General features: G+C 50.5%; 9 protein-coding genes and 1 long non-coding RNA gene across 15 annotated transcripts; 4 read left to right on the forward strand and 6 right to left on the reverse strand.

Moving 5' to 3' along the window:
* The first annotated feature begins 9,719 nt into the window (after positions 1-9,719).
* On the forward strand, positions 9,720-32,530 carry UBXN11 (UBX domain protein 11). Its single transcript, XM_059070389.2, has 15 exons — positions 9,720-9,777; positions 14,586-14,688; positions 15,434-15,462; positions 16,015-16,113; positions 18,499-18,599; positions 19,047-19,101; positions 19,567-19,643; positions 21,557-21,665; positions 28,866-29,080; positions 29,385-29,462; positions 30,412-30,529; positions 30,654-30,757; positions 31,989-32,062; positions 32,137-32,277; positions 32,358-32,530. Exons 2-15 carry the CDS (start codon positions 14,618-14,620, stop codon positions 32,512-32,514), a joined length of 1,428 nt encoding a protein of 475 aa, XP_058926372.1. The 5' UTR covers positions 9,720-9,777; positions 14,586-14,617; the 3' UTR covers positions 32,515-32,530.
* Positions 32,531-33,194: 664 nt separating this feature from the next.
* Positions 33,195-34,704, reverse strand: SH3BGRL3 (SH3 domain binding glutamate rich protein like 3). The gene is made up of 3 exons (XM_059070714.2): positions 34,517-34,704; positions 33,752-33,919; positions 33,195-33,638 (listed from the first exon to the last, which is right to left on the reverse strand). Exons 1-3 carry the CDS (start codon positions 34,682-34,684, stop codon positions 33,573-33,575), a joined length of 402 nt encoding a protein of 133 aa, XP_058926697.1. The 5' UTR covers positions 34,685-34,704; the 3' UTR covers positions 33,195-33,572.
* A 1,187-nt stretch (positions 34,705-35,891) lies between these two features.
* CEP85 (centrosomal protein 85) lies at positions 35,892-70,415 on the reverse strand. Of its 3 annotated transcripts, none has more exons than XM_067014259.1 (14): positions 70,241-70,415; positions 63,376-63,451; positions 59,504-59,656; positions 52,264-52,955; positions 51,299-51,432; positions 50,769-50,886; positions 49,510-49,695; positions 44,941-45,093; positions 44,567-44,721; positions 43,316-43,430; positions 42,332-42,382; positions 39,388-39,495; positions 38,011-38,236; positions 35,892-37,619 (listed from the first exon to the last, which is right to left on the reverse strand). In XM_067014259.1, exons 2-14 carry the CDS (start codon positions 63,428-63,430, stop codon positions 37,459-37,461), a joined length of 2,307 nt encoding a protein of 768 aa, XP_066870360.1. In that variant the 5' UTR covers positions 63,431-63,451; positions 70,241-70,415; the 3' UTR covers positions 35,892-37,458. The 3 variants fall into 3 exon arrangements, with proteins under 3 accessions (XP_066870360.1, XP_058926251.1, XP_066870361.1); XM_059070268.2 differs by having other exon boundaries at positions 63,376-63,526; positions 70,241-70,384; XM_067014260.1 differs by lacking the exons at positions 59,504-59,656; positions 63,376-63,451; positions 70,241-70,415 and adding an exon at positions 53,268-53,522.
* An 18,523-nt stretch (positions 70,416-88,938) lies between these two features.
* Positions 88,939-102,853, reverse strand: CATSPER4 (cation channel sperm associated 4). Its single transcript, XM_059070550.2, has 11 exons — positions 102,782-102,853; positions 102,581-102,655; positions 101,973-102,116; positions 98,936-99,037; positions 93,160-93,257; positions 92,871-92,991; positions 92,544-92,677; positions 91,078-91,252; positions 90,106-90,317; positions 89,610-89,775; positions 88,939-88,992 (listed from the first exon to the last, which is right to left on the reverse strand). The coding sequence occupies exons 1-11, from the start codon at positions 102,851-102,853 to the stop codon at positions 88,939-88,941; spliced, it is 1,353 nt and encodes a 450-aa protein (XP_058926533.1).
* Positions 89,637-111,693, forward strand: LOC136792620 (uncharacterized). Its single transcript, XR_010836680.1, has 3 exons — positions 89,637-89,789; positions 108,914-108,995; positions 110,497-111,693. It is a non-coding gene; the product is annotated as an uncharacterized lncRNA (long non-coding RNA).
* Positions 103,597-113,937, reverse strand: CNKSR1 (connector enhancer of kinase suppressor of Ras 1). Its single transcript, XM_059071836.2, has 21 exons — positions 113,831-113,937; positions 110,854-111,011; positions 110,569-110,750; positions 109,905-109,989; positions 109,440-109,481; positions 109,256-109,360; positions 108,494-108,553; positions 108,312-108,380; positions 107,917-108,018; positions 107,760-107,830; positions 107,592-107,668; positions 107,342-107,448; positions 107,233-107,263; positions 106,659-106,831; positions 105,725-105,798; positions 105,490-105,561; positions 105,163-105,236; positions 104,954-105,015; positions 104,773-104,872; positions 104,499-104,680; positions 103,597-104,248 (listed from the first exon to the last, which is right to left on the reverse strand). The coding sequence occupies exons 1-21, from the start codon at positions 113,880-113,882 to the stop codon at positions 103,994-103,996; spliced, it is 2,133 nt and encodes a 710-aa protein (XP_058927819.1). The 5' UTR covers positions 113,883-113,937; the 3' UTR covers positions 103,597-103,993.
* Positions 113,938-117,995: 4,058 nt separating this feature from the next.
* Positions 117,996-118,463, forward strand: ZNF593OS (ZNF593 opposite strand). The gene is made up of 2 exons (XM_059070771.2): positions 117,996-118,040; positions 118,317-118,463. The coding sequence occupies exons 1-2, from the start codon at positions 117,996-117,998 to the stop codon at positions 118,461-118,463; spliced, it is 192 nt and encodes a 63-aa protein (XP_058926754.1).
* A 366-nt stretch (positions 118,464-118,829) lies between these two features.
* ZNF593 (zinc finger protein 593) lies at positions 118,830-119,812 on the reverse strand. The gene is made up of 3 exons (XM_059060310.2): positions 119,512-119,812; positions 119,211-119,273; positions 118,830-119,119 (listed from the first exon to the last, which is right to left on the reverse strand). The coding sequence occupies exons 1-3, from the start codon at positions 119,709-119,711 to the stop codon at positions 118,978-118,980; spliced, it is 405 nt and encodes a 134-aa protein (XP_058916293.1). The 5' UTR covers positions 119,712-119,812; the 3' UTR covers positions 118,830-118,977.
* A 1,291-nt stretch (positions 119,813-121,103) lies between these two features.
* Positions 121,104-122,902, forward strand: C1H1orf232 (chromosome 1 C1orf232 homolog). Its single transcript, XM_059070221.2, is given in 4 exon segments — positions 121,104-121,187; positions 122,517-122,600; positions 122,712-122,831; positions 122,834-122,902. Coding segments are annotated over 4 exon segments (357 nt in total).
* Positions 122,903-125,444: 2,542 nt separating this feature from the next.
* On the reverse strand, positions 125,445-134,237 carry FAM110D (family with sequence similarity 110 member D). 4 transcript variants are annotated; one of them, XM_067014315.1, is made up of 2 exons: positions 134,135-134,237; positions 125,445-126,884 (listed from the first exon to the last, which is right to left on the reverse strand). In XM_067014315.1, the coding sequence occupies exon 2, from the start codon at positions 126,788-126,790 to the stop codon at positions 125,978-125,980; it is 813 nt and encodes a 270-aa protein (XP_066870416.1). In that variant the 5' UTR covers positions 126,791-126,884; positions 134,135-134,237; the 3' UTR covers positions 125,445-125,977. The 4 variants fall into 4 exon arrangements, with proteins under 4 accessions (XP_066870416.1, XP_058938765.2, XP_066870413.1 ...); XM_059082782.2 differs by lacking the exon at positions 134,135-134,237 and adding an exon at positions 128,845-129,526; XM_067014312.1 differs by lacking the exon at positions 134,135-134,237 and adding an exon at positions 127,504-129,386.
* Positions 134,238-134,637: the final 400 nt, after the last annotated feature.

Below are 134,637 nucleotides of genomic sequence, written 5' to 3' on the forward strand. Positions count from 1 at the left end.
TCATTACAGGCAGGGTCAGGGGCGGTTCCTGGTCCACGTCCCACAGAACCTTCCTTTCATGTCCACCAGACCACCAGCTCCTCCAGCATGTAGGAGATAGGGGAGCCTGTGGCCCCAGCCCTTGACCGTCCAGGGCCTGAGCCTCCCTGAACCTCAGTTCCTTCATCTTGTGAATGGGGAGAAGAGCCCGTCACAGTCATGGGGGTCACATGAGACAGGGCTGGTGAGAAGGCACCTGGCAAAGTGTAGGTGGATGGGGAGGGTGTGACTTCTCCCCTGATGAGGTGGCCAGATGGTGATCAAACTGTTCTCAATGCTTGATCAGGCTGCAACTAAAACTGCCCTTTGTGGAGATTAAGCTGTTTTTGATGGTGATCAAGCTGTTCTTGATGCTTGATCAAGCTGTTCTTGATCGAAAACTTGATGGTTCCCATCTCCTGTACCGACTAACATGTGAGATGCTGCCAAAGCTGCTTCTTGGAATAGCAATTGATCTCGAGACTCTACCTGTTTCCAGAGTGGGAGATTTCTATCTTAGCATTGCCGAACACGCAGGCTCCTCTCCCGGGGGGTTTCCTGCCACCTCCAGAACCGGATCAGCCTCCATCTGAACATTTCCCGGTCCCCTCCCATAGGACCATTTCCCCAGGTTCCCTGTGGGTTGATGCCATCCTCACTCAGGGCTGTCTTCCCAAGCCTCTTAATCCCCTGTTATTCCACAGCACCCCTTGGGTGCCTCCGTGTGCCTGGCACCCTGTAGGTGCTCCCCAGCCTCGGGTACAGGAGACAGTCCTGCTCAGGGGCAGCCTTCAAACAGTCTGATTCCCAACCAGAAGGACTGGAAGGCTGGGTGCCCAGGAGCCTGCATGCCCTCTCTCCCATGCCGGGCAGATCTGGGTAGTCCTGGATGGTGGTGCCGGGGGCTCTGGGGTGCTGCTCTTACCTGAATCATAATCAGGAGGCTGATGGTGCATAGGAGGAAGAGGAAGCCTTTCATCTTGGGAGTCTCTCAGTGGCCCCTTTGTAGCAGCTTTTGGAGATGAACGCAGGGCTGTCTGCAGGCCTCTTTTGGCTTGGCTGCTTTTGAACGAGAAGGAGGCGGGGAGGCGGGGTAGAGGGAAAGGAAGGAGGGCCTACAGGGTGGGGCGAGGTGCTACTGCTCTTCTACAGACCTTGGAGTGGAGCGTGCCAGGCCCTAGGTTCTACAGCCCTGGCAGATGATGGGTTCTGGAGAGGGACTGAGGCACATCCCAGGGGATGGGAGGTAGGGATCCACGAGGCACCTGTGGGGCAGCAAATAGAACCCTGGGCTTGGAGTCATGCATAGCGGGGATTGAATCTCGGTTTAATCACCCATCAACTCCGAGACCCTGGGCCAGAAACTGTACCTTTCTGAGCCTTTAACAAAAGAGCTGCCAGAGAATTAAATACAGTATAATTAAAAGGAGATTGTGGGGCAGGGGATAGGCGCTGAAGGAGAAAAGGCTGGGATGAATATAGGTTTCAGGATAAGGTTGTAGACTGTTCCACAGGTTCAGAAGGAAGGCTTGGGGAGCGTGAAAATTTGGGGTGGGGAGGAGGAGGTTTCTGTGAAAACGAAGGAGCATTATGTTAGGAACCCAGAAACCTAGCTTCTAGGTAAGCCCATTCCCCTTGGGCCTCAGGCTTCTCATTGCAATTAAGAAGACTGAAGTGGATTATTTCTGAAGTTTATTGAGACCTAGCATCTTGTGATTTGGATGAAGAAAATAACAGATTGTGTCGTGTATATCAATCTCAGATGGATAGCAGGAGGGCTAGTGGAGGGACCAGAAGTTAATGAACTGCTGGGGAAGGGGTTTGGGGTGGGGTGGCTGTGAAGTTCTAGCTACGGGTGGGGGATGAGGTGAATCACAAAGGTGCCTGGACAGTGCTCCATTCTTGATACATCCTCTCATTGTATTCTCTCAGTGGGGTTCTGCAGTAGGTTTCATAATTATCCCCATTTTCCTGATGAAGAAACTGAGGCTTGGATATTAAGTGACTTGTCCAAGGTAATAAAAGGTGGAGCCAGTTTCACGTGAAATTGAATCCAGGTACGTCTGAGGCTGCAGCCACGTACGTAACCTCTGGGGCTTTCCTAGAAGTCACCAGTTAGGTCTTGCTTCCCTGCCCCGCTCCCTCCTGGAGGACCCAGGGATTGGCTCCACAGTCCAGCTCCAGCCTCCCTTACTTTCCCTTCCTCAGTCTATTCTGTGTCTCATTTGCATGCCCGTGAAGAAAATAAACCCTCTCACTTCCCTTCTATGTTTTTGTGTCTCATGTATCAAGCCTCAGAAGAACCTGAGTGGGCCTTTAGGGCCTCCAGCCCTGGCTAAAAGGAAACAGAAAAGAACTGAAAGTCAAGGCTGGGGAGAGAAGACCAGGAAGTCGCGAGAGAGGGGTAGGAATCTCGCCCGGGGGAGGTGGGTAGGGAAGGAAGTGGGTGGAGCCCTCAACTACATGTCACTGCCCACCCCCATCAGCTCCTTCACCGAGGCCTTTCCTGACCCTCTGTGCAAGTCTCAGCTGCCTTTGGTGCACCTGTTGGTGTGGGTGATTCTGGGGGTTCATGAGAGTCTGTGAGGCAGAGATACCAAAAGGGCACTGGCCCCAGGAGACAAGAGGCCCATGTTGAAGTCCAAGATTGCTCTGCTGAAAATTGGCGCCATCATACTGGGCAGTCTTCTCCCTTCTTATAAGGAGGCAGCTAAGATGGGCTAAACCCTGGGGCCAGCCAGGATGCCCTTTCTCCGTGCTGTGGATTCTTGTGAGGATACTTAAATGCCAAGCTCATATTTGCAAAAATATTCTTAGAAACCTGAGAAATTTCTCTTCCACATCCTGGGTCTCTGCTGTCATTTGAGCTTGAGCTGCTAGTGGTGGGGGGATCTGGGTGCTGGAAGGGTTTTTAGGGTCATCAGGACTTGGGGCATGAAGGGATATCTGGAGTCTGTCAGTACCTGAGAGAAGTGGGGCTTCAAACCTTTTCCTCTCCTGCCCTCAGAGCAGTTTCATTCTGTCTTGACACCATCTGGTTAGACAGAACCCTGGTTGCAAAGCTTAAAGAGCTTAGAGAGACCCCCATTTTACGAACGGGAAAGTTGAGGGCCCAAGAAGGGCAGGTTAGTGGCAGAGCTGGAGATAGAACCTAGTCTATTTCTTGACTTCCCTGTCCTACTGTACACCTTCTCCATACCTGACTTGATGGGAAATCTCAATCCACACCCCCTACAACTCCTTCAAAGAGAGGGAGTTCCTCAGTGTTCCAAGAGCTCCTTCTGTTGGTCACTGTGCTAAAGGTTGTGTCTGCTAAGAATATGGTCTAGTAGCGTGACCCAACACCAGGTCCCTCTAGGTCTTATCACCTCTTTAACTCAGCAGAAAACAGAATATGGGGCTTCCCTGGTGGCACCGTGGTTAAGAATCCGCCTGCCAATGCAGGGGACACGGGTTCGAGCCCTGGTCTGGGAAGATCCCACATGCCGCCGAGCGACTAAGCCCGTGCGCCACAACTACTGAGCCCGCGTGGCACAGCTACTGAAGCCCATGCGCCTAGAGTCCTTGCTGGGCAAGAAAGAGAAGCCACCGCAATGAGAAGCCCATGCACCTCAACGAAGAGTAGCCCCCACTCACTGCAACTGAAGAAAGTCCAACGCAGCCAAAAATAGGTAAATAAATGAATAAAACAAAACAAAACAAAAAAACAGAATATGGCAGTTAGACTAGCTGAATGAATGGGTGAATATAATGTGATCACTCCCACCTCCAAGCCTTGCATACCTGTATTCATGCAGTCAATAAATGCTTATTATGGGGCAATAGCAGACTAAATACTAGGGAGTTACCAGTGAAGAAAAGAATTAAGGGGAACAAAGAGGTGAGCCCTTTATTTGGGGCTGCTTTTCCCCTAAAAGTATTTGCCACTTCCAGAAGAGACAGCTGAGAAACTTAGCAGAGCTTTCTACAGATTTATGGGGCTGGGGGAGAAAAACTTTAGTTCAAGACCTACTAAGAAGTGGGGGCCCTGGTAAACTCCCCCACCCTCCACTAGGCTTTGGGTTGGGACCATGAAAGGTTACACCTGAGGAGTAAGAGTAAACAGGAAACAACAGCCCAGCCCGTCATAGAAACTGAAGACAACATGATCAAAAAACAAAACAAAAAAACCCCCGAAAAAAAACAAAAAAAGAGAACAACAGATAATAGAAACAATTACACAGAAGATCCAGATAATGGAATTATCAATGAAACTTTTAAATAACAATGCTTAGTATATTCAAAGACATATAAGACAAGACCACAAGTTAGAAATTATAGAAAAGAACTAAATGGAGGGGCTTCCCTGGTGGCGCAGTGGTTGAGAATCCACCTGCCAACGCAGGGGACATGGGTTCAATCCCTGGTCTGGGAAGATCCCACATGCCATGGAGCAACTAAGCCCGTGTGCCACAACTATTGAACAACTACTGAGCCCGCGTGTCACAACTACTGAAGCCCACACACCTAGACCCCGTGCTCCACACACAACAAGAGAAGCCACCGCAATGAGAAGCCTGTGCACTGCAACGAAGAATAGCCCCCACTCGCCGCAACTAGAGAAAGCCTGCATGCAGCAACGAAGACCCAACACAGCCAAAAATAAATAAAATGAATTTATTTTTTTTAAAAAGAACCAAATGGAAATTCTAGAACTTAAAAATACAATAATAGAGGGCTTCCCTGATGGCGCAGTGGTTGAGAATCTGCCTGCTAGTGCAGGGGACATGGTTTCGAGCCCTGGTCTGGGAGGATCTCACATGCCGTGGAGCGGCTGGGCCCATGAGCCACAACTATTGAGCCTGCACATCTGGAGCCTGTGCTCCGCAACAAGAGAGGCCATGATAGTGAGAGGCCTGTGCACCGCGATGAAGAGTGGCCCCCGCTTGCCACAACTAGAGAAAGCCCTCGCACAGAAATGAAGACCCAACACAGCCAAAAATAAATAAATTAATTAATAAATTTTAAAAAATACAATAATAGAAATTAAGAACTCAGTGGATAGTTTTAACATCAGATTAGACACAAATGAAGAGAGAATTAGTGAAGTAGAAAATGATACTAAAATATTACAGCATAATATAGTTGTTAAGTATCTGCTGTGTGCCAGGTACTGCACACACTGGGGCTACAGAAGTGAAAAAAAGGACATAGTCCCTGTTATTATGGAACTGACATTTGAATGGGGGAAAACATTAAAAATTACGGTAATTTAAGATTTCAGTAAATGCTGTGAGGAAGTCAAAAGGGTGGTGTGAGAAAAGAGAAATGGGAAGAGGATATATTGTAGGTTAGTGTTCAGGGAAGACCACTCAAAGGGAATGTTTGTGCAGAACGAGAGGGACCTGGGTGAGCAAAACACCTCAGACCACTCCCCGTCCCAGTTTCACAGCATTCTTTAATGACTGTTCCCAGGGCCTTGCACAATCTCACATTGGGCAAGTGCTCAATATGTACTTGAGCTCAGTGACAGAATGGAACACAGCAAGGATGGGGAGAAAGGAAGGAGCTTGCAGCACATATTACAGTATGATCTGCCCTGCAGCTTTCATGCCCACTGAGAGAGGGCTGTGATCCAACAGCACCACAGAACATTCGAAGGGAAATCTTCATCCATTCATTTCAGACAATTTATTGACACCTACAGTGTATCAGGTAAGGTAAGATGAATGAGTAAAGATCCCTTCCCTTGAGGAGTTCATAGTCCAGGAAGGAGACACATACAGAAAAAAATCACAAAAAGGAATAAAGAATGCTATAATGGCAGCAGGCCTACTAGAATGTAGAGTGTAATTCTACTTGGGGGGAGTGGGGGTATTCATGGAGGAGGGGACATTTGAACTAGTTCTTGAAGGATGGAGGGGGATTTTCCCAGGAGGAAAAGGCAAAGGAGGATGTTCCCATTGCAAGGAGAGGCCTCAACATAAGAGAGAGCATGATAGTTTCTGGAACATTGAGAAGGGTGAAGGGAAGGACACATAATATGAAGGTCCTAAATGTCAACAGGATATAGGGAGGGCTTGACCCAAGGCGCCTGTGATGTGGGTGGAGAAGAGGGGGAAGGTGGGAGAGATAGCCAGGTTTTTATTCTGAAGGAATGCTTGGACTGAGAGGACCTCTCTCTCCATTATTATTTACCTCTCCCTCCTGAGCTGCTAGGAGTTGATAAACTCTTTAGCCCCAAAGGGGTCATAACTGATAAGGGTTTTTCAGGAAATGACCCAGAAGCAAAGTGGACTCTATTCTCAAGAACAGAGGCCTCCAGAACCCTCTAACCCTGTAACCCTCTACTTCCTCATCCCACAGGTGGGGAGTAGACCCACAAAGAGCCTCCCTCCTCCCATTCCAGGGCCTTTGCACCATTGTCAGGCAATGAGCATCCACCCCAGGATGGAATCAAGAAGAAGCCAAGTGGCCCCCACCCCAGAAGTCCAGAGGGAGTCCTGGGTGAGCTTGGAAGCTGGACACATTTTCCTCCAATGTCCTTCTAACACTTAAATCTTTTTTTTTTTTTTTTTTTTTTTGGCTGCGCTGGGCAGCACGCGGGATCTTAGTTCCCTGACCAGGGATCAAACCCGTGCCCCCTGTAGTAGAAGCGTGAAGTCTCAACCACTGGACGGCCAGGAAAGTCCCTAACACTCAAATCTTATGTAAGCCTGGAGACCTTGGAAAGATTTCCAGAACCATCTAAGATAGGAGATAGAAATATATGTCAGAAAAATAACTATTAGGCGAGCTTAGACTCTTGTTTCATTTTCATAACTTTGTTTCTGGAAAACATCTTTTTAAAAACAGTATGACGTGGGCTTCCCTGGTGCCGCAGTGGTTGGGGGTCCGCCTGCCGATGCAGGGGAGGCGGGTTCGTGCCCTGGTCCCGGAGGATACCACGTGCCGTGGAGCTGCTGGGCCCGTGAGCCATGGCTGCTGAGCCTGCGCGTCTGGAGCCTGTGCTCCGCAGTGGGAGAGGCCACAGCGGTGAGAGGCCCGCGTACCACAAAAAAAAAAACCCACAAACACAACAATATGACGTTATGAGAAATTTAATTTGCATGATAACCCTACAAGGTGGGTTCTGTTAGAATCTCTATTTTCCAGATATGGAAACCGAGGCTCAGTGGAGTAGCTGGAGCAGAAACAGCCAGCTAGTAAGTGACAGAGCCCAGCCCCGTAGACTTGTTAAGTATTGATGGCCCATAATATTTCCTCAATAAATGATGGCCGGGCTTCCCTGGTGGCGCAGTGGTTGAGAGCCCGCCTGCCAATGCAGGGGACAAGGGTTCGTGCCCAGGTCCGGGAAGATCCCACATGCCGCGGAGTGGCTGGGCCCGTGAGCCATGGCCGCTGAGCCTGCGCGTCCGGAGCCTGTGCTCCGCAACGGGAGAGGCCACAACAGTGAGAGGCCCGCATACCACAAAATAAATAAATAAATGATGGCCATCACTATTTTCCAAGTTTCTATGATGAAAATGTATACTTTTATAATAAGGCCCTGAATTCCCCCAATAAATGTTTTTTTAAAAATAATGAACTGGGGACTTCCCTGGTAGTGCAGTGGTTAAGAATCTGCCTGCCAATGCAGGGGACACAGGTTTGATCCCTGGTCTGGGAAGATCCCACATGCCGTGGAGCAACTAAGCCCGTGCGCCACAACTATTGAGCCCATGCGCCGCAACTAACGAAGTCCGCATGCTCTGGGATCCATGTGCCGCAACTACTGAGTCTGCGTGCTGCAACTGCCGAAGCCCGGGTGCCTAGATCCCGTGCTCCACAGCAAGAGAAGCCACTGCAATGAGAAGCCCACGCACTGCAACGAAGACTAGCCCCTGTTTGCCGCAACTAGAGAAAGCCCGTGCTCAGCAATGAAGACCCAATGCAGCCAAAAATATATATATATATAATAATAATAATAAAAAACTGCCCGCCAGGTTAGCGGGCTCCCACCTCCCTCACAGGAACGAGATATTTACTGAATGTCTGCCTACTGCAGAATCTCAGGCCATGCTTCTGGCCCTGGGTAGGAGGGAGGTATGTTGTAAACTCTGATGCTTGGGTAAATGCCAGTTCACTCCCCAGTCTTGCTGAGGTGGGAGGCAGCGGGCACACCAGGACCCATGAGGCCAGAGCCCCCTGCCTCCCATTGCTGTTGGTCCTTGCTTACCTTTAAGAGCAGAAGGAACATGAGCAAGGTGACAGTAAAGGGTTGCTAGTCCCCTGACCATGGCTCCAACCCCCCAAAACACTTGGCCCCAGCATGACCTCGAACATTCTCATCTATCTCAAGCCTCTGAGATCTGGGAGCAGCTTAGTGGCAAGAGAGCTCTCCCACCTCCAACTTCCAGTCACACTTTCCACCTGAACCCTTCCCTTGGCCATGGACCTGCACCTTGGCTTACCTTTGCCTGCCTGTTTTACTAAAGTGGGAGCTTCTGGAAAGAGCACAGATTCTGGAGGCAGACAGTTCTGGGTTTGAATCCACTTTTCTGCTTTCTACCTGCATAGTCTTGAGCAAGTCACTTTACTTCTGTGAGCTTCAGTTTTCTCATCTGTAAAGCTCATAATTTTGGCATCTGGCACTTGCAAGACATTCATTAATTGGTAGCTTCTTTCAGTCTTCAATTGGTGTGTAAAGAATGCCTCAAGGAGCCTGCCCTCCCTTAAATGCAGTAGATGAGAAAGTCAAATGGAAAATATTAGTAAGTGCAGTTTGAGATACGCAGAGAAAGGGCTTTGGTGGTTAAGCCAAGGCATAAGGAAGTGGGTGCCAGAAATCATAGACACCCAGATCATCACAGCTGGAAGACTGAGATAATGCTAATGCTAGTTAAAAGCAGGAAATGTTTTGAAAACTTATTCTGTATGGGTATCGTGACAGGTACTCTGTATGCATTATCTCATTTAATTCTCATGGCAACTCTGTGGGGGTGGGTATTATCTCCATTTTACAGAAGAAATTAAGGTGAATAACTTGCCCAAGGACACACAAGTCAGGATCCACGACTCCAGAGGCCTAAGTCCATGCTCTTAACTAAACTATCTCTAGTTGCTTTAATCCAACACCTTATTTTTTCATGTGAGGCTCAGGAGGGGAAGTGTTTCACCCAAAATCACACAAAGTGTCTTATCCAAAGGCAGGGGGAGTCTCACCCAAATTTTTACACAAAGGAAATAGAATATGAGCGTCCCTTCAGGGCGCCGTTTGGTCAAGAAGTTAGCAGAGAAATTCAGATTTAAGAAACATTTATTAAGTACTTGCATCATTTCCATTCATGCTTAAAAGAACTGCCCCCTTAGTACTGTACTGATCAGATGAAAAAACAGGCTCAGAGGGATAAATGTAATTTCTCCCAAAATCAATCTAGCAAAACAGTGGCTTTGTCGGGATTACACATTCAGGTCCAGAGGCTTCCAGCAGCTTCATGAATCTAATCCCAGGTTCTCCGCTTTCTGTGCCTCGGGGTGACATGAATGTGCCCTCCATTTCTCCAGACCCTGAGTCCGCTCAGAGCGGTGGATTCTGGGATTTGCAGTATGCAGCGATGAATTTAGACTCAGTGGGCCAATAGAATTCTAGCACAGACGGCTGTACCCGCCTCCGCTGCCTGCTGGTTGCTCAGGGACACCCCTCGAATTAGCCAATGAGAAGCGCACGGATCCTGGTCGCCTGGGAAACCGTGTAACAACAAGATGGCGGCGCAGCGGGCGACTCTGTATCCCTGCGTGGTGAGTCACGGCCCCAGACCTTTCTGCCCATGGAGCTCCCCCCACACGGGCTGGGGCCCTCACCCCGAGAGCCTCGCGGACACGCAAGACCCGCGGCCCGGCTCCCCCAGCAGACACGCCCGCGCCCTGGGAGCAGATTCGTGTCCCCGCCTACCATGGCTACGCGTGGAGGCAGGGGGGCGGTGACGCGGCTCCTAGGGCGGGACTGGTGGTAGAAGTCAACGTGGTGAGCGCTTCCAGCTGGGGATTTAGGGGTTGAAGGCGTACAGCCTGCTGGTCCGTGTCGGCGCTGGAGAGCACTGGGACCTGTGGGGGGATAAATTTGACTCCCAAAGATGTAGAGGCATAAGACAGAGCTTTCCTCTCAAAGCTTGAGTCTGAAGGGGCAGACAGCCTAACCTTTAGCCGCCTCCGGCTTGAGGGGGAAGACACAGTCCTCCCAGAAAGACCCCAAAGTGAAGGGAGTAGACGTGGCTTTGTCCTCAGGGTCCCCGGTCTGAGGGAGGAGACACAGCCCCGCGCTCAGGAGTCCCCAGGCTAATAGGAAGATACAATCGTCGTCCTCACGGGTCTCCTATAATCCATGGGAAAATGGATCTGGAGACAGTGTGTTGGATTGGCCTGGAGTGAGACCGGAATGGGGAAGTCAGTTTGGGGCCGTTGTGACAGCCCCAAAGAAGGACAGTGAGAGTCTCACTAGGATGGCCAACAGTGGTCATGGAGAGGAGGAGCTATGTGTGAGAGACTTGCAGAGTTTAACCTGCAGGATTTGGTAACTGATGGGATTAAGAGGGAAAGAAGGAGGGAAAATTTTTGTGTTTGGATGATGGGGTCCCATTAAGAAAGGGGAAGTGGGAGGAGCTTATTTTGAGGGAAGATGTTGGTTTTGGTTTGGGGACCAGGTATACTATATACTTCACCCCTTTAAAATGTAAATTTCAGGGCTTCCCTGGTGGCGCAGTGGTTGAGAGTCCGCCTGCCGATGCAGGGGACACGGATTCGTGCCCCGGTCCGGGAGGATCCCACATGCCGCGGAGCGGCTGGGCCCGTGAGCCATGGCCGCTGAGCCTGCGCGTCTGGAGCCTGTGCCCCTCAACGGGAGAGGCCACAACAGTGAGAGGCCCATGTACCGCAAAAAAAAAAAAAAGAAAAAAGAAAGAAAAAAATGTAAATTTCAATTTTTTTAGTATGTTCATAGAGTTGTGCAGCCCTCACCACAATCAGTTTTAGAACATTTTCATCAGCCCCAAAGGAAACCCTGGGGCTTCCCTGGTGGCGCAGTGGTTGAGAGTCCACCTGCTGATGCAGGGGACACAGGTTCGTGCCCCAGTCCGGGAAGATCCCACATGCTGCGGACCGGCTGGGCCCATGAGCCATGGCCGCTGAGCCTGCGTGTCCGGAGCCTGTGCTCTGCAACAGGAGGTGCCACAGTTAGGGGCCTGCATACGGGAAAAAAAAAAAAAAGGAAACCCTGTACCCTTTAGCAGTCCACCCCCACCCTCCCCGTCTCCCTTTAGCACCTCCTACCCTAGGCAACCACTAACCTACTTTGTCTCTATGGATTTGCCCATTCTGGACATTTCATATAAATGGAATTATAACAATTGGTGGTCTTTTGTGACTGACTTCTTTCCCTTGGCATAATGTTTTCAAGGTCCACTCACATTGTAGTATGTATTTCATTCCTTTTTTGTTGCCAAATAATATTCCATTGTAAGGGTATACCACATTTGTTTATCCATTCACTGGTTGATGAACATTTGGGTTGTTTCCATTTTTTGGCTGTTATGAGTAATGCTGCTTATGAACAGATATACAAATTTTTGTGTGGATGTAAGTTTTCATTCCTCTTGGGTATATACCTAGGCATGGAGGCCATAAGATAACTCTGTTTAACCTTTAGAGGAACTGCTAGACTGTTTTCTACAGCAGCTGCACCATTTTACATTCCAGCAAAGGTTCCGGTTTCCCCTCATCCTTGCCAATGCTTATTAATTTCTGTCTTTTTGACCAGTTTCTTTTGAGGGGTCATTATGGTGATGAGAATTTGGAGAAAGGAGGGATAATCAGGTCTGGTGGGAGTTCACGCAGGGTAGTTTTCACTACGAAAGAAGGCACAGTGCCTGGGGCTTTTTAGTGTGATGAAAGTGTTCCAAAACTGATTGTGATGGTGTTTTCATAACTCTGAATTTATGAATATACTAAGAACCAGTGAATTGTATACTTTTTTTTTTTTTTTTTTTTCGGTACGCGGGCCTCTCACTGTTGTGGCCTCTCCCGTTGCGGAGCACAGGCTCCGGATGCGCAGGCTCAGCGGCCATGGTTCACGGGCCTAGCCGCTCCGCATCATGTGGGATCCTCCCGGACCGGGGCAGGAACCCATGTCCCCTGCATCGGCAGGAAGACTCTCAACCACTGCGCCACCAGGGAAGCCCGAATTGTATACTTTAAAAGAGTTAAGTGTGTGAATTATACTTCAATAAAGCTGTTTTTTTTTAAAAAAAGGTCATATTCTATTTGATTCCATTTAGATAACATTCTTGAAGTAAGAAAATTAGAGATGGGAAACAGAGTAGTGGTTGCCAGGGGTTAGGGATAGTGGTGAGGAGGAGGATGAGTGTGATGCTAAAGGAGTAGCACAGGGGAGATCTTTGTGGTGATGGAATAGTTCTGTACATACCGTTTTTTAATATAAATTTATTTTTTTTTGGCTGCGTTGGGTCTTCGTTGCTGTGTGCGGGCTTTCTCTAGTTGCGGCGAGTGGGGGCTACTCTTTGTTGCGGCGCGTGGGCTTCTCATTGCAGTGGCTTCTCTTTGTTGTGGAGCACGGGCTCTAGGTGCGCAGGCTTCAGTAGTTGTGGCATGTGGGCTCAGTAGTTGTGGCTCACGGGCTCTAGAGCACAGGCGCAGTAGTTGTGGCACATGGGCTTAGTTGCTCCATGGCATGTGGAATCTTCCTGGACCAGGGCTTGAACCTGTGTACCCTGCATTAGCAGGCAGATTCTTAACCACTGCACCACCAGGGAAGTCCTCTGTACATATATTGATTGCAGTGGTGGTTACACAGAATCTGTACAGGGGATGAAATGGCATAGAATGACACACACAGATTATACAATGTCAATTTCCTGATTTTGATACTGTGTACAATAGTCATGTAAAATGTGACTATTGGTGAAAACTGTGAAGGATACACCAGACCTCTCTACTATTGTCCTAATTTCCTGTGAATCTATAATAATTTTAAAGTAAAAAGTTAAAATATAACTAAAGAACAAATAAAAGCAAAAAAAAAAAAAAAAGAAAAGGACTTAGCCGCCAGGGGAAGGGTGTGGGTAGGAGTAGGGAGACCATTTCGGGGGATCGGGTTCCAGGCCTGAGGAGCCATGTGTGCAAAGAAAGCCCTGGTGCATTTCAGGGCCGACAGTTCAGAGTGGCTCAAGTGGAGAGTGGGATGCGGGGGGACCGTTGGTGATGATGAGTGAGGTCCAGAGACACAGGCAGCGACCAGATCATCCATGTTAAGGAATTTTTAATTTTTTTTCTGTGGGTGAGAAGGAGCCACTGGGAGTATTGAGCAGGGAAGTGACATGTCAGCTTTGGGTTTAAGAAGATTCCTCTGGCAGTGTGTGGAGACTGGTGAGGGGAGCCACAGGGGCCATCACACTTGGCCACACGTACCCTGAGGATGCTCGGACAAGACGGCAGGAAGCAGGCAGGCTGGGGGCGGGTTTGGGAGGCTGGATGCTGGATGATGGGGATCAGGAAACTCTGGGCCTTGTCCTTGGAGGGCACCTCTGAGAAAGGGGCGGGGCATGAGTCCCAAACTCCAGAACTAAGACCAAGGGAGCTGCCTCCTGGTGATGCAGGTCCCCTTGCTGGGCCGATTCAGGGGCTGGTAGAGGCCAGTGCCACACATTTCCAAAGTGGAACGAAAGACTTGATTCAGGCCCTGATGGAGGTCGTTTGATTCTTCGATTTCTAGATATTAACCACGTGATATTTAATTCACTGAATAGAGTAGTGACCGTTAATTGCATCCCTGATATTCATTCATCTTTCCAGAAGGAAGGGGAAAGGAAGGGAAATCAACATTCATGAGGACCTTCTATGTGCCAATAACAGCAGCAGCCACAATTCACATTTTTAAGTAATTCTTTTGAGCGTTTCGCTGGGCTAGGTGCTTTATGTGTGTTACCCCTACCTGGCTGGTACTGTTACCATCCCCACTTTATGCTAAAGGAAACTGAGGCACAGGCTATACTGGGATGGCAGAACCTATCGAGAGTCTGGGCTCTTGACCTCCCTGCCATGCAGGTGGTGTCTTGGTAGAATCCTGCCTTGGGGTTGCCCCTCTCTGGCTCTGAGAAGTTGGAGGTGGCACCTGGTTCTGGTAGGAGGGGAGTGGACACCTGGGCGTGATGACCAGCTCGTTGGTAGATAGACAAAAGCTCCAGGCCTGCTGGGTAGTCTTGTGCCAGGGCTTGAAGTCTGGGGAAGTCCCAGTCTTCCGGCCCACCTCTGCACCCCATCCTACCCTCATGGCCCTTTCCCAAGCACTGCTAGGCCAGAGACCTCCAAGAGCAGACCAGAGAGCTGGATATCCAGTGGAGCAGGTGGACATCAAGCATAGGGATCCTGAGGCTAGGCTGCCTCCAGAAACTTCTGCAGAGGCAGTGGGAAGAAGTGAGGGGTGCTGCTCCCTGGACAGTGCACCCTCCTGGGAAAAGTAGCCAGGGCAGAGGAAGTTTCAGGCCGCTCCCTGGTCCTGAGTGACTGTCCCCAAGCGCTGACTTCTTTCTTCTCAGGGAGTTCCTGACAGCTAGAGACTAGAAGAATTATGAGCTCACCTTTGGCCTCCCTTGGCAAGACCCGGCGAGTGCCTCTGCATTCGGAGCCTGTGAATCTGGGGTAAGGAGCCGGCCTCGTGGGATCTTTGTGTCCATGCCCCTGCCTCCTCCCGGCCCCTCCCATGGACTAGGAGATTGACTCCTAGTGGCCTGAGGAAAACGATAAGAAGTTATGTATCTCTCTCCGATCACCTTATCTTTCTCGAACCTTCTCTGGGAGGCTCTCCATGTGTCTCAGCACACACTGGGCTGTGCCATTGAGTGACGTGGCTCGGCATCCATCTGTTTATTCATTGGTCATGAATTAGTTCTTCAAACACTGATGGCCCTCCTGTTCCAGGCCCGGCCACATGCTGGGCTCTCAGTGAAGAGAATCCTGTTTGTCCATCTATCAGTTTCATCTTTTCAAAGCATTTTTTACCTCTCTCCTTGCTCTTCTGAACCCCACTTTGAGTCATTTGCATCATGGGCAAGGAAGTCCAGAGAGGTTAAGTGACAGGCCTGTGGTCCTACAGCCATTTCAGAGCAGAGCTGGGGCTGGGCTCCTGGGCTTGGGGACTCTTGTAATCTTCTCTCCAAGGCTCTGCCCTTCAGCTCTTCCCCATCCTTCTTTGTTGGGAGGAGTCGGACACCCTGAAGCCTGCCCCTTGGCTCACCCCTGGGCCGGGATGGGATTTGGGGGTGAATGTCCTCAGGAGACACCTTCTTTAGGATTGATGGGGGACCTGGTGCCAGAGCCTCCCCCGAAGGCAATCCAGGGGGTCCTAACTTGTCTGTCTTCCTTCTCCTTCCTGCCCCATTCCCAGGAGGCGAGGGATAAAAATTTATGGAAATGGTAAGTGTGGGCTCTGCCCTCATGTCCTCCTCATGTCCTTCGGTTGGGTGGATGGAGAGAAAGAACACGATGAACTCCCATCAGCCAGACTGGCCAACTGCAGTGCTGTCTGCAGCTCTCGGATTTGGACACCGCACACCCTTAGTGGAGATGTCATCACTAACATTTGAACCCCTCCACTCACTGTGGGGTTGGCCATGAGGGGGCAGACCCCAGCCCTCCTTCTCTGACAGCCACCTGCAGCCCGTTACAGCCTTTTCTCCCTGAAGCCCAGTCCTCATGTTGCTGCCCTGCCTCCTGCAGGCTCAGACCTTTGCAGCCCCCACCGTGGTGCTGGCATTGGCCACCCAGGTCCCCCCAGGGAACCAGGTTGGGAGAACTCCAAGAAGGGGCCTGTTCTGGTTGGATCCTTGCTCTCCAGCATCCCAAGTTTTCTATCCTCATATGCTGAGGGGACAGAGAACAGGCTGCTTCATCTTGACCAGGGCCCAGGGCCCCCGTTTCGCCTGGGCTTAAGCCCCAGAGCAGTGACCTGGGCATCCCTGTCTGCAGAAGATGAGGTGGACGTGCTGAATGAGGCGCACGGCTCAGAAGAAAGTGTCTCCGTTCCTTCCTGCTATGGTGGCATAGGTGCCCCTGTGAGTAGGCAAGGTGAGTGCAGAGGCCCGAAGGGGTCTGTGTCCCTGGCAGCAGGAGAGGCCCCGGGGAAAGGGAGGCCCTGAGAGGCATGACACCTTCTCCCACCTGCTGGGTCAGAGGCAGCTGCTTCTACTCCTGGCTGACTGTGGCCCTGGGCCTGCCCTCCAGACCTGTTCAGAGCCTGGCTTGGTGTAAAGCCACACACAGGTCCGGCCGTGAGCTCAGGAGGTCTGGCAAAGCCCCAGGGCGGGCTGTGGCTGGCACCTCTGGGGTACACCTGGCTGTAATCCCCATCAAGAATGATGTCAGTGGCTCTAGGATTCAGAGTCCAAGAGGAATGCAGGGCCTGAGGGTGAAGCTCAGCCTCTGGGCATCTGCTTCCTGCTTCCGCAGGGCTCTGGACAAGGCCCAAGTCCCCTAGACAGTCCCCCTAGCCTGACCCACACCATCCGCAAAGGGCTGTGGCAACACTGCAATCGTGGAGGTGCCCAAAGTAGGATGGGGCTCATTGGGGCGGCTTCCCAGGGGAGGTAGGACTGAGCAGTTCTGGGCACAGGGGACCCGTGGGCTGGCAGGGTGAGCTGTGTGGAGCACTGGGCAGGGGCAGGGTCTGAGCTGGGAGTCTGGGGGAGCTGGGGATGAGGTTAGAGTTTTCCACTAGCTGTGATATCCTGGGGAAGCAGCTTCCTGTCTCTCTCTGTCTCGTTTCTGTCTCACTGTCTCTGATCCTCCACCGAATGCCCCCTCCCCTCTACAGGTAGGGAGGGGTTGAGGTGGAAAAGGAGACCGGAAGAGCCCGGCCCCACAGCCATTCGGTCACAAAGCCAGGACCTCCATCACCCCAGGGGGGACACTTTCAACAGCAACCACTGGCAACTGACTGTTCCCCAGGTCTCTCTGCCTCTCCCCCGCCACCACCCCTCAGCCCACTCTCAGCCAGGGGCTGCCCCTGCCAAGCTCACAGTCAAGGGCTTGCCTGTCCGGTCTCACTTCTCTGCGGGGAAACATTGCACACAGTTCCCCGCTCCCTCTTCCAGAGCACCCCGGGCTCTTGGCCTCCATAGCTCGGCCTCCCTGCCGTCCTCCTGCCTCCTAGGCGCTTCCCTCGGCGCCCTGCCAGCTCCAGCTGTTCCGTGCAATGTTCCTCTGCCACTCTGCCTCACACACGTGCTGTCATCCGTGTGCTGACAGTTCCCCAGTGTCTATGTATCAGTTAAGAAGCTTTCGACTCAAGTCAACGAAAACCCTGATCCAGCCAAGGAACATCAGGGAGCTTTATTATCCCACATACCAAGAAGTCCTAGGGAGACGGCTCAGACATTGTCAGAAGTTCCGCTTTCTCCGCCTTTCCACCGAACCATCCTTGGGCCTATCAGCTCCACGTGGTCCGTGGTTACAGCTGCATTTCCGGCTTCACACAGAGAGAGACAACATCCAGGGGAAGAAGGGGGCCTGTTTCTTCCCGTGTGTCTCTCCTGTTTTCTTTCACAAATGTTTTAATTTGAAAATTTGTCAGCAAACAGAAAAGTTGAAATAATAGTACAGCAAACACCCATACGTCCTCAGCCTAGGTTCAGCAGTTGGTGACATCTTGCCATATTTGCTTTCTCTCCATACACACATATGTTATGAACACAAGTGTATTTTTTGGATGAGCCATTTAGAAATCAGTTGCAGATACCATGACATTTCAGCTCTAAATACTTCCCTTTGCATCTTCTAGGAGTAAGGAAGTACGTAACCACGATGCTGTGATCACACCTAAGAATATGAACAATCCAGTAACTCTCTCTAACATCCCAGTGTTCCAAAGTATCTCTCATAGCTTTCCCCCGCCCCCCGATTTAGGTTCTAATTGAGGGTCATGCACTGCATTTGATTGTTATACTTCTTTAGAGCAGAATCCCTGCCTTTGTTAAAAAATGACACTTTTTGAAGAGTCCAGGCTACTTTTCCCGCAGGATGTCCCCTGTAGTGATTTGTCCGGTGCTGTTTAACTTGCTCCTTTATCTACCGTATTTCCTGTGAATTAAGGGTGAAATTAGAGGTGTGATTCAACTGAGAGTGAACATTTATTTTTTTTAATATTTATTGGAGTACAGTTGCTTTAAGGGTGAACTTTTTGACAGTGTTTCAAGGTGATGTAACCCGTATGTTGTACCACTCCCTCGGTGCATTACAGAATCTCTGTGCCTCCGTTTCCCAAAACAGTTCATTTCCTCAGAAAAGCTGACTTATGAAAAGTGTGTAGAACTGTCCCCATCATCTCGGTGGCAGCTGTTGTTACCGCCCTTATTTCCGCTTCTGGGGAGCGCGCTCCCTCTCCCCCTCCCCTGGACCCCCATAACCTCAGCCTCAGCTCAAGGCCCGGGCTCTAGGACTTTGTCTGGTTGGCAGTGTCTGTGTACCACGGCTCGGAGTTGATGGCCACCATGGCGAGGAGAGTGCGGGATCTGGAGCGGCAGGTGAAGGCCCAGGCGGATGAGATGCTCTCCAAGGTGGGGCCCCAGTGGGGAGAGGGCCAGGGTGTGGTCTGAGGGGTGGAGGGGCCTGGGCTGGGGAGGCCAGTGAGGCTACTATTGCAATAGGCCATGGTGGATGGGTTCTAGAACCATCTCCCTGACCAAACCACCCAACTCGAGGGCCAGGTCTGGCCTGGGACTGACCTGGGTCCCTGTGACCTGAGCAGAGAGGCTAGGGGTCTTCTCCACATCTGAGCAAGGCCTGTAGACCTCAGATTGGGTGGCAGCAGTGGCTGCTGAGTGCTGGGCACTTGGGGGTGCCCACCCCCTTCCCCCACCTCAGTGGGACCACAAGGGCCGTCTGAGCACCAGAGCAGTGCCAGAGTGGGGCAGGGACTTTAAGCCGGGTCTTCCCATCTGGAAGGGGCTCCCCTGGGCTCTGGGAACCACCAGGTCTGCTCCCCTCCTGTCTCGTTGCTGCAGGATCGGAAGATACGGGCCTTGGAGGAGCTGGTGGAGACCCTCCAGGAGCACCAGGGTAAGAGGCCCTCTCTGTGGGCTGGTCAGCCCCCCTTTGTACCCCCTGGGCCGGCGACCTCTGGGTATCAGGGCTCCAAGAGCATCAAGCTGAGTCCTGTGGTGGAGTCTGGGCAGTGGAGCCCAGAGAGGAGCTGTGACACCCAGGGCGGTGCCCTTCTGTGTGGGACTGAGTTCCCCGAGCGCAGCCCTAGCCCAGCCCTGAGCACAGGGCCTGCCATCCAAAGCCTGGAGGAAAGGCAGCCCCCTCAGGAGCCTCGCTCGGTGGGCTGGCCTCCCAAGAGTCAGGTTGTCCCCTCTCAAGGTCAGGGCGAGAGGCCAAGAGGTGCTTTTCCGGGGATCCCTCGAGTTCTCGTGGAGCAGCTTCTCCAGATGACCCTCAGGCCAAAGCTCTTGTCATGGCCAGAAGTGGCCTGGCAGCCTCCATGCAGGGGGCACTGGAGCCCCTCCCCATCTTTTTCTGAAGGCACGGTGACCCTTCAGCGGCAGGAGGAGCTGGAGACCATGTGCGCACAACTGCAGCGGCAGGTCGGGGAGATGGAGGTGAGGGAGGTGCCGGCCCAGGGCTGTCTGCCCCCAGGGACTGGGTCAGAGCCCACCTCTCTGGAGTCCCCTCACCGCACATCCCACACAGGGGCCTGGGGCACCCCCCACCCCATTTCAGGCTTGGGCTAGCCCATCCCCCTTCCTCAGTGTCGTCTTGAACTACTCTCCCCTCCAGCCACAGGGACCTGCCTCTGTTTCTTTGACCACATCAAGCTCTTTCCCACCTCAGGACCTTGGTCCGTGTCGTTCCTTCCACCTGAAACTTCTTGTTCTACCTCTTCCCCTGGCGAGTTTTCACTGATCCTCAGTCTCAAGTCAAGGTGGGAGCCCTTTCCCAGGGGACCCCCTTCACCTGTGACCAGGGCAGGTGCTCCATCCTGGGCTTTCTTAGTAACACATCTCTCTTCCTCTGGGGACTGTGGACTCCACGAGGGCAGGAGGGAGGGACCACTTTACTCCTGTTCGTTGCTGTGCACCCAGGACCTGGCAGGGGCCTGGCCATGTGTGTTTACTGCGTTGGTCATGGCCGTTCCCTGCCTCCGGACGTGGCATCTCACTCACCCAGTGTCACCTTTCTTGCCCTCGTTCACACAGCAAGGCTTGAACTGGAGGGACCCCAGGCTCAAGGGAGGGTCCTTGGCATGCATACATCCTCAGGGCCCCCCACTGCCTCACCAGCCCCACCAGAAGCTCCTCCTGGGGTCTAGCCTCTCCCTCTCCACACTGAGTTGGTTTCCAAAGCCCCAACCTAATTTAAGACCACAGACGCAAGCGCCCAAGCAGCAGCTGCAGCTGAGGGCCCTTCCCACCCAGGCCTGTTCATACCCGGGGCTGTGGGTAAACAGCTGCTCCCTGAGCGGGCTTCTAGGACTGCCGGCAGCCCGTGGGGCTTCTCTGAGCAGCTGCCACAGGAGTGAGAGCTGCCCCCTTAGGGCAGAGGGCATCGGGGCTCCCACGTTCACGTTGTTCACACATTTATTGCTTCATTAATTTAGCAAAAACTCAAAGTATCTCCTGTGCGCCCGGCACCCTGCCAGGCACCGGGACGCAGACAGGGTCCCTGCCCTCGTGGCGCTGACAGTCTAGAGGGGACCCACATAAACAAGTACACAGGAAGAGACACAAGTACGGAGTACGGTGAAATATTTAAAAGGGTAACACATTAGAGCCTAGCTGGGACCTGGACCACTCCCTGCCTTGGGAGGTGGGGGCAGGGAGGCATGACTGTTTGGGCCAAGTTCATTTTGAGATGCCTGTTGGACATCTAAGTGTAGATGGCTAGAAATTTGAAACGGAAAAGGAAGAACATATGTTACAAGAGATGAAGGCAGAAGTGTGCCCGCCGGGTTAGGCAGTGGGCAGGTTGCTGATGGCTGCTTGTTCGCAGTTGCAGTGAGTTGTGGAGATGGAAGCCGGGCTGGAGTGGAGATGAGGAAGTAGCAACAGGAAGCGTAGACAACTCAGAAGTTTTCCTGTGGCAAAGGCTCTGGACGGCCGGCCCTAGAGAGGCCACATGTGGGACATGTGGGTGGACACGTCCTCTCAGACCTGCAGAGCAGGTGTCCCTTCCTCTCCTCCCACTCGGGCCAGACCCACATGGCTCCCCGCCGCCATCATGGCTGACTTAAGCAAGTTCCTACTTGTGCCAAGCCCTGTGCTAAGGAGATGACGTGAATTACCTTAGTGAGTCCTCACAAGCTTCATTTTACAAGGAGAAGCCTGAGGCCCTGGGAGGTGAGGTGGCTTCCCAAGGCCACAGCCAGGAAGTGGCCACGACCCCCGGGCCCATCGCCCCATCCAGTCGGCTGGGAGCTGAGGCCTGAGGCTGAGCGCTGGGCTGATGCCGCCTTTTCCCCTGGAAAGGGGCTGACCGAGAGTGCCCCCGACATCTCCCTCTTCTCTCCCCACAGCGGTTCCTCGGTGACTACGGCCTGCAGTGGGTGGGCGAGCCCATGCATGAGGAGGACTCGGAGGATGGCGAGAGGGACTGGATGACAGCCAAGAAGTTCTGGAAGCCAGGTAGAGTCGGGGTCCACCCCGGCCCCTCCTGCAGAGGGGATTCTCCTACAGCTCCCGATGGCCCACAGCTGTCCAGAGGCCAGCTCATTCATGCCCCTCCTCCCAGCACAAGGTGCCCCAAGGCCTCCCACACCTTACCACTGACACAGGGCCAGGAGGGAAAGGCCTCAGCCTCCATCCCTGACCACCTAACCCTACACTCTGCTTGTTCATCTTTCTAAGGCTCCAGGGACCAGGGATACAAAATGTCACAAGACCTCATTTGGCTCAGGCACCATAGTTTACAAAATGTCACCCATTAAAAGCTGTGGCCTTTAGAAGCAATCCCCCTGCTTTGGAAGCTGTCCCTCAGTCCAAGGGCTTGGCCCCCTCTGTGGATTCTTTCCAGGTTCATTTGTAGCAAACTATTGAAATCTACCTGCATCTCTGGGCATCCACCACGTTTTCTTTTTAACTCAACTGCTAATATCCCCAGGGATGCACTCCATCCCTGTAGCCATAGAACTGGCTACTTCCTTTATATATATATATGTATATATATATTTGGCTGCACTGGGTCTTCGTTGCTGTGTGCGGGCTTTCTCTAGTTGTGTTGCGGCGAGCGGGGGCTACTCTTCAATGTGGTGCGTGGGCTTCTGATTGTGGTGGCTTCTCTTGTTGCGGAGCACGGGCTCTGTGGCGGGAGGGCTTCAGTAGTTGTGGCTCGCAGATTCTAGAGCGCAGGCTCAGTAGTCGTGGCGCACGGGCTTAGTTGCTCCGCGGCACGTGGGATCTTCCCAGACCAGGGATCGAACCCGTGTCCTCTGCATCGGCAGGCAGATTCTTAACCATTGCGCCACTAGGGAAGTCCCAGAACTGGCCACTTCTGAAAGCTAGGTCCATTCTCTTCAAAGAATGGAGGTCGTTGCCTGGAAGGTAGTTCTCCAGGCTCGGTTGGTCACACCTGGGTCCTCATTGCCACCGCCTAGCCCAGGTGTGACTTGGGTACTCGAGTTCCGTTCTCTGAGCCTCCAGTTCCTCATCAGTAGATGGGTATATATTCTTTCCCATGGAGTTACTAGGAGTCAGTGGGTTGGACGCAGCACCTAGCACTGACCTCGCATGTCATCAGCCCCACAAGTGGGCGCTTTCATTGTTTTCCACGGTCAGAAGGCAGTGGCAGTCTCATGGGAACATGAGCTTGGCTCCCGGGGGACTGTTTGGAAGACAACTGTACTTTCTTAATTTCATAAGTTTCCTGCTGGGTAAAAGCCCAGACTGAAAACATGAGAGTCCCACCTGCTGCACGTTGGCTAGATCCCCCTAAATCTCAGGGGAAACCCCCCTCACCCTTGTTTCAAAAACATCACTTCCCATTTGCACCATATTTGCCTCTTTTAAAGCATTTTCACAAACAGCCTTGGCATGGGCCAGGGGTTATTCCATTTTACAGATGGGGAAACTGAGGCACTTAAGCAGTCTGAAGACTGTTGAGTGAAGGGGGCAAGACTTAAGGCTGGGAGCCCACTGGGAGACGGTTACGGTCCTCCAGGCCGAAGATGAGATGATGCCCAGCATAAGGGTGATACTGGTGGGGCTGGTGAGAAGGGGCAGAGCAGAGAGATTTAGGAGGGGAATCCATGGCCTTGGCGATTGCTCGAACATTAGGGAGGGGGTGGGAGGAAACTGGGATGACCCTGGGGAGCGTGGCTGTCGGGGAAGATGCTCAGTCCATTTGGGACACGGCAAAGCTGGGGAGCTCCCACACACATACACACACACCACACACACACACACACCACACACACACCCCACCCCTGTGTGGGGAAGATGCTGAGTCCATTTGGGACACGGCAAAGCTGGGGAGCTGTATGGCACCTGAGTGAGGGCTGGACGGATGGACACACACACACACACACACACACACACACCCCACCCCTGTGTGGGGAAGATGCTCAGTCCATTTGGGACACGGGAAAGCTGGGGAGCTCACACACACACACACACACACAGACACACACACACACACAACACACACACACACACACAGACACTCACACACAGACACAGACACACACAGACACACACACACACACACACACCCCACCCCTGTGTGGTGAGCTGGGCTCAGGCCTCATGTGGCCTTGCTGACTAGTTGGAGGGCAGACTTCCTTCTGGCCAGTGGGGGCCTCCCTGCTCCTTTGCGGAAGGGGTGAGACCAGACAGCTGGTTTCTGGACCTGGTTCCGTGGATTCTACCCTCTCCTCCCCAAAAGAGAGCAGCCCCCAACTGCTCTGTGTTGTTTGTTTTTGCTCAGAGCACGCCTGTTCTAAAGCCACTTGTTCTAAAGCCTGGCCACAAGCTCCTGATTTGTGTCATTTTTCTTCTTTTGCCTTTTGATTCTTCAACATGGAGGGGCCTCAGTTTAGCTCTTCTGACAGATGAACAACATGTTTTTCATTTCTAGCAGCTTTTTCTCCTGGGACTGCCCCACCCCCTTTCCTGGCTTTTTCCCTTCCTCTCCCTATGGCCTTGTCCCCAGGTGCCAACCTGCTCCTGCCCCAAGGGCCCTTGGGTCCATGAAGCCAGCCTCTGGCTGACCGTGATGCTCTGGCTTGTTTCTCTGGGTCTCCCTCTGTTGGGTACCATTCCCCACAGGCCCTGGGGCAGCAGGCCAGTGGATTGGTGAGCTGGGGCATCTGTATTAGGCAGACTGGGGCTGATTCAAACATTCTAGAGCCTGGGACTCTTGCCTTAGGGAGGAGGGTCAGTTGGGCCCATGAAAGGGCTCAGGGGAGAGGAAGCCTTGCAAGGGCTTGGCCTCAGGCCAGATCATTCACCCCTTCCCACCAGTATGTTGAGTAGCAAACAGGATGCCTGCCAGGTGCTTCAGGGTATGAGGAGACATGAAAGGGACAGTTCCGACTCTGGTCCTACCACCTTCAGGGCAGGTGTTTGAGCCTCAGGGCTGAGAGCTCCAGCCAGCTCTGAACTCCTCACCCCCGCCACTCCTCATCAAGTCCCTGCCCTCTCTCTACATCTCCCCCTCCCCCTCCCAGCACCCACCTCCCCAACCCTTTTCCCCAAGCCCAGGCTCCGGCATCTGTGTGGGAGTCTCTTCCCTCCCCTGCTCAGGAAGCCAGCCTGACTCCTCCATGGGCTGTCCCTGGGCTGCCCTTGAGCCCCTGGAACTGGCCTGGCCTAGACCCCAGGCAGACTGGACTCCTCCCACCCTCCCTCCCACTAGCTCAGGCCTGTGTTGTGTCCCCCAAGTGCCCTGCCCCCTTTTCTCCCCTCCTGTGAAGCTCAGCTCAAACCCTACCTGCTCTAGCACATGTGCGTGGAGTGCCTGCTCGGCGCCAGGCACTGTGCCACCCTGCAGCTGCCCTGGGCGCGTGGTTAGGGGCTCTGCGTTGCAGTGAAAGCCTTAAAGGCTCTGGCTGAAGAGGGGGGCCTGGGTCAGATCGTACCCTGTGTGGGGAACCTGCCTCACCTCTGAGTCCACATCCTCATCTGTGAAGTGAGGAGATGGTACGATTGACCCCTAGGCCCTGAATTGAGAGCACTGAATACCGCAGCGTGGAGCATGTGGAGTGTTCTCTCAGGCTGCCATGCGGTCGGTGAACGATGACCGTGTCCACCTACTGCTCCGCCCCTGCTGTGCTCCAGAGTGCCGGCACAGGGCTCGACCCCAACGCCAGGGCACGTACCCATGCAGGTGATTGGCAGGCATTGCCTGGGTGCCCTTGGCCTGGATGGTCAGAGCCCGCTGGGACGATCCTCTATACAGGATGAGGTGGGGACAAGCAGCGTGACGATCAAAGCAGGGGCCAGAGAAGTCAGCTCCTGCCGAGTCACAGGCTGGCTGTGGCCCTGGCGGTGACCAGACGCTCGGAGCCCGTTTTCTCCCCACCGGCTCCTCCGAAGAGCAGAGTGAATGTAGGTGAAGTCCCCAGAGCAGGGCCTGGCGTGCAGGTGTGTGGAAATAGTGGGTCTGTTTCCTTTCAACAGCCTTCGCCTGCGGTGCTGGGGCGGGCCTGCTGGGATTTCACGGCGGCAGATTGTCCGCCAGTGAGGGTGCGAGGGGCCAGACCAGGGCAGGCTCGCCACTCACCTGCGCTAGGGGCAGGGTCTGGCCCTCCTCTGGGCCCTGCAGCCCCACGGTGGCACTTAACACATGCCTCTGTCACTGTTTGTCACCCTGTCTCCTTCATTCAAGGATGAGCCTGAGGAAGGCAGGACTCTGGGCGTGGGCGTGGCCATGCTGCTCAGGGCCTGGCCGAGCATGGGCGCTGCGGACATACTTGCTGGATGGCGGGGTGGTGGGGTGGAGGGACGGATCCAGTGCTTCTTGAGCACCCACTCTGGGCCAGGCCCAGGGCCGGATGCTCTTGCCTGTGTTCAAGGAGTGACCGGTGTAGCTGGAAAGACCAATAAGCAAACAAAATGACACCAGCCTGTGATGAGGGTCATGAGTGGGCCCAAGGGGTCCAGAAACCCAGGAGGAACAGAGGCCCAGGCTCAGGGGCAGGGGCTCCGGGCAAGGCTTCTCCAAGGAGGGGGTGAGAGAGCCCCTGAGCCCTGTGATGATCAAGAGGGTGGGGTGTTAGTGACAACAACAGCTCTGTCTGCCAGGCACTTCCTGTGAGCCTCACAGCAACCCTGTAAAGTGGGGCTGTTATTGTCTTCATGTTATAGAAGAGGAAGCTGAGGCCCCGGAGATGTTGGCCCATGTGCCCGGGGTCACACAGCTTGGAAGTGGTAGCCCGGGCTGTATGGCTTCAGAGTGTGAGCAGGGGAGCTTGTTGAGGGCAGGCTGGGGAGCCAGGGCTTTGAGGGTCTTGGGAGTTGGGCCAAGGAGCTTGGACTTGATCTCCATGCCTCTTCACTCCCCTTTTAAATAAAATCATGGGCTCTCAAAAGCTGGATGAGGCCTCAGAGATGATCTCCCTGCCCTGTACCCCTCCTTGGAAAGGAACCCCAGTGAGCAGTATCTGAAGAACCAACACTGAGAGGCAGCCTGTGTGGTCACTGAGGACAGAGGCTTAGAGTCACCTGGGCCCTGCAAGCTGCGTGACCCGGGGCATGTCACCTTACAAGGCCCAATTTCCTCATTTGTAAAATGGGAGAAGGAAGACCTGCCTCTTGGTGCTTGGCACATAGTAAATGCTGAGTCATCACCACAGTCAGTTCACCCCTGGATCTCGCGGGCAGGGTGAAGATTTCTATTATCTTACCCATTCCCTGGAAAAGAAAGCTGCGGCTCAGAGAGGAAATGCCTCACTTGACCTCTGACCTGCCTCATCCCATGTGACGTGGCTGCACGGGGCCAGGTTTCTGTTGAGCACTCCAGGCTGTGAGGTGGCGATGCCAGGCTCTTCCTGCCTTATTCTCTTAGCCCTGGCTTGTCCAGAGCTGCGGTTCCTTCTCCCGGGCCTCTTGTCTCACCTCCATTCTGCTGCATCTGATACCTGCCAGGCCCACCCTGCTTTCACTTCTCCACCCCCGAGCCCTGGCTGAGAGCCTTCGCGGCTGATTTTCTCGGCCAACTTTTCTTTTCCCTTTCATTGCTTCTTGGCATCCTCCCCTGGGTTTCCACCTGCCCCTTCCCCTGTCGACGCGCATCTGAGTCGTCCTATTGGCTGTGCTGTGTGGCCTGCCTTGGCCAAGTCGTGTGACTTTCTAGGCCTCACTTTCCCATCTGTAAGAATATAGAGGTGGGGGCAGGTGTTGAAAGTGATGAGCTTTTCTGTTGTTATTTTTAGGTTTACCTAGGTGTTCTGAAAGTAGTTAGTTGTTAAAGGAAAATAGTGTCTTGATATTGTTCTGGCTCATACCAGCGATATCCAGGATATTCTGAGTTTTTCTTGGGACTCTCAGGGACTCCAGGGGACACCAGGAAGAGGGGGGCGCAGGTGCAGCCCCTGCAGCAGTAGGAGATGTAGGGGAGAAGGGAAGGCCAGCTGGGGCCTACCGTTTCAGCAGCCACAAAGGCAACAGGAAACAGGGCCACCCACATCTGTACTTCCCCGGTACAGCCACTGCACCACTGTGGGGAAAGGAATTGGGTCCCCAGAGTCCTGACCCACATCCTGCTTCAGCCTGGCTGTCCTGGTGAAAAACAGCTTCCAAGAAGGCCCAGAAAGTCACCAGTGTTTTATAGGGTTACACCCTAGTAGATGACTTAGTTCGGGCCCAGATCCCTTCAGGACTGAGAACAAGCTCCTGGCCTGTCCCCCACCAGCATCCCACCTGCCCTGTATCCTTTCTGCTCTGGCATCTGTCTTGGCTGTCTCATCACCCCACCTGCACCTCATGAACCTTATGAACAGCTCTATGGACAACACATTTTTCAGAAGAGGAGGCCAAACACATGTGCAACCCAAGGTCTCCCATGTCTGTTCTGTCCAGCAGGTGTCCCGACCCTCACCTCTCTCTCCTGATGGTGCAGATGGGTGGGAAAAACAGACTCCAGGGTCAATCCCCTCTTCTAACTTGCCAAGTGGCCTGAGGCAAATCACTTTTCATCTCTGTGGGCCTGTTTCCTCATGTGTAAAATGGAGATAAGTAACCCCTGCTGCGTGGCCTCTGGGTTGGCCTGAGGTCCATTTGTGCACGGTAGAGCTGGTAACAATAAGTAACACAGACAGATGCTTGTTGGAATTCTTACGTGGTCATCTTGGACCCTCACAGCCATCCTGGTCCTATCATCATCCCCTTCTAGAAGAGAATGCTGTGGTGCATAGCGTTAAATAACTTGACCAAGGTCACACAGGTAGAAGTGGAGGAGCTGGAATTTGAGCCCAGACAGCTGGGAACTCTGCACTGTGCCTTTCAGCTGCTAACCCAGTGCCTGGCACATCTGATCTGGGATCTGATCCTGCTCCTGCCACTTACTGTGTGTGTCCCTAGGCCAGCCATTAACCTCTAACCCTTAGTTTCCTAATATGGAAAATGGGGATGTTTATAGTCCCTACAGCATAGGGTTGGTATGAAGAAAGAATGGGATAATAGATGTTAAACCCCTAGCACAAAGTAAATGCTCACTAAAAGACAGCTATTATTATTATCTAGTGTTAGCTGTCCTTCCTCCTCCCCAGGTGGTCACTTAAAGAGATGCTAAGGCCCCTGCCCAGCATGGGAGGGGGCTGTGGAAGCCAGGGATCTGGAGCACACAGCAGCCATGAAGAGAGGCTCATGGATGTCAATCCTCTTTGCCAGGGGACTCACTGGTACCCCCCGAGGTGGACTTTGACAGGCTGCTGGCCAGCCTGAAGGATCTCAGTGAGCTGGCGGTAGACAGTGACACCCAGCTGACACCAGTGCCCAGCAGAGTGCCACACTGTGTCCTTGAGCCCATCCCACTGAAGCTCTACCGGAATGGCATCGTGATGTTCGATGGGCCCTTCCGGCCCTTCCATGATCCTTGCACACGGGTAGGAGTGACGAGGAGGGGAGACAGGCCTGTGCACCCTCAAGCCACTGTGGTGGCCCACCCCCTGCTCACCATTAGTTGGAGATGATGGGCCCAGCTCACCCCCAGCACCCAGGCTCATGCAGAACCTCCAGAACCCCCCCCCACCCCCCGCAACCATGTCCTGGGACTCTGTTTCCAGAGTCTGATCCAGAGAGTAATTGGCCCCATGATCCCGGAGCCCAGAGCCTGCCATCTAGACAGGAAGCAGGGTGTAGGGCACCGTACAGGTCCAGGCAGGCCTCACCCTACCTCTCCCCCTGCAGCGCTGCCTCCGAGACATATTGGATGGCTTCTTCCCGTCAGAGCTCCAGCGGCTGTACCCTGACGGGGTCCCCTTTAAGGTGATGGGCCCTCCTCAAACCACTCACTCCCAGTGTGGGGATTTTGGAGGGGGTAGGAATGCTTCATCAGGCATCACCTAGGGGCACTGCTCAACCTCAGAGACCCCAGTCTGATGACCTCCAGAAGGAGGGTGAGCCTGAAACGGGGCTGGGAGGCTGCCGTGGCCATACTTGCTGCATCAGCAGTGGGGAAGGCATGTAGCTGAACAGCAGGCAGCGCCCCCTTCTGGTATCCTGAAAGCAGAGCCCTCAGCTGCGTGGGACCACTGCCCCTCCTCCCCAGCATTCAGGACACCTGGACAGCCTGGGGAACGTGAGGAGTCCATGCAAAAGTGGCCTGGCTCCGCCCAGAGGCTCCTGGAGCCTCCTGGTTGGGATGGAAGGTAGTGCCGTTGCGGGGCAAACGTTGGGACTAAAGGACCTGAGATGGAGCCGGCCCCCTGTTGTGGGGCAGTCGGCAGTGAGATGAGGGTGCTGTGATGGGAGCACATGAAGCTGTGTCCCAGAGGGTGGTGCGTTAGTTCCACAGGGAGGGCGTGTGAGGGAGTGTGTGCCACCATGGCTTGGAAAATAGCGTGAGTCACGACCAGGGGTGTTTGAGGTAGTTCATGCCAAGCAGGGTTTTGCCCTCTCCTAACATCCTCATCCCGCCCCTCCTGGTCTGCTCCCGAGAGGGACTCTGTGAGGAGGATGTCAGTACTGTGGCTCCAGCTGGCGTGATGAGGGGAGCTTGCAGGAAGAGCAGGGCTCAGGTACCGCGTGGGAGCAGCATGAACTGCAGCTCTCCTGCTCTTTCCCAGGGCCTCGGTTTCCTCATCTGTAAAATGGGGATTGCATCAGACCATTCCTTGGGCCTATTCCTGGAGCCTCTGTTTGGGCAAGTAGGGGTGGGCATGGAGCCCAGGACTGAAGAGCTGTGCCAGCCGCTGTTTCCCTTCCTTCTTGCCAGGTGAGTGACCTGCGCAATCAGGTCTACCCAGAGAATGGGCTGGACCTGTTCCCAGGCGAGGGCCGAGTGGTAGGCTGGCAGAGGGTTCGAAAGCCCTTGGACAGGATGGAGCACCCAGGTGAGCTCGGCCCTGAGGCTGGGCCAGGTGGTGGGGGCACTGTGCAGGACAAACTCCAGGTAGCCTCCTCCACCATCACACACAGTCTCTGCCCCGGCCAAGGCTCCCAGTGCCCTCTCTGCAGGCTCCAGGATGACCGCCGAGAAGTTTCTGAACAGGCTGCCCAAATTTGTGATCCGACAAGGCGAGGTGATTGACATCCGAGGCCCCATCCGGGACACCCTGAAGGTGAGGCCAGCCCTGGCTCCCCCAACCTTATTGGCGGGGGGTGGGGGGGTGGGGCTTTACCATCAACCCTGGCCCGGCCTACCGAAGCAGCGGCTTATCTGGAGGCTCAGGCTTGAGGGCCCCTGAGGGTGGCCTGGATGGAGAGATGAGTTCCTCAGAGCTGTTCCCCTGTCTCCTGGACACGATGGAGCTCGTGCGCTCTCAAGACTGTCTCCTGGTCTCTCTGAGCTAGGACCAGAGAGCAGCTGGCCAACGCAGGAGTGTGGCTGTAAGAGTGGGAAAGTCAGGGGAGTCTAGGTTGGGGGTGAGCCCAAGTTCAGGCCACCCTCTTGAGGTTCCGACCGAAATACACCTTCCTGGCCTTCACAGGACTCATCATCCTCTCTCCTCACTCTCTATCCTGCTACTCCTCCCACGTCTCTACCTGTGAAAGATACCAAACCTGTTTCCCAGGACTCTGCCTTCACCACACATGGCCGAGTCCTGTCAGATCGGTCTGTCCCCAGAACTGCTCCCGAATCCATCTCTCTCTCCATCCCCGCCGCCCACTATCCTAGCCTAGGCTCCAGAGTGTCTCCCAGACAACTGCAGTGGACCCTCACTGGCCTCCCGCCTCCTCTCCCGCCCTGCCAGCCATCCTCCCCCAGCAGCCTCTGTGCTCTTTTAAAAATGCAAATTGGATCTTGGCTCCTCCCTGTTGAAACCCTCCAGTGGTTCTTAGGTAAGGCCTGTCATTCCTTTCTGGTCCTCTTCCCACCTCTAACCTTTTCTTTCTTTCAGTCCAACCTGATTCCCAGCTTCAGCCACATGAATGCTGACACTTTCTCAAATATATCACCTCTTCTCAGAAGTCTTCCCTGACCTATGCTCTCTGGAATATCCTTGCCCCCCATTCCATTTCTAAGGACTCCTCTTCATCCTTCAGTCACAGCTCAGGTGTCATTTCCCCAGGGAAGCCTTCCCTGACCCATGCTAGGTTAGGCACCCAGCCTGGTCACTGCGTGGGGTTCTGTCTCCCCCACTAGAATGAGGGAAGGGAATGATAGGGCCACCTCCCAAAGCTTCCCTTCTATTTTCTCTCCTTGGGCCCCCGTTTACACAGGATGCCCCCCTCCCCCTTTGGCTCACTGGTCTCATCCATCCCTGGTCAGGAGAAGTCCCCTGTAGGGGTTGGGGGGAGGGTGTGACTGGCAGGGCCCAGGGCTCTGTCCACTCCATCGATGCCTTCCAGAACTGCTGCCTATTGCGTGCCCAGATCCAGGAGATCGTGGTGGAGACGCCTGCCTTGGCTGCTGAGCGTGAGAGGTGAGGGCAGAGTGGAGAGGTGAGGACCCTGGGACTGGGCTACCAGGGGGTATTGACAGCCTCTGGGTCCGCAGGAGCCAGGAGTCTCCGGAGTCACCCACGCCCGCGCTCTCCACGCTGCGCATCAAGTCTGAAAATGGCGAGCAGGCCTTCCTGCTGACGATGCGGCCAGAGGACACAGTTGGTGATGTGCGCACTCTGCTTGCACAGGCCAGGTGGGCACGGGTCTCAGCTGGCAGCCGCAGCGGGGCTCTGGCCCCACTTCCTAGCCTGATTCGTTCTTCCCTGTCCCCAGGGCCGTGGAGGCCACCACCTTTGAGATCTGCAGTACGTTCCCGCCCACAGTCTACCACAATGATGCTCTCACGCTGCAGGCCGCGGGCCTGGTGCCCAACGCCACGCTGCTGCTTCGGGTGCGCCGGGCTCTGCCGCCCGCCCCCGGCCCCGAATAAAGCGCCCACCCCGACACCGGCTGCTCTGCGAGGCTCTCTTGGCAGGGCAGCCCAGCAGCACTAGCTCCGCCGAGGAGGGGCGGCGCCGAGCTGCCCCTCTGTAACTCGAGCCCCAGCTGGCGGGCCTGGCCGCTGGGTCTTTGTCCTCTAGGTTCCTCTTTCTGCCCAGAAGGGCTAAGCTACTCCAGGGGAGGGGAGAGAGGGCCCGCCCCAGCCCAGGGCCTCGTGTGCCAGCGTGCAGATCCCTGCGCACAGACACGCGCAGAGCCACAAGCACGTGGGGACACTTCAACACTATGCACCAACGCTGCCCCAACGCTGGCAGAACTGCATCTGGGCACCCACTTCCATGACACACCCACACGTAGCCGAGCAGTTGGGACACAGGCAGGTGGCCACGAGGCACAGCCGCGTTACTGACTGGCATGCAAACGTGCAGTATACGCCAAGGCAATGGACACCATCACATGCATGTGCACTGGAGGGTGACCCACCCACACTCTCTAGAAACCGTTGGTCCACACAGGTATGTGTGTGCTGGACATATATCCAAACACACGCACTATCAAGCACACACAGAGGTGCCACACAGGAGCACAGCCTCAGCACAATCACATCTACCAGACTTGCTCAGAGCAGGGACCCAGGATGTCCAGGCCACACCAAACAAACAGACACGATGCCAATGGAATGGAACATTTAATTGTTTCTGCGGTGCTCCCGGATGGGGACTGCGGGGCCTTTGGCAGAGCCCTGACTAATGGAACCAACAAAGGTGCCCATCAGCCAGTGCCAGGCAGGGTGGCAGCCTCAGGGCCAGGCTGAGGACAACCAGCACTTGGGCTGTTGCTTAAGACAATTTCTGAGACTAGTGGGTAAGGAATGTTGCCTTTGAATAGAGGAGAGGGAGCTACAGTTAGAGAGGGGAGGAGATAGGTCTTGGGGTGGGGGGAGGGGCTCCAAGGTCGGAAGGTTAGGAATAACGGAGTTGTCACAAGGTCCTTCATGGGTGATGGCTGGGGGGAACGTGGTGACGGAGTCCAGGGGGCTGACTCGGCTCAGGCCAGTTTCAGGAACTCCTGCAGTGTGTTTTGTTCCACAGCCTCCACGAAGAGCTCATAGTCCTGGGGGAGGGGACAAGAGGTGGTCACCTGAGTGCTGGTGCTTTGTCTCAGGTCTGACTCTGGCTGGTATCCTCCTACAACACTCCCTCCACCCCCAACCCCCAGGCCCGTACCCCACAGTACTGGTCCCCGTTGACAATCTGGGGTGGGGTGGCCTTGGGGTTGCCCGCCAAGGCTCGCATCTCATCCCGCAGGGCGTTGTCTTGGGAGATGTCCACTAGCTGGTACTGGATGCGCTTCCCATCCAGGATGCGGGTCACCTCGCTCTGCTGGGACTTGATCTGGGGGCAAAGGGCGGGCAGGGGTTAGTGAGCAGACTGGAGGGTTTATGGGGGGAACCCTGGGCAGAAAAAAAGGGACTGTGGCCGGGAGCTTTTGTCCCCCTGTCCCGCTCCACGCCCTAGGGGAGGGTTCTGGCCACTAGGAGTTGGGAGGAGGAGTCAGGATTGTGGTGGTGTGGAAGGAGAGAGAGAGAGACCACCAACCATGAGGAGGAGAGTCAGAGTGAACATAAGTGAGATAAATTAAGGGTGGGGAGAGCCAGGAGCTTCGCAAAGAGAAAGCAGGGCAGGCCTGGGTGGAGATGGGTAAGGCGCCACCTCCGCCCCAGGTACACACACACACACACACACACACACTGGAGAGGAAGGGCAAGATAAGGACATGGTCAATGATCAGCCTGGTAGTGGGGGTGCAGAGGACCCAGGATGCCCGAAGGAGGTGTTCAGTGTTCGGGATAGGGCCGCGGAGCCTGCCCCCACCCAACTCAGGAGGCCGTGCCCAGCACCTCGCCGCCCCCGCCCTGGGGGCGGGGCCCAGGCGCCGGGTCCAGAGCAACAGGACCACCACCCGCGCTCTACCCCAGGGCGCGCACTCACTTCGCGGGAGCCGGTGACCGACGTGCTGTAAACGCGCAGGCCGCTCATGCTGCGGATGGGCCGACGGGCCGACAGGCAGACGGGGTGGCGGTGGCAGCAGCTACACGGCCTGGAGACGAGGCCGCCGCGCTCGGGAGCGGTTTCCTTCCTGCTCAGCCCGCGAGTCATCGCTCTCGGGACCAATGGGCGGCGCGGACAGGCGCGCGGCCGGGGCGGGGCCTGCGCGACCCCGCCCCGCGCAGCGCCGGGCCCCCTCCCGCCCCCCTTGGGGACCGGGCGCGCCGAGGACCACCGTCCTACGCAGGGCCGCCCTTTTCAGCCCTCCGAGCTGGGGCTGACAGTGTGAGGCTGGGGAGCAAGCTGACGGCAGGAAGGGCCCGGGGAGGGCGTGGGTGAAGGTTTGGCAGAGGCCTCCCCTTCAGCCTCGCGCGGGTTTGCTGCACCCAACTAACTACCCACCCCCGTGCCACGACAGCGCTGTGCCGCTCCGGGCTTTGAAGTCTTGGGCTCTTTTCAAACCTAAAGTTACCCCGCTAGGGAGCCTCACTTCACGGGCTGCCCCCGACTCCAACACGCACACACTGCCCCAGGGGCCACCCACACGTAGCTAACCCCGCGGCACACCACAGCACGGAGGGCCTCTGATTGGAGATTTCCCCAGAGTCCCTCTCCGCTCAGATCGGCAGGTTTAGACAAGTGAGGGTGGTGGCAGGAGACGGGGCCACACCCTCACAGAGCCAGATGGAGGCCAAGGTATGAAAGAGGCTTCTAGTTCTGGACTGGGTGGAGGTAGAGGTTGGTGTCAGGACTCCTGAGAGTCTGGGCCCTTGTTAAAGATCCACCGCTGGTCTTGGGGTGGCCCCAGCCCCACCCCAACTCCTCGCAGCAGATGGCACGGGGTGCAGAGGAAGCAACCAGCCCAACCATGGACACTCAGCCATCTGTCTGGGGTTGGACATGACACCCCTCATTAGTCCTCCCAGGCCCAGGGCTCTTGAGAACAGCCCAGGAAGACAACCCTAGCTCCTGGAGGCAAACAGAGTCCTGCCTTTCTCTGGGGAAGCCACTTCCTTACAGCAACACACAGGCAGCAGACTTCCTCCTTAGAGGATTACTGAAACTCAGTGACAAACGCTCTGTGACTCAGGGCAGCTGCACCCAACAGAAAGTGCTGTGGGAAGAGATCTTATCTGTCCCCACAGAAAGACAGAGGAGCAGAAGTGGTAGAAATACAGACATGAGGCTGGACCTGCCAAAGTTCCCTCCTTGCTGCTGTTTGGAGAACTTGGCTAAACACCCAGGCTTTGGCTCCAACAAGCCAAAATGAGGGGTGGATATGAGCTGATGGTGATGGAAGGCAATGGGAAACCGAGGAGTCTGTTAAATTTTTATTTTGTAATCAAAATAGGCAATACAAACCAGTTGACATAACAAGGATTCATATAAATAACTGCTTATAAACTTTATGAGGAAAAATACCCGTGAGCATGGTGGCTGGGCTGCCAATACAGGGTGGAGACCAACCAGGCAGCTCGGCCTTTAGGAGGCAGGAGCCCAGAGGCTGAGGGGATGGCTGGGTGGGGCGCTGCTCTGAATGGAAGGGATAAGTCACTCCATAAATAAAACACAAACTTGTAAAAACACTTAAGAAGGAGTCATTCAGGCCAGGAGTGAGGTCCAGGATGCTGCCCTGCCAGTCCAAAGCTTAGCAAGAATCTCCCAATGGCTGGCTCTGGACTCCTGAACTACTCAGTGCTCCCCCTTCCCCACACATGGCCTGGCTTGGCCTGGCTCCAGATCTAGAGGAGGCCTGGGGCTGGCCTAACAACCAGATACAAACAACTACAAGATGCTCCCTCAACGAGGAGGCAAGAGAAACCAGAAAGCAGAGGGTCCAAAGGCCCCGGAGAAACAACGAAAAACACTGAAAGCTGTACCTTAAAGCTGACCTGTACTGGGTACTCTGAACTCTCAAGGAGCCCAGAGCAGGAAAGGGAAAGGACCCCCAATCCCAAACACAAGAGAGGCACAAATCAGAAGGCCGGGCACTGGCCCCAGCCCCAGGGGGAAGGGGGTGAGCAGCTTGACAGTTGCCCTGCGGTATCCTAGAGGAAAATCCTGCCCAAACCCAGAACCACAGAGGAGTGAGTTTGCACTCAAAGCCCAAGAAGGGGGCTACCTGGCCAGCCTGAGAACAAAGGAGAAAAGGCTGTGCTAACCACACGACCAGGGCCCCAAGGGCACAGGGCAACTAGAGTGGGGTCTCCTGTAAACAGGCGTGGTAGCACAGATGAAGAAGCCCTGGTTATAATCCCTGGGCTCCCAATTCTAGTTGGTACTTTGCTAAGGAATAGATCACCCTGAGGCATCTATGAGAACAAGAGCCCTGAGGAAGAAGCAGTGGGACTGGGCCCAGGAAAACCCAGAGCCAGCTCAGGTCCCAGGAAGGCTGGCACATGGGGCCTGAGAATTCTCAAATGGCCATTGTCACTGGTACTCAGACTTTCCTGGCCCCTCTAAGGAACTCTGGGCATCAGCACGACCAAAGTATGGGGTGGGAATGAATGTGGAGCCATCCCAAAGGATGGAAAAAGGAGGTAAGTGGCCTGCTTGCCTTTGACGTCAGCCTGCAACTGGGAATAGTCTGTGAGGACTTACCAGTCTACCTGCAAAAGTTAATTATTAACTCATCCTCAAAGGGTGAATCAGGATGACAGGACAAATGCAATCCAACAAGGCAAAGCCAGAGTGGGGCAAGGCAAACAAAATTCTCTAATCAGCCCTTGGCCCCAGATGCAGGCTCATACCTCCCCTCCATCCCTTCTCTGGGAATAGCAGCAGACAGGAGGCAAGAGATTGTCAGGGCAGGACCTGCTGGACCGGGCTCTCAGCAAACCAGATTCTCCCTTGGGGAATACAGCCTGTCCCACCCCCAGCATTCCTCACTGTGTGACACAGTTTTCTCCCATGTCCTGGGCGTATCTGTCTGACATGGTGGTCCTTAAGTCCTCGATGTCACGGCGTAGCTGTTGAACCTCTTCTAGTTTCCTCCTCATCACATCCGGCTTCTGAAAATCTAGCTGAGTCCCTGCGTGCTGTGTAGCTGGGGAGGAGAGCATTTTGAGAGATTATTAGTAAGTCACTCAGGAGACACTTTCCTGTGGAAAGCGCAGTACGGATATGCAGTACCATAAGGCCTGTGGTCTTGGAACATGGCACTTTTTAAAAAGCACCCAGGGATAATGGGCTGAAATCCTGCTGCCTAAGGGCCACGTTTCTGTTTGTCCTTCACCCAGGTACCCCATAAGGATGCCTGTTTCCAAAACAGATTTACTGAACGTCTACTTTACAAAACACATAAACTCCCAGAGGGTGGTGACCAGGTCTACAGAGCCCAGTTCACACATTACCAGTAATGATGGGAAAGGTGGATAGGGGTGAGAGGAGAATGAAAGCCACTCTCTCCTGGGTCCCAGACTGGCCTGAGGACTCACAGTGAATGCCCAGGAGCAGGGAGAGATTGGGGTCATGACCCTGGGCCCTCTGGGTCACAATGCTACAGACAGCCTGCAGATCTCGAAGGCAACTGGCCAACTCCTGATGCAGCTCAGATGCCAGCTGGGCCGTGTCTGATGAAGATGGGGACCCTGACTGGGCCTGGCGCAGGTGTTCTTGGAGCGTCAGATTCTTCTCAATAAGGTCCTGGTTCTGTACTGAAAGCTGAGCAGATAGAGAGACGAGCACATTAACCCAGGCCCAGGGAAAAGCAGAGTATCTCCACATGAGTGTGGATATATGTATATATGTGTGTGGAGGGGAAGCTATGAGTCAAAGGCGATGGTCCCCGCTCCTTGCACTCCCCTCTTCCCCCTCAATATCAGGCCTAGTTTCTCCTGCAGGTAGGTTGGGCCCACAGGGCTGCAGCATTGGAGGGGAAACTGCACCCCAGCAGACTGAGTCAGCAGCCTCCAGGTTTCTGTTCAGGAACCAGAGAAGATACTCCCGCCCCTCGGAACTCTATCTGAAGCCAGTCCCTCAGCCAACTCTGTTAGCCAGGCTATCAGAGAAGGCTTAACGTGAACTGTGAAATCTGAGGAGACACTGGTTTCAATCTCTCCCTGCCACCCTGACAAAAGTGGCCACCAGCCAGCCGGATCAGAGTGTGTCAGAGGAATAAAGCAGGCAAGAAAGACAACAAGACAGCTAGTGGACAATGGGTGGGTAGGGATGAGGGGGGGCTGAAGAAGCTGGGGACCTGGAGGACATAGTGCTGAAATATGTCCTGCCTTTTCAATCCTTCACCTCAGTGGAGTCAAGCCTCACTACAGAGACCAGCTATTCACGTCTGTGTCTCTTTCCCTCCCTTTCCCAGAACAGCTTAATGCGCACTCCTTCCCTTCCAACCTCTATTCTGTTTTAAAGACACTGAATAGAGTTTCTCCTCCAGTCCCCGCCCTTCACCCACACTGGGCCATGTGACAATCCTAGTTCTGGGAGACTCCTTCCTCAGCACTTGGGCAAGTGACCTTGGCCGCCCCCTGCCGACAGCTCTGTTTACTCCATGAGGATCACCAAACCTTCAATCTTGAACCCTTCATCCCCAACCCCACAAACCTGTGGCTGCGGGAATACAAAATAAGAGAGAGTGATCTTCCATATCCAAAAAGCATTCCTGGGTAATTTTGGCCACTCAAAGACTTTGGACCTTTAATATAAAGGATGATGCAATGTCCCTTGTTACTCCTCTGCCAAAAAATCTTAGCAGGGACCTCCCAAACGTGGGGCCTCCTGTGGGAGAAGGGATCAGGAGGATACACAGAGAAATCAGGTTTGTAAAGACAGTACCAAGAGGCCTAGCTGTTGCTACTCACCTCTTTCACAGCTGTGCGCAGCTGCTGCAGGGCTGTCTCCCTCCTTTGGGCCTCCTCTTTCAGGGCCTGGCTTGTTCCTTCTTCTTGAGACACTTCCTGCTCTAGGCTCTGCATCCCATGGCAAGGAGGGTGGGAGAACACATCAGGGGTAACAAGTCTACTTCAGACCGTATCGCCTCTGGTCTGGACTATATACATAGTAAAGCCCCACCCCGCTGCTGCTAAGAGATTATTTTACAACAGCCCTGATCTGTGACTTCGCATCAAACCCTTCTCTAGCCCCTGACCATGTAGCAATAAAGGCCAGCTCCTCAGCAGGGCCATTCTAGGCCAGTCTGGCCCTTACTTTTCTATCCTTATCTCTTTCTACCCTCCACACAGCCTCTACTCCAGTCACACTGAACGACTAACTGGCCTTCATCCTCAAAGGTTCCAGTTCCAATACTGTTGCTCACTCCTCTTCCCCTTTGCCCAGAATGCCCCTCTGCTCTGCCAGAACCTTCCTTAATCTGCAAATTAGGTCCAATTAATCATATTGCCCTGCTACTCATACCTCCATCATGGCTCATGAGTACATTTGTTGGCTACGCACATGATTCCTCCCTCCACTAGACCATAACTTTCTTGAGGGCAAGGAACGTCCATTGAGTTGAGTTCAATTATTTATTGAGCAATTACTGTTGACAGGCACTGGGGATACTAAAAAGAATACCAAACAATCTCTGTCTTTGAGGAGCTCACAGCCAAATGACCTTCACAATACTGTATATTAAATGTTTTTGACAGAGATGAGAAGGGGTAGAGAGAGCACTCTCTCGGGCACCTAATCTAGTTATAATGCGTGTGTGCATGTGTGTGTGTGTGTAGAGGTAGTCAGGGTCAGGAGAGGGAGGTATTTATATTTGTTATCTTCTGCCTCTCATTCTGGTTCATTTCAATTTCCCCCCAGTTTTGAAACTGCCTTGAACAAATAAAGTATAAATAGTATTTCTGAACTTTTCCATTTTGTATTAATAAAAAATTTAGCAGCCAAGGAGAACGTCTCACCACTATGAAACACCCAAGATGACCATTTTGAATCCACCTAATTCCACCAAAGTCTCATCATGGGTAAATATACTATTTTAAATGCTGTGGAACCTCAGAGTTCCAGGAAACATACTTTGAGATCCACTAAAAACTACTAAAATCCTGGGATTTTATTTTATTTTATTATTATTTTTGCAGTACGCAGGCCTCTCACTGTTGTGGCCTCTCCTGTTGCGAAGCACAGGCTCCAGACGTGCAGGCTCAGTGGCCATGGCTCACGGGCCCCGCCGCTCCGCAGCATGTGGGATCTTCCCAGACCAGGGCACGAACCCGTGGTCCCCTGCATCGGCAGGCGGACTCTCAACCACTGCGCCACCAGGGAAGCCCAATCCTGGCATTTTAAATGGATGTAAGGAATTCCCCGGCAGTCCAGTGGTTAGGACTCTTCACTTTCACTGCCAAGGGCCTGGGTTCAATCCCTGATCAGGGAACTAAGATCCCGCAAGCCGAGCAGCACAGATGATGATAATAATAATAATAATAAATGGATGTAAACACTCACTAGGCTTGACTATCTCCTTACAGGACTTGAAATATGTGAACTAAATAGACCCACATAATGGCAAGGGTAGGACTGCAGGTTTCAGTTCTTCCTCAGTGGATGTGAATCTCTCCTGTTTGGTGTGAAAACCTCTTTTAGAGTCCAAAGAGAATCTGTACCTAGGATTTCTTGGAGAACCCAATTAAGGACAACCCCTACTCTGGCCCAAAACAGAAACCAGGAGTTGTCTTTGATTTTTCCTTATTCTTCAACCTCCTACATTCTATCAGTCACTGATTCCTCTCAATTTTACCTCTTAAAATTCATTTAAATCTGTCCCCTCACAACTGCTTCTTGCAATGCTGCCTTATGCATCATCCTTCATCATCTCTCACTAGGATTTCTGCTATAGTCCACTGGCCTCCAAACTTGTCTCTCTCCAAGTGCCAATATTCTTCCACACTCAAGCCTGAGTTGCAAACCTGACCACATCCCACCCCAATTAAATACTATAGTAGATTCCCATCACCCACCTAAAGAACAAAAGCTAAATTAGTTGAACAGTCCCAGCCCTCGCATAGCCCAGTTCTCCATTTACCACCTTACTTCAACAATATCAAACTGCTTGCAGCTCCATGTGCAAACCCTGCTGTTTCATGCCCTCATGTTCTTACCCATGCTGTTCCTTCTATCAGGAAATACCAACCTATCCTGCGCCTCCTCATTGACTGGCTAACTCTTCCTCCTCCTTCAAGAAGGCTCATGAGGGATTCCCTGGTGACGCAGTGGTTAAGAATCCGCCTGCCAATGCAGGGGACATGGGTTCAAGCCATGGGCCGGGAAGATCCCACATGCTGCTGAGCAACTAAGTCTGTGCACCACAACTACTGAGCCTGCACTCCAGAGCCCGCATGCCGCAACTACTGAGCCTGTGTGCTGCAACTACTGAAGCCTGCGCGCCTAGAGCCTGTGCTCCGCAACAAGAGAAGTCACCGCAATGAGAAGCCTGAACACTGCAACGAAGAGTAGCCCCCACTCGCCGCAAGTAGAGGAAGCCTGTGCACAGCAATGAAGACCCAATGCAACCAAAAATAAATAAATAAATTTTAAAAAAAGAAGGCTCGTGATCTCCAGAAACCCTTCCTTGACCTCCCTACTTCCACTGACTCTTTTATGCTCCCCGAGGGTAATATGGATGCTCTAACAGTACTGTGCTAAAACCCCTTCCCAACAAGAATGTCTGCTAAAAGCACTGACTGGGTCTCATTCTTGTGCTCCTAACACTGAGTAAATTGCATGGCAGAGAACAGTGTTGGTTGAATTCTAGAAATTCCATCAAGTCCTGCCCACCATGTCCCAAGGACTCCAGCTCACCTGTACTTGTGAACGCAACTGATCAATCTTCTGCTGTTGCTTCTCCACAATCTGAGAGGCAAAGTTATCAAGGAAGGCTGTAAGCACATGCTGATAGTGAGGTCAGAGGGCAAGAGGCTGTACTAGGATCTGTGGTCTGGCTCTTAGACCAACTGGCTACAGCCAGTCACCAGTGAGAACAGAGTGAAGACAAGTTAGCTCTACCTACAGAAATATAACCCAGACTCCCTATCCTGGCTAACCAGCTTCACACTCCTGTGCTGTAGTCACAAAGAGATTTAAACAAAGAGGAATGTAGTATGGACCTATGACCACCATGGGGAAGTTGGGTGGAGAGAGACACCCTCACCCTGATGATTGTAGGCCAGTAGAATCAACTTCATATACAGCCAGTGTATATTCTAGTTCTTTGGTAAAGGACATCACTGAAAATTCAGTTTAATGAAGCTTGCCCTTTCCAGGGCTGTGATAGTTATCATTACTTATAGCTTTGGTCACAGTGACTGTTCGAGGAGAGAACCTAAACAGGCCTAGTTTCCTGTCCTTTGAGACCTCAAGTACTCTCTGAACCATTTCTGGGTCTTCTTTTTTGCTTACCTTCAACCAGTCTCACTGCTAGGCCCTGAACTCCTTCTTCTCTGCTGAATTAGAGCCCTCTCACTGGGTAGAACTTTGCTCAATGCAAGAGGTTCTGAACAGGGCCTGAGCCATGAATGAAGTGCACCAAGCTTCAGCGCACCATTTTGGAGCATATAAATTTGGATGTTCAGAGGCATGTCCTTCCCTAACTTTGCTTGCCAGTCATAAGGATGAATATCTAAAATGCAAATTTATTATGCAGGGATGATTTCTCAGAAAAGAGAGAAAAACTCTAGAGAGCAGATCCTAGGGGGCTCAGGGTCAGAAATTCATGGTTCCCTACCAATACCCAATCTTTTCTTTCCTCTAAGCCTACCCCGTTACAGCCTGGACACCCCCAGTCACCTTTTGAAGGGAATCACATTCCTTCTGCCAGGACTCCATTTCCACTTGCGGACCTTCTCCCCGTTGAGCTGTATCTTCTCCACTGGCCACCTCCACAAACTGCTTATCTTGCAGGCTGAAAAACAGTGGCCTCTTAAAGAACTCTGAAGTTAGAGGGATGTGGCTTTGATGCCTGATTCCACTATTTACTGTATGTTTTGGGGCAAGACATTTATGCCCTTCCAAGCCATAGGTGGGGATAATGTCTTAGGTCTGTATAACGTAGGGAGTGCCACACAGAAGCTGCTTGCTCAGTCTATGCTAGTTCCATTCCCTAGAGGTCAGCACCTATACAATGTGCTATCAATTCTCTACCTGCCCAGGTTTTTTATTCTTTGTTTTGATATTTAAAAGTAAACATTCATCACATGTATTTAAATTATAAAAGTCACATGTATATAATGCACAAATTTTAGAAAATACCAAAAAAATCTTTTTTCTTTGTACATACAGTCTGGGGCAGACCCAGCTATGTCCCCTAACCTCGCTTCTGACTCCAACCAATGGTCTCCTCCCATGGATCCCTACAATCACTTTCATCATGGCCCATCTGCTGAAATAAACAACAGGGTCACTGTGGTTGAATATGGGATGAGAAATCCAATCCATCCCATTAGCAGCTGGATTTGGTCCAAGCGGCTGTTGAAACACAGCCACCACATTTTGAGAAACTGCTATTAACATGGAGGAGGCTCCCAAGACACCCTGAGAGTACATTATGGCACCTTGTTTTGTTCTCAGAACCTGCTGTGGCAATCGAGAGCAATCCCTAGGGCTGAGGAGAAGAAACAGATGCTCCTGGTAGGCTTTACGTTGCAAGATTCAAAATGAGGATAACCCCCAGTCCTCAGCACCAGGATCTACTTTTGTAAATATAGAGATACTCATTTTCCAGTTTATAAAGTGCTCCCAGTCATTCAACACATACATATTCAAGGACTATTATCTAGTATTATTATGCCAGGTACTGGGTTGGAGCCTTCCAAAGGATACAGTGACAAATCCCACCCCACTGCACCACTATACACCCCACATTCCATCTCAAAGACATAGTCCTTGTCCATAAACAGCTTTCCTATTACTTACAATCCAAAGAAAATGAAGCTCAAAGAAGTGAAATGATTTGCCCAAAGTCACACAGGTAGTGAGTGGGGTAGCCAGGACCAGAACATACCTCTCCATTCCTTTCCTCAACCCCACTGGGGTATTTACCTATGTCTAGTGGAGGAGAATTCTGCTTCCCTCTGTCTCAGGCTTTCCAGTTGAACCTCCTTCTCTCTGCAGGCTGCCTGGGTCTCCTCCAGCAAACTCTCCAGCTCAGTCACTCTCTCCTGCAGCTCTGTGCTCTTCAATTCAGAATCCTTAAGCTGAAAGACAGGATTCCATGCTTAGGTCAATAGGCCAAGGAAGACTCTCTGGGTATCTCAAAAAACTTGCAGTTCAGTTGTGATATGAGTGTGGACATGACCCCTTTGGGATTTTCCTTTCAGGAAGCCACAAGGTAACTGCATGCAGCAGAGGATGAGAAAGCCCCCCTGCTTGGCCACTCCCTTCTTGCCCCAGGTATGCCCAGACATTGCTGCTACCTGCTGGCTCTGCTTCTGATGGTCTTCCAAGGTGGGCAGATCAGCCAGGTAGCGTTCCAAGGTCTCAATACGCTGCTGCTTCTCCCGGTTCTGCTCTGATTCCTTCTGACATTTCTTTTTCAAATTATTGATATGTTTATCACGACCCTTGACCTATTGGGAAGAAATGTCAAGAATCTGTCTCCATTGACTCCTCTACAACCCTGAACATCAACTTTTTTTGAAGTGATGTCTTTGCCCTTAGGGCTATAAATGTTTTCCACTACAATGAATGCAGGAAGCTGATAAAATTTTGCCATTTGAGATTAGGGCATAAAATGCAGTTAACACACAAGAACTTTCTAATCAAGGGCAAGGAAGGGGGGAAGGGGGACTCCTCTGGCAGTTTTCAAAAATGGGTAGCTCTACCGTATAATAAGGAATTTTGGACTTCCCTGGTAAGCCAGTGGTTAAGACTCCGCACTTCCACTGCAGGAGGCTTGGGTTCAATACCTGGATCCCTGGTTGGGAAAATTCCGCATGCTGCACAGTGCAGCCAAAAAAAAATTTGTCTAGTCTTTGTCCAGCTTCCTGGGAGGTAACTTCTAAACTCTTAGAATATCCCAGATAATAGAACAGGAGTATCTTTGTTTTTCTTAGTGGACCAGAGCCCACCATAAATGCATTTATGCTAATGAGATGACCCAGAATGCAGACTGGTCACTATAAAGACCGATGGAGTTGAGCCCAACTCCCTGTGAAGAGGGGACAAAGACAGGAGATTGAGTTCAATCATGCCTACATAATAAAACCCCAATTAAAAATTCTGGACACCAAAGCTCAGTGGAGCTTCCTGGTTGGTGAACACATGTATGTGCTAGGAGGATGACAGGCTCTGATTCCAAGAGGGAAAAGGTAAGGAAGCCCTGCTTTGAGGACTTTCCCAGACCTCATCCTATTTGTCTCTTTATTTGGCTTGTCCTGATTTGTATTTTTATAATAAAACTGTAATCCTAAGTAATCCTGAGTTCTGAGTTTTTCTGGTGAATTACTGAACCTGAAGGGGTCATAGGAACCCCTGGATTTATAGCCAGTTGGTCAGAAGTATATAGGCAGTCTAGGGAACCCAAAACTTGCAGCTGGCATCGGAAGTAACAAATACGCATAGTCTTTTGGGGGACCATGCCCTTAAACCTGTGGAATCTGATCCTAACTCTAAGTGGTCTGCATCAGAACTGAATTGCAAAAGTAAATATAACTGTATATACAGTAGACATACAGCTGGTCTGGTCTCCTCTGGTGAGATAGGTAATGCATTCTTCCCTAAGCACCACATATGATATAAAGCTAAGCAATCATCTGGAAGGGCTAAGGAGACTCTAAACTCCTTGAGAGGAGGGGCTATGTCCATTTTGCTTATTATCATATCCCCAACACACAGCACAGTGCTTGGCACTGAGCAGGCAATCAATTAAGATTTGTTGAATGGGGCTTCGCTGGTGGCACAGTGGTTAAGAATCCGCCTGCCAATGCAGGGGACACGGGTTTGAGCCCTGGTCTGGGAAGATCTCACATGCCGTGGAGCAACTAAGCCCGTGCGCCACAACTACTGAGCCTGTGCTCCAGAGCCTGCGAGCCACAACTACTGAAGCCCGCGCACCTAGGGCCCGTGCTCTGCAACAAGAGAAGCCATCGCAATGAGAAGCCCACGCACCGCAACAAAGAGTAGCCCCCACTTCACCACAACTAGAGAAAGCCCGCACGTAGCAACAAAGACCCAACACAGCCAAAAATCAATAAATAAAACAAATACATTAATTTAAAAAAAGACTTGTTGAATGGAAACTTTTTCTTCACTATTATGGCTTTTTCTTTGGCTTATGAAAAAGGAAGCTGGAGGAAGTAAGAGAAAGCAGAGAAAAGGTAAGGCAGATCTACTGATGCCAAAGAGGCACAGGCCTAATTTAATCCAAAGATAACACAGTACTAAGAGGGATCCCTGAAAATCAGTCAAAATCTTTACCCCAGGTACAATCTTTAAACTCCATGTGACTCTCCAGATTCTCACATTTTAATATGCATCAGAATCACCTGGGAAGCTTATTAAAAATGCCGATAACCGGGGCTTCCCTGGTGGCGCAGTGGTTGAGGGTCCGCCTGCCGATGCAGGGGACACAGGTTTGTGCCCCGGTCCGGGAAGATCCCACATGCCGCGGAGCAGCTGGGCCCGTGACCCATGGCGGCTGAGCCTGCGCTCCGCAGCGCAGTGGGAGAGGTCACAACAGTGAGAAGCCCGCGTACCGCAAAAAAAAAAAAAAAAAAAAAAAAAAAAAAGTGCTGATAACCAACTGTGAATTTAAAAAATGGAAGACTGGCCAGAGATGTTTATCTTTTCTCTCTTCCAAAATTATCTCTAAACAACAGGAGGAAAATAAAGTACTGATTTTTAAAAGTCAACAGAGGAGACAAAAGTATACAAGATATTTCAACATGTTTTCAGAAGACAGAAGTGAATAGAGGGGGCTTCCCTGGTGGCGCAGTGGTTGAGAATCCGCCTGACGATGCAGGGGACACGGGTTTGTGCCCTGGTCTGGGAAGATCCCACATGCTGCGCAGCGGCTGGGCCTGTGAGCGATGGCCACTGAGCCTGTGCGTCCGGAGCCTGTGCTCCGCAACAGGAGAGGCCACAACAGTGAGAGGCCCGCGTACCACAAAAAAAAAAAAAAAAGTGAATGAGGGGATAAATGACTTAGAGCAGAGGAGTTATAATCTGCAGTAGGAGTTACAGACAACTTGGAAAACAATGTGCCCTTCACAACCGGCAAAAACCCCTGTACTTGAAGCACCAGATACCTGAGGGAGGTATGTATCAGCCATAGACCTGAAAAATAGGGGGATTCACTAGAAGACTATATTCAGGTTAGCTGGATACCATTCTCACCCTAGGTTTCCCCAAAAGGAGACTGGAGATTTATTCTCCAGAGAAAGCAACTTAGAGAGAGTCAAGCTCAGGGATATCAGTCATGGCAGAGAGAGTATGTGAAGCACTGTGTTGAAAATAAGTATAAGTAAACATCTATGTATAGAACTGTGGGACTTTAAACCTAATCTCCTTCTCAGTGTTGAGAACCCAAAGGCCAAAATCATTCCTGTCCCCAGTCTCCCCACCAGGCAGCAGGCTGAAGATTCTTTCCTAGAGAGTGAGATGAGACATTCAGATACTGATATTTGAGGGTTCCCAAGTGAAAAGGGCAGACTAAGTCTGATCATCCCACAGGGAAGCCCACCAGAAAACTACCATGAACCCAGAGCTTCCACGCAGCTTTAAAATACTACTGATACATTGTTTTTTTATTTGGCTGCAGTGCACGGCATGTGAGATCTTAGTTCCCCAACCAGGGATCAAACCTGTGCCCCCTGTAGTGAAAGCGTGGAGTCTTAAGCACTGGACCGCCAAGGAAGTCCCTAAACTACATTCTTAAATATGAGCACTCTTTCATTCAAGGATCACCAAGCCTCTAACATGAAAGACACCAAAACAAAATAAAAAGACCTGAAAGAAACAAGAAACAACACTATGAGCAGATGCAGACATCCCAAAAGGTATAATCAGAGAAAAGATATTGCATTCATGAAACAAAAACAGCAAAAAATGCAATGAAAGAATACTATTCAGAAATATAGAGGTATGTATCAGGAGAAAGAAAAGAGTTGAGGACAGATAATTCTGTGGAGTGGGGCTGGGCACAGAACCACTAATTTTTACTATAAATATGTTGATATTTGATAACATGTTGGTTATTTAACTTAGATACATGTTTTATTTTGATTAAAAGTTTCTTTTTTAACAAGCCTCTAAGTCTATACTGTACCAATGGCACCAATATCACCTGGGAGCTTATTAGAAATGCAGGATCTCAGGGACCACCCTTCCCTCCCACAACTACTGAATCTGTAATCTGTATTTTTATCATGATCTCCAAATGAGTCTTAAGCACATTAAAGTTTAAGAAACACTGCTTTAGCTGACTTTGATGCAAGTGGTCCAGAACTAAACATTATTAAACTGGTCCCCCAAGAATGTCTGCATTAGTGCAACCTGTGAACAGAACCAAAAGATTTAGCTCCTTCTATGATAACCAATCTCACCCTAAGGCAATTCTAAGAGCACTGGCAGAAATGTTAAAACTCCCAAAATATCTGCATATATGGGATTCTTCACCTAATTTTTAGGTAGAGTGAGGAGAAACCAGGCTGAATGATGTACCACAGGTACATCCTGCCACAGTACAATCTCGTATGACTGCCCAGACTGATTTTCCACCTAGGCCAGCTGGTAGCCCATCACAACCTGGGACAGTGAGGGATTATACGGCTTTCTGTCTGTGGTAGTTATGTGCAGATGAAGCAGAAAGGAGAGGTTCCATTTCTAACAGACCAATCCTGCATAAGAAGTCAATGTAGGGGGTTTCACCCAATTGGCTCCTCCAGGTTCCAAGAATAGGGGCCAGAAACAGCTTAGGGTCTGGCAGGAGAGGGCTGACTGCCAACTCATTTGTGAATTAGAAAGCTATCAGTTCCTTAGCTCACCCTTTCTTCCTGTTTCTTCCCCTCCTCTGAATGCTTCTGCAATGCCACTCTGAGTGACTCTCTGATGAGCTGGACTTCAACTTCTGAAGCAGAGAGTTTCTTTTCAAGCTCCATCTTTTCTTTGCTCAAGGCTTCTGTCTTCTGTGCAAACTGTGCACGTAAGAAAGTGTTCTCTCGCTGCAATTCCTGCAGAAAGATTCTCAATATATAACTGTTCCTTACCCTGACAGTCCCATACATGTTACTTATACCTAGTATACTTTGTGGTCAAGTATCACCTTTATCTAAGAATTTCTTTAAGCAATGCTTCTCAAAGTGTGGTCCTAGGACTAAGTTTCAGAATCACCTGGGAATTTGTTAGAAATGCAAATTCTTAAGCCCAACTCCCAGGCCCAGTAGACAGAAACTCTGGGGATGGGTCTCAATAATCTGTGTTTTAACAAGCCCTCCAGGTGATTCAGATGCATACTCAAACTTCAGAACCACTGGCTTAAAGCAATACTTGATGAGTTGTAGTATAACAAAGGAATACAGGACACTGTATCAGAAGACCTGGGCTCAAGGCCTGGTTCTCCTCCACTCATTCTCTATATGACTTCAGGCAAATTCTCCCTCCTTCTTGGGCCTCAAACTTCTTATCAGTAAATTAGAGGACCGAACTAGATTTTATCTAACGGCCCTTCTCACACCAACATTCTGATTCTACAAGATGGAACACTATCTTAACAGGCCCACTAGGTGGCAAAGCCAGTACAGTACTATAACCTGTCTAACAGACATCATTCAAAAGCCCAAATTACAGAAGAGGCTTGGCCAACTTCTTTTAGAGCTACTGACCTAAGTGAGAGCATGGTTTCCTTCAGTTGCTCCTAGACATGGAAGAATAAAAGTGGGAATGGCTCTGAATGCTGCATTACCTCTGTTTCCCCCTCCATTTGGCCAGGGCTGGTATATTAAGACTTCTCAAAGCACCACTCAGTTCTAGGGTCTTACTACGTACCTTGCTCTGCCTTCCTTTTCTCCCAAGTGTGTCCTGATACCAAGGCACCTGGACTTCCACTTGATCTACCCTCAAGCCTTTTCTGCCTCCACAAGGGCAGAACAGGAGATACTTTATAATTAAGATGTTACTCTTTGAGGGCAGGGACACCTTGTATCACTTGGTCCATTTTCTATCTCCCGGATGCCTAACAGTGCCAAGCGCAGGGAAGATACTGAGTTATGACAAGCAGAATGCCATCCTGGCTGCCAAGGCTTACCTGCAGCCTCAGCAAGCAGACATCCCCAAAGGGGGCAGGGCGGCCCAAAAGAGCACTGTGGACTTGTAGTTCGCTCTCTCGCACTTTCTGCTCCAGCTGAGAGATATGTTTCCTCTGCCTGCAAAAGCCAGAATAGAATGAGGTCCAGGGTCCTGACACAAATCCACTTGCAATATGAGCCCCCACTTTCCTTAGGTACAAACCACACTTTGTAAGCAAAGACCTTGGGTTCTGGTCAGTGCTGTTTCCTAGAGGAGGAAGAGCAAATGAGAAAACTGACAGGGGAAATGAAGAAAGATCAGCTGCGAAGAGCCAGCTGACCCCTTTAGGCACTCCCCACAGCCCATGCAGAGACATGCAACTGGCCTATCACATTACTCACATACTGGACTAGGCTGCTTACTGACCTAGCTCTACCATGAGGCAAGGCAGGGTCCTAAACAGAGGAGGATGTGCTGCCCTTGGGAAAACCTCCTTAGTGGGGTCTGGGACAGCAGAGGCTAGCCCTATGACACCCCTTGCCCCCTTACTTGTCAATAAGGAGCTCCTTTTCCTTCAGAAGGTTTTCATTACTGTTCAAGATGCTGATCCACTGTGCTGGGTCTAATGTGGGCAATGAAGGAGAAAAAGCAGCAGGATGGTGGCAGATGGCTCCATTCTGAAGCTGAAAGACAAGCAGGCCCAGAGCGGCTTAATCTTGACCTATAGGCACCTGGAAACACCTGAGCTACAGCTGGGTCTGCAGTCAAGGCTTACTTTGGCTCAGTCTGAGAAGGCCACTGTTTATGAAATAATTTTAGCTCTGATGTATGACTGGAAAGAACCTGCTAGGGAGACTTCTGCCAACTGGACACTCCCTGCTCAGAAAGGCTCCAGTTTCTAAGAAAAGGTCAGTTGTCTTTCATTATCTGGCAACAGAAGCTAACCAGGAGCTAAGATGTCCTCACCAACCAGGAAAGGAGAATGTGTCCTGCTTCCTTTCTTCCCATTCTTAAGCAGCACAAGAACTTTTTTTTTTTTTTTTTTTTTTTAACCCAGAAGTGTTATAGTGCAAAGAACCTGGGATTCAAAGACAGTTTTTGAACCCCAGAACTCTGCCACTCACCAGCTCTGTGACCCTGGACAGATTACTTATTCTAAGAACTTGGTAAATTTCTACATTTACCTCATCGGAGTGCTACAAGGATTAAATAAGATTCTGTATGTTAAAGTACCTAGCCTAGTGACTGGTACATAAATACATACACACACAGTCAGTGTTGATGTCCTAACTCTGGGTTTCCCTTTATAACCCTCTGCTTTGGAGAAACTATCTGGTGTTTAATTAGACCACCAACAGATTTGAAGACATTCACAAGACTTCATTTCCTATCTACAAACATCTTTCCTCTTTTTTACAAATGCTTTCTTTGGAGTCAAAACTTATAGGACAAAACCTATACAGTTCTAAGATCAGCACAGAAACTGCAAAATCCAAGGAAAGAAGGGCCTCTACCTGCATTTGCTCCATCTGTAAACGGATCAAATCCAGCTGCTGCTGACAAGTGCTGAGCTCACAAGATCGCTCGCGGGGATGCCAAGGGTCAGGATTCAGTTGCCACACCTGAGAAGGTAGAGGCTTGGAGAGCCCAGGAGCAGGCTGAAGTCCCAAAGGAAGAACCCCGCTGCCACTAGGGTGTGGTCCATTCCGCTCACATACCGCCCCACTGCCTGGTGCCTTCTTGGTCTCAGGCAACACTTTGTATAACTCCTTGTTTGTGTCGGTTCTTGGGTTGTGGAAGGAGACTCGGTAGTGGGGATCTGAATAAAGTGTCTCCATCATTACCGACTGATTGAGGGTAGACTCCATATTGGGAATATCAAACTTCCTTGCCTCTTCTTCTCTTTCATGGCCCACTGCTGGAAACCAGGACTGCTCAACTCCATTCTCTCCAGCAGCACCACAAAGATACATGAAATCTCTAGACAGGCCTGGAGAACGTTTCATTGCACCGAGGTCTCCATTTCTTGTCATCCCCACACTTTCAGTCAGCCCTGACAAAGGAAGTTTGGAAGAAGAGGGTCCGGCAGGAGAATTTGGCTTGGCAGGAGAGGTCCCCAAAGTAGAAGGCATCACATGGGCTGTTGGAATGGTTACGTGGCTTTTGATGGGCTGGAAAGGAGGACTGCTACTTGAGCTGCAAAAATCTGCGGAGAGAACAGTCTTCCGTAAGTCAAAATTGAGGCAGCAAGCTTTCTTGACTTTGGCTGCTATGCCAGACATTCTCTGCCTGTCTTAAGACCAGGCAGAAAGGGAACTGTCATCACAAGTATCAGGCAAAAAACACAGCAGCCTAAACAGGAGATGTGTGTTCTAGGATCTCAAATGCCATTCACAAGGCAAACCAACAAAAGGCAACACTGGCTTCACTTTTAACTTATACTCTGTCCTTTGTATTTGAATAAAAAATCCTGCCAGTCCACAAAGCTGAAAACTGAACTTAAAAAAAAATCACTTACTTAAGGGAAACGGATTAGATCCTACTCTTCTAAGAGCTGGGCAGCTGTAAGCTATAATCCAATCTAATAAAAATGTCTTTTCCAAGGGCTGCCAGAATCCTCTGTGATCTCCAAAAGCTCCCCTGTGAAGGTGAGCAATGAATCTAAACTACCCAAAAAACAAGGCGAACTGGATAGTGCTGCTTTCTATCTAGGGCAGGGAGCACAGCATCTGAATCAGGATTCTGTTCTCTCTCCCACACACCAGACCTGACTGCCGGGATATGTGAAGTTATTCTTAGTAACTCTCAGGTTTCATTCTAGCACAGTGAGCACTCTCAAGTGGTAAACAGTGAAATCCTCTATTTTATATTTTGCCTTTTATTTACCCACTTGTTTGTATACAACTGTGATTTTTCACTTTCCTTCAGACTGGATTTATGTTTCCTTTAGCTCCTGCCTAGTCTTGCGAGACAACTCGCTGACTGGCCCTGCTGTAAAAGGTTCATATTTCTACATATTTCCAACTTTCAAGTGCTACTCTGAAGAGGATACAAGGTCACAGAATTAAGACGGAACAGTGGGCTGCAAGTGAAGAACAATACAGGAATATGAGGAAACACACCTGTTACCTTCAGCAGGCAGAAAACTGAGTGAGGGGGACAAGGAATATAAACGTCTTCCTTTTTCAACTATGTTTAGTATTCTTTTCCAAACTAAGCATGTCTACCACGGAGAAGAGTAGACCTCCAATTTGTTTCTTTTCATTTTCCATCAACCAACACAGAACACACTCAGCTAATGAGGACAGATACTAACCTTTTCCAGAATTATATGAGTATAGATCAGCTATCATCTTCTCACATGGGTCTGTAAGCAGCTCTTTAAAAACACAGGCAAGCCAAATTATCCCTTATAATATATGCACTGTATCTAATTTCCTCTACTCAGATGATCGTGGGATATATAAAATGCCATACTAAAAACAAACAAGAAGCAAAACAACCAGTAATTTTTTTTTTTTTTTTTTTTTTTTTTTTTGCGGTACGCGGGCCTCTCACTGTTGTGGCCTCTCCCTTTGCGGAGCACAGGCTCCGGACGCGCAGGCGCAGCGGCCATGGCTCACGGGCCCAGCCGCTCCGCGGCATGTGGGATCTTCCCGGACCGGGGCACGAACCCGTGTCCCCTGCATCGGCAGGCGGATTCTCAACCACTGCGCCACCAGGGAAGCCCAGCAACCAGTAATTTTTGATGACATGCATCAGCTTCTCAGAACCAAGAAAGGACATTTCAGAGTCAAAGGACACAGTTTTTGATGTCCCAAAACTTAAATACAGAACTAGTCAACAGGGTTAAGGTAGACTGGTGGTGATGAAGACTTCTAAGACTAGTAATCTCTCTACTTGAAATCTTCCATAATGGCACCATAATATCCACTCTCACCAAGGGTCCCCACTCCCAAAATATAATTATGGAACAGAAGACAGTAAGACTGTGGTTATGAGGGCTGCTACTATGCTGAACTCAGCAACACGTCCTTCCATTCTCCATCCACAGCACCACTCTCTCTCAAGACTCACCAAATTCGGTTTTGAGCCCATAATGCCTAAAGCAGTAATGGCAAAACCAAAGCCAAGAAGAAAGGTACCAACTTCCCAAGAGAATATGGTTTTTCTAATTTTCTGGTGAGTGTGGTCCACCTACAGATGATGAAGTGAGGTCTTTTGTCAGCATTTGTCACGTATCTATTGGGTTTATCTATTTATATTAAGGCAACTGTGTAATCCTCAGAAAGTGCTGTAAGATGTCAAGTTACATCACACTTTAAGTCTGGTTTGTGTTTTAGAGCATTCTGAAATGAAATAGCAACACATTTTCAAAAGGGACACTATCTTCTACAATTTTCAAAGGCTTTCCAAATTTAGTGTATGGGATACGTGATTTTTATGAGAAGTTTACAATTCCCCAAATCATTGGGTTTTTGCCACTTCAAGGATATATTTCTAAATCTCTCCTTTCCTCAAACACACTACACTCCCTGCCCCTCAACCCCCATCCCCCCCAAAGCAATTTGTTCTTTCTAGCAATCCCCCTTTCTTGGTAAGGGGTAGACTTAGCTATTGCTAAATTTTGATCACTTCTGCTTACATCACTTACTGGTTTATGAAGTATGTTAGTCTAAATTAAGCCAGTGACAATTTCAGTTTTTACCAAAAAACTGAAAGCCTTCTGAGCTCTCCAGTACCCACCTCTATCCTGTCCCTTGAGAATCTTCAAGGTAAAACACCTTAGGAAGGGTAGAATCAAAAGCCTAAATGGGGAATTCCCTGGTGGTCCAGTGGCTAGGACTTTGCGCTTTCACTACTGTAGACTGGGTTCAATCCCTGGTCAGGAAACTAAGATCCCACAAGCTGCACAGTGCAGCCAGAAAACAAAACAAAAAAAGCCTAAATGTCCATTGACAAATGAATGGATAAAGAAGATGTGGTACATATACACAATGGAATATTACTCACCCATAAAAAAGAATGCAATAATGCCATTTGTAACAACATGGATGGACCTAGAGATTATAATACTAAGTGAAGTAAGTCAGACAGAGAAAGACAAATATCACGTGATATCACTTATATGTGGAATCTAAAAAAATGTCATAAGTGAACTTATGTACAAAACAGAAAACAGACTCACAGACTTAGACAACAAACTTATGGTTACCAAAGGGGAAAGGTGTGATGGGGGAGGGATAAATTAGGAGTTTGGCATTAACATATACACACTACTATATATAAAATAGATAGTTAATAAGAACCTACTATATAGCACAGGGAACTCTACTCAATATTCTATAATAACCTAAATGAGGAAGAATTTGAAAAAGAATAGATACATGTATATGTATAACTGAATCACTTTGCTATACACCTGAAACGAACACAGCACTGTAAATCAACTATATTCCAATATAAAAAAAATTTTTTTAAAGGAAAAAAAACCCCAATGAACTATATTTTATACCAGTCATAAGTGTTCTTGTCAACTGCACTCCAAATAAAGCAAGCTACATTCATGAACAAAGTGAGCAAGAAATAAGATTAAGATAAAGATCATGGTACATATCAAACAGGGCAGAAAAGACACTTTAGACTCTTTTCAAAGAAACTTCTAGACCGATGGCTTTGGACACTACATCAAGGCTACTACAATTTAAAAAGAACACACTACCAGGAATCCCTGGCGGTCCCGTGGTTAGGACCGGGTGCTTTCACTGCCAGGGGCCCAGGTTCAATCCCTGGTTGGGGAACTAAGATCCTGCAAGCTGTGTCATACAGCCAAAAAAAAGAGATGGGCTTCCCTGGTGGCGCAGTGGTTAAGAGTCCACCTGCTAATGCAGGGGACACAGGTTCCAGCCCTGGTCTGGGAAGATCCCACATGCCGCAGAGCAACTAAGCCCATGTGCCACAACTACTGAGCCTGCGCTCTAGAGCCCACGAGCCACAACTACTGAGCCAGCATGCCACAACTACTGAAGCCCATGTGCCTAGAGCCAGTGCTCCGTAATAAGAGAAGTCACTGCAATGAGAAGCCCACACACTGCAGTGAAGAGTAGCCCCCGCTCTCTAGAGAAAGCCCCTGTACAGCAATGAAGACACAACATAGACAAAAATGAAAATAAATTTTTTTTAAAAAAAGAATGTACTATGGAATTAATATACATATTTCCCCAAAGGAATAAAAAGCACACAGAGTCACACACAATCTGTGTAACAATTTGACTGAATGAGATATAACCAGTCAATTCAACGGGGGAAAAAAATCTAGACCATTGTTTGATTTTTTTTTTTTTTTTTTTTCTGTACGCGGGCCTCTCACTGTTGTGGCCTCTCCCGTTGCGGGGCACAGGCTCCGGACGCGCAGGCTCAGCAGCCATGGCTCACGGGCCCAGCCGCTCTGCGGCATGTGGGATCTTCCCAGACCGGGGCACGAACTCGTGTCTCCTGCATCGGCAGGCGGACTCCCAACCACTGCGCCACCAGGGAAGCCCCATTGTTTGATTTTTATAAGTCCTATTATTTAGTCAGAATGAAAAAGGTCCCATGACTGCACATGTAGACAAAACCTTAACAAGTCACAACTACATTGACAGTAACGCTTTTGATTACACAAGTGATGGAAAGAACATTACAAGGAGATCTGAATCTGATAACTAGTTGTGTGACATCATGAAAGTTACTTAACCCCTCGGAATTTTTGCTACTCATCTGCAAAAAAACTGGATTAAGTGATTTTTAAAGTTCTGTCTACCTTAAAATCTATGATTCCATTAACTCAATATTTATTGACACTGGGCCCATATACACACAGCTGTCAAACTATTAAAACTAAATCCCAGGGACTTCCCTGGTGGTCCAGTGGTTAAGACTCCCCACTTCCACGGCAGGGGGTGTGGGTTCCATCCCTGGTTGGGGAACTAAGATCCCGCATGCCACGTGGTGTGGCCAAAAAAAAAAAAAAAAAATTAAATGCCAGGTGTCCAGGAGTCAGTACTAGTAGTAGATGTAGTAGATGTGTTTGTTTTTCTCCTTTTCATTCTTCTTTTATTTTTTCCAAACATTTCTTGTTTTTAAAATGCTTTACCGAGATATAGTTCACATACTGTACAACTTTCACCCACTTGAAACATACAATTCAATGGTTTTTAGTACATTCACAGAATTAGGTACCCATCACTACAATCAATTTTAGAACATTTTCATCATCCCCCAAAGAAATATTTTTACCCTTTAGCAGTCATGCTGCATTTACTCTAACTTCCCTAGCCTTAGGCAACCACTAAATCTACCTTCTGTCTCCCTACAGATTGGCCTATATGGATATTTCACACAATATGTGGTCTTTCGCGCCTGGCTTTTTTACTTAGCATAGATGTTTTTAAAGTTAATCCAGTTTGTGGGGGGTATTGGTACTTCATTTCTTTTTATGGATGAATAATATTCTATCGTATGGATATACCACATTTTACTCATCTGTTTGTCAATTGATAGACATGGGGTTGTTTCTAATTTTTGGCTATGAAGAATAACGCTGCTATGAACATTTGTGTACAAGTTTTTGTGTGGATGCATGCTTTCATCAATTCTCTTGCGTATATATACCTAGATTTGCTGAGTCATAAGGCAAATCCATGTTTAACCTTTTAAGGAATTGCCAAACTGTTTTCCAAAGCAGCTACAACATTTTACATTCTCACCAGCAATGTACAAAGGTTCCAGTTTCTCTACATTCTCACCATCGATTGTTATTATCTTTTTAATTATAGCCATCCTAGTGGGTGTGACACCTTATCAGATGCACCAAGTAGCAAGGTAATTAGTTTTGTGACTTTAATCAACTCATTTAATCATTTTGAAATTCAGCTCTCTCATTTGTAGGTTGGAAATAAAATATTTAAGAGTTCTTAAAGGTATTAATGAAAAAAATGTAGAAAAAATTTAGCACAGTATGCATCATAAAGTATTTGGTAAACAGTAATTATTATCATTAGGTTTTCTGCCCTCCTAGGAACCCACCATCTAAATGAAACAACAAAATACTCTTGTAAAGTACAGCCTGATAGTTAATACTTAAGTGCAAAAACAAGAGGCAGAAAAAAATAAAGATATAAAATTGCAAACAGGAAGATCAGTAATGGAGGAAGAAATTGGAAAAGTTTTTTCAGACATGTCATTAAATCATGAAAAATAAGATAAGCATAGCTGGGAGGGGCAAGAGGAGATGAGAACAGCACAAAGGGGCCCAGATTAAAGAAGGAAAGAGCTCAAGTAACAAAACAAAAAAAAATGTTCTGCTCGTAGCATAGTTAAGACAACATAACTAGTGACGGTAAGAAATATGTTTGAATGGGATAGGGCCATATCACAGAAATGGGGACTCTGACCTTTATCCTCCAAGTAATAGAAACAACTGAGGATTTGTAGGAAAGGGAAACTATGAAATCAGGCTTTTAGAAAGATTAATCTGGCAGGAGAGGGAAAGATCTGATGCCAAGAAAACAATTAGAAAGTTGTTTCAGACAGGACAAACAGTAGAAGTTGAGAGGAAGGGACTGGCTGTGAGGAGCATAGGATAAGAAGAATCAAGAAGACTCCTTGACTGAATGGATTGACTTATGAATACTCTGGAAATTACAATATACATGGAATACAATTTGAAAATGACAACACATTTTGGTAATCAAATCATTAATCCAAACTTACCCTCCGCAATGTCTGAGCATGATGTGCCAATGGCTGTGTCCCCACTGTCGGCTATACTTGAACAGCGGCTGAAGCGGCTCCGAAAGGCCTCTGAGATAACTGGGGTCTGCCATTCAGTCCCCAGGGAACCGCCCCTCTGAATCACATTGGAACCTGAAACAAGTGGCATTTCCCACCTTTAGTGTGAACCTGCTCATGTAACCCCACAAGACTTTTTTAAAAATCACTTAAACCTTTCAGAGAATAGTGGCACCCCATCCCTTCTTTTCTCCTGTACCTATTTCAGCTACTCTGAATTAGTTAATTTTAGGGAGATTTTTTTTAAAAATTTATTTATTTATGGCTGCATTGGGTCTTTGTTGCTGTGCACGGGCTTTTCTCTAGTTGTGGCGAGCAGGGGCTACTCTTCACTGCAGTGCGTGGGCTTCTCATTGCAGTGGCTTCTCTTGTTGCAGAGCATGGGCTCTAAGTGCACGGGCTTCCGTAGTTGTGGCAGGCGGGCTCAGTAGTTGTGGCTTGTGGCCTCTAGAGCGCAGGCTCAGTAGTTGTGGCACACGGCCTTAACTGCTGCGGCATGTGGGATATTCCCGGACCAAGGCTCGAACCTGTGTCCCCTGCATTGGCAGGCAGATTCTTAACTACTGCGCCACCAGGGAAGCCCAGTTAATTTTAAATGGAAATAGCGGGCTTCCCTGGTGGCGCAGTGGTTGAGAATCTGCCTGCTAATGCAGGGGACACAGGTTCAAGCCCTAGTCTGGGAGGATCCCACATGCCGCGGAGCAACTAGGCCTGTGAGCCACAACTACTGAGCCTGCGCGTCTGGAGCGTGTGCTCTGCAACAAGAGAGGCCGTGATAGTGAGAGGCCCGCGCACCATGATGAAGAGTGGCCCCCACTTGCCACAACTAGAGAAAGCCCTCACACAGAAACGAAGACCCAACACAGCAAAAATAAATAAATTAATTAATAAACTCCTACCCCCAACATCTTCTTAAAAAAAAATGGAAATAGCATAAGAGGTGAGAATGTTCAAGACAGAAATAAAAACTACCAAGAATCCAGAGGTACTGGGACAGTAATAGTTAATAGCAGCTCCATTCTTTGCAATCTAGAAGCCAAAGCACTTTACAAACATGATCTCATCTACGCACTCACTGAAAAGTATTATAACCCCTATTTTGCAGAGGATAGAGCTGAGATTTGAACCCAGGTTGTTCTGATTCCAATACCCACATTCTTTCCTACAGGGTTTCTCAACAGGTGCTTTTGGCATTCTGGGCCTGACAATTCTCCAATGTATAGTCTACATATTACAGGATGGTTAAGCATTCCTAGTTCCTCCCCATCCCATCCACTAAATGCCAGCAGCAGCTCTCACTCCATCCCACCATCACTATAAAACCTGAAAACATCCCATATGTTTCCAAATGCACTGCAGGGTAACAGGCAATCCAGTCCCCTGCTGAAAACCACTGCTTGACTGTATCAGGGTACCCTTGTGGTTAGGGTAAATCCAGATCAAGATGAGTCTTATAAGTTAATCTGAAGAGTTTGTGGGGCGGGGGAAATGCAAAGAAACTACTAAAGTTTCTGAGCAGGTAAGATGAAACAAGACTGATGAGATTTATTTGACTTTATCAGCTTGCTGTTTGAGGGCTGGTAGATACGAAGTGTTCAATAAATACTTGATTTACTAATATATTAGCAAAGAGTTAAATTCAAATTATTTTTTAAAAACCACTGTAATTTTTCTAAACTTTATATGATGATCCATGTAAACAAATAAACAGGTAATGGTAGCTACTTATCCATTTAAAGCATCAGAGTTTGAGCTGAAATCAGAAAATATGGTTCTACAGACTCTATGATTTAGTGGGAAGCAAATGATATATGAATTTAGTGCTTCTCTCATCTTTTGAACCTACTTTCTTCTACATTTGCTCCTTTTTTTGCTACCCTTACTTCTGCTTTCTACTGAAGACAACCTCACTTTCCCCAAGAACTCCTTTTATTCTTTGGGTCTCAGTGGACTGCCTGATTTGAAAGAATCTATATACACACAGTAATCTGTAACAATTTCTTTTTTTAAAAAAAATTTTTTGGCTGTGCCGCATGACAATGCGGGATCACAGTTTCCCCACCAGGGATCAAAGCCGCATCCCCTGCATTGGAAGACCAGAGTCTTAACCGGTGGACTGCCAGGGAAGTCCCTGTAACAATCTTTAATAGAAAACACAGCCACAAATCAGAGCATCTGATCAGCATAAGATTAGCCAGTGTTACTACACTAAATTAACATAATTCTATCCAGAAGCAAAGAAATTTGACCTCCTGGTGAGTCTATATGGCATTATCTCTCTAGTCAGTGTACAATTTGTCAGGTCTTTTGAAATAATGAAAATCAATTGAGGGTCTCTATTACTATGTTCCTGGCCTCCTACTGGAAATCACTCCCTGTTACTACTACTAATCTTCTTCACCACTACCACTTTTCTGTTCAGCCACTCCATACATCAATTCTAAAAGTGATATTTGCTAAAATAAAAATATGTTTTGGTGTAGTTAAAGAGACTATGATTATTTCAAAATTCAAGTCTGAAAGCTGGTATCACGTCATATCAGCAGCATCCTTATCAAATATTAAGACCATTATCAATCAAATAAGAGACTACTGAAAACAAAGCCATCAGAAAAGCAGTGAGCTTTGTTAGGAATTGCTACATTCCAAGAACGTGCATTATACACATAAGTGTCATAAGAAATTGTATAATTCTTTTTTTTTTTTTTTTTTTTTTTTTTTTTTTTTTTTTTTTTTTTTTTTGCGGTATGCGGGCCTCTCACTGTTGTGGCCTCTCCCGTTGCGGAGCACAGGCTCCGGACGCACAGGCTCAGCGGCCATGGCTCACGGGCTTAGTTGCTCCGCGGCATGTGGGATCTTCCCGGACCAGGGCACGAACCCGTGTCTCCTGCATCGGCAGGCGGATTCTCGACCACTGCGCCACCAGGGAAGCCCAGAAATTGTATAATTCAATCCTAAAACAGTGCATGGCACATAGCAATGTTCAATAAATATTTGCTGAATGAACCTTGAAGTGATTCAACAAATTCTTTTGAAGTGCTTATTATATGCAAGGCAGTATGCCTAGGAGAACATATCAACCAAATGTCTGCTAAAAGGCACTGTGGGATTTTTCAAGTTAAAGAAAACATGCCATTAGTTCCATCAAATGTACTCCTTTCTTCATAAATCCCCCCAAATTCAAGTTATTTTTCTAAAATGCTACTTCCTATTTGAATATACCATATCTACTTAATATTGTCTATTGAGTATGTGTATATATTTACATGCTTTAATATATATATTAAATACATACACAAACTTTTAACATATCAACTTAGGATATCTACTGAGCTTTCAAAACCCTGTAAATCCATTCTAGAGATAAATTCCTGAGTCTCTAGTGACAACACAAGTGAGACTGTTGGCATCTAAGAAGAATTCCAATCTTTGTGGGCTAACAGATGACTGACCCACCCACAGGACTACAAAGACAACATAGAACACAGTAATTTATGCTGTTTTTCTGATTTCAAATGGAACTATTTTCCAAAGTCATTTTGTTCCAATCCTTTATGTGTCCTCCTCTCTCAATCACGTGGTCCTGTTGGAAGCTACACAGGACAAGAGATAAATAGTTGTTCTCTCAGAGAGACCTGTTTTTCTATTCAATGTAGCCCCATGTCATTTTTGTTCTTTAAGCGCCAGCCTTTCAGTGAATGCTTGTTCGTTCAGTATTTCCTTTTAAGGAAATTTCTGTTATAAAATAATACAGCAAAGGTCAAAATTTAACCCAGAAAACTTTGACTACTCACCTGGTGATGTGGCATGAGAGAACCGCTCACTTGGGTATTTCTCCTGCATGGCCATCAACACGGTTATTTGAGCCAGCTGTAGAATGAAGGAAGCAGTCAGATCTCTCCACTATCTTTTAATTCCCCGTAACTTGTTCTCATTCAGCTGAAACTGTCAAAAACACACAGAGTATTCAAGTATTCTTCCACATGTTTTACTCCTGAGGATGTTTTTTGTTGGTTTTTTTTTTTTTTTTTGCGGTATGCGGGCCTCTCGCTGTTGTGGCCTCTCCCGTTGCAGAGCATAGGCTCCGGACGCGCAGGCTCAGCGGCCATGGCTCACGGGCCTAGCCGCTCCGCGGCATGTGGGATCTTCCCAGGCCAGGGCACGAACTCGTGTCCCCTGCATCGGCAGGCGGACTCTCAACCACTGTGCCACCAGGGAAGGCCCTGAGGATGTTTTTTTAAGGCAAAGCAACTCCCAATATTCCACTCTACCTCTCCTGAAGCAAGAAGAAAAAACCTAGAACCAAATAGAGATTCCCAATACTGATCCTATTAGATCTAGAGCCCCTCCAATCGTTGCAAAAATTAAAAATGTTACTTTTTTTTTTTTTTTTTGGCGGTACGTGGGCCCTCACCGCTGTGGCCTCTTCCATTGCGGAGCGCAGGCTCAGCGGCCATGGCTCACAAGCCCAGCCGCTCCGCGGCATGTGGGATCTTCCCGGACCGGGGCACGAACCCGTGTCCCCTGCATCGGCAGGCGGATTCTTAACCACTGCGCCACCAGGGAAGCCCTGTTACTTTTAATTAACAAACATTGTCATGGATCTTCTTACCCATGGGAGCAGGATGGAAGAGTGAGGTGGAAAAAACACTAAATAACCAAACCAACAGTGAAGTATTATAGCTTCAATTATGATTAACGTAAAATGAATTCCTTCCAGTATTGAAAGTTAGTCATATGATGTACAAAGATAGATATTTTGGTCATAAGCAGAACCTCAGTACTCAGCTGGGAACATGAGGTTTTCTTCCCATTACCCCATTCCTTAAAACATTTATATTTATTCTAATGGTAGGTTCTGAGAATTCAGCATAAATCTGATTACTATTATGTAAATCAAAAGCTTTAATTAACTGTAACTAATAATAGAAAATAATAATAATATCTTGTAAATGCATAGTAATTGAGAGGCAGTACAGAGTAAGAGAAGTGGTTCACAGTATTGACTTTTTTTAAATTATAAATTTATTTATTTATTTATTTACTTATTGGCTGCTTTGGGTCTTCATTGCCCTGCACGGGCTGTCTCTAGTTGTGGCAAGAGGGGGCTACTCTTTGTTGCAGTGTGCAGTCTTCTCATTGTGGTGGCTTCTCTTTGTTGTGGAGCACAGGCTGTAGGCACGCAGGCTGCAGTAGTTGTGGCATGCGGGCTCAGCAGTTGTGGCACATGGGCTTAGTTCTGCGGCGTGTAGGATCTTCCCGGACCAGGGCTCGAGCCTGTGTCCCCTGCGTTGGCAGGAGGATTCTTAACCACTGTGCCACCAGGGAAGTCCCCAGAGTATTGACTCTTGATCAGACAGTTCGGGTTTGAAGCCTGACACGAGTAATGTATTAGCTGTGTAACCTTGGGCAAATTTCTTAATATCTTTGTGCCTCAGTTCCTTCATTTAAAAATGAGGATAAAGACAGGACCTAATTCATTCTAATTCATTTATAATTAACTTACAATGGTGCCTGACACATATTAAGTGTTTAATTAATGTTTTTGTTATACTTGGCATATTAACAGTTTATGTTAATAAAAAGTGACACGGTACAGTCCTCAGAAGATAAAGTACGAATTTAGAAACTCTGAATTTATAAGAGCCCCAAAAGAGTTTGGGACAAACCCTGTCAACAGAACACAATTCTGAGAGGTGAAATTTAACTTTGGAGGGGGGGAAGCTATATGGTATTATTTCTCTGATGTGCTTTACTGACCTCTATAGTCTCCTCTTAGTAACAACAACACAAACCCTCACTAATTCACTGCATCTACAACAGAAATTGTACCATCCCCTGAAATCCCAGGTCTCTACGTACTGGGTCACTGCATCTACAACAGAAATTGTACCATCCCCTGAAATCCCAGGTCTCTACGTACTGGGTAAGAGAAACTTTGTTCAGTTAAAAAACGATTCCAGGGCTTCCCTGGTGGCGCAGTAGTTGAGAGTCCGCCTGCCAATGCAGGGGGACATGGGTTCGTGCCCCGGTCCGGGAAGATCCCACATGCCGTGGAGCGGCTAGGCCCGTGAGCCATGGCCGCCCATGGGCGCTGAGCCTGCACGTCCAGAGCCTGTGCTCCGCAACGGGAGAGGCCACAACAGTGAGAGGCCCGCGTATCGCAAAAAAAAAAAAAAAAAAAAAAAAAGATTCCATTTATGGCTAGTATTATTCAGTGTTTTATTCGTGACACAGAAGGATGCCCTACCTGCTAGTCATACCGAATCATCAATATCAAAACGCTTTTTAAAATCCCTTTCTTTTTTTCTAAAGGGTTTTTTCCTCCAGATGTGATTAAATTAAGGATCTTTTATTTTATTTTGACCTGGCTGCACCGCACAGCATGTGGGATCTTAGTTCCCCAACCAGGGATCGAACCCATGCCCCCTGCATTGGAAGCACGGATTCTCAACCACTGGACTGCCAGGGAAGTCCCCCTTTCTTTAAAATATAACAAAATGGTAGGCCCACTGGATTGAGACCTTTCCAAATTCAGAGGGGTTGAAAATGGGATGACAAAAGAACTCTCAGTTAAAGATGGAGCTATCCTATGACTCTAGTTCCACTCCTGGGTATATATTCAAGAGAAATAAAAACATATGTCAACACAAAATCTTGTACATGAATCTTCATAGCAGCATTATTTATAATAGCCAAAAAATAGAAAGAACTCAAATGTCCATTAGCTGATGGATAAATAAAATGTGGTACATCCACACAATGGAATATTATTAGGCAACAAAAAGGAATGAAGAACTGATACCTGCTACTGACAACATTATAGTAAGTGAAGGAGGACAAACACCAAAGGCTACATGTTGTATAATTCCACTTATATGAAATGTCCAGAATTGTCATATTCATAGAGACAGCAGATTAGTGGTTGTCAGGGACTAAGAGGAGGGCAGGGAGAGGCGGAAATGGGGAGCAATTGCTAATGGTATGGGGTTTCTTACTAGGGTGATCAAAATGTTCTGAGATTAGATAGTGATGATGGCTTGTGAATATATTAAAACCTCTGAATTGCACACATAAAATTGAATTTTATGGTATGTGAATTATACCTTAATTTAAAAAAAAAACTCCAAGGAGTAAAACAGTACAGAATGATTAATTTTAAACTTCTTCCTACTTAAGTTCAGAAGTAGATGGCCTACTGGTGGAAAATTTTAGGACCATTTGAAGGAGACAGACTTCTTGAGATAAAAGTGAGAGAAATGAATGTATAAGAAGTAACACAGGGACTTCCCTGGAGGTCCAGTGGTTAACAATCCGCCTTCCAATGTAGGGGATGCGGGTTTGATCCTTGGTGGGGAAACTAAGATCCCACATGCTGAGGGGCAACTAAGCCCACGTGCCACAACTAGAGAGCCCAAGTCACAATGAAATACCCCACAGGCCACAAAAAAGATCCCGCATGCCACTACTAATACCCGATGCAGCCACATAAATAAATTAAAAATAAATAAATAAATAGCAGTAACACAAATAACCAATTATACATTCAAGAAAGGTAAGAATGAATGGAGGCAGACAGAAGAAAAGCACCCAACATTGATAGTTTCCATTTTCAAAGCTGTACTGAGCTTCACAGATTGCATTTTTTACAAACCGAAGATTTGCAGAAACCCTGTGTTAAGCAAGTCTATGGGTGCCATTTTTTCCTACAGCATCTGGTCGCTTCGTGTCTGTGTCACATTTTGGTAATTCTCACAGTATTCCAAGCTTTTTCATCAGTATTACATCTGTAATAGTGATCTGTAATCTTTGATGTTACTATTGTAACTGCAGATGTGGTGGAAATAGCAAGAGCACTAAAATTAGAAGTGGAGCCTGAAGATGTGACTGAATGCTGCAATCTCATGATACAACCTTTTTTTTTTTTTTTTTTTTTGCGGTACGCGGGCCTCTCCCGTTGCGGAGCACAGGCTCCGGACGTGCAGGCTCAGCGGCCATGGCTCATGGGCCTAGCCGCTCCACGGCATGTGGGATCTTCCCAGACCGGGGCATGAACCCGCGTCCCCTCATGATACAACTTTTAACAGATGAGGAGTTGCTTCTTACGGATGAGCAAGGGAAGTGGTTTCTTGAGATGGAACTACTTCCGGTGAAGATGCTGTCAAGACTGTCAAAATGACAACAGAGGATTTAGAATATTACGTAACTCTGTTGATAAAGCAGCAGTAGGGTTTGAGAGGACTGACTCCAATTTTGAAAGAAGTTCCACTGTGGGGAAAATACTATCAAACAGCATTGCATATTACAGAAAAATCATCTGTGAAAAGAAAAGTCAATCAATGCAGCACACTTCACTGCTGTCTTGTTTGAAGACACTGCCACGGCCACCCCAGCCTTCAGCAGCCACCACCCCGTTCAGTCAGCAGCCGTTAGCATAGAGGCAGAATCCTCCACTAGCAAACTAGCAAAAAGATTACAAATCACTGAAGGCTCAGATGATGGTTAGCATTTTTTGGCAATAAAGTATTTTTTAATTAAGGTACATAGATTTTTAAAAGACATAATGCTATTGTATACTTAACAGACTACAACATAGTGTAAACATAACTTACATATGCACTAGGAAACCAAAAAAATTTGTGTCTCGCTTTATTGCAGTGGTCTGGAATCCTCCCCACAGTATCTTAGGTATGCCTGTCCTTACTACCCATCAAGCATTGTGCTAAAGACTCTATAGTATCATGTGTTATGTTGAATGCTCATATCAAACCTATGAGGTAGTTACTACTATTATCCTCTTTTTTTTTTTTTTTTTTTTTTTTTTTTTTGTGGTACACGGGCCTCTCACTGTTGCGGCCTCTCCCGTTGCGGAGCACAGGCTCCGGACGCGCAGGCTCAGCGGCCATGCCTCACGGGCCCAGCCGCTCCACAGCATGTGGGATCCTCCCGGACCAGGGCACGAACCCGTGTCCCCTGCATTGGCAGGCGGACTCCCAACCACTGCGCCACCAGGGAAGCCCTCATTATCCTCACTTTATGGATGAGAAAATAAAGGATTAGAAAGGTGAAGACTGTACAGTTAGGAAGAGGTTTCAAAGCCAGGACTGTGCTCTAATGCTACAGGAGTATAGTCAGCATTCTGTCTGTGACAAAAAGAAATAAAGGAAGTTACTAAGGCACCACAAGTTGGAGTTTCTATGCCTCCGACATAGCCAGAGCTGCAAGCCCTAAAGCAGTTAGGAGCAGGGGCAGCTCATATAATTTCTTCACTCTGCCCTTGGTCACCACCCAGGCTCTATTTCCCAAGTTGCTACCCGGGAGTTAGATTTTGGCTGTTATAAGTAGTTCTCCCCTTGAAGAATTATAATCTTAGTGTGGAACACATTTGGCAGCTGTTGACAGAACCACATCAAGACAGGAGAAGATTTGAAGGGAAACACGGACAGCTGACACAGACACACTAAGAACCTCACACCACCACACTATTTTCATCACCTTGATCATTCATTAAACCAAACCTAAAGAAAGAGAAGCCAAATCCTTGCCAAGATGTTGCCTTTACAAAGAACAAGTCCTGAACACCACCACATAATAAAACAGACAAGGCCTAAGGGCAAGTAATGAGGCATGGTTCTCTTAATCGTCCTTGTATCACTACTCCTCCCTTCCTAGCACACAGCAGTCGATTCATCAACCAAAATTTACTGAGTGCCTGTTTGCCTGGCTCTGTGCCATATCGTGGAAGTAGACTGGTGTAAAAGACAAACAGGGCTCCGATCCTCCGGGTTTAATGTGATGAAGTAAGTTCTGAACACCTTCTATTGCAGAAATAAGCTTTAACACACTTTCTGTTCATCCAGAGAACCAGCTCCTCCCTCTCTATAGAAGGGTGCCTCATGCTCGGTACTAATGACATTGGAGGTCGGGTAAATCTTTGATGTGCGGTTGTCCTGTACACTGCAGGCTGTTTAGCAGCACCCCTGACTTCTACCCATCAGATGCCAGGAGCAATCCCCGGGTTGTGAGAACCGAAAATGTCTCCAGACACTGTCAAATATCCCGTGGGGGGCAAAATCGCGCCGGCTGAGAAACTCCAGCCTAGCGCCTTCACAGGGGCTCTCCGTCCCCCGACCTTCCTCCTCTATCTTTCTCAAATCTCGGCTCAAACTTCACTTCCTCGGGGAGGGCTCCCCGCCCCCTCAGACTCCGTTGGCTTCTTGGGTTCCGCGCTCCCGTACTTCTCCACCCTGTACTACTGCGTGCTGGCCGAACAACCACCCGCGGGACGTCTACTCCTGGGGCTGCGAGCTCCTGGAGGGCAAGAACTTCCCTCCCGCCGTGCCCTGGCGACCGGCACTGGGCCCGTCCATCGCAAAGGTCCCGCAACAGCTGCGGAGTGAGTGACGGGGAAGGAGCGAGGCGATGAGGGCGGGAGGCCACTGAGACCCAAGGAGGCGAGCGAGGAGCATTATTTCAGAAAGCCGGGGCGTCAGAGACCCAAGGCGAACGACTCAGTCGCTCTGCGCATGCTCTTCGCTCTCCTGCGGCCCTCCCCACCATAGAGGCCGGTCGAGAGTCTCTGAGGCTCCGCCAAGGCTCTCTAGGCAGGGGACAGGGTCTGTCAGTCCGACGGGAGCCCCCGAAGGGAGGAGGACTTACATGAGCTTGAAAGCGGGCAGCGAAATCCCTCACTCAGGGACACCAACCACTGCGACCACGTCGGCTGCGGACGGCGGTTCAGTGCCTCAGCTCGCCTAACGGCCGTTACACACCCGCCAGGCCGCGCGCCTCAGAGCGCGCACTGCCCCGGCCCCGCCCCTTTCTGCCCTGCTATGACCAATCAGAAGTCGGGCCGCGCGAGTGTCCCGCCCCTGCACGCCGCCCTCGGCGCAGAGAACCGATGGATCTCTCTGCGCATGAGCCCGCCGCTGCACTCTGCCATTGCCTCTACCCCTTGGCTGGTCTCGCTTCTGGGCGGAGCCCTGTTCACCCCTGCCTGAAGTGGCCTGTTTGGCCTGTGCAGATCGAGAAGCTGGCAGCCAGCGCAGCTCATAGCGGGATCCCACCCAACCTGCCTACCCTCCCCCCATTCCTCACCATCTATCAGTACTCCCACCTGAAGCAGGGGGTGACGTTGTGACCAGGAGTTAGGGTGTGGCTAGAGCCACTGTCTTATCAGGGTCGGGGCTTGGTCTGGATTAGTCAGTGGTCAATCTGTGATCAGGACTCAGGTTGAAGGGTAAGGGATCAATCTTGCCTCCCTACTCAAACTCGGTCCCTAGGAAAAGGAACTAAGTTTATTTGCATTAATACATACTTGAAAAATCAGACTGAAATTGTTTAAAAGGAGGAACAAAGCCATCAACCAAAGTACAGTAAAATTCCAGGTATCTGGAAATTCGACTTGGGAGGGAGAGGCATTAAAAAGTTGTGTGATACAACATGATAAATATAATTAATGGTGCTGTATTTTATATATGAAAGAGTAAATCCTGAGTTCTCATCACAAGGAAAAAATATTCTTTTTTATTTCTTTACTTTTGCATCTGTATGAGATGATGGATGTTCACTAAACTTACTGTGATAATCATTTCATGATGTATGTAAGTCAAGTCATTATGCTGCACACTTTAAACTTATACAGTGTTGTATGCCAATTATAACTCAACAAAACAAAAGAAAAATAAAAGTTGTGTGATTTCTTAACTTTGAAGAACCAGACATAAAGAGTTAATTACCGGACCAAATTCACTCTAGAGGAAGGGCTCTGGGGTTCTATCACTTGCCCTCTCTTATAGTGTTTTAAGGTAAGAATATAGATAGCAGAAAATAACAGATTTAATCGATAATGAATCTTGAGTATGATATGATAGATGAATTTAGGGAGTATTCTCTGAAATTAAGACCAGAAGTCTTTATTAAAATATAAATGGTAAGGATAGGCATGTAAATTAGTAAATTTGTGGACTGGTGGGTGGTGGGAACACCCACTTGATGGCTTCTATTTCTTTGGTGAAAAGCAACTGTAAGGAGGGAGGGAACAGAGGCATGTAGAGGGCTGAGAAGAATGGGGAAGATTTGAAAAGCTGATGCAGAGAATGGAAGAGAAACCAGACTGGGAACAGTGGAAGTGCTGAGATTTAAATTTACAATTGGCAAACAGTACATTTGTACAGTTTTCTCCAATGGGTATCTATATTTTAAAAGTAACTCCATTATTATAATACCAATTTTCAAATGTGAATGACTCCTCATTTATATTTTAATGAAACATTTTGGCACTAATTTCAGAGAACATTCACAATTTTTAGTTATGACATAGTAAATCTCCAGTTACTTTATTATTTTAAAACACTTGCTGCACACTATTTACAATAGCCAGGTCATGGAAGCAACCTAAATGCCCATCGACAGACAAATGGATAAAGAAGATGTGGTACATATATATATATAATGGAATATTACTCAGCCATAAAAAGGAACGAAATTGGGTCATTTGTAGAGACATGGATGGATCTAGAGACTGTCATACAGAGTGAAGTAAGTCAGAAAGAAAAACAAAAATCGTATATTAACACATATATGTGGAACCTAGTAAAATGGTACAGATGAACCGGTTTGCAGGGCAGAAATAGAGACACAGATATAGAGAACAAACATATGGACACCAAGGGGGGAAAGTGGCGGCAGAGGGGGTGGGGGTGATGTATTGGGAGATTGGGATTGACATATACACACTAATATGTATAAAATGGATAACTAATAAGAACCTGCTGTATAAAAAATAAATAAAATTCAAAAAAAACACTTGCATATTTCAGTAAGATATATGAATGGAACTATCACCTGACATGACAAAAAAGACTAGAGTTGGCCAGTTATGTCCCATCCTAATTTAACCAAGGAAAGTGAGAAAATACACTAACTGCATCGTCGTAGTCATGTAATTAGAGCTACTTTCACATGCATTAAGTGTTGTCTGGTGGATTATTTTATAAGCATCTATTGTTACACAGCACAGAGGCTTCTTTAACATGGTCAACTAAATATAATTTAAGTTCAATAGCTTCCTTGTTAACTTCATTTTGTTTCATTCTATTTTCTTTTTGAGATATTTAAGCATAATATAGTCAATGATATTTTTCCCTTATCCTTTAGGATCTATTTTAAATACAGGCAAGGGTTAATGCCTTTATCAAGAGAGATATTTAAACAGTTTCTACTCCAGACTTATAAAGTGAATATGAATCCCCAATGAAATGTAATTAATTGTACTGATTTAATAAGTGTGTGATTTTTATGTACATGAAAAAATAATATGGATTAATCATTTGACTTAATTTTTTTCTGGAGCTATTAAACCATTAAATGACAAGAAGAGATTTTGCAAATTAAATGTTGAGACTGTTAAATTTAATTTTTATTTTGCTGCTTGGAACATATTTTCCCAAGAAATTAATTTCTAAATGATCATAGATATCAATAAAAGTAGTATTTCAAAAATGAAACAACAAAAAGAGGCACAGGGCCTTCTTGTGATTTTGTGAAAGTGCCACCTCTGTCAATTTCTAAAGCCTGTCCTGCTTCCCAATCCACACCACCTGCTTCCTACACGCAACTGTCCTCTCTGTAAGGTCCAAGCCTATGTCCTGTGTACTATTGAATCTCCAGGCCTAACATAGTAGATTCCAACCTGTTTCTGAATGAATAAATGATAGCATACTGTTGCCTGTATCCACCCTCTATTAGGAAATGGGAATTAATGAAGTTGGAAATAATTAATGGTCAGAACAATATTATATGGACACATTTAATCCTAATTCTGAAATTTCTGCAGAAGAAAGGAGACTTGGAACCAGTTGGCCAAGGCCCAGCAACTTACCCTAAAATGAGAGTCATGGAGTCCCCATGTTGAAGGAGAGATCATTTGGTCAAATTCTTTCGTTTTACAAATGGGGGAACTGAGACCCATAGAGAACAAAGCGACTTCTCACATGCACACACATACACACACCATTTCTCATAAAGCCTTGAAGCTTTATGGTCTGATAACACAGAAAAGGAGTCACACAAAGTAGGAAAGTTCCCTGCTGTTTATTGGCCATACCCTCTGCCCTGCCCCTTACAATACTGAGCTGCCCAATCCCACCATTGGAAGAGTTCCCGAGATGGGAAGGGAAGGTGGGATGAGGAAGCACTGCCCAAGGCTCAGTGGTCACACTCCTAACCAGACAGTAGTTGGGTCACACATGGATTCCATCTTTACCCTCAACCTCTCTGGTCCCTAACAAGAGGACAGACTACTTGCCTCTCCCTAAATCTTCTGCCACCCTACCCTTGCCTCAGGCAACTAAACTAAAGGCTAAGGACTAGAGTTGGGGGAGGTGTCTGGGCAGGATTTTAACCTGGCATCCAACCTATCGCCATCAGAAGAAAGATGGTCACCCAGATCCTGCAGGAAAGAAAGAAATGATTATAAAGCAGAATTAGGTGGCTTTGAGAGCCTGGGAAACTTTTTAGGCTTAGATACTCCACTTTGGGGACTGTTCTGTAAGTCTTTCACGCATTCGTTCAACAAGGCCTTCCTGGGACTCACCATGTGCCAGTTCCTCTGTTAGACTAGTGGGGAGGTGGTTGGAGACACAGAGATAAACTCTCTATCTCAGTGTGGACACCACTCAACCCCTCTCTCTTGTTGTTACCTTCATGGCCTTGTATCTTGAAATTTCAACCCCTACCCTAAATCATTTCCGGAAAGCCTCAGGTTCTGATGAGGGATAAAAGTCTACTACCAACAACCTCACAATGACAACTCAACCATGTACAGCAGAGGAAGCTGAGACTTAGGGTAACTGACCTATCCCAAGTCACATACTGTTAAGCAGGGACGAGATCCAAGACCAGCACCCTCCAGAAGCCAGTGTGCACCCCCGGAACCTGGCGCAGTCATCAGAACTTTATCACAGCAATTGCTGTGTACCAACCTGCCAAACTCGTGCTACTGGAGGCATTGGGCTCTGAAACCACAAAGGAAGAAAGATTAAGCTTAAGGAGGCATCCTGACAGTACAAGGTCAGCACACTCCCATCATTGAAAGATTGGGCAAAAGAACCCTTTGTTGAAGCAGGGACTCAGAAGGGTGTGATGATGAACCTTCTGCCTCTAAAGAATGGACTTACTAAGAACATAGGCTTTCCCGCAAGGGTCAGAGCTTTGGAAGGTTGTTAGGGAATAGAGAGAAAGGAGAGATGGTTTCAGACCAGCAAGGAGGATTTACAAAAAGCATACTGGCACAAGGGACAAACAGACTGGTAGAAGATTGGTCTGGTGTGGCAGGAAAGATGAGAATGGGAGGAGAGAAGTTTAATGAGTGAGAATTGAACCGGGACCGAGTGAGGGGAGGAGACCTCTCCAGAGCAAAGGAGGAGCCGAGGGGGATATGGGCTTGGGGAGGACATGGACTAGAATTGAGGGAGGAGTCTGAGGACACGCAGGTAGGAGGAGGCTCAGTGAAGGGTCGGGGTCTCAGAGCAGGTCAGTGGGAAAGTCTGGAAGAGAAGTCAAGGAGGTCCCCATATGATCCAGTTACCACTTGATCTAATGGGCCCGAACACCATCCAGCCAGCGCCGCTCTCCAGACCCTCCCGAGCTGAGATCTCCCAGGCTTGATTCCTACCAGGAGGACTCTTCTGACTACAGGTCTGCGGGGACACAACAGAAGGGTAGCGAGGTCTCTTCCCGCCCCACCCTGGGCGGGCCTTTGTCCGAGACCCCCAAGTAGCCCCAGTGAGTTCTCCAAAATCTTTCCCTTTAAATCAATCCACAGGCCCCTAGCCCTCGGCCCCGCCTTCAGCCCCGCCCCCGGAGGGATAGGCCAATCCCCAGCACCACCGCCCTCCAGGCCCCTCCTTAGTCAGGCCCCTTATTCGTCCCCCCCTCCTTAGTCCCTGCAGGCCCTTCCTTAGTCCCTACCCGACTGCATTGCTTGGAGTCCGGCTCCTCAGCTAGCCGCCCGGAGCTGCGGCCGGCGGAGGCTGCAGCGACTGCCCGGAGCCTCTAGGGCTGTTTGTCTGCTCACCGGCGGACACGGGCGTCCCGCCCGCTTGTCACACAGGGTCACTCGGCTCTGCAGGCAGAGCGTGTCGCTGATCGAGAAGCGGAACAAGTTGAAGGCCAGCGTCACCTCCTAGGAGGCCCCGTTGGCCCGCAAGCTCCCCGAGCAGCCTGTTGCTGACTGGGCAGCTGTGGGGAGAGGCAGCGTCACCCACTGCTAGGAGCCCCGGCAAACACTGATTTCCCCTTTTTTGCTTGTCCTGTGGGTGTAGATGCTGGGTCTCATAATGAAAATTTACATGCATTATTTCATTTCATCCTCACATCAGTGCTAGGAGGAAGACAGTTTTGCCCCCCTCCTCTTTCTTCCTCCCTCCCTCTCTCTCCCTTCCTTCCCTCCTTTCTTTCTCTCCCTTCCTTCCTTCCTTCACTCTTTCCTTCCCTCTCTCCCTTCATCCCTCCCATTTTTTCTTTCTCTTTCCTTCCTTCCTTTTTTTTTTCTAACACATTTTCTCTCCCTCTGTCTTTTCCTTTCTTCTCCTTCCCCTCTTCTATTATTATTTTGATGGTGTGGTGGTAGTAAGTTATGGCAAGACGACCTTTAATTTTCTTGTTTGTTTGTTTTTCTAAGGCTCTCCCCTTCAATAAAGTTTGCTTCTTGACTGGGCATAGCTTATCAGTGATCACTTATTAGCAGTAACTTCTCCACATTAAAAAAGGAAACTTTAGTTACTGGTGGCAAACTCTGGTAGCCATAGAAAAATCTGAGCTAAGAGATTTGGAGATAGGCTTGAACTGTTCACGTTATTGTCATGGTGACTTTTTTTGTGGTAACAATAACCTAGATGTAACCCTTTCACTATAACTGGTATTATTTAGATAGACCTGTGGTGTAGAGTCCATGGACAGAAAGAAAGTCTTATTATACATAGGCCCTGTTCTAGGTGCTTGGGAGAATTAGAGAACTGAGTGAACAAAACAGACCAAACCTCCTATTCTCTTGTGGGTGAGGGGAGACAGACAATAAATAACTTAATAAAAAAAGTAAATGATCTCATGTAATGTAGTATATAATAGGAGGTGATAAGTAGATAGAAGAAAGAAATAGAGATCTAGACTGGATGAGTGGAGGGTAGCTGCAATTTTACATAGCATGGATGGGGTAGGTTTCATTGAAATGGTACCATTTTAGCAAAGACTAAGGAGATGAGAATTTGCTATATGGGTATCAGGGAGTTGAGGGTTCCAGGAAGAGAAAACAGCCAATGCAAAAGCCTAAGGGACAGCAAATTATCTTCCCGCTGAGTTGCCAGCCACACAGACGCTACCTCCTGTGGGCATTAGGGAGTCACCTCTCTGAACTCTGTCTCTTTTGCTTTCTGAAGCCCATTTAGTCTTTTTTACCCTGTGATCTTTATTCCAGGAATCAAACTCACCATCAATAAGTCCATTCTAGTTTCCCCCCTTGACGGTCTTTTTCTTTTTTAAAGATGAGGAAACTGAGGCTCAGAGAAGTTAAGTAGGTTGTCCAAGTTTCTTCAGGTAGCAACCCGGCTGCAGTGCCCTCCCATACCCTTAATCATTAGTTTCTCTTTCCTCCTGACAAAGGAAGAATTGCACGCTAGGACTGTTTTTGAGGTATTTCAGAACCGGGACTCTGGAGCATGAGTAGACCAGCATTATGTCCTTGGTCTAGTCATTAAACTCTGTACCCTCTCTAATCCCCTCATCTTTAAAGTGGGGGAAATAATACTTCACAGTGTTGTTTTCAGGTATAAATGAGGCAATGAATGATTCACTGTGTTCTGCAAAGACTTGTTAACATTAATGAAATACAACCAGAAGACAGGAAACACAGCTCCTTCCCTAGACCATGAGCTGTTGAGGGTAAGGACTTGGCCCAGCACTTAGCAAGGTCTCCTACTTCAAGTTGTGTGAACTGAGCCTAAGTTTCTCCATCTATAAAATGGGAACAAAAATACAACTATCTCATAGAGTGTGTTGTGAGGCTTAAGTGGGTTAATATATGTGAAGTGATTTGAACAGTGTCAGGCACGGAGTAAATGTCAAATATATTACATAGTGTATAGCACCCTGAACTGTTAGTTTTGTTTTTGTTTTTTACTTTTATCACTGTAGGTCCTCAGTAATTGTTTGAGGAAAGCATACAAGGAATGAGTGTTATTAATTGGCTGTAATCTTGGACAGACCTTAATCTCCCAACACCTTAATTTACTCATCTGAAAAATGGGAATGGTAATAATACTTGCATATTTTTCAGCAAACATTCACCCAGCACTTACTTTCTCCCACTGTCTATGTACCAGCGATACAGAGAAGAGTGACAGGATCTGTGCTCATAGGTACAAAACCATCCAGCACAAGCTACAGTCCAAGAGCTAGTGTGGCACTGAAAGGAGGTTACCACAGTCCAACAGGTACTTACCTCTCCTTCACAAGGTAGTAGGTGGCCTTAACAAGCACCTGTCCTGGAGATGTTGGTGCTGGTAAAGACCTCACTGGCCACCAGGGCAAATCTGTCTGGGTCGCTGCTTGTGGCTCTGAGGACCACGTAGAGAGGCTTGCCAAGGGGAACTGGTCTGTTCTCAAGTGGAGATGAGAGCTGAGGGTCTGTGAAAATGCTCAGGATGACAATGGTGTCCCCAGTGCCCGGAATATGGAAGGTGATATATCCGGAGAGGGACAGGAATGAGACCCTCACCACAAAACCCTAGAGGTAGGGGCATCACTCGCATTCTGCCTTGCACCCTAGGTCACTGAGCACTGGTAGCCATAGAGAACTAGGCGAGGAGAGGAGCAAATCTGCTAACCTTCCTCCTGGACCTCCTAAAAAGTGAGGGGCCACATCACAGATCCCCAGACCCCAGGACCCTTGAAGCCATCTGAGCCATCCAACCTCAAGGTAATTTACATAAACAACCCATAATGCATTACGTCACAGAACATCTTTTTCTTCCAATAATACTCTGAGTCTCAATCTAAGAGGTACCTATGATGGGTGGGCATGGCGGGGCAACATCCTGAGGGTGTTGACTCCTTTTGTCTGGATTACAGGTAGCAGTGGGAACTCGAGAGCCTCCGCAGGGTCCAGCCCAAGAGGCAGCTGACAGAAAAGAACTCATGGGAAGAAGACCATCGGGTAGGGGTGAGTCTGGCTGACATTTACCACCAGAGGGTACGTGCAGCTGAAGTTGAGCATTGTGGAGCCAGTATTGGTATAGTCAGGGTGAACCTGCAGAAGCTGCGCCTCCAGAGAATAAAGGGCATGGCTGTTGTTGGTCTAGAAGAAACAGGGAGGCAGCCATTACTCTCAGATCTCCAAGGGAATCACTTTCTTCCATCATCATTTGCTTCAAGTTGTTGATTTAAATAAGAGTAATGACTAAAGTTTACTGAGCATGGGTTGTATTCCAGGCACTGTGGCCTGACCACTACTCTCTGAGGAGGGTTCTGTTATAAGTCCCATTTTACAGAAGAGTAAACTGAGGTTTTGGGGGTTTTTTTTTTTTTTTTGGCCATGCCGTGTGGCTTGCGGGATTTTAGTTCCCCGACCAGGGATTGAGCCCGGGCCCTCAGTGGTGAAAGCGCAGAGTCCTAACCACTGGACAGCCACGGAATTCCCAGAACAGTAAACTAAGGCTTAGGAAGTTAAAAGATTTGCCCAAAGCAACTAACAAAGCTAGAATTCAACATCTCTCTGATCCCAGAGCCCATGTTCTTAACCTCTGTGCCAGTGGTGCTCAAATTTCAATGTGCATTTTAGAATCTCTTGGAAAAAAATAAAAGAATCACTGAGGGGCTTGTTAAAATTGCCAAGTCCTGGTCCTTATCCCAAGATTCAAATATCTTTTTGGTATTTCATTGTTTCCATAGAATTTTTAAAAAGGAATCAAAATGATTTGTTTTGTTGCTATAAATCAAGCAGTTTATTTAAAAAAAGAACATTGATAGAGAATTCTGGGGGCAGAGCCAAGGACTTAGCTATTACATGTTGAAACTGCCGATTCTGTTCTGTGACTTAGGCAAGAGAAACCATGAATCTGTGGGTGGTGGCAGAACAAGACACTGGAGGAACTAACTCACCCACCCTACCCTGCCGTTAGAACAAACTGTAGTTTTCAAAGTGAGCCTGGGGAGCTCCAGAGCCTCTTTGAAGCGGCGTTAAAGCCCACCTATGCGCTAGGGGGAAGCGGACCCAGCGGGGCACTCTTCCTCCCACTCCATTCAATCAGACCTGCCCTGCTTTTATGTATTTATTTTTATATTTGGCTTTTATGTAAGATCACGTCCAAGGAAAGGAGGTGACAGCACAGTGAGCAGTTAGGAGCACAAACCAGCTCTGTTAATAACTAGCTGTGTGACTTGGGAAAATCCCTCAACTTCTCTGAGCCCTAGATTGCTCATCTGTAAAATGGGAACCTCACAGGATTATTGTGAAGATTTAGTGAGATAGTGCACGTAAAAAAGAATTTGGGGCTTCCCTGGTGGTGCAGTGGTTGAGAGTCTGTCTGCCGATGCAGGGGACACAGGTTCATGCCCCGGTCCGGGAGGATCCCATGTGCCGCAGAACGGCTGGGCCCGTGAGCCGTGGCCACTGAGCCTGCGTGTCCAGAGCCTGTGCTCTGCAACGGGAGAGGCCACAACAGTGAGAGGCCCGTGTAACGCTAAAAAAAAAAAAAGTAAAATGTTGTGGAAATACTAAATATTTCTGGACTTGTTTTATTACTTTGAATTTAAAGATTTTGTTTTCCTTTCCTTTTTTTAAAAGCTCACTGGTTCTATCTTGGAAGGCATGTTTGGTCAGAGGGATGGGCTGCAATATAAGAGCAGGTGCTTTGGGAGTTCCCTGGTGGCCTAGTGGTTAGGATTGCAGGCTTTCACTGCTGTGGCCCGAGGTTCAATCCCTGGTGGGGGAAGTTACCCCAGCCCCCAAAAAAAGAGCAGATGTTTTGTAACCAACCTGAGTTGGTGGAAGGGAAGCAGTATAAGTCAGTCACATAACTTTCTGCTATTGCAATCAATAGTATATTGTGATATGGAATGCCAAATAATAATATCAATTATAGCTAACACTCAAAAACTGATGCCCTGAAGTAAATGTGATCCTATTATCTCCAGCAGAAGAAAATGAGTCATGATTCAAACCCAGACAGTCTATCTTGCAGAGTCCATGTTCTTACAGGGAAGAAAGTTAACACGAAAAGAAAAGGTGTCTCATCCTCAATGCATGAAAACACAATGATATACTTCCTATATTCTGTGGAGGGACACATGTTGCATTGTACAAGTGGGCACGTAACCCTGGTCTCCCCAGGAGAGTTTGTTGAGATGGAGACAAACCTCTAATGAGCCAGAGTTGGACTAAAGCCCCCCTGGGTCAGACTTGTCATCCTGGTCACTTCTACCTCTCATCTGAATTCCCTCGTTGGCAACAGGGTGTATTCCAAGGTACTGCTTAAATGTTCCTAAGAATGAGGTTTCTGGGGACACTCTTTGGAAAATGCATGCCATAATCTGTTTTAAAAATCTGACTTTGAGGGCTTCCCTGGTGGCGCAGTGGTTGGGAGTCCGCCTGCCGATGCAGGGGATGAGGGTTCGTGCCACGGTCCGGGAGGATCCCACATGCCGCGGAGCAGCTGGGCTCGTGAGCCATGGCCGCTGAGCCTGCGCGTCTGGAGCCTGTGCTCCGCAACAGGAGAGGCCATGGTGGTGAGAGGCCCGCGTACTGCAAAAAAAAAAAAAAATCTGACTTTGAAAGGAGTCACAGTGAACAGTGGAATACTAAATATTAAAGGCTCTGAAAAGTCATGCAGTCAAAAAACAGTTTTGTTTAATCCAGTATTTCCAAAATATATTTGACAATACAACCCTTTTGTTTTAGTGTAATGTCTATTGAAATCCCATAGCATTGGTGTCCCACAAAATACATTTTGGAAAATACTGGCCCATAAGTTAAGCACTGCCTAGTTTTAAATGTAATAGGAGCTTCATCCTAAGGCTGGATTATCCAATAGACCAAAGCAGGAATGCCAAGGAAATATTTTTTGAAGAAATTTGATATTTTAAAAAGCAGGGTAGGACTTCCCTAGTGGTGCAAGTGGCTAAGAATCTGCCTGCCAATGCAGGGGAGACAGGTTCGATCCGTGGTCCAGGAAGATCCCACATGCCACAGAGCAACTAAGCCCATGCGCCACAACTACCGAGCCTGTGCTCTAGAGTCCATGAGCCACAAGTAGTGAAGCCTGTGCTCCACAACAAGAGAAGCTACCGCAATGAGAAGCCTGCACACAGTAATGAAGAGTAGCCCTTGCTTGCTCCAACTAGAGAAAGCCCATGCAGCAACAAAGAACCAACACAGCCAAAAAAAGAAAAAAAAAAAGGCTAGTCATTTTAGGAAAATCAGAATTTTGCTAACTTAAAAAGTTTTGGGGGGTTAGATTTATTTCAACTGTAGGAGGCATATGTTTGGGGGACACCATCATCTTTTTTGGTTCCCAGGACCCAGCTTCTGCCCTGCCAGAGGGTGAGCCTGGGAGTTAGTTGTACTGCTACTAACACAGGGAGACCCTGTGAACCCATCTACACTGGTGTTGCCTCAACAAGATTTTTGCCTCAGTTTCCCTGTCTAGCCCTCCAGGCCTGTGTTGGGGCTACAGCCTGTTTCTTTGGTGGATCATCATCTACTCCCCCCAGGAAGGTTCAATCTCTGGTCAGTAATTGGAATCCTGGGGGCTGGGGGTTGGTGAATTGTCCATTCTACCTCTGCTATATACTGAATGTTTGCACACCCCCCACCCCAAATCCATATGTTAAATCCTAATGTCCAATGTGACAGTATTAGGAGGTGGGGCCTTTGGGAGGTGATTAGGTCATGAGGGTGGAGCCCTTTTGAATGGGATTAGTGCCCTTATAAAAGAGACCCCAGAGAGCTGCCTTGTCCCTTCCATCATGTGAGGACACAGCAAGAGGACAGCTCTCTGTGAACCAGGACATGGGCCCTCACCTAATAGCGAACCTACCAGTGCCTTGATCTTGAACTTCCAGCCTCCAGAAATGTGAGAAATGTTTCTGTTGTTCATAAGCCACCCAGTGCATGGTGTTTTTTTTGTTTGTTTTATTTTGTTTTGTTTTGTTTTTGCAGTACGTGGGCCTCTCACTGCTGTAGCATCTCCCGTTGCACAGCACAGGCTCCGGACACGCAGGTCCAGTGGCCATAGCTCATGGGCCCAGCTGCTCCGTGGCATGTGGGATCCTCCCAGACCAGGGCACGAACCCATGTCCCCTGCATCAGCAGACGGACTCTCAACCACTGCGCCACCAGGGAAGCCCCGAGGGCTTTTTTTTTTTTTTTTCCAGTGCATGGTATTTTGTTATAGCAGCCTGAACTGACTAAGACAAATTCATATGCTCAGCTACCTTTCCTCTCACTAGAAATCACCTCTGCCCAGATGGACTCTATAGATGTCAATGTCTGACCAAACCTCACTGGCCCTCCCACACCCTTTGGACATGTGTTCCTCTGGGCCTTCACAGAGTTGTGAAGAGTTCTTCGCCGTACTGACATGAGTTCCTCAGACTTACCTGAGTGGGCATAGTAGCTGTTATTGCACATACAAACTCTCCTGTCTGCCGGGTATTCATCCGAAGCACAGACTCCTGCTTCAGGACTACTGTTCTTGGTGTGTTTAGGGGAGGCTTGACTGGCTCCAGTGCTGGCAGCAGATTTTGTCATCCCCGAGGAGCTGGGGATAAGGGTTGTTGAATGAGCAGCTGTTGTCTCAGGTGACTGTGCCATTGCAGTGCCAGCACTGGGGGCCGATTCCACTGGATGGGAAGGTGCTTGTGTGATGGTGTTGTGATGTCTTCTGGACAGCGTGCTCATCGTGGGGGCTGTTATTGGGGTTGGGGGTGCAGCGGTAGTTACCCCTTCCTGAGTGCCAGGCATGTCTGTCCCCAGGTGGTCACGGTTAGCGAAGCGGTGTAACTGCACTGCTTGTCACAGGTAAAGATTCTTTCACATCAGTGATTTCATCCAATATTGCGGGGGGTAGCATTGTAGCTGACTTCTCAGAGACAGTGGTTCTCATGGACCCCGATGATGTGACGTCATTGCCGGGTGTGTTTAAGGCCATTGGAGCTGTGATCGTGGCTGACTTTTGGAGAGTCAGCGACCACTGATGACTCCAATCCATTGGCTCCGGAGCTTGATGCGAATGGGGTTGCGGCTGGAGCACACTGGCTCTGTTTTGAGGGGTTTGCTGACGTGACCATGCTGGATGAGGCTGTGCTTCTAGTTGTCCCTCCCTGGTCCTTCAATGTAGAAGTCAGCATGGAATTTGGCAGCGTTGTGCCCTCAGAGGTTGTGGTGATAACTGTATTTAATCTCTCCTCTTGAGTCTCACGTGCTGGGGTTGTCTGCTCAGTGGACCCAGCAGAGCTGCTAGCTGGTAGTGAAACTGGAGGAGCAGCTGATGTGGTATGCTGCTGGGACTCACACGCTTCTGTCCTGCCGGTTGTTGGTGAGCTGTTAGATGGAACTGCAGGGCCATTGTCTCTCCCATTGTTGGATGGAGATGATATTGTGGAGGGACACTCTATAGTTCCCACAGTTCCAGAGTCTTTCGTGGAAGATGTTGTAGCTGACCCCCAGGTTGTCATAATGCCTGTAAAACAAACAAACAAAAAAGAAACCTATATACCCATTCCCTCCACCAATCCAGAGTTCTCAGATATTCTCACTTTATGAAATATCCTTACTGGAAGATTCAATAAAAATGATATCAACACCAACTACATGGGACCTCCCTGGTGGCACAGTGGTTAAGAATCCACCTGCCCATGCAAGGGACACGGGTTTGAGCTCTGGTCTGGGAAGATCCCACATGATGCGGAGCAACTAAGCCTATGAGCCACAACTACTGAGCCTGCGCTCTAGAGCCTGCGAGCCACAACTACTGAACCCGCGTGCCACAACTGCTGAAGCCTGCGCGCCTAGAGCCCGTGCTCCACAAGAGAAGCCACTGCAATGAGAAGCCTGTGCACCACAACAAAGAGTAGCCCCCATTCGCCGCAAATAGAGACAGCCTGCGCACAGCAACAAAGACGCAACGCAGCAGAAAACAAAAACAAAAAACAAAACACCAACGATTATTACCGGCACGCATTCGTTTATGTGCCAGCTCTGTGCTAATAGATCTCAGCTGATGCATGCCAGGGAGAGCGAATTTAACGAATTCTGGCAACTATGTCTCATTCCACTTAAGAACTATTACAGAGACAGAGTCAGAAAAGGATGGAAATCTATTATCACACTTGATCTTTGATTTCTTGATGCCTTTTTTGATGTGTTTCCTACTGCATTGAATATGATTCTAATATTTAAAGATACACAATTTTTTTTTACAACATGACCCCTAATCAAAAGCCAAGTGCTTCATTTAGTGCAATAGCAGTCAAAGATAATTTTGACAACCTTTGGTTTTTCACCTTGTCTGAGTAAGGTGCGGTTCCAATGTGCAAGTGTTGGTGCACTGAATCCTCACATCCACCCTGAAGTAAGGACAATTACTTCTATTTATCAGATGAAGAAACTGAGGCTCAGACAGGTGAAGGCATCTTTTCAACGTCACACAGCCAGGAAGTGGTGGCACTGGATTTGAAATCAGATCCATCAGATCCCAGAGCCCAACGTCTTCCCTACCATGCTGCACTGCCTCACAAAGATGTTGCTTCATTCTCATGTCCGAGCCAGCCACTCTCTCTAGAGAAAAAGGCCCAAATCAGCTACACTGAGCTGGATCCCTCGGAAACCTTCCTCTTTCCCCTGGGCAAGGGGCAGAAATAGGTGCATCACCTGATGCCCTGTCATTGCAACCTTGGTCTTTGTCAAAGGACTAATTCAGAAAACTGGAAGTGATGGGCTTGTCCTTCCCACAACCTAGCTCCAGAGAGGCACTGATCCTTCTCCCCGCCCCCGCCCCCATCTGGCATCTGCTCCTTCCAACTCCCACTTTCTTCTAGCCCTGAATAGAGCTAAGGAGTCACAATAGGGCAGGAGTGCTGGCCAGGATGCACGGAAAGAGTGTGGGGATCTAGGCTGTAGACCTGGCTCTATTACTGACTTGCTTGTAGTCTTGGGGAAGACTCCCACCACTCTCAGTGCTTCTACATCCCCCTCAGCACAGTGAGGGACTTGGGCTTAATATCGCAAGAGTCCTCTAAACTCTAGTGATCCTTGGGTCTGTTTGCAACAAAATTCCAGGCTGAAATGAACAGATGTCTTGCTATGAGAGTCTCGAGTTTTTATTTGCCGGAAGAGATGTTTCCACTGGATCTGATTTTATGTTTTTTCCATGTGGTTAACCAGTTGTCCCTGCCCCCTTATGGAAAAGTCCATCCTTTTCCCATTGATCAATTTGTCATGCTACCTGTTATTACGCATCCAGACTGATTTCTCTGCTCTTTCATTCCATTGGTTTGCTTGTCTATTGTTGCAACAACACCACATGATCTTACTTTAATGTAAGTCTTAGTATCTGATAGAGTGAGTCTCCCATCTTGCTCTTCAAAGTTATCTTGGCTGTTGCTGGCCTTTTGTTCTCCCTTATGTGTATTAGAATGTGCGTATCAACTTCTACAAAAAACCCTGTTAGGATTTTGATTGGAAGTGTGTCGTAATTAAAGATTTGTTAAGAATTGACATTTATATGATATTGAAGTTTCCTGCCTATAGCAGCTCCTTTGAGAAGCAATGGAATGTGGCCTGAACTCTAAAGTCAGACCTGAGACAGACTCCCAGCTCTGATGAGCGGACAAATCACTTTAAGTCTCTGAGTCTCGGTTTCCTCAACTGTAAAACAGCAGTGATAACAATACCTACCTCACTGAACAATACCTACCTCACTGGTGGTCATGAGGATTAAATGAGATAATGCATGTGAAGCACTTAGCACAGTGCTTAGCATACAGTAGGTGCTCAATAAGTAGAAACTGCTATTGATAATAATTATCCCCTTCCGTGCGCTTCTCACCAAAACTAGTATCTGCTTCCTGGGTGTTTTGCTAAGGATACTCCTGGCCTTGGAAAAAGTCATGACTCATGGGATTGCTAAGACATGCAATTTCCTGCCACCTCCCAATATCTTCCCCTATATTGTTCTAGGAGCTCAGGATCCAGGGCTGCACTCCTCCATCGGGCTCAGTGAGGCATTGGGGGTGGCAGCTGATCTTTGCTGGAGTAGGGCAGGGGAGGGCAGCAGGGGTCCGAGCCCCTGGGCCCTCAGTTCTGGGCCAGATTGAGAGGGAACTAGCCTACTGAAACCCCAAGCTATTGGCCCAGCCCAGATGGAAAGGACAGACAGAAAAGGGGAGACAGCTGGGATGACAGACAGAATGGAGGGAATAGACAGACAAATACAGCATCCTGGATGAGGATGGATGGGCAAAGCCAGAAGCTCTTTGGAGGTCATCCCATCATGTTCCTGCCCCCAAGCTCATTGGTGCCCCAAGCCTTTCAGACAATTTAGGGGTGGGTTGGGGGATGGCTGTGCTCACATGAGATCTTCCTGGGGACACTACTTGATCTTCCACCACCTTCTTCCCCTCCCTGGTGAGCCAGAAGGCGGCTGTGAGAGCCCCCAGAGAAGGATGGATGGAAAGAGTGTATGTGGCTACTCACCAGGCAGATTGAGGGCTCCATTCCCAATAAATAGCAGCAGCAGCAGCAAAAGCCACTGGCTGCCCATTGCTCTGCTGGTTGATGGTCCTGGAGTCTTGGCCCAAACAGGGGAACAGATTGCACTCCAAGACAGTGAAGCACTGCTGGGGTGCCACCTCTCACCTGCCTGCTGAGTGCACCACCCCTGCCCCAGTTGTCCAGACTCCTTCCCAGCAGGCCCCAGGGGGCTTTTCAGGGTTGGAAGCAATGCCAGTGGGAGGGAACGAAGGGTGGGGTTTCCCATCCCCTGCAATCAGTGGGCCTCTGGGGATTCCCATTCCCCCTGGTGAATATCCCCAAGGCCCCTAGTTGTCAGTCTTTGCTGAACAGCTGGGCAGAACTCTCGCACAACATCTCTTCCAGGCTTCCCCTCACACAACATCAGGGAACCTGAGTCTCAGCCATCCAGCTGATCTCATCAGTCTCCCAACTCGGGGGCTGAGCGCTGGCCATGTGATTTTAGAGCTGGTGCTCAAAAACGAGGCCCAGTGATTTGCCTAAGTTTGAGAATCCACCAAGGCAACCCTTCAGAGTGCCCACGACTGCCACAGCTGTCTCAGACTCTGCATTGCCTAGCTCGGAAACCTGCTGTGGCTCTCGATGGTCTTTGGTATGAAGCTCCCAAAGAGGTCTCACAGGTCCCAAGTTCTCCACTGGACTTCATTCACCTGACCCTCAAATTCCTCCTGATGCCTTCCAGGAAGCTTCAGTGCTCTTCTCCCCCAGAGAGCCTGCCAGGACCCACACTTCGCCCAGCCATTCTCCATTGATCCAGGATAGAGCTTCCTGTACCTGCATGACTTGGTCGATGGTGACCCCATCAGACTAGAACTCCCCAGAATGAGGGCCAGTCTGCTACACCTTCAGATGCAGAGAGAGGGTAGGGTGTCTCCTTCATAAGAGAGGCACTCCCAACAGTGAGGAACTGTGAGGACCAGACTTTCACCCCCAGAATTTAGGACCCTAAGGGCAGGGATTATATGTCTACCATTAAGTCAAAAATGTTCACGGTGTGGATTGTCTCTCCCATTAGACTGGGAGTCTAATGGAAGCTCTGGAGGACAGTCAGTGACTCTCCCATTGGACAAACAGGCTTTTGAGGGGCAAGGCTGCCCCAAGGGTTTGGATATCCACCAGTCAGACACATTGGTCCCAACACAAAAGTTTATTGTTGATACAGATACCTGGCCCCGCTGGCCTCACCTTTCTTCTCCTGGTGCTTGGGCCCACTTAGACTCCATCTAGTTCTGCTCTAGCAGGATACCAGGGATGCCCATCCTTAGGGAAAATCCTGGCTGCCTTGGCCAGCACCCCCTTCTGTGCTCATCCCTGTGGTAGGGTTCCCACTCTCATCCAGCATCCTTCTCCATCCCGGCTCCTCTGGACCTGGGGCTCACAGGCACAAGCCCTAGAGATACTGCGCCCCCCCCTCCTTCCACCCCCAGGCATCTGCGCGGGTGTAAGGGAGAGGATGGGTTCAGGGCAGGATGTGCCAAGTCATGCTAGTGATGCAGAAGATACAGTGGCTGGCTGTGTGCTCATGCCCGTTGGCTCCCGTCCTGCCCTCTCAGCGGCTGGACTTGTGTACGTTAAGGTGTACATTTGGGTTGGATTCCTGAACCTACAAATCAAGAGGTCTTCTTGTCAATGCCCCCACCCTGACATGGCAGACGCCCCCTTACTTCCCTCCTTCAGCTCAACAGCTGTTCATCCAGGCCTGGCAGGAAGTCCTTCACGTCTAACTCTAGCCTGCTGAGTCTGCTCTCCGACCGTGGGAGCTCAGGCCGTGGACATTCACAAGGCTCCCAGTCTGATGGTGTGGGAAGCAGAAAGAAACTAAATAATGTGGGAGTGTGACTTTTTCTCCATAGAATCTTCCTCCCTCAGGAGGCAGCTCCTCTTATGCACCCTAGACAGGACCTGGGGGTCCTATGCACCCAGTGGGCCTGGGTATCTGCCACTAAGCAGGAACTGAACCGCTCAAGTCTAAGAAAGGGTAGGTTTGACAGCGCTCTAGACCGAGATGGGTCAGTGGGTGGAGCCCTGTGGGAGGGGCGGAGCCTCCCGAAGAAGGAAAAGTTGGAACCTAACCAGATTGGCGGTGACTGCTGGGGTGCTTGGGAGTCTAGGGGGCGGACCAGATCTTGGAATAGACAGAGACCTTGACTAATGGGGTTGAGGCTGAGCTGGGTGGTGTGCAGAGGTGAGTACCCATTGGGTAGGAGAGGGAAGCTGCACCTTTTCCCTGTTGACGAGCGCAGTGATCAAGTCTTGCTGGCAAGTTATCTCACGGGTGGCTAAGGAGGACCCGCTCGCCCTCGACAGGCTCCACGACAAGTGCCTGTGCATCAGCTCCTCCTCCTGCTCCTGGTTGAAGCGGATGGAGCGTACTTCGTCCACTATCCTGAGGGCGGAGGGGTGAGTGCGTTCCGAGGGTGAGGGTTGGAAGGCTGCCCTCCCATCTTTTCCCTGGTGTCCAGCCCCCTTCGCCCTCCCCCTTTACTCTGAGAGAGACCCAGGCCGAGGCTCAAGGCTCTTGTGAGATGCGAGGAACCGGGAGGTCTGGATTCCAGTTCCCTCACTGACAGGCTGGGGAAACCTGGGCAATTCACTTAACGTCTCTGGGCCCCAGGGTCCGCATTATAAAATGGTGAGGGCGTGAGGCCAGAAAAATCTGAGGCTCCACTCAGCCCAGACTCACGAGACTCGAGGGTACCCCCAGTACCCGCCCTACGTGTTGAGCTCATCTCGGATCTCCTTGTACTGCATCAGGTTCTCCTGTATTGCCTCGAGCACCAAGCAAAAGTTGTCGAATGTGTTTTCTGAGAGGTTCGTCGGGAGGCCCCCCATAAACGGCTCCTGGGGGACGCCAGGTGTCTCCAAACGGGCGACCACACAGTGCACCAGCGGCAGCTCGTAATTCCCATTTCCCTCCTCGTTGCCTGTCTGGGGAGGGGGAAATGGAGAGGGAAGGACAGCTCAGCCGGCACCCCCTCCCCTTGCCCCTTCCTGCTTGGCTTCAGGGAGGATGAGTCTCAGGACACCAGGGTTCTAATGCCCCTTGTTTCAGCTCTAACCAATCTTAGGCTCTCTCCTTTGCTGTGGGAGCTCAACTTGAAATGCACGAGCCCACCCCTTACCTTTTTGGAAATTCTCACCCCTTTTCAAAACTTAGTGCTTCCCCCACCATTTCACTCCTGATAAATCCTACCCAGCAAACTTCTGAAACCCTATCTACTCTCAAGTCACAGCCCACAGCCCTCAACACTTTAAGCAATACTCCACCCTACACTCCCCAGCCTTTTGGAAGCTCTACCCCTGAATGAATAACACTATAGCTAATATTTATTGAGTTCTTAGTATGTGCCAAGTACTGTTCGTTTATCCATGAAATTATCATAATAGCCCTATGAAGTACTATTATTATTTCCATTTTACAGGAGAAGGAATTGAGGCTTAGATTGGTTTAACACCCTAAGGTCACTCAGCTGCTTAGATTTTAGTTGCCATAGAACAAGACACCTAGGAACTCCACACCCCTCAGAAGCCCCCGTTGGTGAGTTGGCGGCGGGCAGTGCTGCCTCCACATCTCAGGCTTGGCTTTCTTCAGGCCCTCGAGTGTGCACGCGCACACAAACACACATGCTCAGTTCAGCACTGATAAACGCTCTGCCTCTCCCCCCTCTGCCCTCCCCTTCTCACTCACCTCACTGAAGGCTATTTGATGCTGCTGCCCCTCTTCGCCTGCCTTTATCGTTTGCTCCAGATTGGTGGTCACCACGACGACCAACAGGTTGATGCCAATGAAGGCACCGACGGTGATGAAGATGGCAAAGTAGATGGCGCCCCCAATCTCCACCGCGTACTCCCTTGTCTCCATCCTGGAGATGGCAGTCAGGGGCCCCATCACCTCCCTGGCCCTTTGGGCCTCAGTTTCCACATCTATGAGATGGGGAAATTATCTCAAGGCCCACTGGGACTTCTGCTGCCTCACTGCTGTTGTGGAGATCTAATGCCTTACTCCTAATTGTCCCCGCAGCTGCTCTTTACTGAGCACCAGCTGTACTGCCAGACAGTGGGCAGTCCTCAAGCCGGCCCTGCAGGTGGGGATTTGTATGTCAGCATTATCGAGCTTAATCTATTGGCTATATTCTTTAGTCATGTCGTTCTTATTATAAAAAGTAATTCAAGCTCTTTATAGAAAGATCAGAAGGAAAATATATAGGAAAAAAATCCCACCCACCATTAATACCTATTGTAAATCTCCCATAAAATATTTTCCCAAATAATAGCTTTCTCTCTCTTGCTATGCGTATGTGTGCGTGTGTGTGCACACAGTGCCAGCCTCTACTAATTCTCACGGCGATCCATGACACGGTTAATAATGTATTATAATCCCCAGTTGACAGATGAGGAAACTGAGGCTCAGGCGGCTGCATGGCTAGTGCAGTGGAGCAGACTCAAAACCCCAGGCCACCTTTATTGCACACTCCATGATTTTTCCACTGCCTACATCATAATGGGTCATGAGTGCAGAAGCCCCTTTACCAACTGGGCTTCTACTCTCACACGAAGGAGATAAAAAGAAAATCAGTCAGGGGGACCCACTCCCTGGAGTGGACTGGAAACAAATAGGGTTTAGGCTTAATGGGAAAGAGGTAAAGAACAGAACCCAGGCAGCCATCTGTGGCCGATAATGACCTTGGGCAGTGGGTCTCAGGATGAATAAATGAGACCCTAAGTCCTCAGGAGTCCAGGCAGTTTGGTGGGCTCCAGTGTGGGCTGGGAGGCTGCCTCGGAACCCTAGATGCAACCACAGACCTGCTCCCTTGCCCAAGGCCTAGCTGCCCAGCTGCTGAGCATAATGGGAGAAATCTCCATGAATAGCCTGCAGTGGGACCTTGAATGGGTGTTGTTTCATTGGGATGATGCTTCAAGTAGACTACAAACCCAGAGGCCTCAGCTCCAGGGAGTCTGCTTTTCTCCAGTTTAAAGCCCCAGGCATCCCCCTCCTGCTGTGCCATCCTCATCCCAAGCCCGGGAGCTGCATTCCCACCCAAGAGCCCATCTCCCTCCCCAGTCAGTTTTTTTGCCCCTGGGAGCCCAGCCCCTCCCTGCCTAGCCCGCCTGGACTGGGCCCCCCCCTCCCCTGGAAGCCCCATGGGCACTCACTGAAAGTCACCGTAGATGTCCACCCAGCCATCCTGGGTGATGCAGATGAAGAGGGTATACAGGGCAACGTGCATGTTCTGGAAATGCATGGGCACGAACGCACCAAAGAGAGTGACCCCAAATACTGAGAACACCTGCCAGAGAGACCAGAGACCCACCCGGACTTCACCCGAGGGCCTTGGGGACAGGACATGCAAATGAGCTGCTAGGGGAGTCACAGGGCTTCAGGCCCGTATCCTCTCCTCTTCTCCAGACACCATGTATCCCCAGGGACCTAGGGGCCTGTTCAGGGAAGGGGAGTAGCCGGGGGCAGGGGAGGGCACTCACCAGCATGAAGAAGAGGATGAGGGCCATGATGTTGGCCATGTCAGGCACTGACTGCAGGACGACACGGATGATCCGGGCCAGGGGCTCCACTGCCATGCACACGTGCACCAGACGAAGTGCCCTGTGGCAGAGCCTCTCAGGGGCTTCCCAGACCCTTCCCAGACCCCTCCTCCTCACCATCCCCCCACCTGCCCAGAAAGACAGAGCTGATCCCCACCTGGTAACAACCCCTTCCTCTCTTTCCCAGGGTCCAGACAGGTCCCTTCTTTTCTCCGAGTTCTCAGCTTACCTGAGTGTGTAGGTGATAGAGATGGCACTGAGTTCATTAACGAAGAACCCCAGGAGCAAGGTAAAGATGATAAGGAAGTTGAGGATGTTCCAGCCGTCCTGGGGGGTGGGCCAGCCCCAGCAGGGTCTGTCAGGCCCAGCCCATGGGTTCATCCTGGGTCTGCCCTCCCTACACCCCAAGGATGGGGGACTCAATGGTCCTCTCGAAGCAGGGCCAGTCATCTGCCATCCACTGCTGTTACTCATCCTGCTGTCGCCCCAAACATGCCACAAAACATGCATGTGCTCGCTGTCTCATACATGTGTCAATAGCCAAGTGCAGTGTCTGAAGCACACAGTGGAGTCTCTCACATATACACAGCCAGTTCCTAAGCTGAGCGCCCACCTTGGCTAGTGCGCTGCTTGACAATGGCCTTGCCCTGCAGTTAGGTGACCTGAGAGTGTTTGGATGCTCCCTCTTTGTGTGACACACACTACAATTAATAAAATGAAAATAAATACTGATTAAAACATTAAGGAACAGTGCTTCAACAGCTAGGTCAGAGGTGAACTAACTCTCACTGTAGAAGAAAGGCACATTTTGCAAGCCCTTTGTCCAATATGGCACAAACTCTTTTAGAATGGGGATGGAGGAAGCAAGCTCACGTGCATGACAGATGTGAGCACAGCCACAGAGGAGAATTTGCTCTAATAAACGATCCATATTTACCTTTGACCAGTGATCCCACTTCTCGAAATCCGACCCCCACAAACTCTAGTACAAGTACAAAATGACATTCATAGAAGGCTGAAAATAACCAAAGTGTTCAGCAATTGGGACACTGGTTGAATAAACTACTGCACGTTCATTCGGTGGAGTACAGGATAATGAGAAAGGTCTCCATGCACTGATCTAGAAAGATCCATTAAGTGACAAAAAGGAAAGTGCAGAACAGTGTTTACAGTATGCTACTGTTAGGAAAGGGAAGACTAAAAATATGTACATATTTGCTTATGATTGCAAAATAAACACTAGGAGGATAAATGAGATTATAAATAACAGATTATCTGAAGAGGGTGGGGGTGAGGGAAAGGGATGAAGGGTCAGGAGTGGGAACAAGAATTCTGTGTGTGCCTTTCAATACAGTCTTTTTTTTTTAAATTGTAGTATAGTCGCTTTACAGTATTGTGTTGGTTTCTGCTGAACAGCAAAGTGAACCAGCCACATGTACACATATATCCCCTCTTCCTTGGATTTCCTTCACATTTAGGTCACCACAGAGCACCGAGTAGAGTTCCCTGTGCCATACAGTCTGTTCTCATTAGTTGTCTGTTTTATACATAGTAGTGTATATATGTCAATCCCAATCTCCCAATCCATCCCACCCCCCCTTCCCCGCTTGGTATCCATTCGTTTGTTCTCTACGTCCGTGTCTCTATTTCTGCTTTGCAAATAAGTTCATTTATACCATTTTTCTAGATTCCACATATATGTGTTAATATATGATATTTGTTTTTTTCTTTCTGACTTACTTCATTCTATATGACAGTCTCTCAATACAGTTTTGACCAATATGTAGCTGCATTAAATATTCAAAAAGAAAATGATTTTTAATGCAGAAAAAGTTCTTAAATTTATTAGGCAGTCCAATAAACACAAGCCCTCCTGGTGTTTCACATTCAAAGTGTCGGTGCCTAAACATACACAGGGAGACACAAGTCTGCCTGTCTACAGATCCATCCCTCTATCCATTCAGTATTAAGCTCCTACTATATGCCACACCTCAAATCAGATCCTAAAGACATAGGATTTCTGCCCTGCTCGGCTCACAGACTATTTTGAGGGAGGTGGACAGACAGTAAATTTTAACTCCAGGTGAGAGGTGAGTACAAAGCATTAGGGAGACAGAGCAACAACTAACCTAGCCTGGGAGAGACAGAAAGACTTCCTGGAAGAGAAGACATCTGCATGAGTCTTAAGCTGTCAGTAGGAGGAAAGCAAGTGAGTAAGTGGCAAAGAGATTTTATAGACTAGGGGTCAGCATGGGCATGAAGTGAGAAACAGCAGTGTGTGTGTGTTTGTATGTGTGTGTGCATACATGCACTTGAAAGTGTGTGTTGGGGAATGCCACTACAAGCAGCTTGATGCAGCTGGAATACCCAAGGGTAAGGCCAGGAGTGATGAGGCTGCAAAAGCAAGCAAGAGCCACATCATGGAAGGCCTTAAGCACAGTGAGGCATTTAGACCTGATCCTATACACAATAGGGAGCCACTGGAGTAGTTGAAGGGTACTTTGTCTTGGGCCTTCGGAAAATTACTTTGATGGCAGGTGGGGTACACAGGAAGCCATAGCAACATCCTGGTGAGAGAAGACAAAGTAAGAGCTAGAACAGGGATAGCAGAGATGCAGAAGCAGCAAGAAATCTGAGAAATATTTAGGTGGTGAAATAGTAATTAATAGGCTATGGAGGTAAGAAGGAGAGGGAGGAGCCACACAAGGGCCATAGAAAAGGGGGCACTGGGGGCAAAACTTTGGGGATCCCCACGTGCCTGGGTAATATTTGAGATATTACCTTGCAGACTTTCCTCCCTCCCCTGCATTCTCCCTTTCCATCTACTCATTCAACAGGGAGCAGTCCTTGCACACTGGGACCAGCGGAGGGGTTGGGGTGGGGAAGGAGACAGCAGAGGGCTTCTAACAAGCCCTGGCTTTTGGCCCTGGGAGGCTGGCCCCAGATGAAGGTTAGGGTTTGGGACATTAGTTCTCAGCCATTAGTTCTGGAGGGTGGTTTTGCCTTCCAGAGGACATCTGGCAATGTCTGGGAACATCCTTGATTGTCACAGGTAGGAGGGGGCTAATGGCATCTAATGGGTAGAGGCCAGGAATGCTGCTAAACATTCTACAATGCACAGGACAGTCCCCCGACAAGAAAGAATTACCCAGGCCAACATGTCAACAGTGCCAAGGTTGAGAAGTCTTGTCCTTGAGAGGACAAGCAGAGTGGCTTGGAAGAACAGAAGATTCTCAGGCTTGTTCCAGTTCCCTTGTGCTAATGAAACGCTGGAGCTTAGCTTTGCAAGTGCAGGTACCTTGATAGTGCAGGCCTTCCTAACTAATGCTAAAAGTGAGACAGGCTGGGACCTGGGACCCTTGGCTGCAGTGCTTGTACCTGATACACAACTCCTGGAGTAACAAAATACAAAGAAACTATCCGGGACTAAAAATAACTGCCTGCAGGAGCATCTGGGGCAAATTACGGACAAAAAGATACAAAAGGTCCAAATGCCACTTCTGAAGAGCAGGGAGCAAAGGTAGGGGGTTGGGATCAAAAGCAGGGTACTGTGAATGCCCCTTGCACACAACATCACCAAAGGGGTGGGCAAACCACCCAAGCCACAAGCTCATCCCCCCTCGGAAGCAGCAAGTGAGCAAGGGAACTTGTTACTTGTTCTCTCTCCCCCCTGCTGCAGCAGGGGCCCCAATAAAGCCTTGCCTGAATTTCTTGTCTGGCCTCTGATCAGTTTCTATTAATTAAGGAGGCCAAGAACCCTGGCCGGTAACAAAAGAAATTTCAGGTCTACAGGAAGGAAGAAATGTTCTCTCTTATGCAAAAGATAGATGTCTGCCTGTAACCTAGAGCTAGTTCTGAAAAAGTGGTGCATTGAAATGTTCACAAAAAGCATGGTACCTATTCTCTCCAGTGTGGAGACATGTAAATATGCACCATCCTATTCTATTTTCTGTTAATAAACATCCTCCCAAGTGTTGTTTTCACAAAGCAGTCTTTAAGACATCTGGGGCTTCCCTGGTGGCACAGTGGTTAAAAATCCGCCTACCAATGCGGGGTACACGGGTTCGAGCCCTGGTCCGGGAAGATCCCACATGCCGTGGAGCAATGAAGCCTGTGCACCACAACTACTGAGCCTGTGCTCTAGAGCCTGTGCTCCGCAACAAGAGGAGCCACCGCAACGAGAAGCCTGTGCACCGCAAAGAAGAGTAGCCCCTGCTCGCCGCAACTAGAGAAAGCCTGTGTGCAGCAACAAAGACCCAACACAGCCAAAAATAAATAAATAAATAAATAAATTTATTTATTTTAAAAAAAGACATCTGGACTTCAGAAATATTGTTCTAGGTTCTACATTCTGTGTTCTATGAAGTGACACCTGTAACCCCTGGAAAGCTTGTAATTCTAATTGGTTTTCCTGGTAATGGTATTTAAATGATGATTCCTTTTTATGAAAGGTATAAAAATCTGATAGGTGTTTTTTTTTAAGCCTCTTCTTGCAAATGCCCAAAGGCAAGATAAATCCCTTGACTCCAGAAGTCCTATTCAAACAAAGAATTTGAGTCTTTGTCTCTCTTTTTTTTTTTTGGCGGTATGCGGGCCTCTCACTGTTGTGGCCTCTCCCGTTGAGGAGCATAGGCTCCGGACGCACTGGCGCACTGGCTCACTGGCCATGGCTCAAGGGCCCAGCCGCTTCACGGCATGTGGGATCTTCCCGGACCGGGGCACGAACCCGTGTCCCCTGCATCGGCAGGCGGACTCTCAACCACTGGGCCACCAGGGAAGCCCGTCTTTGTCTCATTTTATGTAATGTTAAGATCTGTTCCCACCCAGACAGCTTTTTGATACCCTCCAGAAGAGGGGTAGGCAAACTGTAGCCCAAGGGCCAAATTGACCAGCAGCCCCTCTTTTTAAAGACCTTCAGGTTTAGAATGGTTTTTATATTTTTAAAAGGTTAGGGGGAAAATCAAAAGAAGAATAATGTTTTGTGACGTGAAAATTACATAAAGTTCAAATTTTAGTATTCACAAATAAAACTGATTTGGAACATAGCCATGCTCATTTATCTACCTACTGTCTATGGCTGCTTTTGTGCTCTCACAGCAGAAGTGAGTGTTTGCAACAGAGACTGTATGGCCCACAAAGCTTCAAATATTTATCTGGCCCTTGTGAAAATTAATAAAGGGAAACCTCTCTACAATGGAATTGGGAGGCCAAAAGGGGGAGCTCTCATGCAGTATCACTAGATGTCAATTACAGGAAGAATTGTCAATCACAGGAAGAATTGTCAATCACAGACTTCAACAGAAAAATCCCAAAGGGGAAAGAATCATCAATTACAGGCCCCAACAGGAAAAGATGTATATTGCATCTCCTGCAAGAAATCAACTATTCCAGCAACTCAGACAATGAGAGACCATCATCACCCTGAACCCTCACTTTTCTCCAGTAGATTTTGGTTCAAAACAACCCTTCCCAACTTCCTCCTTTTTCTCTATAAAATAATGTTCCTCTTCATTGTTTGTTGGACTAGCCTACGGCTTTTGCTGTAGTTTGCTAGTCCTGATTTGCGATTCCTCTGCTATTCCCAAATAAGCCCTTTTTTGCTGGTAAAATAATTGACTGTTTTATTCTTAAGGTCAACACCCTTTACAAAAAACCTTTGCTGACCCCTGCTCTTGAACCCTGTAAATCAAGGCAGATACTCTCAACTGTATTTCTCTGATAAGGAAATCAAGGTTTTCCCCAGATCACAGAACTAGGGAAGGCTGCTGGGTCAGGAATTGGAACGCCGGGAGTCTGCACTTCTAGTACAAATTACTTTCTGCCACATCACAGACATCTCAGAAGTAGTTCGTTTCTCCTTCTGCATGAGCATGCATGCACACACATGCACACACCCCCCTCCCCTTGTGCACCTTGCAGGGCCAGATGCACAGGGATGGGGATGGGGTGGGGTGCCATCCCTAAGGAGGAATAGATGTGATGGCAGGGAGGGCCCAGGATCTCACCTTCCAGAAAATCCAGAAGCCACTTAACCAGCCGAGGAGAAGTTCACAGATAAGGATAGTCAGCACAATGTCATCTATGGTAGAGAACAACTCATAGTGTTTCTACATGGAAGACAGAGAAAAGGAAGGGCAGAGAGGTGAGTAGGGGGGTGGCAAGACCAGGGAGAGAGCATGTCTGCAGGGGAGGGGAAGCCCAGATTCTTATTGTTCTTCATCCTCAGCATCTTTGTAGCTCCCTTTAGAGCACCCCTCCCATGTACGTGCCAGGCACCATGCTAAGACCACAAATGTATTATTTCATGTTACCGTCACCCACCATCGTCCTATGAAGTAGGTTTTATTTCCATCTTGCACTTGATAGGAACCTCAGAGAGGTGCCCAAGGTCAGACAATTAATGATAAAGACTGTTGTCTGACTACAAACCCTTGTTCTTAACCTCTAGAGTAGGAAAAGGGAGGTGGAGAAAGGCAGAACAGACTCCAGGATTGGGAGGAAAAGACCTGGCCCTTGAGATGGAGGACACCAAGCCCCATCCTTGCTTCTCCGATTGTCCCAACCATTCCTGCTGCTCCAGCTCCCAAATCCCCCCCGCCAGGCCTGACCAGACTCCTGGGTATCCCCCTACTCACGGGTCCAAGACGTGTTCCCGGGGTGGATGGATTGATGGATGAATCCATGACTTTGAATTCTGTTTAAAACCCGACTCACGTTCACGCAATCTCCTGTTAAGCTGTCACTTTGCTATAGTTTGGGACATGAACAGCTCCCAGCCCCCGACTCCATCCTGGCAGTTACCAAAGTCACCTGGACTCCTCCCTTTCCTCACCTCCATGGCCCACAGACTCAGTGCTTCAAGCCTCTTGCTCCCCACACCATGCCACCAACCCCATCTACCAGCCAATGCGAGGCTGGGCAGTTTCTTCTTCTTCATTTTTTAATTTTTGGCCACAGCACGCAGCATGTGGGATCTTAGTTCCCCGACCAGGGATCGAATCCAGGCTCCCTGCAGTGGAAGCACGGAGTCCTAACCACTGGACCACCAGGGAATTCTCTGGGCAGAGCTTCTGAAACTCAGATGGGAGCTAAACTTTATGGGCTTCCAGCCTGTTCCAAATTCCCAAAGGGCATCATGGGCCAGGGATATCTGCTTACAACAAGGAAGGGCTTTCTTTCCCTTCAGCTCTATCCCACTGGCCACTGGTGGCAATAGGCTCTCCTTACTATTTATTGAAAGAGCTTCCTAAACAGTCCCCCTGCCTTCTCCAAGTCATGAACATCTGTGGCTAAATCAGAGTTGCCTTCTCCACCCACAAAGCTTCCATGGCCCCCTATGGCCTGCAGGGTGAGGTTCAAAACCAGTCTGGCATTCACAAGTCTCTAGGATTTGACCTTCATGGGCACATATCCTATATCAGGGTTTTTAGCATCTTTGACTGGGACTCAAAGAAATATATTTTACATTTTACACCATAATGCTTTCTCCTCTTCTCCCCTCCTCCCCTCCCTCCCTCTCCCCCACTATAATTTCTACTTCATTCTTTTTCATTTTATTTCATTCTACTACAAAATGCTGCTATCTACACTCTGAACTCATTTCATGAGCCATTGATGGGTCTTGATCTGCCCTGTAGTCCACCACGCATTCTGCAAACCTTGGCAATTGGGTTTCTGCCTCCACCACATCAGAGGCAGCTCTTGTCAAGGTCACAAGAGCTAAACAAGGGATGCTTCAGAGTCCTTTCCTTGCCTTGTCTCCTAGCCACATCAGACCCTGTGCCTGCTCCCTTGGTAATGCGCTCTCCTGGAGTTCCTCCCACTCCTCTGGCCACTCCTCCTCAGCATTCTTTGGCATCTCCTCCTCTATTTTCTGCCCTCTACTTGGAGGCTCTCCTCAGAGCTCTGTCTAGGTCCTCTTCTCACTCAACACTCTCTACCAGGCAACCTCGTCCATTCCTTGAGCTTCGGCAACCATCCACCTAGATGCCACTCTCATGTTGCCATACTTTAAACCCTGGCTTTCCTGGATAAACAACAAGTCCTACTATATAGCACAGGGAACTATACAATATCCTATGTTAAACCACAGTCAATACCCTATGATAAACCACAATGGAAAAGAATATTAAAGAAAGAATATATATATATGTATAACCGAATCACTTTGCTGTACAACAGAAATTAACTCAACATTGTAAATCAACTATACTTCAATTTAAAAAATAAAAGTAAAGTAAAATAAAATAAAATAAACATTGGCTTTCCAATGACATAGGATAAAACCCATCCTCTTTAACAAAACTTAAAGACTCTGTGTGATCTGGCTGCTGACCACCTCTCTGAACTCATCAGTCACCACACTGGACATTTTAAAAATATTGATTTTCAATAGCACAATTCATGTATGTGGCAGACTCCTTGTAAGAAATTAAAACATCAAGGGTAAGACCCAAGCCATAGCAAACTTCAAGTTGGACACACAGAACTCACTTCCATGCTGTTTGTCCTGCCCAAACCACTCTTCTCCACCTCTCTCTGCCTGGCCAACTCGTATTCCTTCTTTGCTCTCTGTTTAAATGTCCCTTTCTCCAGGAAGCCTGACCCCCAGATTAGGGTCAATGCCTCCTTTGAGCTTCCACATACTCTGTGATATGGAATGATATGTCTGTCTATCTGAGACAGAACTGGGTCTGTTGTGTCCATACCTGACACTGGGTGCAGTATCTGGTACAGAGTGATTCTCACTTAGTGGCTATTGATTACAATGGGATACCCTTCCCCACAAGGCACCCATTTGCCTGCCTCTGCTCACACCATTTTCCTCTTGTCCTTCCTCTGCAAATCCAATGCATTTCTCAAAGCTGGGTCCCCCACCACGAAGCCTTCCTTGATCTTTAGGAAAGTCAGCACTGACAGGCCCTTGAAGGGCATCCAATCCAACCATCATGAACAGATGAGGAGCCTGAGGCCCAGAGAGGGAAGTGACTTGCCCAGGCCCCTGTTAGATCAGTGGGGTCAGAGGTCAGGCTGGAGTCCCACCTGGCCAAGAACGGAGTTGGTGCGGAGAGCGATGGTGATGGCGTTGACCACCAGCAGCACGGCCACCAGCAGCTGGAAGGCCGGGTGTCGGAGCAGCTCCTTGACATACATGCGAGTGACGAACTCCTGCATGTCCCAGGCATCCTGGGAGAGGGCAGGGGACCTTCCTTCAGGCAGGTGTCACCGTAGGAGGCCTCTGCCTGGAAGTTTGCTCTCAGTGAATAGGGACCCTTGGGGGCCACTCTTGGGAAAGAAGTTGCCTGAGAGGGGATTATGGAACGGGGGCCTCAATGTAGAGGTCACTACCTAAATGGCCACTAAAAGCAGGTCACTGCTGGGTGGTCTTTGTTGGGGTCATTGTAAGGGAGACTCTTTTGGGGTCTTTGCTGGGGAATGGCTGTCATTATATAGGGGCTCCCGTAGGGGCACAGCCGGGTGGTTACTAACATACCAGCTGCAGCGATGACAGCTGGGACATTTAGAAGGCAGAAGGGACAGAGGTATTCTGAGGGCCGGTTGCCCCATAGACACAGATGCACAAGGGTCACTGTGGGGGTGAGGATTGCTGCAGGCCCCCCGACAGGTTGCAGGCCCAGCCTCGGCCTTACCTTACTGCTAGTGATATCTCGGCGGTTGATGAGCACTTGCCCCTCTGGCCGGAGGAAGGACTCGTGGGTGGCCCTCTGCAAGGGTGAGGAGAGGGCCTATCAGTGCAGCCACTGCCCCTCCGGACCCAGTATGGTCCTCCAGTGCCCATCCCGCCCCAGGATGCCCAGCTTGCACAGTGCAGCCAGGCAGGTACCACCTACCACGTGGTTCAAAGGCACGATATAGGTGGTGTCGGTCCAGTGCTGCCACCAGGTCCTCTGGTTATCCACCATAGTTGCTCAGTGTCCCTCCCACTCCTCAAAGAAACTTCATTCCAAGCTGTCCTGCCCGCCCCCCTTTGTGGTGATATCATAGAGGCCTCTGTGACCTCCACCTGTCCACATTCCACCAAGGAATTCTCACACCAAGAGAAGATCTTCCCACTGACTCCCCTCAGTATGCCACAGAGGAGGCCACGGACACCAAGGCGCTGGGTGGGGTCAGAGGTCGGAGGCTGATGAGAACAGGTCAGGTCTCCTGTGCAGCCTGGACGGAGACACAGGGCCGGGTCCCTGCTCTGCATCTAGGAGCTGGAGGTGAGACTGGGCTAAGGAGAGAAGAGGAGAAAGGTGTTTCATTCTGTGGTCCTCCTCCTAGGAGACCTCAGCCTGCAACCCTGCCCACCAGCTACCCCATCCCACCACTCCAGTCTCCAGGGCTGCCCCCGCCCCCCCGCCGCCTTTCCAGGCAAGGTACGTTTCCCCAGCTGTAGAGTGAAAGGCTGGTCTCTGTTTTTCACCTTTCGCCCCTGGAGATGGGGCAGGAGAGCACTCCGGTCTCTCATGGGCATGGGTAGAAGTCCCCACCACCCTGGTAAGCATGGGGCTTCAGGTTCAGAGCCCAGGCTGGTGGGCCACAGAGTGGGCTAGTTACCAAAAGCGCTCACCCCACCGCCCTGCTCTGACAGCTTTTCATCCCAGTCCCCTCCGGGAAGCAGATTCCAGATCCTAATACAGAAGTCAAAGGCACATGTAGATTTCTGTTAAAGAAACTGACTTTATTTAGTTGAAAAGTGTCTCCCGGGTAAAGTGAAGGACGCCAGTACAGACTGGCTTGGGGAAAGAAATGCCGCGGGGCTGAGGGGGCAGGTCTGTGACCCCACAGAGCACAGGGTAGGAGAGAGTTCTTTCGACCCCACCTCTTGCTCCTTCCTTGGCACAAAGCTCACTTCACTTCACCCCACTCTAGGGGAGGGAGGAACAGAAATGGCAGCAGCTCAGGCAGAGGCAGTCAGCTTGGGACAGAACCATGGACAAGCGCTACTTCCAAACTGGAACAGAATGCAGGGATGCTCTGTCCTAGATGTGTCAGAGGTGGTTCTCCAGGCCAGAGGTCAGAAGCTAGGGTACTGGCCAGAGATAGAAGTCAGGAGGTCAGAGGTCACTCTCTGGGGTCAGGGGGCAGAGACAGGAGTGCTCCTCAGGCTGAGAGGGTGCGGGGTGGGAAGCCGGTCCCCTGGAGTCAGAGTTCGGGACTTGGGAGCTGCCCTCGGCCGGCCCCACTCCGCAGGCCCCCAGGCCCTCTGAGTAGAGCTCCCGGTTCTGCTCCTTCCACCTGCGGAACTTCTCCCCAGTGAGCTCGGGGTCGCCCAGCACCTCCTCCAGGGCCTGCAGCTCCTGCATCTTTGCCTGGAAGAGGTATAGGGGTTAGGGCCATGATCACCCAGGAAGCGGGCAGAGCCTGAGTCCAGAGCTAGCTCTGGAGTCCAGTGTCCTAGAACCCAGCACCTGGCCTGGTCCAGCCCCCATCCTCAAATCGAGAGCCTGGCTCCAGGAACCTAGAACTCAGCCCGGTCCACAGCAGAGCCCAGGGCTGAGGGCCAGGAACCGATACGAAAGCCCCGAGCCCAGCCCCTAACGGTGCCCTGCGCCCGCTGACCTTGAGCGTGCTTTGCAGCGCCCGCACGCGGTGCACTCGCTCATTGAGCTGGGGGTCTCGGTTGCGCCGCATGAAAGAGCTCCGCCATTGCTCGTGAGTGAGGGGCTGCGGCCTGCCCAGGAGGGACACGCCACCCAGCCTCAGCCCCCGTACCATTCCTTCCAGGGCCCCTTCGCTGCTGTCTGTGGGACGGGGAGAAGGGTGAGCGTGTGCCCGCCCCCGCCGCCAGCCCTCCGTCTCGGCTCCCAGCCCCGCCCCCCGCTTGGCTCGGCACCTGTCGGAGGGCCGAAGGAGGTCCGTGGGCTGCCCTGCGTGAGGGCGGCCGCAGGTGATGTGTCTCCGTGGAGCGAACTCCCAGCTTGGGCCGCGCTGGGCTGGGGGCAAGGTGGAAGAAGAGGAGGTTATCAGTCTGAGGTCCACGGCCTGCTCTTCACCCCGCGTCAGCTCCCACTCACCGAGGCTGAGCAGGATCCAGCCTCATCGTCGGGGTCTTCTGCTTCCGTCTCACTGTAGCAGTCTGGGGTGGACAAGAGTGGCTGCGGAACCCACTCAGCTTCACAGGGTTTGGGCAGGCCAGGGGGTGGGCTCGGGGGAATTGAGCTCCCAGCCCCCATCCCAGGGAAGGCAGGGGCTCAGGGGAGACCCAGCCCTGTGAGGCACCCACCTTCCTCTCGGGGCAAGGGGGAGCGGCCTGGAGACCGGTACTTGGAAATGCAGGTAATGAGATGGCGTACCCACCTGTGGAGGGGCAAATGGGTCTCAGGGCGTTTCCACTTACTGTACGCCAGGGGCTTTCGCCTATATCATCTTCTAATTTAATCCTCAGAGCAACTCTGAGAGAGAGGAATTCTTAGTCCATTTTAGAGAGGATGAAACTGAGGCTTAGAAGAGTGAGTGTCTTGATGAGCCCTAGGCTCTGAATCCAGGCTCCTGAGCCCAGGCCCCCGGGCACTCCCGTGCAAGCTGTGGAGGTGAAGGGGGTGGCACTCACATGCTCAGGTCCGTCAGGGTATCAGCAGCGAAGATGAAGGGTTTGTACACGTTATGGGTGAGCTGGAACACACTGCCAAGGGAGCAGAGGGGCCTCACTCACCTGGGGGTGCCCATCCAGACCGCAGAGAGGCTGGATGGGCATCCCAGCGACCTGCTGCCCCCACCTGCCCCTCCTGTCACCTACCTCTCCCTTTCTCTCCCCACCCCCAGCCTGTCACACCTCAGGACTTAACTATTTTTTCTTCTGATCTTGTCCACTTTCCAGGCTGTAGTTGGAGACATTGATGAGGCCCTCGGCCTTCTCATCCTGGGGAGATCATAGTGTGAGGGTCAGCTTGAAGCCCCAATACCCTCAAGGCCCAGTCAGGCTCCTGAGGGCGGGGGAGGGGAGAGGGCATTTCCTGGGCTCTCTAATCGCTCATCTCTCAGTGCCCAGAGCTCAGGGCAGGAAGCTGGGGTGGGGTCAGGAGGTGTGACCAAGGGGTGCCTCTGAGCCTGGCAAGGGGAGCCAAAGATAGCCAGAGAAACAGCCAAGGAAGAGGAGCCCCCTCATGCATTTGCTCCATCGCAGACACAGACAAAGCTGCTTTGCAAATGCTCCTCTCCGTGCCTGGTTTTCTTTCTCCTTTCCATCTGACTAACCCTCAGGCATTGATTTTTCAGGAAGCCTTCACCACTCTTCAGGTGGACTGGCCACCTTTGCCGGCTCTTCTGCCATCGTAGTACGTGTTCCCATATTGTCCCTGAGCATGTATTCCTCCCTCTCCCCACCGGCCTGAGTAACGGAAACGGTCCATTTCTCCCCTGTGTCCCAGGGCCCAGCCCAGAGCTGGCTATACAGTAGGCACCTTGAATGTTAGTCGAAAGAATAAACAATTGCTTGAATGGCCCATAACTAGGATGAACAGATTAACAGAAGAGGAAGGAAAGACGGGTGGAATCAAAGAGATTCTACCCGGCCTGTGATACCTCTTCCACACCGCTTATATACACACATCTGCTCAGTTCTCTCTGAAGAGTGTCCCCATTTTACACATAGGAACACTGGGGCCCACCTGTGACCACAGATGGGAGTGGACCGTGGAGGAGGGACAAGAGCCGAGGCCCTGAGGTGACTCACTTGCTTACCTGTGTGTGTGTGTGGGGGGGGGGGGCGGGGTGTCTCACCTGGGGCTGACGGTACCAGTAGAGCGTGTGTCCCTTGAGCACAAACCAGCAGCGGCGCCAGCGCGGGCCCATGAAGCCCCCAGGCGTCTTGCGGAGCAGGAGCCAGCCATCATGGTCAGGCCGGCCCAGCTCCCGGCAGGACACCCGCCGGCGGCTCAGCTGTGTCGCCACACCTGCAGCAGCACAGCGCGCTGGTCAGTGAGGGGCTGGTGGGGTGTCCCGGACCCCCAACCTGCTCCTTTGCCCCCCATGAGCACCCCCAGTTGATATTTCTGAACCCATGCTCTGGGCTCAGAATGTTACACATGTCACTTCTGAGGTGGGGATGACTCTTCCCATTTTAGAGACAGGGAAGCTGAAGATCAGAGGATGAGCTGTTTGTCCGAAGTCACAGAGCTGGCGAGAGGCCCGGGCTGGGAGCATAGGTCTGTCTGACCCCAGAAACAGAGCTGTTTCCAGGAGAGGCTGTGTGTGAAGTGTGTGTTGGAGGGGGGGTCTTGCCCAGCACTGTAAAGACTTATAAGAGCTCCTCATATCCGGGCATTACCCCCACCCCGTCAGGTGCATTTCATACCTTTTGATTTCTTGCGACGAGGGACAGGACTCTGAAAGGACCACAGGAGGTTAGAAAAGCGTATGGGTACAAAGCCACACACCCCTCCTTGCTGAGCCCCAGAGCTTACCTTGTCAGGGTGTTCTGGGGGCTCTGGAGTGTCTGCTACCCCAGCTAGGAGTGTGGCTGAGGGTGCATGGGGGCTGGGCAGGGGCTCCGGGTCAAGGGAGGTCGAGGCTGTCAGGAAGGGGGGAGCGAGAGGGAGGGTCCCTGAGCTCAGACTCGGGCCCAGTGGTAGGGTGGGGGTGTAAGAGTCCAGGATCAGGCAGCCCACATGCCTTGTCCAGGGCATCTGCCGACTGGTGGGGCTTTGAAATTACCTGTCCAGGCAGCAGGGCTGGGTCCGGGACTTGGATTTGAAGTCAGGTCGAAGGCGAAGACGTCTTCCGATGGGGCCCTGGAGAAATCAGGAAGAGATGAGGTGAGCCATGACCCACCCGCCAAGACCTACCTGGGGCCGAGACCCACCCGGGGCCCAAGCCTGTCACCTGGGAGACGGCAGGGCCGGAGCCAGCGATGGGCTTACTAGGCGTGGGGGGCCCAGGGCCTGAGGAGGGGTCTGAGGAATAATCAGAAACAGGTGATGGAGCTGGCGACAGACAGGGGTCTGAAAGCAGACTGGGGGCAGGGGCGGGCGGCAGGTACCTGTGAGGGTGTCTCTGGCACTGGGACCTTCTTCAGCACTAAGCTGACCCCATCTGGCTCCCGGAGCAGCTCCCTCACCACGTTTTTATGGGACCAGCCCACCTAGGGGACAGGGCAGAGGGCAGGACAGGGATGCTGGGCGGGACTGAACTGGGCAGGAGGCTCTGAGACAACCCGACAGCCCTTGGCCTCAGAGCACTCACTCAGCCTCCCGCTCAGCCTCACCTCGTCCTCCTCCAGGAAGCCTCCACGAGCCCCTCTGACCTGTGTGAGCTGGCTGGCTTCACGGAAGGCAGCTCCCACAGCCCTGGTCTCCCCGAGGGAACCTCCCCACCCACCGACCTGGGTTCTACTCAAGACCCGCTTCCTCCCACCACGCCCCTCCCCTCACTCACCACCACCTGCTCATTGATCTGGACAATCTCGTCTCCAGGCAGGATCTGCAGCCGGAAATCAGTGGGGACCTGGTGGGGGGGTAGGATTCAGAGGGTGCACCCTCATGGGGCTGGAAGCTGGCTTGGCTGGCAGGTTGGAGGGCCACGGGGGTGGGCGGCTAAGAAGGGTGTAGGAGTCTCACCTGGGTGCCCACTCGAGACACGAAGTGCAGGCAGTTGCTGGTGGTGTGGATCTCCAGGCCCTGCAGGGCAGAGGCTGCAGTCACTAAGGGTGTGGGACCACCGGGCCAGGACCCCTGCTAGGCACCAGGACTCACAGGTGAGTGGAATGGGGGAAGAGAGCTGGCCTCAGCTTGGCACCGCTCGACTTGATATGTCACTTTGGGCTCACTGCTGCACCTCTCTGGGCTCTGCCTCCTCCTCCCCTAAGGGCTGAGGGGAGCAGGTTGCAGACTTCTGAGGTATGAGATTCTCAGCAACTTTCCTGAAGCATCTCATACCTTAGGGACAGGAGCAGGACAGGGAAGGGCTGGGGCCTCTGGTTTTCCCAACTGGTCAAAGATGAAAGCAAAAAAGTTCATGTCCTCTCCCCTCTCCCCTAGGTCCGTGTCCCAGGGCTGGGACGTGTCACCTGAGACCACACCAGCTGCAGCCCATCAGGACTGGAGAAGGGGCTGAATGACGGTGAGACCCCAGGGAAGTCCTCTGGGCCTTTAACATCTGTACAAAAATTCCCTGGAAGTCCAGTGGTTAAGATTCCACACTTGCACTGCAGGGGGCGCAAGTGTGATCCCTGGTGGGGGACCTAAGATCCCACATGCCACGTGGTTCGGCAAAAAAAAAAAGAAAAAAACAGGGCCTTCCAGCTGTGACAGTATAGGATTCTGTGGGATCCTAGAACCAGATTTCAGGCCCCGACTGAGAGTTGAGAGGTCAGGGCTCACCGAAGGATCATCCAGTGGCACGTGCTGTAGCACAGCCTTCTGCTCCAGCAGCTCCTCTGGGCTGCAGCTCAGGATGTTGTGGCAGATCCCGGCCACGTGGCTGCTCTGGCGGATGGAAAGCAGGATGTCTAGCCTGAGCCCCGTCCCACCCCATCCCCACACCCCACTCACCCGCCAGACTCACAATCCTGAGGACTTTGCTCTCCTTCTCAGCCGCTGGACAGTCCTGGAAGCAGAGTGAGAGAGCAGGGGCCCGCCCTGAGCAGGGCGCACTGCCTTCGCCTGAGGGCAGGGGGATTCCCTGCAGTCCCTCCCAGCGGTCTGTACCCTGGCCCCCTTCCCAGAACTACATGGCCTTAGAGCTTTCGCCCCGAGGTCTCATCCCCCTGACGCCAGGCCCCCAGAAGTCACCACACATGCCCTCCCCCACTCCACCCCCACCTGAGAATCAAACTTCCCGTGCTGCCCTCGCCAGTTAGGAGCTCCCACACCACCATCACCCCCTACCCAGTGGCCGGGCCTCCTCTCTTTCTGCCCTCGCCTCTTCCTGCTCTCACACCTGATCCTGTGCTGATTCACAAGTTATAAAAAGCTCTAGCCTGACTTGGTCTCTACAGCCTGGGCCAAGCCTGGCCTCTGGTTCTCCTACCTCCTGCAAGGCCTGGCCCAGCTTCCCGCACAATTCCCCAATCTCCTGGCAGGATGAGAAGTCATTTAAATGGGAGAAGAGGTACCTGGCAGAGGGAAGGATGGAGCAGTGGTTAGGGAACTGAGCTTTAACAGTCAAGCCACTGAACCACCCTGTGCTGGCTACGCATCTGAGACTCTGATGGGTTTTGATTTGGGGTAAAGGAGATGACTGATACATCTAAAGACCTTAGTCAAGTGCTTAATAAACGCCAGGCCCTGTTCTAGGCACTGGGGAGACAGACATTAAACATCTAATTACATCAATAATGATTTAACTTCTACTGCTGTGAAGTGTAGGGAGCTCTGAGAGTGTGTAACAGGAAAGGCTTCCCTGAGGAGGTGACATTAGAGCTGGGATCTATGGGACAAACAGCGGCCAGTGAAGGGGGTAGAGAGCTCTTTATATAATGCTGTGGATGTGACTGTCATGATTACAAGCTCGAGGTGGGGTGGGAACCCAGGCAACCCAGTGCCCCTACACAGACCAATTAACCTCTTTGCCCAGTTCCACTATATCTGAACAAGAGCAAAGCTCTATTTTTCTCTCCCAGGTCCCGGAGGAAGCCAAGGATGAGAAGGGTCCCCTCACCAGTTACTCAGACCCTAGGAGGAGACCGAAGTACCTGTTGAGCCAGAAGAGGAGGGAACGGGCCTCATGCACCAGCTCCATGGCCGCGCTGAGGACATCTGCAGGAGGCTCAGCACAGCCCCCCAAGCGACCTTGGACTAAGCTCTGGAATGCCCGGATCCCCTCCAGCAGCCCCTCTGTCAGGCTCTGCAGGTTCTCTGACTGTAGCCCGGAGCTCTGTACCACAGAGGGGCAGGTTAATTCCTGGCAGCGGCCAGCCCCCCATCAGCACCCCTAAGGTGGGTGGAAGCTGCAGCCAGTGTAGCCGCCATTCATTTACCAGGGCCCGGAGTTGTTCCACCCCTTCCAGGATGAGCTCCTGGTGGCCCAGAGGCCACACAGTTAGAGCTTCCAGGCTTCGGGGGCAGAGCTGGAGCAGGTACTTGCCAGGCAGTTCCCAGTCCTCAAAGTCATAGTCCTGCAGGGAATCATCGAGGCCTGGTGGAAGAACGAGGGTCAGCATGGGGGAACCAGGGGGTGTCAAGGCCTTTCTGGTCAGTGCAAAAGTCCTTCTCCTAATGACCCTGAGACCCAGGCAGTGTTCTGCCCTGCTCATTTCACAGATAAGCCTACTGAGTTGAGAAGTAGGGTCATATAGGGCAGTGGTTCTCAAAGGATGGTCCCTAGACCAGCAGCCGCAGCCTCACTGGAAAACTTGTTAGAAATACAAATTCTGGGAATTCCCTGGTGGTCCAGTAGTTAGTAGTTAGTAGTTAGGACTCAGTGTTTTCACAGCTGTGGCCCATGTTCAATTCCTGGTCAGGGAACTAAGATCCCACAAGCTGGGTGGCATGGCCAAAAAAAAAAAAAGAAAAATAGCCAAAACATGGAAACAACCTAAGTGCCCACTGACAGATGAATGGATAAAGAAAATGTCACACACACACACACACACACACACACACACACACACACACACACACACGCGCGCGCGCGCGGGAATATTATTCAGGCATAAAGAAGGAAATCTTGCCATTTTCAGCAACGTGGATGGACCTTAGCATTATGCTAAGTGAAATAAATCAGACAGAGAAAGACAAATACTGTATTATCTCACTTACATGTGGAATCCCAAACACCCAAACTCATAGAAACAGAACAGACGGATGATTGCCAGAGGCAGGGGATGAGGGGGTAGCGGAAATGGGTGAAGGTGGTCCAAAGGTACAAACTTCTATTTATAAGTCAGTTTGGGGGATGTAATATACAGCATGGTGACTATGGTTAGGATTCTGGGCTCTCACTGCCACAGCCCCGGCTCTCGCTAGCCACACAGCTCGTGGCCAAAAAAACAAAAACAAATGAATTCTCACATCTGCAGAATCAGAACTCAGGGGCGGGGCCCAGCAATTTGCATTCTAACAAATCCTCCAGGTGCTCTGATGCTGCTCAAGTCATGCTTGATGGGGCTTTGGAGTCAGGGAGACCTGAGTGACAGCGATAGAGCAAGTAACTTAATTACTCCGTGCCTCAGCTTCCTCACCTATAAGATGGGGAAAATAAAAGCACCTACCTTCTAATCATGTGTATTAAATGACACGACACATGTCAAGCACTTGGCCAACTGCCTTGGTTCATGGTAGACAGTAACAGCCCCCGTATTATTATTGCCAGACTCTTTACCGTGATCCCCAAGGCCCTGTATGATCCGGCCACCACCTGCCTTTACAGTCACCTCTTGGCGCACAGCCCCTCAAACTCAACACTTCAGATCCCGAGCACTAACTCCCTGCAGCTCTTGGAATGCTCTCTTGCCTCAGGGTCCTCGAATGTGCTCTTTCTTCTGCCTGGACTGCTCTTCCAGCTCCTTCACGTCCTTTTTCATCTTACTCCTTCCAGGAAGCCTTCCACAATTCCCCGGGCTGGGTTGGGGGCCTCTGCTGCTCTCATTGTCCCTTGCACCTCCACAAACCCCTGCATCAAAGCACTAACCTCTCCTACTTAATCACGAGCTCTTCAAGGACTGGACCTTAAACAAATGTTCATCTCTAATTCCAGCCCAGGCCTCTTACAAGGTAGACACTCACAAGTAAGAAAAATATCTAGTGAATGCTTACTATGTGTTAGGAAAAATGTAAGGGCTTTATACATATTAACACATTTAATCCTCACCGAATCTAGAAAGCAGAGATACTGCTATCCTCATTTTACAGGTGGGAAAACATACAAATAGAGGTTCACAGTTAGCTTTCTCATTCTTTGAAGGAACCCCTACCATTCCAAGCCAGGGTCTTTTGTGATCAATAGCTCTCCCTCATTCCCTGTGTGACATTAAGAGCACTTGACTAGGAGTTCGTGAACCTGTTACTCCGTGGCTCTGGGCCCCCGAACACCTCCCTTCCTGTGTACACAGCAAATGTGCTGTGCTGCCTCCCTCCCAACAGACCCTGATGTTGAACTGCACGTGCCAAGCCCTCAACATGATTGTCTTATTTGGTTCACTTCATGAGATCAGAGTTGCCTTTCCCATTTATTTTATGGATAGGGAAACTGAGACTTGTGGTCACAGAACTGGTGAGTGGAGGGGCTGGGCCTGGAACTCAGTCTGGGAGTCTGACGCCAGCCCTGAATCCCTGCTTTTACGGGGGCTGGTCACCCTGAGCCTGCCCTCAGTGGACTCCGGAGCCCCCTCCACTCTGGCTCCTCCCTGTAGGAGGAGTGTCCTGACGCACCTCCCGGCTCCCAGCTGCATGTCAGAAGGTCTTCACTTCTCTGAGTCGGCTGACAGTCTGGGACCTTTCCCACCCAACTGGGCTCATCCCCGCTGGAGGCCTAGGGAGGGGCTGTGCTGACCCCTCCCGTCAGGCCCGGGCTTCTGCTCTCACTGGGAGCTTCGGGGTGGGGGGAAGGGAAAAGACACCCCACCGGCTCTATTCCAAAGCCTCAGCAAATCACTTCCTGGCTCAGTGTGTAGTTTTCGGCTTCTGAAAAATGGGTTTAATAACATCCCACTGCGCCCGGGGGCAGAGGGGGCGGGCAGCTGGCGAGATACCGTCTGTGTTCCTTACACAACCACTGCCTCCCCATTGCTACCCTGGAGGCTTCTTGGGCTTCTGGGGGGATGGGAGACCCCCTCTGGGTCCTCCGGGTGGGGGCCCCAGGGGTCATCTCCATTATCCTTCTGCCAGGTTCACGGCAGACACTCTGTAAATACTTGTTGACTGACTAACCAACTGACAAACTCGGCAGGTCCTTTGTCCTTTCCCTCACCCCGTCCCAGTGCCCCTCCAGCCCGACACTGCCCCAGCCCCACCCACCTCTCAGCCAAGCCGCCACCTTCCCGGGGGTCCAGGTCGCTACTGGCTCCATGGCCAAGTTCGGTTTCTCGGATCCGCACCCGCTCCGTCTCGCCCGCGCAGGAATTTCCGCTCCCAGAGCTCTGACCTGGGGAGGGGCTGGGCTGGGCTGGGGGCGGAGCCAGTAGCATACCTGGGCCCAGAAAGCTGGCTAGGTGAGGTGCTGTGACAGCCATTGGCCTACTGCCTGTCCACCTCCTGCCCTGCCCTTCAGGCATCCTAGGGCAGCTGGGCTGCCAGACCTGGGGGTGGTGCCACTGATATGTGACCCAGGGGACCTCAGAGCTGGCCTGGGATCCCCGCCCAAAACTGGCCTCAAATGGCAGGGTGCGACCCTGACATTCAAGGCTCCTCAAAAAGGGGCCAAAAAGTGAGCAGTGAGCACGGCAGCAAAGCGCAGAGGTTAGGAAGCCAGAGCCTGGGTGCAAATCTTGGCTTGGCAGCTTGTTAGCTGTGTGACCAAGGGCTAAGCTTACCCACCAGGCATCACTTTCCCTGTCTGTAAAATGGATATAATAGTTCCTACTTCAGAGGGCTGCTATGCAGAGTACCTGTGTTAATAGCTCTACAACCTTTAGAACTGGTTTTTAGCCCCCTCTTTTTTTGCACCGTGGACCCTTTTGGCAATCTGGTGGAAACCCTGGACAGTTTCTTAGAATGATGCTTTTAAAAGCATAAGGCAAAATGCTGAAGATTACAAGGAGGACAGTTATTATCAAAATATATTAAAACCCACAAATTTATGATATAGTAATATGCATTTATCAGAGAGGTATAAGGGGTGGGCTCAGTCACATAGCAAGTGGAACTGATTTTTTTTTTTTTTTTTTTTTGGCTACCCTGGGTCTTAGTTGAGGCACATGGGATCTTTTTTAGTCGCAGCACGCGGACCCTTAGTTACAGCGTGTGGAATCTAGTTCCCCGATCAGGGATCCAACCCAGGCCCACATATTTAATATGCATTAAATAACAAGACTGGCAAATTAAATTCCTTTTCTAATGATCAGCATGTTGTTACTCAGCGTGAATAACACTGAACTGTGGAGGAAGTCTCTGACTCACCTCCTTGCACTTATTGATCAGCAAACACCTACAGATAGGGGATGCAAGAGGGTAACAAATAAGCTGGGTGACCAATGTGAGAGCAGGTGGATTCATCATTTGGTCACTGATGCTCTACTGGGCACCATCAATGGAGCTATGCTGCAGGAGTGTCTGAAACGGTGTGATTTAGCAGTGGGTTAATAACTGTCACCATTTTGAGATCGTTATGAGCGTAAGTGATATTTTGGGATACTCGTGATAACTACAATTTGACATGAAAATATCTGTGATTTCTACTGGTGACAAAGCCACAGATACTAATGCTTCAATCCATAAAGAAGGAAATGGTAAATTTTAGTTAGAGGTTAGTGAAAATAAATGTATAATTTTTTTGCCATGCAAGTTTATAGGCCCCCTGAGTTGGGAAGCCCAGGTTAAGAGCTTTCCTCTAAAACAATGTCTGACACAGACTGTGTCTGCAGTTATCATCATCATCATCATCCCAGGCCAGGGGACTCCCAGGACTTTGGAATCAGGCAGAATCAGTTCCACTTGTTTGAGATTAACATACACACTGTTATGTACAAAATAGATAACCAGCGAGGACCTACTATATAGCACAGGGAACTATACTCAATATTTTGTACTAATCTATAAGGGGAAAGAATTTGAATATATATGCGAGAATATATATATATATTCTTGGACTTCCCTGGTGGTCCAGTGGTTAATACGCTGCAGTTACACTGCAGGGCGCACGGGTTTGATCCCTGGTCAGGGAAGTTCCACGTGCCGTGTGGTGCAGCCAAAAAAAGAAAAAAATATATATATATATATATAATATGTATTCTTATGTATATATCACTGAATCACTTTGCTGTACACCTGAAACTAACACATTGTAAATTAACTACATCTCAATTTAAAAAAAAAATCAGTTCCGGGACTTCCCTGGTGGTCCAGTGGGTAAGACTCCGTGCTCCCAATTCAGGGGCCCTGGGTTGGATCCCTGATCGGGGAACTAGATTCCACACGCTGTAACTAAGGGTCCGCGTGCTGCAACTAAAAAAGATCACATGTGCCTCAACTAAGACCCAGGGTAGCCCCCCCCAAAAAAAAAAATCAGTTCCACTTGCTATGTGACTGAGCCCACCCCTTATACCTCTCTGAACCTGTTTCTTCCTCTCTAAAAGCCAGGGGCTGTGGGGTATGTGACTAGACCTTAGCTCTGTGAGGATGTGCTTTAAATATTTTGAAATCTGTAATATGAGGTAGATATGAGTTATTATTGTTTTGATTCCGTGGGGAGGGGCCTGCCCCTCTGTGTCACCTAACTTGGAATCTCTACCAGTACCCCAATACCTGGCCTCCAAAGGCTGTCATGATCTTGATTGTCACCCAGAGACCTGAAGTCTGAATTTGGCCCACAAATGTCCATGTGGTGTGTGTGTTTTGTCATCATTTAACAACTTCACATACAAATCGAGTTCTCTGAAACTTAGCCAGCTCTGTTCACCCCATCCCACCTTCACATGTGGCATCAAACATAAGTGCAGATCGTCGGCTGCTTCCTTTCAAGGGGACTCCAGCTCACCAGGTCCCCGCAGGACTTGCTCCCTCATTTGTGAACCAGTAGGCTCCCAATTTGCTACTTGGCCCTTACCTCTCTGGCTTTGTCCTTGGCCTCATGTCCTCATATGCTGCACTGTGTGTATCCCTTTAACACTCCTCGGTGCTTTCCCCTTTAATGTTTTTGCCTCTTCTTACACTGGTCTCCCTGTGGCACTCCAGAAACCCAATAAACACAGACCTATCTCCACCATCCTGATTTCATCAAACACCTACCCTGAGCTGGCACAAGATAGAGGGGAGAAGCCAGTCAGCCTCTGCCCTCCCTCAACTCACAATCCTGTAGGGGAGAAACCAACAAGAACTCACCACGTGTACTCAGATACTCCCTGTAAATGACTGGGGTCCTAACAACCACACCAGTGCCTTTACTCTGGGCCCCCAGCACGTGGCAGGGCTAGGCAGTTAGGGGCACAGTAAATGGCAGCTTCTATTTTGAAGGTAGTTTTATGAATTTATGAAAGGTCTTTGGATCTATTTGCTGTAAAAATTTCAGCGATAACAGTAGGTCATTAAGTGGAAGGAGGACGTGCCCTTTCCCCAGCATGTCCTCATCCTGTTGCCCAGGTTGGGCCACTGTTTTCTGGGTGTTCTTCCATTCTCTCTATATGCAGATACTCTACATGCTATTCTGGAAATATGCTTGTCCCCCCATTTTTATGAGTTAATCAATACCAAATGAAATCATACAAATAATGCCCAGCACAGTCAGCTACTATTTTTTCTTTTTGGCCACGCCACGTGGCTTGTAGGATCCAGGTATTGAACCCAAGACATGGCAGTGAAAGCCTGGAATCCCAACCACTAGGCCACCAGGGAACTCCCAGTCAGCTACTATTTTTCAGCACCTCAGACAGCTTTCTTAAGATGCAGATCTTTTATTATTGTCCCCAAGCTGAGGTAGGAAAGTCCCTAAAGAAACTCCATCTTGGAGAAAGGGGTGGAATGTGCCTTCCCCCAAGGTAGGTGTGGTTGATCCAACAGAAACCAAGTGGAAAAGGCCTATTCCTGTTTGGAGGGGGTGCTAATAAGGCACCCAACCCCTCCTTTGCTGAGAGCTGACTGGTGACATCCAATCATCTGAGGTAGGGTTAGGGCCACGACCAGGGCTGGGAGGCCCTCCCATACCTGGTCCAGGCCTGAGACTTCTCAACACTACCAGGCAAGGCCTCTCCTGCCTACCCGGCCTGGACTCCCTGGTGGGTGGGGGAGGTGCTGCTCAGGCCTGATGCTGATCTCTCCTGACAGCTGCTCCTAAGGCTGGCAGGGCGGGCAGGCGGGGGAAGGGACAGATTTAAAGGTCTAGCTGCCCCGCCCCCTGCCAGACCTGGGAAGGCAGACGCTGGTGAGCATCCTCTCTGTCCTGATTTCCGCTTCTTGGTACCATGAACGCCACTGGTCCTCATTCCCGCTTCCATCCCACAGGACATCAGGAAGACTAGCGGCATCCACCATGCGATTTCGACGCCTGACACCTGGCTACTTCCGAGTGCTACAGGTAAGCACCCCAAATGGTGGCTTCTGGGACCGACCCCTTCCTCCCCCTACCATGGCTGGGATGATACCCAGCAGCCAGGCTGTCACATTCCCTGCCGCCTGAGCAGCCAGGGCCCACATAGGCAGTGAAGCGAGAGGGATTGGGGTGGAATCTCCCCGGGGCTGCAATGGTATCCATATCTCCTTCCCTCAGCTGTAGCTTCTCAGCCCCTTTCCACCCCCCACCTTCCCAGAAGTCTCAGCTGACCCCTCAGGTGGACCCTCTGTGCACCTCCAGATGCAGATAGCCGGGGAGCTGAAGGCAGAGCCCCGGAGTCCGCTGGTGGGGATCGTGGCTGCACTGCTGGCTATCCTTGGGCTGGGCGGCTCCTGCTATGCTGTCTGGAAGATGGTGGGGCAGCGGCAGCCGCCACAGGCTCCATGATGAACTGGGCAGACTCTTCTTCGTGGGTACCCCCCAGGTGGGCCCTGGGGGGGGGGTTAGGTGACTCGCGGGGGCTACAATCTCAGGAGCCTACTTCTTTTCTGGGGGGGGGGGTCACTCCCTGCCCTCATTGGAAGCAAGGTAGTATAAACCTGATTCTACCCATCCCCCACACACACCTAGGCTGCAATGGGGGGCTTCAGCTCAGATGCCAGGACCCCTGAGAGAAGGAAAGGATGCAGGTTTTAAAGCTGAATCAAGTAGGGAGTAAACACCCTGGGCCCTGTACACAGGAGTAGAGAGAAACCCTTACAGGGCTTGAATTTGGAGGAGTGGCCTGGAGGTTAGCGAGTCAGAGGCAAGCCCTATTTATCCAGTTCTTTTATTGGGAGGGAGGGCACCCAGAAGAGGCTATCTACTTCCCCAACCCAAAGAGACTGGCATAGTCTCTCCCAGCCTGGCCTTTGCATCACTGTCCATGGGCAGCTCCTCTGCCTTGCATCCTCAGGCCATGTCAGGTAGACGTGTCCATCTCAGGGACCGCGGTGGATACTTCTGTGGGCACTGCCAGCCTTTGGGGAGGAACATAGGAACCCATACCCGCTGCCCTCTCTGCTTCTTCCTGACTGTAGGGCTCCACACTCAGCTGCTTCAGCCTGGGAAAAAGAACAGGAGTTGAGAGCTGACCAGATGCAAGCCCTGTCTGCCCGACACACATCCATCAATCCTCTCCTTACTCCTTCATACCTTTTCTTGTGGTCTTTGGATCGGAAGTGGGTCTTCAGGTTGGCAGAATCGATGAAGTACCTCCTGTAGGGATGGGGGATAAGGAGGATAGTTAGAAGGTGATGCCTCTCAGGTACGCCTATTTCCCTGGCCCTAGCTCATTCCCTGATGCTAGGCTCCGGGCTTGAAGGGATGGGAGGCCGGCAGACCCACTGGTCCCAGGAGAAGAGACCCTGCGCGTCCCGGGACCCGGATCTCACACCCCCGGCCCGTACCGCGGACCCTTCTTCTCCTCCTCAGGCTGGGCCCGGCCGGAACTCACGCGCAGGCCAGACAGCGATGCAGGCCGCCCCCTGGCAGGTCGGGATCGGGTTCCGCGCCTGGGTCTGGCCGGGGCCGTGCGGCAACCTGGGGTCGCAAATCGCGGTGAATCTCATCCAGGTCCGGCTGCCGCCGCTTCGCCTTCATCTGGCGGGCCAGGGAGTGCGCTCGGTGCGCGCCCGTCCGGCGGGAGCGACCCATGACGGGTGACAGCAGGACTAGGGGTCCCAGAGCCGAGTTGGGAGAACACGCGTGGGCGCTTCCGGACTGCTCAATGACGCCTTGTGACGCCCTGGGAATGAGCAGGCTCTGCCAGACCGCCTCTGATGACGTCACTTGCGCGGGCCGCGCCTCGAGCGCCCCCAGGCGGCCGTCCACGTCAGTGACGGAGCTCGGGGCCGGGCCTCAAGAAGCGTCCTCTTCCGTCGCTGGAGGGGCAGGGTGGTGCGTGCCCTGGGGGGATGCCGGCCCGTTTGCTGCCCTGCCCGCCCCGCCTGGCCCACAGCACTGTCTTCTGGTCTTATCACCTCTTCCTGGTTCCCAGATCTTAGACTCCGCGTTGCGGGTGGCGATGCTGCATTTTTGGGACGCACTGAAAAATGTCTGTGATGTTAATAAATTAATAAATGAGTGAAAGTGAATAAGTTTGGGATCCCGGCCCACAGAAATACCTCTAGTCCCTGAGAAATCCCTCGCCACTTCTCACCCCTCCCCAGTTATTCTTCCCCAGAGATCACAGTGCTTAGGCGTACTGTCAGGCTCAAGAGGGGTCGGCTCCTCTCACAAGAAAAGGAAATGCTCACAGAAGGACCTCCCATCTTTGAGCCCCTTCTCTGAGCCCTGGAATCCCAGGCGTGGGCTGGCATCAAAGGGAGAGATACAGCCCAGGTGTTTGCTCAGAGTGGGGAGGGGGCCAGAGAGCCTTTCCCCATGCACCAGAGCCTGGTGCCTTCCAGGCTGACCAGAGGAACTCAGCAATAATTCAGGAGCTCCGGTTCTTTGGAACCTGTTGCCAGGAAACAGGGAGACCAGCACGTGCATCCCTGGGGAGAGGTATCAGTTTCCAGCCCAGACAAAGCGGTGAAATGTAAGCCCAGGGCACCGACTGGGAGCCTTGGGACCTTCCCACTCCAGTTCACAGAGGCTGAGTGCAGACATAGGGCAGAACCCCGTTGAGGGCACAGCTGGTATGGCTACAGTCACAGGGGAACCACTGTGAGTCCTGAGCCCAAGGACTTTGTAAATGGAATTCATGAATGGAAGAGGATATTTCTGGAGCCATTCCAAATGATCAAATTCAAGAACTCCTAGGCCCAGGAAGGATGCTTCTGTGGAGGGAGTCTTCATTATGTCTTCATTATTCTTGGCGAATATGGGTCAAGACGAGGGGCTGAAGTGGCAGAAGCTGGCTCTCACCACAGACTCCTTTGGATCGGGTTCACCTGCTGGGCACTGTGCCATCTGGGGAGGCTGGTGCATCTTTAATGAGGTCACCTGATCCCTGGGACAGGCTCTCAGCCTCACCAAGTTCCTGGAGCCAGACACACTGGGTGCTTCCTGTGCCTGGGTGCCAGGCCCATTTCCCCTGCAGCCATGAACCAAGCCTTCTGGAAAACCTACAAGTCCAAAGTGCTACAGACCCTGAGTGGGGAATCTGAGGAGGACCTGGCAGAAGAGGTGGGTAATATCCTGCTTGCTGGATGGGGCATGGGCAGAGGGGCAGCAGGAGTGAAAGATACTAAGAAAGGCAAGGGACTGGCTATGAGAGAGAGAGAAAGAGAGATTTGTGCAGAAGCAACTGGCAATGCATGGATGACCAATGGCATGGTGCAGTGTCAGAAAGTCAGGACATTCCAGAAAACAAAGGAAGAAAAGACAGGGGCACTGGAGGAGTGGTCACTGTCTCCAAAGATCTCAAGGGCTGCCACACGGAAGGGATCCTTTTAGGACCCATGCGCAGTACCCACACAGATACACTCAGCTTGACACAACTTTCTAATGGGCAGAGCCGAGCAAAAGCAGGATGACTCGCCTTGAGAGGAAGCAAGGCCCCAGGAAGTAGGGGAAGTGGCACTTGTACACTGAGGGTTACTGTAGCAGCAACAGAACAGAGCCATACTTGGACCATGTTTGTTCTGACATTTAAAAAGAAAAATTGAAAAGGCTCCAAAACAGTCTTACCTCTGGAGGCTGTGATAAATGGCAATTCCACAAATAGATACGGCAGAGGCAGGAACTAGTGCTGGGGTGTGTGTATGTCAGTGTGAACACGTGTATGTCTACACAGTTTGGTGTCTAGGGCTGGCCCTGTGTAGAAGTATCTGTGGGTCAGTATTGGGACTGGCGTCCATGTGGAATGCCCAGTTAAGGTGTGTGTGCAGGTGTGAACTGGTTACAGGTATTTTCAGGTGTGTTTTGCGGGGGCAGAAGTCTACAGAGGCATGCAGGCATTCGCAGGTACTATGTTTGTATGGCGTGTGTGTTTGGGTGTGTGGGAACATCTGTGTCTTGGTGTCTGTGGATGGGTGGAGAGGTTTTGTGTGCTGTGAGTGGGCCTCCATGCAGCTGTCTTCAGTTGTGGAAGTACACAGGTGTGAATGGTATAACTGCGTAAGTGTTCTTGTGTAGGTGCCTCACAGCACATGTATCTGTGTACATACAGGTGAAGAGTTGTATGTGGAGGCACACTCCTGTACAGGTGTGTGTCTACATTGGTGTGCAAGGCCTTGTCCACATGTTTTGCAGTGTGTATGCATGTGTCTGTGGGTGGGCAGTTATGTGAGCTCAAAGGTGTCTGCAGGGATTGACTGTACAGGAAACGTGTGACCGGGAGCTTTGCGTAGAGGTACAGCTGCGTGTATTATTGGAGGGTGTCAGGGGCCTAGGTGTGCATCCTGTTCCATGGGGTTTGGAATACCAGGTCTATGTGTACCAGGCTAGCAGTGGGGGAGGGAGGTCATATTCCTCTGGGGCCTCTCTCATGCTGGGTAGGGGTTTTGGTCCCAGAAGGAGAACCCAGCGTTAGTGGAGTCTGAGGCAGCAGAACCAGCTGAAGAGGCCTTCAATCCCATGTCACAGCTGGCCCGCCGGGTGAGTTCTCCCTTCTTCCACCCCAACCCTGGGGAGCCTGGCAGAAGTTGCTGTGGAGTCCTGGGAGGTGGTGCTGGGGGCCATCCTTGACTCCCAGCCCCTCTCTCCCAGGTTCAGGGGGTTGGGGCGAGAGGCTGGCTGACACTGTCGTCTCTGTTTAACAAAGAAGACGAGGACAAGCTTCTGCCGCCAGAGCCCTGTGCTGACCAGTACGTGTGTGTGTGTGTGTTGAGGGGGTCTGGGATGGGCCTGCGGATCCCCTTCTCCCATGTCCTTTCCTTCTGGTTTGTTTGTCTTTCTGACTACGGAGGACTGGGGAGGGCCAGGCCCTGGCTGTTTCTGTTTCTCTCATGTGGAAAGAGGCCCAATCAGCATATCTGGGAGATTAGGTTAGATCTCAGAAGGAATTTACCAGCTGTTGGGATTGAGATGCTAAAAGGTATTATGGGCTCTCTCTCTCCCCATCTATGTGGGAGGGGTCATCTCCCTAGAATAAGGGAACCCAGGAGAGAAGTTTTAGGTGTTTGGAACAGAGAGTGGTTCAGATCAGTGGTTCCCAAGTATTGGTCTAAACCCTCATCCTCCCAAGGAACTTGAGATAAACACAAATTCTCAGACCCTCCCTCAAAGATTTTGATTCAGCCGGTGTTGGCTGAGGCCTGGTATCTATATTTTCAGCGAGCTCCCTGAAGACTTGAGGACAATAGTTTAGGAACTACTGTCTTAGCAGGTCTTTGATGCTGGGGGCATAGAGGGTCAGACCCGGGGCCTTGTCTTCCTCCTAGCTCTATTCTGGCACATGCTCCATCTCTGCCCTTTCCTCCAGCCCAGTCACACTTCCCTTTTGGCGTACCCCTATTCCTTTCTTCCCTAGGTTCCCCCTGACCCACCCATCTCTCCTGCCCCAGGGTTCCTTTTCTCCCTCCCGCTCACCCCCTCTCCCTACCTCAAGCCTCATCACTGCTCCTTGATTGCCCTTCCCCCCACATCTACTTGCTACCTCCCTAGTCCCCCTCTCCTATAAGCCTTTGATCTAGGCCTTTCTCCTTTGCTCGGGGTCGCTCCACCCATCCTTCTCCCCAGCGTCCCTCATTTTTCTGGACCCTCTTTTCCTCCATCCCAGAACCAGACCCCTGTCCCCGCCCCGTCTCTTTCCCCAGGGCTCTGCCCTCTGGTTCCGGAACGACCGCCCCCAGAGTCTGACCCCGCCCCCTCCCCGGATCTAAAGTTCCCATTCGGGTCCCACAGTCTCTTCGCATCCTTCCGCCCGCCCCTCTCTCAGGGCTCCTCCTCCTCCACCTTCCCAGACCCTGCGCCTCTGGCTCCCCTCCTCTGGTCTCGCCAGTCTCCTCTACCCTAACCCCTGACCCCAGCTCTCTCCCCAGGGATCCTGATCCCGGTGCCCTCTTCCCAGACCCCTCGCCTAATCCCCTGCCCCTGCCCCACCCCAGCCCCCTTTCCCAGTGCCTCTGAACCCTCCCCTTGCCTCCAGGCCCTGCCCCCAGTCTCCCGGGCCCCTCCGGCCCCTGACCTCACCCGGGCCCCACTGGCCCCACTACTGGTCCCTTGACCCCGCCTCTTGTCCTTTGTCCTCTCCGGGGCCTCTCGGCCAGCCCCTGACCCCGCCTCTCTCCTGCAGCCCGCTGGCGGCGCAACCCTCCTCTCAGGAGGCGGCGGAGACGCGCGGGCCCGGGTTCTGGGACGTGTTCGCCAGCAGGTGGCAGCAGCAGCAGCAGCAGCAGCAGCAGGCGGCGGCAGCGTCTATGCTGCGCGACGCGGAACCCGCTCCGGATCAGGACCCTGAAGCCGGGGACGAGGCCGCCGAGCGCCCCGACCCGCGGGAAGCCGATCCCGCAGCCGGCTTCAGGTGGGGCTTCCTCACCCACAAACTGGCCGAGATGAGGATGAAAGCTGCGCCCAAGGGAGACTAGTCTGCCGGCCTAACTGGGCGACCGCTCCTCCCCGCGATAAAAAAAAACCCTGGCCCGACACCCCGTGTGACCGCGTGCTTTTGTCCATACGGCGGGGAAGGCTGCTTTTGCGTGGGCAACCTCAGGGCAGGGTCCATCTGGAGTGGTCCTCGCCTTCTCCCCCCACAAACGTACAAGGAGAAAATGACCAGAGACCTCCCAGGTATCAGGATAGATTGTGTTCGAGTTAGGGTACAACTTTCCAGGAATCTGGGGAACCCTAAAGGACAAGTCCCGTCGCCCTGTCCACCCCCTTTTAGTTCGACAAACGTTTCTTGTGGCCTCGCTACGTGGACTGTCCCTGTACTAGGGGAAGGTCAGTGACTACCAAGAGAACCCAGACTACCAGCGGGTCCCACACAAGGTGATAAGTTGAGGCACAAAAATAAGGCTGTAGTTGGGAGCTCAGAGATGACCCCGGCTGGGAAATTCAGGAGTTCCTGAGAGAGAATGCATACATGTAATCTTAGCAGGATGAGTGGAGAGAAAGGGGAAGGTAACCCAGGCAAAGGGAGGAGGCCGTGAACAAAGACTTACAGGTGTGAACGTGTGAGGAAAACAGGTGACCTTGTTTGTCTTTGAGGGAAAGTAGACAGTGACAAGATGTGAGGCTGCGGGTTGGCAAAGTCCTGTTTTGAAGAGTCCTTTATTGTCCTCGATTCTGGATCCTCCACATCTCAGCCCATCATATCTAGTAACCAAAATGGGTAGCAAAGCTCCAGGAATGGGAGCCTTCAGGGGCTGGTGAACCCCAGATTTCTGGAGCAGACCCCTCCCCAAAACTCCCCAAATGCGCGATTCCCGGCTCCCAGCTCTAATTTGGACCCTCCTGGGGGGTCGGTGGCAGAGACAATCACAATAGTGTTAGTGCTAATTCGGTAGTGGTCATAGCGGCTTCGTTTATTGAGCACTTCCTATATGCCGGGAACTTTGCCAAGCGCTTTATGACCATTTCAAATATACTTTGATCACCGAGGGGTGTGTCTGTGGTCCCGAGAGGCACAGTTTGCCTGGAACCCACACTCCAAAACCCTCGCGCGTCTGCTCTGTAATCCAGCCTCTCGTCTCCTTTAAATAACTTTTTGACTTTATTCAGCAGGTTCTCTGATCTCCCACCCCAGTCTTCACTCGCCCAGTCTTCACTAGCCTCCCGGCCTCCACAGGGGCCACAAGGCCGCCCCCTCCCCGTCCGCCGCCTGCGCTGGGAAGGGCCTTCGGGATCTTTTTGTCCCATCCTCCCAAGGTTCACGAGGGGAAACCGAGATCCAAAGGGAAGGGTTTGCCCAAAAGCACCCGGCGCGTTAGAGGCAGGGTGTCCCCGCCCGTGCCTGGGTCCAGCCCCGCGCTCACCCCTTGCCCTTCCCCGGACCCCGGACTCCACCAGAGCCTGTGCACGAGCGGCGGCGGTCACACCTCGGACTCGCGCGGCGGGCCGCGGGCGCGCTGGCAGCCGTACAGCCACTGGATGACGCGCGCGTTGCGCTCCACCACCGACACCTGGGGGCGCCCGTCCCGCGCCGAGCCCGCCGCTTCCGAGCCATCGCCCTCCGCACGGTCCCGGTGTTCTGCGCCGCCGTCGCTGGACGTCCAGTCGCTGGCGTCCCCAGAGCCGGGCGGCGGCGACGTTCCGGGCTGGGGGCTGGCGTCGGCGCCCCAGCTCTGCGGAGAGAAGCGCTCGGCGCCCAGCACCTCCACCAGCGCGCGCTCCAGACCGCAGTAGTTGAAGAAGCGCTCCTTCTCCGACAGGGGCAGTGAGCACGTGGGGCACAATGCCCGCTTTCCCGCTGCTTCTGGAGCATCTTGGGGTGCGACCCAACCCCCAGGAGCCGCGGGTCGCTCCGTTGAGCCTGGGCTGCTTGAAGCGACGTCTCGGGGGGCGCCCAGGAAGAGGCGACGCACCAGCCCCTGACCCTTGGCGTTCTCTTTGTTCACTGAAGCCTTGCAGTCCCGTTTCTGGCGGTAGAAGATGAGGGAATCAGGCCTTGGCAGCCGCCTGCCACTGCCCCGGCGGGCGGGTCTGGGCGTCCTGGGCGATGGAGGGGGCCCCAGCTCGTTGCAGGGGTGCGGGGTGAGCGGCCTGGGACCCCCACGCAGAGCTGGCTCCTGGCGTCGCGCTATCACCTGGTGCGTCTTGACATACTTGGCTTTGTCGGCCTCCAGTCTCTCCACAGCGCTGGGGGTCCGTCCCCTGGATGGGGTAGAGGGAGATGCCAGGAGCATCTTAGCAGAACTGGGCAGGACAGTGCCCCATAAGCCACTGGAGGTAGGCAGATAGTTGAGGAGCTGAGAGCAATTGGCTGGGGCCTCCTGGGACCTGCGGAGGAAGAGGAATGGTCAGGGGGAGAGTAGGAAATGTCCCTGCCCCTCTCCTGCAGGCATTCCTGGGAATAGGCTCAGCCAGCCACCCCTCCCCCAACCAAGTCAGCCAGGTGCCATGCCCAGGGGGCAGAGGCTCAGGTATCCCTCCCACACCCACCCCTCAGAGACAATGGGCAGGGGCTCCCTGGCCACCCAGAAACATATGCCCCTTTGAGAGTGCCCCATTCTGGTAACAGGGCCACGCCAAGCAGGCATCAGCAAGCAGGACACTTGGAAAAGGAAATGGGGCTGGTCCCTGCCCAATTCCCGAAAGTAGCCTCAACCGGAAAAAATACCTCTTCCCAACCTAGCAACTTTGAGTCCAGGACAAGGAGGCTTCCCAGCCACATGCTGGCTCCAGCAGGACCCACCCATCCCACCCCCAAACACAGAGGTCAGGGATATAACCACAGGGTAGGAGTCTCCAGTAATTGCAGCCAACTGCCCTGCCCAGGCTCAGCAGGGCCATCAGAGAGAGAAAGGGAGATGGTCACCAGGTCACTTCAGCCAGCTACCTGCCACCTGCTCTGTGCCCCTAAGAAGGGAATTCCACAATGCCCAACTGTATACATCACCTTGTTTACCTCTGCATTTCCATTTCATAGAAGAGAAGACTGGCCCAGAGAGGAGGAGGCTTGTTCAGGTCTTACTGAGAGTTTGGGCCCAGGACTGGAACCCAGATCTCTTGCTTTGCAGTCCAGAACTAGTTCAAAATGAGTATCTCACTTGCCTATCAAAACTTTCCTCTATGTTTTGCTTCTATTCCTGCTGCTATAAAACCAAGCACTTTCTGCTAGAGATTGGCCCCTTATCTCACTAAAAATTTCCTTCCACTAATTCTTCCCAATAACCTGCACTCCCAGAAATCTGCCCTCAGGGTCCCTCATCCTAAAACCTCCTGACCCTTCTCATCCAGCTCCCTTCTGCTGGGGAAGTAGGGCCGGAGGGGTTGTAAATCAAGAGCTGACAGTTCCCTTGGCAGTAACAGAATGGGCCACCCACACGGCTCAGTACACTCTACCCCATCCCTGTTTCCCTGCTCCCCCCATCCTCCATTCAGCTGAGAGGGACACATCAGTTCTGGGGGCTGAGGAAACCTTGGGTCTGCAGGCAACAAAGGGACAGAACTTGTCAGGGATGGGGGGAGGGGAGCCCTGGTAAGGGGCCTTGGGGCAGAGACTCTGCCAACCCTTCCCACCCCAGGGCAGCCTGTGTGTCCACACACACACACACACACACACACACACACACACACACAGACGCACACACACGCACATACCACACACGCACGCACGCACGCACATAGACACAGACGCACACGCGCACACACCACACACACACACACTTACACACAGAGACGCACGCATGCACACACACGCACACACACACTTACATACACCCATCTAGGGTCTAGCAAGTCAGTCCATAGGTAGTTGGTGACTGGGAAACCAGGCAGCAAGGAAAGCCTGGCAGTGCCCTCCTTCCTGCCTCCCAAGGACTAAACTTGGCAAGAGGTCAGATTCCAAGGTCCCAGGAGGGCACTGTGCTTGTCTAACCTCAAGGGTACCTCCCGTCCCCTCCTTCTCTTCTGAGCCCTGAGCAGGCGGCTATAAAAAGTTCCTAAACACAGGGACCAAAATAGTTTGCTGTCCACTGCCTCTTCCCTGCCTTCTGGGCTGCCTTGGTGCCCAACCACAGACATTCCACCCTAGAAGCCTGGCAGACATCCTGTGCCCGCCATCCCTTTGTGCACCCTCTCCCAGTACTGGGGTTAGTGGTCCGAACTTTGCCCAAGCATTTGGCTTTGGATGCAGATGCAGGCTGGGGGACTGTGCTCACTGGCTTGGTGCCAGCCTCCTTGCCCTTGGGCCCCTGGGTGCCCTCCCGCCCCAGCCGTGGGCTCAGGATGCACTCACCTCTGCATGGTGAGGCTGAATGCCAGGGTCCCCAGGCAGGTCCAGACTGAAGGCAGGAGGGACAGCAGGGACTGGAAGTAACTTTGGTGGCAGCCAAACCTCACTCTCCACAGGAAAAGCCAAGAGAGCCTCCACCCCCCCAGGTTAACCCTTGCCTTCCTGACCTGGAGCCTGGCCTCTGTTAACTCCTTCCTGGTCACAGTCTCAGCGCTGGAGAGGACCTTTGGACCACATCCAGCTCCTTTACCGACGGTCATACGGTCCCTGACAGGTTAAGTGATTTGCACAGAGGCACAGTGAGCTTGGGGCACAGCCAACACCCCAAACAAGGTCTCCTGATTCCCAAACTTCCTCCAGAGGCCTGGGGTGGGGACATGCGATCCACGTGGGGTCAGCCCTCACTGCTGGGCCTCGGCAGATCCTCCTCATTCAGATGAGAAGGCGCAGGGTTCTAGTTAACCAGCTTTTTCCCTCTGTAGCAGGTTTAGACCTGTCCTGGTCCAGGTGTGTGGATGATGTCAGGCTTGCTCTCCCGAGGTGTGAGGCCAGGAATCTGCAACCTAAAGGCGGGGGCAGTGGTGCTGCAGATGTGCCGGGTGAGCCCCTCCCAGCAAGTCTTGGCATAAAGGTCACAAGGGAGCCCATTGGAGCTGCCTCTGCTCAAGGTCCTCTGATGGCAAATGGGATTGTCTGGGAAGAGGGTGATGAAGGGATGATTCTGGGGCCAAGCCTGGGTAAAGGACCTCCTTCCTTCTCTGCCCCCATTGGGAAATTCTAGAGCTAGCACAGTTTCTTACTTGACACCTCATGTCTCAAGGGGGAGCCCTGGCTCCACAATGCTGGTTCCAAGAGAGCCCCTCTTCTCTCCCCAGTGGGTAAACTCTGCAGTACCCAGAGCTCAAAGACCAATATCCTTGCCAAGGGGTTCCTGCACCACCACCCCATGGCCACTTTTCACAAATCCCTTTCCCTCCCTTCTAGCGGTTGTTAATGTTTGCAAAGCACATTCACACCTGCGCTCTCTGATCTCCTTTGTCCCTCCCAAGGACCCTAAACAGAGGACCCAGCAGGAGTGAGTGCCCCACTTTATGGGTAAGAAAACAGGATTAAAGGGGGGTGCTTAACTCCAACCCCCAAAATCCACTCTTTCCACTGCACCCTCTGCCTGTCAAGTAAGGTAATAAGTCTGAAAACCAGAAGGCCCATCTCCTGGTAAGAGATTTTTATTACCTAGTTAGAGGGAGTATTTTTTTTTTGTTCATGATAGATAGTTGCATATTGTGTTGTTACAGCACTCTACAAAATGCTCCCATATACATTATCACAATTCATCCCCAGGACTATGTTTCGGAAGTAGGTTTGTTATTTTCTCCATTTGACTGCTAAAGAGACTGAGGCTCAGATACATGAAATGACTCACCCAAGCTCACACAATTAGGAAGAACAGCTAATTTTTATTGAGAGACTAATATATCCTAGGGCACTGTTCTGAGTACTTCACACAATGATTAACACATTTAATCCTCAAAACAACCCAAGTATTTTTCCTAATTTTATAGATGAAGTTTGCAGGTGCAGGCCAGTAGCCCTGAGATCTGGTCACGAAGGGGTTAAGCATGAGGCCGGGCAGGGCCCAGCTGGGATGCTGTCAATGGCAGGAAACCTGGCCTGTGAAGGAGGGGGAGGATGGGGCTGTTGTGTCTGACTCTTATACAACCCCCATCCCTTTGGTCTTAAAGGAGCATCCGGGTTGGGTGGCAGGGCAGGCAGGGGCCTCCTTCTCAGCTCCGGACAGATACTGGGCTACAGAAAGAGGGGGATTCAGAGTACAATGCAGGTGCTGCCCTGGGGTAGCCCCCAGTCTGATGAGGGTGACTCAAAGTGAGCCCACCTCCCCTCAGGAGTGCTCAGAGTAGGGAGACACAGCCCCAGCCCTGGGAGTCCCCAGTCAGAAGGGCCAGACACAGCCCTGCCCTCAGGAGTCCGGGGGTGGGGACTGGTCAAAGAGCCCTGCTTTCAGGAGCTCCCAGTCTGAGGGGTGACGGTACCCTATCCCAGGATGTCAATAGACACATACTACCATCCTGGAGAGCAGAGTCATGGGGGCGAGGTTTGACTGGATTGGCTTTCGGCTGAGAGAGCCCTGAAGGAGTCAGCCCTGAAAGAGGTGGGAGGTGGGGGAGATCATGGGAGATCCAGCTGCCTGCCCTGCCTGTCTCTTGGTCACACTTGACTTGAACCGGATGATCTGTCTTTCTGGTCATGGGTCCCCAGGGAGAGCCTTAAAGTGACTCCTTCTGGCCCTAGAGCCAGGACTTTTGTTGAGGGGGGAGGCCAAATCCGAGGGAAGTTTCCTTCCTATTTCCGAGCTCATTCCCGATCACCTTGAGAATGAGGGCAGATGGGAATGGCTGAGTCAGAACTGGCTCCTTCCAGGAGAGGGTGGTGGGAGGATGGGGACACATCTCTGGTCAGTGTCAGGAGTGATGAGGACAGGTCAGGAGACCCTTCAGCTCCAGCCTCAGGCCCCAGATCCACACTGTCGCAGAGGAGAAATGTGTTACTTCCCTCACCAGCCAGCTACTGGCCCCTCACCACAGCCAACCACACCTCGGAGCCTCTGATTCTAATCCTGGTCCGTTAGTCACTGGCTCTGTGGCCTCAGGCAAGAACTTAACCTCTCTGAGTTTCCTTCTGTGTAAAATGGGAGTAAGACCAGCTTTTGTGTGGCACAAAGAAGTGGTGCCTGAGGTGCTTGTAAATTTCAGGAGTCTTGGCTTCTCAGGTCTCGCCCTCCAGCGCCTTCCCGACACCGATGGCCTAAGCCTTTTTTTTCTCATCCCACAGTCTCACTCTCAGCCACATCACCGAGTCGTTTTGAACACTGCCCTGTGCAGCAGATGCGTCAGACCTGGCTTTTGCTCTCAGAGAGCTCACCCTGCTGCAGGGGTGGGGGGAACAGAAGTGGGAAGGCCTGATCACAGCTCAAGTGTGAGCGGCGCTGCTGTTACAAAGCTGAACAAAGCAGGGCACATGGGGGGCATCTGTTCTGCCGGGACTGGGGTGGGAAGCTTTCAAAGAGGAGGGAGTATCAGATCTGGGTCTGGAGGGGATTTCTGATGGGGGTGGGGTGGGAGGGAGGGGAGGCTGTAGAGGGCAGGGCAGGGGGGGGGCGTTGAGGGAGGGATGGTGAGAGCAATAGACTAAGGGGACGGCACGAGCCAGGGTCTCAGTGAGGGCAAGAGGCTAGGGAAGGCGGCTGCTGAGAGAGAAGGGGCGTCGGTGCTCAAGAAGGCTTAGAGAGAAGATGAGGTGCAGGGAAGAGAGGGGTTTCTGTGAGGAGATGGGTGCAGGGAGGCGATGGGGACACCGAGCAAAGGCAGGCTCAGTGGGAGAAGGGGGCTTAGAGGAGAGCTGGGGCCTCAGGGCAGGGGACGGGGCTTCAGTGGGAGGAGGAGAGTTCAGAGACAGGGAGGGGCTCGGGCTGGGGTCTGTAACGCCCCGGCACCACAGGAGGAGCCCCCCTCCGCTGGCCGTGGGTGAACCCCGCAGAGCTTAGAGGCGCTATCCTCTAATTCCGGGCTTTCCGTTTCGGAAGGAATCTCGGCCACAACAATAGCCTGGCTCCCGCGCCCTCTCCCTCCGAGGGGTGTGGCTTCTGGGCAGAGCCGGCGCCGCCTGCTGCCCGGTACTCGCCGCGGGGGCGGCCGAAGAGGGGAGGAGGGTGTCATTCAACATTTTTGCCCCGGAACACCTACAAGATGCTAACGAACAACGGAAATAAAACAGATAGGATTCCTGCTCTCAGGAGCTTACAACCTAGAGTTAGAACAAAACCAACTGCATTTCCTGAGCGTTTACTCTGTGCTAGGCGCTCTGCTAAGTGCTTGACTCTCAGAACCTCTCTTACTCCTCACAAAACCCCATGTGAAGTGGTCAGTAACCAGAGGCAGAGAGAGGCAAAGGAGCTCACTTAGGGTCACACAGCTTGCAGATGGTAGAGCTGGGACTCCAGAGCCGGCTCTTACCCACTGAGCAGCACTGCCTGCCTCGATTCTACCCCTCAGGGGGGGCTCAAGCAAGTCTGCTCTCCCTGCCCGCTGGCCCTCCTGCCTTGCTTTTCTGTTGGCTGGGCTGGACTTCAAGTCTTCTGGACCCAAGCAAGGATTGGAAGGAGGTCAGCCCCAACTGCATTGTGCTCCAGGCCTTATCACCTACACTTGCATCTTGCCGTCTTTATCAACAACATCTCCAGCATTCCACCTTCCACCACTGTCTTCACCAAGTGGCCTTTAGAGAGAGCAAAAGGAACAAAAAGCATCCAGTCTACACTAAGGAAAGTAGAGGAACACGTGGAAGGGAATCAGGGGCTTCTCATAGAAAGCGATGGCAAGAAATCTCTCCTCCTACCTTGACAAATAACACCTTCATAATGACACACTGAAAAATATGTTTCGATTTTTTTATACAGAGAAAGTCATCAAAGTACCAAAGATGATTGAATTTAATTATCATTGAGCATACATGGGTGTTTTGTTAGATGAGGGTCAGCAATGTTAGATGAGTGAAAAAACAAAGATGTGAATAATTAATAAATTATTATATCTTCATTCCATAAAACCTATTTTTCTTGCTTTGATTTCAGCAAAATCACCAATTGTGTTGCTATAATTAAATTTTCACATTAATTTGTATTCTGCTGATAGTAATGTCTAATTAGACCACCTTTCCTTAGGCTGTTTTTTTTTTAGTTTTTTAAAATTTCAATTTGAAGACACTTTGTTCTGCTGAAGTAGTAGCAGTTAGAATTGAAAATAAATTTTCAATACTTAATACTTAAATTTAGAGATGAATTATGAGTGTTACATAACATGTTCAAATATTTAAATGGTGTGTATATGATAAATTATCATCAGCACAGAACATATTACAATGTATCTTAATGATATCATATAAATCCCTATATCTTATATCATGACTTTTACCATCTCATTAAGCAATGTCTAGATTCACAACAGTAAAGAATTGGCAAGAATACTTCTTTCATATTATGCTTCGCCTTCACTTACAAATTTAAGTGTAAAATGCATTGTTTAATGCTGCAGAATGTTCCTCAGCCATTATACGCTACTACTGCAAATACCAGGCTACCCACTGGAACACGAAGGGAAGGAAGAAAATGGATGCTAGCACTTTCTGGGAAACAATACTCCCTTACGAACGAATCTACGCATTAATGCTCTCTGAGAGGAAAGATTTGACCAGTTAATTAATCTGCATTTTCTCTTACCTAAGCGCTTTCCCCAGTCTCCCCCACACTCCAAACAGTGGCTGTCTGCAATTTCAGCAGCAGTGCAAACCTTCCGGCAGAGCGATGCAATCATCTTTTGTTTGGAGGACCAGGCAAGAGGTGTGGAGAAGCGTCTGTTTCCCTGGGGCCGAATGGCGTTAGGGCTGAGTAGATGCTGAGGGTTTGAGTTTACACTGTGCAGCGCTGAGCACTGTGTCCTGAGTGGCAGATGCCCATGTGGTCCTTAATCAATGACTTTTGGGGTACTTTTTATATCAAAAGCCCTTTATGGGTGGGAGCCGCTCTGGTCACTTGTAAATGTAGCTCTGAGCTATGGCCACGGAGGTGTTGTGTCACACGGAACATACCCGATGGTGAGGACCTACCCTTTTATATGTGAAGAGGGCAATTCCCAGAGAAAGTGGAGGTTGAGGACTGGGCGGACGCCCCAAGAGGTGGGCATTATGACCACCGTCTCTCACACCCCCATAGCATTATAACCA

This window comes from Kogia breviceps, chromosome 1 (assembly GCF_026419965.1).
Source record: "Kogia breviceps isolate mKogBre1 chromosome 1, mKogBre1 haplotype 1, whole genome shotgun sequence".
Classification (NCBI taxonomy): domain Eukaryota; kingdom Metazoa; phylum Chordata; class Mammalia; order Artiodactyla; family Physeteridae; genus Kogia; species Kogia breviceps.

Coding starts and splice junctions, on each gene's coding strand:
- CNKSR1 (XM_059071836.2), bottom strand. CDS start 113,882: ATGGAGCCAGTAGCGACCTGGACCCCCGGGAAGGTGGCGGCTTGGCTG. Junction 105,016..105,162: donor CCCCTTGCCCCGAGAGGAAG/GTGGGTGCCTCA, acceptor TGTCCACCCCAG/ACTGCTACAGTGAGACGGAA. Junction 104,681..104,772: donor CTCCTTCGGCCCTCCGACAG/GTGCCGAGCCAA, acceptor CCCGTCCCACAG/ACAGCAGCGAAGGGGCCCTG.
- FAM110D (XM_059082782.2), bottom strand. CDS start 129,101: ATGACCGTCGGTAAAGGAGCTGGATGTGGTCCAAAGGTCCTCTCCAGC. Junction 126,885..128,844: donor TTCAGCCTCACCATGCAGAG/GTGAGTGCATCC, acceptor CTTCCTCCGCAG/GTCCCAGGAGGCCCCAGCCA.
- UBXN11 (XM_059070389.2), top strand. CDS start 14,618: ATGAGCTCACCTTTGGCCTCCCTTGGCAAGACCCGGCGAGTGCCTCTG. Junction 14,689..15,433: donor TCGGAGCCTGTGAATCTGGG/GTAAGGAGCCGG, acceptor CCCCATTCCCAG/GAGGCGAGGGATAAAAATTT. Junction 16,114..18,498: donor TGCCCCTGTGAGTAGGCAAG/GTGAGTGCAGAG, acceptor TCTGGTTGGCAG/TGTCTGTGTACCACGGCTCG.
- ZNF593 (XM_059060310.2), bottom strand. CDS start 119,711: ATGGGTCGCTCCCGCCGGACGGGCGCGCACCGAGCGCACTCCCTGGCC. Junction 119,274..119,511: donor CATCGCTGTCTGGCCTGCGC/GTGAGTTCCGGC, acceptor CCATCCCTACAG/GAGGTACTTCATCGATTCTG. Junction 119,120..119,210: donor TCCAAAGACCACAAGAAAAG/GTATGAAGGAGT, acceptor TCTTTTTCCCAG/GCTGAAGCAGCTGAGTGTGG.
- ZNF593OS (XM_059070771.2), top strand. CDS start 117,996: ATGCGATTTCGACGCCTGACACCTGGCTACTTCCGAGTGCTACAG. Junction 118,041..118,316: donor GCTACTTCCGAGTGCTACAG/GTAAGCACCCCA, acceptor GTGCACCTCCAG/ATGCAGATAGCCGGGGAGCT.
- CATSPER4 (XM_059070550.2), bottom strand. CDS start 102,853: ATGGTGGATAACCAGAGGACCTGGTGGCAGCACTGGACCGACACCACC. Junction 99,038..101,972: donor CCAACTCCGTTCTTGGCCAG/GTGGGACTCCAG, acceptor TCTTCCATGTAG/AAACACTATGAGTTGTTCTC. Junction 92,678..92,870: donor TCATCCTCTTCTTCATGCTG/GTGAGTGCCCTC, acceptor TCTCTCTGGCAG/GTGTTCTCAGTATTTGGGGT.
- CEP85 (XM_067014259.1), bottom strand. CDS start 63,430: ATGGCCATGCAGGAGAAATACCCAAGTGAGCGGTTCTCTCATGCCACA. Junction 52,956..59,503: donor ATGCTCAGACATTGCGGAGG/GTAAGTTTGGAT, acceptor TTCTCTCCGCAG/ATTTTTGCAGCTCAAGTAGC. Junction 50,887..51,298: donor AAGGAGCTCCTTATTGACAA/GTAAGGGGGCAA, acceptor TGGCTTTTGCAG/GCAGAGGAAACATATCTCTC.
- SH3BGRL3 (XM_059070714.2), bottom strand. CDS start 34,684: ATGACTCGCGGGCTGAGCAGGAAGGAAACCGCTCCCGAGCGCGGCGGC. Junction 33,920..34,516: donor CGGTCACCGGCTCCCGCGAA/GTGAGTGCGCGC, acceptor CTTTGCCCCCAG/ATCAAGTCCCAGCAGAGCGA. Junction 33,639..33,751: donor ACGGGGACCAGTACTGTGGG/GTACGGGCCTGG, acceptor CCCCTCCCCCAG/GACTATGAGCTCTTCGTGGA.